This window comes from Dipteris shenzhenensis, chromosome 7, assembly GCF_047967505.1.
Source record: "Dipteris shenzhenensis isolate YYH24624 ecotype China chromosome 7, Dip_SZ_1.0, whole genome shotgun sequence".
NCBI lineage: Eukaryota > Viridiplantae > Streptophyta > Polypodiopsida > Gleicheniales > Dipteridaceae > Dipteris > Dipteris shenzhenensis.
This window is the reverse complement of record NC_141602.1, coordinates 9,427,251-9,571,429: the sequence shown is the minus strand read 5'-3', so window position 1 is coordinate 9,571,429 and position 144,179 is coordinate 9,427,251. Positions and strand designations below refer to the sequence as shown.

Here is a 144,179-nt window from a genome sequence, read left to right as displayed (position 1 = left end):
CTTTTGGCATCTGCCTTTCTGGTTGCTTTATCTTTAACCCATTTGGTAAAGTAATCAGTGGCCACCACAATGATGTAGTGTGCATGTGTTCTGTTCGCTGCTGCTGCTGGATGGATGGGACCACAAAATCAATCCCCCATTTTTCAAATGGTTTTTGTGCAACAACTGTGGTTAGGGGATTGAAGTCCTTGTGTTGTGGTTTAGTAGTCCATCGGCATATATCACAGCTTTTGACATATTCATAGGCATCTGCCCAAAGTATTGGCCACTTGTAGCCTGTGGCAAGGAGGACTTTTCTTGCTGTGGCTTTCCCCTTGGAAGTGTCCTCTTGCAATGCCTTCATAGACTTCATTAAGGATTGGCATGATCTCATGAGGCATTACACATCTTCTTAAAACCTTGTCCTTGCCCATCTTGTATAGTTGTTTGGTAATGAGTTGATAGGGTGCAGCTTTTAAAATTACTTTTTTGGCATCCATTGCTTATATTTCAAGGGGTGCCCTTCCTGCCATTAAGTACCCAATGATATCTGCACACCAATCTGGAACAACATCTATCTAAAATAGTGCGGCATCTGGCAAGTCATCCTCTACTCTAGTGGCTGCTTCTCTCGACTTGACACGAGACATGTGATCGAAAATGTAGTGTTGGGCACCTTTGTGGACCACTATTTTGAAGTTGAATTCTTGAAGCAAGAGGAGCCATCTGGTTATTCTTCCTGTTGTACACAGACAGTTCACAAGATAAAGCAATGCTTCATGGTCGGTGTGGAAGACAAAATCATTTGCCTAATAGATAGTGTTTGACAAAATATGATGAGGGGAGAGGAGAAGAGTGGAAATGAGGAGAGAGGGCACAACTAGAGAGCACACCACAAGAGATCCGATGAGCTACCTATAGTATCTATCATTTATTGTAGACTTTTTTGTATCTTTTGTAAGTTTCAAACTTTGCTCCATGGGAGTGGCTGCAATCTTGCAATCTGCCATATGAAACTTTTTTAGGAGATTGTCAACATATTTGAGCTAACTCATGAAGGTGCTATTTGAATCTCTCCAGGACTCAATTCCAAGACAATAGTGCATAAGTCCAAGATCTTTCATGTCGAACTCTACAGATAAGTCTTGTTTCAATTTCTTAATGAAGCTATCCTTGCTTTCGATCACAATCAGATCATATACGTACCAAAGTGCAATAGTAATGTCTTCCCCTTGAACTTTGTAGTAGAGAGTATGATTCGCATTGGACCGTCATGTATTCCAGATCAGTAAAATACTTGTCGATTCTATTGTACCAACTTCTGGGTGCTTGCTTTAAGCCGTAGAGTCTCTTCTTTAGATGGCAAACCTTATTCTCCTTTCTTGGTTCAACATAACCTACTGGTTGTTGCTTGTAGACTTCCTCATCTAGGTAACCATTGAGATATGCATTCCATTTGCTGAGTGTTGCTAGTGATATCAAGAACTATATGGAATCCATCTTTGCTACTAGAGCATAAGTCTCATCATAATCTTGACCATATTGATGTGCAAATCCTTTTGCAACTAGTCTGTCTTTGTATCTTTGAATACTTCCATCTGGACTGTTCTTCAGTTTGTATACCCATTTGTTTGCTATGGCCTTCTTTCCTGGTGGAAGGTTGCATAATTCCCAAGTATTATTCTTATACAAAGCTTTTGTTTCTTCATTCATAGGAGTTTGCCATTGTGGCTTGTCTATTGCATCTTCGAAGTACATTGGCTCTTCTATAGCCATGATGGTTGTCATAAGAGCATAGTTGGTGGTTTCAACCTGAATTGCTTTGCCTTTCTGAGCATATGTCAATCTAGCTAGAGGTCTGCTTTCCCTAGTAGACCGTCTGAGTTGTTGTGGCTCTACTTGGGGGTGTTTCTGGCAATTCTAGCTCTTCTTCATCAATCTTTTCTATAGATGACTGAGTAATCGATGCATCTATCTCCTGTGTGTTTGAGGTTTTCCATTTTGATTCCTCATCAAAGATTACATCTCTCGAGATAATGACCTTATGGTTGATGGGATCATACAACTTGTATGCTTTGCTTTCTTCACTGTAGCCAACCATGATGCATTTGCATGACTTCGCATCCAATTTCTTGTGGTGATCATCATGTATGTGGCCATATGCTATGCAACCAAATATGTGGAGATGCCCAATGTGTGGCTTGTGTCTAGTGAATGCTTCATAAGGTGTCATACCCTAAATCGGTTTAGTAGGAAGTCGATTAAGTAAGTAGTTTGCAGTGGCTATGGTTTTTGCCCAATATTGCTTCGAAAGAGGCTTCTCACTAAGAATTGCTCTAGCACTCTCTGCTAAAGTACCATTCTTCCTTTCAACTCTTGCATTTTGCTATGACTTTGCAAAAGTTCATGAATGTTGAAGACATGTATTCACCTCCTCTATTTGATCTCATGACTTTGATCTTTTTGCTTGTCTGGTTTTCTACCATGGCTTTGAATTCTTGAAATCTAGAAGCACTTTAGATTTCTCTTTTAGAAAGTAGACCCAACAATATCTGTTATAGTCGTCAATGAAAGTCAAGTAGTAAAGTGAACCATTGATGGTTTAGTGGGTCTGGGCATAACCCCATATAGATATATGTATGTATCAAATCAAGAATACCTCTTGCTCGAGAGGTGCTTCTGCCAAAGTTGGTTTGCTTTTGTTTGTTGAAGAAGCATGCTTCCTAAAGTTTTCCAAGAACCTATAGCTTAGGAATATCAATTGAAATATTCTGATTCGTGAGATCTAGCAAGCTCTTAAAATTGACATGACCATATCTCTTGTGCCATTTTGCAGATAGTGGCATTTGTTGTGGTTGAGCTAACATGGCATGCAAATCTGGTATTGTAGCTAGCATTTTGTACAAACGTCCTTCCTTGACTCCTTTTCCTACTAGAGCTGAAATTTTATGGATTTGTCTTTGATATTGCATTCATCTCCATCGAAGATGACTTGGTAGTTGTGTTCCCTAATTTGACCTACTGACAAGAGGTTCTTGCTGAGCTTTGGAACATAGAGTACATCTTTCACTAATCCTTTCGTACCAGTGAAATTGTTCATAGGGATAATGTCGGTCCCTTGAACTGGATTCGATGTATTATTTGTTATGTAGATGACATTCTTTTGACCTTATAATGGTTTCATCTCTATGAACGATTCCTTTGTCATATGAGATGATGCACCGTTGTCGATGTACCAAGGATCTTGATCTGCTTGGTGGACTTTATATAGCTCAAGTCCTCTTTTGTATTGAAATCAATGTTTAGATACACTGTATCAGTCTTCTACATTTCCTTGTTTGCAAGAAACATATTCCCATGTTCATTTGCAAAATGAATGTGACTAGAATGTCCACCATGATGATTTCCTCTGCCGTGGAAATTTCCTCGATTGCTACTAGATTGACCGCCTTGGCTGTACTGCTTCTTGTGGCAATCTCTTTCATAGTGTCCAAACTTATGATAGTAGTTGCACTAAATGTTTAACGCATTGGTGGATGCTTTCCCTCGTCCTTGAACCTTCCTCAATTGGAATGATTTCCTCTTTGCTAAGAATGATGCTGATGCTGATTCTAACTTTGATGATGATTTTGTTGTTGATGATGACCACTTCGTTGGAATGATCTACCTCTACCTCTGCTTCTGTCTGAAGCTATGAATGCTTGATCATTAGAATGACCTTTGCGTGCATGAATGGCTTGTGTCCAGAGTTCTTCACCAAAGTAAGATTGACTGAAGTACTTCCAATGTCAAAATTTGCCATTGAATGGCAATACTCTGGACTAGATTCTCATTTCCCTCTCCTAGTCCATTCAGGATGACTTGAACCATTTCTGCTGGATTCATGGTCTCTCCTGCATTTTCAAGACTCAATATCCCAAGTTAATATGCTTACCCCCGTGTGGAGATTGTTTGCACAATTGCCATTGTAGAATGCTCAAAAATTTTGGTTGATTTGGTTTCTCAATGTGAGAATCTTGGAAGTGTTCTAGAGATCTGCAAACATATCCCAAGCTTCTTTTGATGTCTTGATGGTGTTGAGTTATCCTAGCATGACATCTTGCACATTCTGCTTGATTAGATGATAAACATACTTGTTTTTCTTATCCCATTCTACTTGAGCTCGGCCAATGGCAAGATTTGCTACAGGTGCAAAAATTGCTGGTGTAGCTGGAGATCCCACTGTAGATCCCGCTGTTGGTGCTGTGACAATAGGTGGAGTAGAGCTACTGCTGGCTGGACCGTCCAATGGTCTAGGTTTAGATCCATCGACATACTCCCATTTGTCTTGAAGTACAAGAATGGTCTCCATTCGGTATTTCCATGTGCCATAATTGGAGTTGTCTAGCTTAGCAGATGCCTCCAAATTGAGGTAGCTAGTCATAGACATGGTGCAAGAAATTTACTCAAAGTGTCGTGAAAATTACTGTTTGAATCTATTGCAAAATATTGATTGTAGCAAGTCAAAGCATCTCCTTTATGGCAATCTAGTCTACTTTGATCTAGATCTATACCAATCATTGATTGATGAAAGAACAATAAATAATTTTTTTTATTTGGATCTTTTTATGTGTTGGGTCATATGTGTCAACGTAGAGGCTGATGTGTGTGTAGGAAGTGGATTTGTCTGACAAGGCTCAAAAGTGATTGATACTTGCACCAAAATGTGTGCGTAATGTGACAAGCATGTAGAGCACAAAAAATCGAGCGATTTTTCTTTTTGGAGCAACCTCAAATTCTTCCTGGATCAAGAGGTATGACTTGATCTAGGTGGAGGGGCAAAAAGGGTGAAAATGTGCTCAATGATGTGGCAGTCAGGGTCACATGCAGGGGTGTGCCTGCCAAGGGATGTGCCAATGGAGCAATGATGATGTGGCAATTGGGTGCACATGTAGTGCACAATGTGCTTGTAGAGGGATAATTATGCATGTAGGGGGTTAGTGCTGACTAGACAGTTGAGGTGGCACAGGTTGACCTAAACTAGGGTCATGCTAACTCGGCCATGGTTAGGTTGACTAACCTAGGATCTAGTTCACTAACCCAGGGTCAAGTTGTAGTTGATGACATGGCATATGACATGTCAGTGGTGACATGGCATTGACAGCAGTTGGCAAATGACATGGCATGATGATGTGGCATGCCACCATGGCAGATGACATGGCAAGATAAGGTTGATGATGTGGATGTCACTGTTGATGTGGTAGCAATTGGCAGCGAGATGCTGCTGATGTGGCACTGGGGATAAGGCTGCCATGTGGCAATCCTTTGACCACACCTTTGTGTGTGGTGACCCTAGTGATAAGATGGAGGGGGTATGCCATGTGTCAACAAGAGATGGTGTAGTGGGTCTCAGCGGTACTCACGTATCATGGGATAGTTGAAGATATGCCGATGGAGCTTCCACTCCCATCTACTTCTTATGGGAGCAATGCATAGCACGAGTCATCCGCAAGTGTCACTCAAGCGACCTCCGGATTGTTGCAATGTGGTTTCATGCGAGAAAGAGGGAAGGGGAAGAGGGGAGGGGAGAGGGAGAAGGAGGGAGAAGGGAGGAGAGGAAGGGAAGAAGGAGAAGGGAGTGAAGGGGGATAAAGTGACAACCACAAAGGCACTACAATGGAAACAAGAGAACACCCAAAACACTCTCTTGGAAGAGAAGAGGGAGCTTGTATTCAAACTTGTGCAAACAACAATGAAGACCAAAGTCAACCCTTTGGCTTTTTATACATGTCACCTTTTGAAGGGAGGGCCAACCCTTTTGCTTTTTAGTACTCTCCCTCACCTTACAACCATGGGCTCTTGGGCTCGTAGGGTGCCAAGGCATATTGCTATTCTTACCGACTCTCCCTACTAGCAGAAATTGTGCTTGTGTTAACCATATTAAAGTGCTTGGGACAAACCTAGTATTAGGAGGTGGTCCTAACCGGTTCCTAAATAGCGCTTGTATTAGCCTCGCCACTCCTCATCTGGGGTGATTTGGGGCTCAAACTCCCTAAGCACCCTCACACCTTCACATGTTTATAGACTCAAACCTGGAGTAGCGAGGCTTAGCTTCATTGAGACACTCAATGGTAACCCTGTCTGATATTTGGGGAACAATCTCCCTGATTTGAGTTGTACTCCTTTCATGGCGATTTTCATTGGTGTCGCTATTTCCTATGGATGTTAGGCTAAAAAGTGCAAGGCGCATGCACTCTTCGTGGCCCAGAAGTGTGCATCTCCTCCTTGTTCCGAGCAGGGGCAGCTAGAACATATAGCCTATGCATGTTGCTTAGAATCTTTGGACTTTGAAGCGGGCTTTGGGTATCTGGGGATCAAATTCTTTGAGTTTGAGCTATACTCCTTCTGTGTGCACATTGCTTGTAATCATTGACCTTGGTGTATTTGGGTATCAAACTCCCTTGAGCTTGTTTTGTTGGAGTAGATCATTCAGCTTGGTCACCTTTACTCATTGATTACATTGCATTTGGCGGTTATACTATGTGGATGTTAACAAATGGCCACATCGGAATCTTCTTGATTCCGACAAAATCTAAGAAGATCGTTCAACTATAGATTTTTGTATGTGTCTTGTGAGTCACTCTGTCGGTGAAGGTGGAGCTCTATGTGATGGTCAGGCACCGTTTTGAAGGGAGGTCACTCAGTTTATGGCTGTGTCACAGCTTGGCTTTGGAGAAGCTCGTTGGTGGAGCTTTGGATGGAGGTCTTGTAGCTTGGAGAGGTGTATTCATCGGCTGGAGTGCTGCTAGAGGCAGAGCTTTATAGAGCTAAAAATGTGGGCACTCAGAGATGGCAACAGTGTAAGACGTTGGGTTGAAGAAGCCTCGTGTTGGAGTGCTAGAGACATAGGGAGCTTGGAGCTCTTAGATGGCGATGTAGGTCTGAGTCACGGGAGCTAAGTGCAGCCTTGGTATAGCCTATGTGCAAAGCCAAGAGCCAGGAAATTGAGTCGTGGAAGGTCGAATGAGAGATGGCCATTGCTTGCAAGAGGATGCTATTGCACATTGGCAATGGGAGCCTTTGAATGTTGTGCAGAGGCATAGATGGAGGTGAGCCGCTTAGAGGTGGAGCTACAGATTTGAAGCTATGGACTGATCGGCCACTTGCTGCTGTTCATGGGCTACAGGCTAGTCGATGTTGCTTGTGCTGGATGGTCGCTGTGGTAGAGGCTCTTTAGTCACCTAGTTGCTAGAGCACTGGAACTACATTGCACGGGTGCTTGAAGACTTTGCTTAAGGGAGTGGCTCAAGCATTCGTTGTAGAAGGCATGTTTCTAGTCATTTGTGATGAGCTTGTCTTGCAGGTCACCTTAGCTTAGTTGTAGGAGTTGATGTTGAGCGTAAGGCCTTCAGAACCTTTTGATGAAAGATAAGGTCTCTAAAAACTTTTGATGCAGAGTTGTAGTAGAAGGCTTTGGAGAGCCTTTTCTTTATTGAGTCAGTCAGGTTGATTTCTCTTTGACACTTGCTTGCTTTGGAAGGCTGTGTCAATGGTGTTGACTAGCATTAAAGCTCTCACTTTCTCTCTCAATGAAATCTCTCAAAGGAATGAGCACTCAAAGGACTCTCCCTATTTCTTTCAATCTAAACCTCTCTCTCTCTCTCTCTCTCTCTCTCTCTCTCTCTCTCTCTCTCATGGAATAAGTTGAAAAACTATTTCTCTTTCTCCCCCTAAGAAGAAGAGATGAATGGAAATCTCTCATGAAGAATGGAAATTTCTATCAAGTGAACAGAAATCCTCTTTCATCAACAGAGTGAAAGAACTCTCAATCACTCTAGATCTCTCACGCTCTCATGCTCTCACACAAGGATCACCATGTCTCAATGGAAGACATGTGCGCTCTGATACCATGACAAAACATGAAGAGGGGAGAGGAGAAGAGTCGAGATGAGGAGAGAAGGCACAGCTAGAGAGCACACACAAATGACTAACTATACACTAGATTTAGTTGAAAATGTACAATATATACAAACCCATTTAGGGTTAGGGTTAGGGTTAGGGATTCTAACCCTTTACTTTATAGCACTCTATAAGTGTTAGTGCTATTCACATGAAATCACATGATGTTGAGTGTGGCCTCTCAACAGTGTCGAAATTGGTCTTTTATACATGCCACCCCTTTTCCTTTTAGCACTCTCCCTTTCTTTACATTTAAAAGGATATTGGGCCCGTAGGGTGCCAAGGCATCTTTTCTATCCTTTCCATCTCTCCCCTTATGTTCCACTCTTGTGTGTCGGAAATAGCACTTGTGTTAAGAGCACTAAATAGCGCTTGTGCTAGCCTTGAGCCTCCGAGGCTGAAACTATTTGGGGCTCAAACCCCTTGTACGAGGCTCAAAACCTGGAGTGGCGAGGTTGATCTTGGGCTACTTGTGGCTTGACCCTCGTGAGGAGAATAACCACATTTTGTGGCAATTTCCAGCCTAAACCTATGACCGTTGGGATATTTGGGGCTCAAACTCCCTAAGCTTGTACTGTACTCCTTCCATGGTTGCAACCATTGAAGTAAATCATGAAGCCTAATCACCTCTAATCAACTGGTTACCCTACATTCTTATCGACGACTATACTCTGTGGATGTTAACATACCCCCCTTCTTGTTGGTTGAGCCGCCCTTGGATCAACCATGCTAGAGGAGGTGTGTGGAGAGGACAGTTTGGAGGACTGTGTAGTGGTCTAGTTGGCATGGAGTGAGCCGAGTCAGGTACAAGCGAAACTTCCAAAAATGAGTGGCGTGCATGTCCCATGTCCTCGTATGTGCGAATGTGGTGGCCATGGAGATTTCAGATGCAGAGGTAGAGGCAGAGGTCCTAAAACTACATGGAACCGATGTTGAGGTTGAAGACAATTTGATTGGTCAGATTATGGAGGCAGTCCCCAACTATTACACCATTGCTAGGGCTTCTCTTTCTGTGGTCGCATAGTTGATCTCTCCATCATTGAGTTGTTGACTAGCAAAGTAGAATGGGTAGTCTTTCTTATGTTCTCACCAGGTTGGCAAAGCACACTCCCAATTGCATACTTGGATCCATTAGTATGAACTTGAAAATCAATATCCCAATTGGGAGAAATAAGGATGGGTGCTGTGATTAGGCACCACTTTAAAAGCTCAAAGGCTTGGTCGCACTCTTTTGTCCATAAGAATTCCAATAATTTGTAAAGTGGCCTGGCTACCATGGCATACCGCAAGATATATCTTCTATAATAGCCGGCATGTCCCATAAAGACCTGTACACCTTTGGAATTTGTAGGAGGAGGTAATTCCATGATGATTTTGATTTTGTCCATGCCAGTTGCAATCCCATGTTGAGAAACGATGTGTCCTAAAACAACTCTGTGGGTGACCATGAACTAGCATTTTGTTGGATTTAGGGAGATGCCATACTCCTTGCATTTGATTAGAAGTGCTTCAAGACATTTGTTTAAGTGGATGGGCAAATCATCCAAGAACAGCTGTAGAAAATTATTTAGAAATGACTTGAAAGCTATGAACATGACTCTCTGGAATGTGGCCAAGGCATTACAAAGGCTAAATGGCATGAACCTATAGGCAAATATACCCCATTTTGTAGCAAATGATGTTTTAGATTGGTCGGTCGGAGCAATTTGCACTTGGTTATAGCCACTGAAGCCATCTAAGAAGCTATATATCTCAGATCCTACGACCTTTTCCAACATTGTTTCTGTTAAGGGTAGGGGATAGTGATCCCTGATTGTGGCGGCATTCACATTCTTTAAGTTAACACATATTCGTAGCTTCTTGTTGCATTTAGGCATGATGATGATGGCTAAAACCCAATCAATGTGCTCTATCTCATAGATGAATTCGGCATCTAAGAGCTTTCCAATTTGTCATAAACCATGGTGCCATATTTTGGATTTGTTTGATAAGGTCCACATACCTTAGGGTGGGCACCTTCCCTAATAGGATCATGTGTACTACCACTTCTAGTGAAATACCTTTCAATTCCTTGTATGACCATGCTAGGTAGTCTTGGTATTCCATTAGGAGTGCTTTGAGCTTTGTTTTATCTTTTTGTGTAAGCTGTTTCCCAATGAATACCAATTTTTCTTCCTCCCCTTCAAGGGTGAGGTTTATTGTATGACTTTTGGCTGGTCTCTCATAGATTGGAGTCTCTCTAATGCTATCGGTTTCTTGAACTTCAAATTTTTTTAGTGGCCTTGGAATTGCTATGGAGATGCTACCACTTGTGTAGTTCTTGAAGTACTCTAGCACTTCTTGAAGATTAGCCTTTGATGGTGTTGAACTAGCCTGACATGGGCTATGGATACTGGGTGGCACAGTATCATTATCCAATTTTTCAGGGTCTTGACTTTATTTTTTTGAAGTGTCATTATCAAGCTTCATCTGCACATGTGGCTTAAACGTTTGACACTTCTTACATTGGGAACTATGGGGTAACTTTTCCACTAGCAAATTATTCCCAAGTAAGGGTTCATTTGTTGTGCATACTCCTTCAAGTCCATCAGGGCACCATTCAAGAGAAGGTGGCTTACATTTTGGGGGAGTTGGCTTGGTAAGATACAACTCGTGCGAGATCTTCTACTATTATTCAACTTTGGAGTTTCAACTTTGGGAAGCTCGACTGCCATGAGGGCATGCAGAATGGCTAAATCATTGTCAAAGACATGATCTTCAAATTGAGCATTTTCAGCCTCTGTTTCAAGGTCCCAACGAAAACTTGAGTCCTTATTATCATGGATAACTTGTTCAGGTTCACCATTCCAGTCAAGGTCAACCATAAAGAATGGCACCTATAGATCACTTGGTTCTTCATGTGTGAGTGGAGGATTTACTTGCATGACCTTAGCATCAATTTGTAGGAAGATGGGATCTAGAGAATGGCAATTGTCAATGGTCTCGCCAATGCTTGGATCCAATTATTGACATTGTTTGTGTATCGCCCCCTATGGCATGCTATTGCAGGGGGCTGATTTGCTTGAGATCATCCTTGAAGAGGTTTCATCCAACTCTCTAGGCACAATTGGTTTTATTGCTCCTGTCCCCACATTGACTCTTACTGCAGTGCCACAATTTTGGATTTTCAAACACTTCTTGAAAGTAGCACGGATATACCTTGTGATAATGTACTAGCCCTATCCTACAAATTTCAATAATACAATGGATGCAAATTTTGTGCTAACAAATGCCAAGGATTGTAACAATCTACATGCTTACAAAGTTGCAAAGAGAATGTACCGTTATGAGTGCAAATAGAATGATAAGAATTTGGGCTTTAAGAGATTCAATCCATCCAACACATGGGTTTGTTGGATACAACTATTCTTGCATCCTTTCCTTAGGACTTAGCAGTAGTGGACTCGACTTGATTGCAACTTTGGGATCCACCTCTTTTTGGTATGCAGCCTTAGTGAAGAAACTGGTTTCAGAATTGAAATTACAAATTTTGATTTCCAAAAATTATTTTTCCACCACTTGAGTCCAGATTTGGACATATCCCAATGCAACTCTAACTTCCACATAATCCTCTCTCTCTCTCTCTCTCTCTCTCTCTCTCTCTCACACACACACACACACACAGAGAGCTTTCTGCCCTCTTTTCCATGCTGCACATCTCAGGTAAGCCTTATGAATGATTTATGAGCATTCATCTTGTTTTAATTGAATCATGGAGGACTGATGCTTCACGCGCAGCCAGAGACGTCTAAGCAAGATTTGATAGGATTTCTTAGGGAGATCCAAGATTGTGAATTGAAGAGAAAAGCGGCCTCCTGTGACTTTTGTTGACACTCCATTCACTATTCCCAAGGGCTTTGCACGTGAATCATCTGCAAGGTGTATGTTGAAGCCTTTTGCATTGGTGGGAGACCCCATTCATCATAGAGCTCCTTGGATAGGACATTCACTCTTGCTCCACCATCCACTATGGCTTGGACTTTATGCTTTATGGATCAAAGGCACAGTGATGTTGTGTATGTCATCTCTCTCACCCATCTGCGTAGGGATATCTTCTCTTTCTTCCATAGGTGGAGGGGATTTGCTAGTTCAATCCATCCTTTGAAGCTCTCCCAGGAATTGGGACAATTCTGTAAGAAGATTCCAATGGAAATTGACATAGGGCAACTTAGAATGCTAGAGAGTGTAGCACCTTCAAGTTGGTGTGGTGGTACATTATGTTGTGGATTTTGTTGTTGGAATAGAGGCTCAAGTACAGTGTCAATGTACAGTGTCAATACTCGATGGGGCCAAGTCAGGGATGGATCTTGTGCTTACTTCTCAGCTTCAAATTGAGCTTGTTCCTTTTGCACCCATTGTTGAAGTGTATGAAATCGAGCCTTCTCCACTTCTGCATTAGGGTATGGAGCTTCTTTTATTTGAGGCTTGGGAGTTGATGTGGATGAGCTTGGCTGCTCATTGCTTGGTGGAGGTAGAGGCACTTATGCTTTCTTTTGAAGAGGTCAACTTGATTGAATTAAAATATTAGGGCCCTTGGTGGCCTCTTTTAAATGGCGGGTAATTACATTCATAGCATCATCCCGTGCATCCACACTCTGCTTCACCTCATGCACAGTTGAAGACACCTTCAACTACTTCTTCCAAACAGTCTCCATCGTCATCCTCCTACACAATATCATTTTTGACAATGCACTCACTTTACACAACCTAGAAGACCTCTTTTACCGCATCACCACTACAGCCCATCCCCTTATCACACCATGGCCAATTTCCATGAAGATATCATACTAGATGATGATACAAACATCCTCATACTGTTCTATCACCCCATTGTATACAATTTTAGAGCATCGGCAAGAGTGTTGTAGGACTCCTTAGTCTCCACTAGTGATACTCCTCTGCTTGAACTAATCAAGCCAATTGCCTCAAAAGACCACCCTTGCAACTCTAACATCCTATGCTAAATCTTAGAGTGGATGCAAGATATGGCTAGAGTGATGCTGCCAAATTCATTTTCAATCGCATTTTTTGGGCTGGTAGCAAATAATATCCTCCTACTGGCATAATAGTTGTTATATAACAATGTCCTTGAAGTAATAAAGAAAATAATTTAAACTATATGAGGCAATCACGTCTTTCCAAACAGTCGAGGATGTTGCCTACATCAATAGGTGAAAAGGAAAAAGTCAAATCTTTTGCCTAATTTGCAAAGATATCATGGAAGTATAGGCACTCACAGAGTTGGTTCAATGAAGCTTTTGAAAGTGGTGGTAATAGAATAAAATACAAATAAGGGGCAACTACACTTGGCCTGATTATTACCAAGTTCCCAACATAGATACAAATGTAGGCCTCCAACTAGAATGGAGGGTCCCTTTAACATGTGGCAATTTGGAGGACTTACTATTGCACGGGCCTAGAATGATGCATTAATTCCATGTACATGCCTGAACATTGCTTACAACTTCCCCAGGTTTGATTTTGTGAAAGTTGGGTCATAATTGGTCTTGGCAGCTCAAATGGAAGAGTTTAATACTACCTTCACCTCAGTCCCTAATTCCATAGTTGTCATCACCACCATGCATTTTTTAAGGTTGATCATTTTGCTCTGGGATATACCTACACTAGACCCTCTGATGAAAGAAAATCATCAACATATTCAGGTGGAAATAATTTTCAACTTGAATGAGGGGCGCTTATTCTTTCAAGTCATGCACCTATACATATGTGTCCACAATCTTCATGGTCATCATATTCAAAAAACAGTTTTGGAAGCCGCTCCACCCATTTTGCTACATCTCCCATAGGACCATCGGTACCAAATAATGAGCAATGCCCTAAAGTCATGCATCGTGCATCAGACACAATCCATAGATGGATTGTGAACAATGGCCAACAATTCATATGTTGTAATAGGAAGCGGAGATGCATGAGAGGGTGTGAGGATTAGGATATGCTACTTACCTTCGAGCTATATGAGCCCAAGTATTTGTAACATGAAAATGAGAGAGGTACACGAGAGTACAAGGGTTAGACCTCTCTTCAAAAGGTGGAGTGTATTTAAGGCCAAAAGTTTGACTTTGGTCTTCATTGTGTACTTACAACATTGGAAATAGAAGCTCCCTCTTTCACTACATTCTCTTGCACTTGAGTCTACTTGTTTCCTTTGCTAATTGCCTTGTAATTGCCACTATTCCCTCCCATAATCCTCTCCCTCCTCTCAGAGTCATTCCCTTCTCCTCTTTCCCCTCTCACCCTTCTCATTGATGGAATCATTTGAACACAATCCAGTAGATGCTTGGGTGACACAAGTGTGAAGCTTGCACATATGAAGCTCCCAACAAGAAGATTTTTGGGAGTAGAGGCTTCGAATACATTCTCCACAATACGTGAGTCACTACTGGACAAAAAGTCACTTTAACTTGGAAGGTTCATTGTTAATGATGAATGAGGATCATGCAAGGATATGAAAACTTGGTTGAAACATTTTGATAACTCATTTTAACTTATACATGTTTAGCAATCAATGATGAATGAGGACCATGTAAGGGTATCGAAAGGGAAGATCCTAGCTTCGTGGCAAGATCTTAAAACTAAACTGCTCACTTGGGATAAATTCTAAAAACTCTTTATAAGAGGTCATCAAAGAACGATATTAATTTGGTCATTTTAATAGTAGATAAGAAAGCTTTCATATGATGAACACATGGAAGTTGGATTTCTACATTGGTCATTTTAATAAATAAGCAAGCTTGCATATGAATACATGGAAGTTGGATTTCTACATCAGTAATTTTGTGACTATAAGCTCAAGGACGGTTTTGAATGCATGCAGTTAGAGCTACAAGAGATGGAGGTCCATCGGGTCAAGTTCTTGTATATCTCTTCCTGAGCCAGATGGGTGCAATAGGGGGATAGGATGACCAAGTAGGTTTTTTAGACCACAGGGCCATGGTCGGAAGGGACCCAACTCCACTGACTTCAGGACTTGTAGGATAGACAAGGGATAGACACACACAAACCCTCAGGAGATCCTTAGGCTGAATACGGATTCTATCAAGATAGTTGTTTTAGTCAGAAGACAAATTTCCTACGACTCTCTTAGCCCATGCAGTAGGGAGCAGGTTCCTTTAGTAGCCACACAAAGCTTGAGCAGATGTCTAGAGGCTCCATTCGTAGATGATGAGCTAGAGGAGACCTTAAAGGCCCTCCCACCTTAGAAGTGCCTTGGGGAGGATGGTCTGGCCCTGAGTTTCTTTTCGTGTTTTTGGGAGCATATCTTCACCCCACTTAGGTTGGCTTGTCAGGAGATCTTTGACTTAAGTTCCCTTTTTCATCCTATGAATAGAGGTTGGATTTGCTTGATCCTAAAGGAAGGTAATAGATCGGGACATTCATTAGTGGAGGCTGGTCATGTTTCTTATCACGAGTTACAAGATCTTGGCTAAAGTCTTGAGCCTACGTTTGAGACCCTACTTACCCGATATCATCACATCAACACATAGATAGGCTTTGTTCAGGAACCCAATATCCTGGACAACATGTTCACCTTTTGGGTGATAGTGGATTGAGCTAGGGAGGAGTGGCAACCTCTAGACATCCTTCATTGCCTTTGGGGTTGCATAGTCGCTCAGAGGATTTGGCTGGCATCCCTTAGGATCTTGGCCTGCACACAATGGATGCAGAGGGACTACACATGGGGGATGGTAGCTTGAGGAGGGACATGCCTTCTCAATCAATCTTGAATAGAGATCTATGACACTTGGCTGCCTTCTTGATCATGCTCGTCATCTTTACCAAGGGATAGTGTTTGAGAGACAGTGTCTCGCATCACTGTTGGAACATTTGGGTCGCCCAATGTAAACTCAGGTGATGGGAGGCTAGCTAGTCTCTCCGGCGGCTACCCTAGTTGCCATTTGGCAGGACATCATATTCACTTTGCGAAAGCAAGAGCAACCACCAAAATGTGAGAGCATTTCTGTAAGGCTTGTCTTGCAAGATGCTTTTACACCCTTCTACAAGGAGTATTCACTAGATGTCTAGACCACCACCCTGGTTCTTAGCCCCCATTTCAGAGTCTCCCTAGACCAATGAGCTGGGAGCTCTGGAAACAGGCTAGTCTTCCTCCAGCTAACAACGGGCTTCTTTTTACATTGTACTTACCATTCTCAGCACCTCATGGAAGCTCTTTCATATGGTGCCTTTCAAAAATTAATATAGTTTTATTTTCTCTAGAAAATATTTGCAAAGTGATGTAGCAAATGGCAGCTAGTCAAGATGCCAACTTGTCTACCTTGTAAAGAAGCTCTACTCAGACCCCTTAGGCAATAAATCTTTTATATTTTTTCTTGCCCTTTAAGGGCATCTTGTACGTTGTCTAATGTAATTTTTTATTTAATGTAAAACATCTTGATCGTCCAATACATCATCTTGTCAAAATGACATTTTCTCTATTTATCTTGCCTTTGGAGGCAGCTTGTAGGTTGGTCATGTCAATGTAAATTTTGATTTAATATTTTGACCTTCCCCTACATGATCTTGTAAAAATTTGGTGCGTTTTACAATTTTCACGAGGAAATGTATACTTTGAAGTGGAATTCAACTTTTGCCTTCCACTACATCACCTTGTGAAAATATCATTTTCTATGTTTATCTTGCCCTTGGAGGCACCTTGTAGGTTGGTTATGCAAATGTAATTTAATATTTAATTTTTGAGCTTCTCCTACATCTTGTAAAATATTGATACATTTCATGAATTTCCTATGAAGCAATATAGACTTTAAAGGGGTAGATGAGAGGATTTGACAACTTTGGCCATTCCAATGACCCTTTCTAGCAAATCTAAAGGAATTTGACCTCAATGCAGAAGGCAAAGTTGATGAAGATGGCATGTAGTGTCTAAAAATGCCCAAATCCTCCATGGCACCAATTTGTCCCATTGTATGGTTTTCAAATGGCTAAATTCGTGCCATGGAGGGCTTTGGTGTTTTTGGATTGATTAAATTTGTCTTCTATGTCAGGGCCAAATTCCTTCTATTGTTGCTAGAAATGGTAGTCGGAATGGCCAAAGTTGGCGAAGAGTATTTCATTGACTTCGAATATTCATAATATTGCCCTAAATTGAATTCAAAATAATATATGTAACATTGATAAAACTTAATTGCATGCAATATGAAGAGAATAGTAAAATAAAATATAATTTTTGCACCATAACTCCGATTGTCGATCTTTTTAGTTTGAAATCGAGAGCTCACGAGTAGTTCTATGAGACTTTACTAGAAAAACATGACCCTTTTTTTCCCCAAATCTTCAAATTCAAGTCAGAGGACCCTTAACAACTAGTGACAAGTCACAATTTTGCAACTACTTTGGACACCAAGGAAAAAAGGTAGGTATAGGGTCGAAAGGTTCACCTCTATGTATAACAAACTTGAGGATGGTGTATTAACACTCTAGAATTCAAATCTATGTTACGTTATATTGCATCAACGACACATTCAAAATTCCACCATACCTGAATGAGAAAATTTATATTGTGCAAGGACAAGAACGTGATAAAAAATACATGTTTGTATTATAATTGCTCAATTCAAATACAAAGAGGCTTCATAGCTTGTCTCTCTTCTTTATTAACTCTAATATATAAAAGAGAGAGGCCTTTGATATACCTAAGTAAGTTCCTAAATTTAAACCTAGTAGAAACAGTATGAAGGCTTTCCTCTTTTGCAGCCAAGCACATAGTTGTTTCCATGCCATGAATATTTGAGGCACAATGTGTCCTCGTGCTTTACTGATGTAGTGCACCAATGAGTGATCTCAACCAAATGTGCTATGAACATTGAGATACTGCACCAGCCTCCAGTTTCTCCTATAACAATTCAAACAACCATTATGTTAGAAGACCCACAAAACACATCACATTAAAAGACCATAAAAACCAAAGTGAAAGTGAGTGAAAGTGCCTCTTTTGCCCCTTCCTATACCCAAATCCTACAAAACATAAATGCTAAGACAAATGCCACATATTATTTAAAAACTTTAGACGTGAAACCGCATAATAAAACCATTTGAACAAATTGCACCACTATTTTCTATGTCCTTCACAATTCATGAAGCAAAGCTAAGCAAATGCCAAAATACACAACTTGGAATTTAAATGCTTGCACTACTCAAACTTTGTTTAATGTTGTAAGAGGGATGAAATTGGCACTGTACATGCACTTCTCTTCATGCTTCCCTAGCCATTCACCATTTAAGATAAAGTTGCACGACTTTGACATGCCATCCTCCATGGCTAAAAGATATTCTTGCAAGTCACTTAAATAAAGCCCGTGTTAGTGAGACCTACATTCTCATAAATAGCAGTGAGCTTACCTATCAAAGATTGCATCACTGGTTACCACTCCCTAAAGTTTGCATGAAATATATCTGCCATAATTCAGTATCCTTCCAAAATCAACATAAACTTTCAGATGGACTCATTACACTCACAGGTAAAGAAGGTACACAAACAAGTAAGCAAAGAAGGTATACAAAAAGAATGACTTACAACCATGAGCTAAGAAAAATGTGCAATTATAGCTCACATCCATGGTGACACAGTCCTTACATTTTAAATGATTTGTAAGCTCATTGCAAGCCATGCTTTGTTACAATTCTCCTTCATTTAAGGTCACAATTTAGCTTTTTCTAGATTTATAACACTCACCTTTACCAAAGAAAGTGTCTAATATCTTTCCTAGCTTGACTATGTGGTCGAAAATAATCCATTAGTGCAACATATCCTTGGAGCACGTGGCATTTCTTTGTATCAAAACATAAAAATTCATGTATGTGCTTTGGATTAATCAATACTTAGTTAAAACTTTCCATGCAATTAGGTTGCAATAGACTTGTCAATTAAGGTTTCACTAGCCTTTTTAATTTAGCTTGTTGGGCGAGGAGGCTTCCTTGTGTAAAGACCCATGGTTTTTGCCTTAACCCACACTTCTAAAGGAAAATTAAATGACTTATCCATGACTTATGGCTTCATCATCACAGTTTGTCCTATCTTTATTTACAAATACATATAAGGAGAAAAAAAAATGGTGGCTTTGCCCTACAAGGTGCTCTAAGAGTAATATAATTAGAGCAAGAAAAAAGCTAGACAAAAAGTAAACAAATTTCTCAATGAGAAGATTGAGATCCATAGCTACAATTTCACAAAAAAAGACCTAATTGCATGAGAGCAAAAGTCTTAGCACTTGAGAGAAGCGACACACCATGTACTCCACTTCCCCACAAGGAGGAGTAACTTCTATCCAATATGAGCACGAGACTCACGTGACCTACTATGTACTCCAATTCCAGAGTAACTTTTGTCCAAAAATAATAGTAGCTTTTGTGCAAAAATAATAGGATACGGCAGATGGAAAGAAGAAGGTGAGACCTTACAATGTGCGAGATAAGGGCTGGATAAGGGAAAGAGACTACAAGGTGAAAGCCAACGAGATATGTCTTGGAGCTATGTATATAAAAAGTGAATAAAATGGATATAATTTATGCGGTGGTGGTGGTTTGGATTATCCCATAAACAAAATTATCCCATAAACAAAAGCGACGAGTCGATTGATGCTCCGACCGCCTCAGTCACGACCTTGCTTCTCCTACAGACCTCACCAAGTTATCACCTCTGCTATTTCCACTCTCACATGGCTTTCATCCTCTCTGTCACTACCCTCCACACCACACAGACTCCATACACCACTGTCAGCACCAAGAATAGTCCCCCGAAGCTCCTCAGCCTCAGATGCGTTGCCTGTGTATTGGGGCTGCATTGACTTCCCCCTACCCAGCTGTCTTTGATCCTCTGCAACCCACCGTCTTGCGCCAGCGCCAGAATCCCCATCGAGATCTCGTCCGTCAGCGTGGAATTCTTCGCAAATGCCTGCATGATCAAATTGAGAGCCACCAGGCGTTAGTAGCTGTGTTGGAGGATTGACAGTGTGCGTTCCAGAGACCACGGCACATGCTTTTCACTACCACGTTGGTGCAAATCAAGAGTCAGTCGATTCACACTTACAAAGCCAAAGCCTCCGAAATAGGCTATTTGATTGCCCACCAATGTATAATCACACTCCGAAGCAAGAAATGTTTCAATATAGGGAAGCTCATCCACAATTGCTCCGACCCCCCCAGCTCCGCTACCTAACGTGAGAGCATTTGCATAATCCGCTTCTGACGCAAGCGGCTTAAGTCGCCTTTGAGAGATGCCAAGCATTGTCAAATAGGTTTGTACAAATGAGCCTGCTTGGTATCCGATCGCAACATTGCTCTTCATCAAAGCGTTGAAATCTTGGATTGTGGGATAAGGTTGTTCAGCTGAAAGGGTGGAAGCCAGGCTTGCTGTGTAGCTTGACGTGAAGATGAGCACTACCAGCAGCCAAACAAGAGTCACGAAACGCCCGGTATGCGTCTTGACAGACTCTTCTGCACGACAGTCACCTTCGGTTTAGCACATGGCGGTTCCATTTTAGGTGAAAATTAGATCGCTATAGACTGCAAAAGAAGCGACGAAGTAACTGTTTCCGGGTTTGCGAAGTTACGCTGAGAGAAGAAGACGGAAAGAGAAGTAAACCTGCATGAAAAGAACCGCCGATTAGAAAACTCCGAGGAAGGGGCGTGGATCGAGCTTAGCACCACAGGAAAGAGCACAAGAATCCATGGAAGCAAAGGAGGAGACGGAGGCACATGCAAGAAAACGAACCAGTAAACATTGACAAGTCGCATTATCCACGCTTTGTGCTTCCGACGATCGGATTCCTTTGGAGCCGCGGATTCACAGTCACGCTCCGCATCGTGGACTGCAGAAGGGTCGGGAATCGGGGGGACGGATTGCTTCTGGCGATGGTGAAAATCTGGGTTCTTGTGTTCGAGGATGAAAACTACGAACCCAGTGGCAAAGAATGCCCCGATGATAGTGATCCACAATTGCTTAGAGAAAGGTCTGAGAAAATCCCAGAGCGCTCCGGCACTGCCATACGTGAAGGGGGTGATCATGACCAAGGCAGACTGGACGTACGGCTGCGTGAAATCGAGTTTGCGCAGACGGTCGCTGGTGATGGTGAGATCAGCCACAATGGCGTCGGCCTTCTGCAAAATGAGCGACAGCAAACTGAGATGAGGTGCATAGCTGAAGGAATGGGACGATGCATAGCAGCTCAGCGATCGTAAACTGCTCGAACCGCACCTCTCTCTTTCTCTCTCTCTCTGTGCGCTTCTCCTTCTGCCTCCCCTCGCCTTCTCTCTCTCTCGATTCAAGCTCCCTCTCATGCTTCTTCATGAATTATGGTTAGGTGCTGCGGCTTTAAAGGCTTCTCCAACATCCTCTACTTCTCTAAACCCACACTCTTTTTTTGTGAAAGCTCTAAACACGCACACAAAACACACAAGAGCTGAGCACTTGTGTTGTGTGTGAGGGGGTGGGAAGGGAAGAAGTTTTTGAGGAGGAGGCAAAGCAATCTGAAAGTGTAGTACTATAAGCGCTTCTCTCTCTCTCTCTCTCTCTCTCTCTCTCTCTCTCGCTCGCTCGCTCGGTCGCTCGCTTGCTCCGTGTCTCCTCTGGTGTTTCAAAGGGCACGAAAACAACCAAGCGAAGCACACGCCCACCTCTGGTCATTCAAAAGCCCACCCTCAAAACAACGATACAGAGCCAGAGAGAGAGAGAGAGAGAGAGAGAGAGAGAGTACCCCTTGTTGCACCATCTGCACCATATCGTCGTACTTGGGGGTGACGGAGCCATTACCGAAGGGGACGAAGACGTAAGGGAGGGAGAAGGGGAGGCGCTGGACAGCAGCCTCGAAGACTTGGACGGAGAAGCCATCGAAGGAGGCATTGGAGGGAGAACCAGACCAGGAGACGAATTCGGTGAAGCCAACTTTGAGGGGGACGAGGGCTCGAAGGGGAGAAGACGCAGAGAAAGGCGACGGATTTTGAGCGTCAACTCCCAAGCCTAGCAACACCACCAACAACAAGACCACATTTCTCAGATCCATGGTGGAGTTCTTAGTACCATTCTCCATCACCTCACAGGGAAAATGGCACTACTGACACTACTATTATGTTACCTAAGTTTCTCATTCCTTCTTATCTTGCTTCTCGCTACCTTTGCTTGTCCCTTCAAATCTTCAAATACTATTTGCCTTTTTGTCATCTTCCTCACGATGTCACCTCCCCCTTCATAAAAAACTCCTTTAAACCAAAAAAAAAAAACAATATTGCCAATCTTTGGATGAATACCTTAAATTTGCCTTTTTTTCTAATGCACCCCCTTAACTCCATATCCCCCACGTTTACCCCCAAGTTGCCTCCACCCTTAGCTCAAAAGGCAAGGGCCTTCGCCCCTTTAAGGAGAGGAACACACTCTCCAAGTGCTTGATTCGATTCCCCATGGGGCTAGGTGCTTGATTCGATTCCCCATGGGACTGTTCCAACTTTGCTTTGCTTAGCACTATGCTTGGCCCTTTATAAGTGTGGTGTCGGCGAGTTTGAGTGCCTCAGTGCACGAAAAAAACAAAACAAAACAAAACCCTAAACAAAAAAAAAGGTTTCCCAGTATCTGTAACTTCACTAGTCAATATACCATGCTCTATCCACATCTTGGGCCCTCCTAGCTCCCTTCCTCTCTCTAGCACCAATTCTCAACACCCCATTGATGAAGTATGTCTCATATAACTAGTTGTTGCTAATGCGACACACCATTTAGCTTGAAAACTTGGCCAATTCAAAGCACATTCACACAATGCACATTACAAGGGCCATTTTAGCTTGAACCAAACTATAATGGCCCATATTTTTTGGCATGTGACTAGGAACATAAGGGGCAAAGTGCCTTCCCTCATCACTAACATCACCCCTACTCTCAAGCAAGGGCCATTTCAATTGCCCAACACCACATGCATTAGCTTGTGGAGTGCCCTACATATCAATGCATTACTTGGGGGCAAAAAATGCCTGAAACTTAGGGCCTTATACCCATGGAGATGAGAGGAGGGAAACAACAATGATTTAAATCCTTCCGCAAGCCTGTTACAAGAATGCTCTCTAAATTACCATAATTTATAAGAGTCTTCATTCACTAGTTCAAACCGAGAGGCATAAGAGATGAGTCATGACTCATAGTGTCCATATCTCACTCTTGGACTTTTTTGCAAAGGTTTAAAGAGCTTGATAGCAAGGGGAATAGTCTACAAAGATGTATTCCATACTTTATAGCAAGGGGAATAGTGTGCAAAGATGTACTCCACACTTTATAGCAAGGGGAAGAGCCTATAAAGATGTAGTTGTCTCATTGTACTCCACACTTCAGGTCAATGCAAAAGTCTAAAATGTTTGGTAGCAAGAGAAAGAACCTACAAAGATGTATGGTACCCCACATTTTGTGTCACCAAAATCCATTATCCAACCCTCTTGCAATTCTCAAAAAGCATTTATCATGGTAGATTGTGCATCCCCAAGTCATAATCAATTGCCTGACATATTTCTAATAAAAATACCTCTCCGATGACTCCATTTCCTTTTCATAGTAATAATTATTAGGAAATATTTTATTGCTAGTGTACACATGGATCTTAGAGCGAGGCCAGATTGCAGTGCATGTGATTAAATATTGTAGAGTATAAATGAGTTTAGAGCAAAGGTGGTGTGAGAGCTTGCACCTTGAATTCCTCTACAATGAGATGCACCAAATTGTATTCCCATTTGTTTAATATTATAAAGTCTAAATGATGTTCTAGAGTAAAAGTCGTGTGAGAGCTTGCATCCTGAAATTCCAGGTGGTGCCTAGGAGAACCAATCATAGCTACTTCTTTAGCCAATCAAATGGGTATAATGAACCATTAAATGAAATCAATAGCCAATCAAAACATATTGAATTTCTTTGTGGCCTTAACATGGTTGTAGAGATCTTAATGTGGCGTTAATGCGGTTGCAGAGAGCTTGAAAGATGACCAATGACCCTCCTATAAATCAACCACATGAACCATACGACTCTACTTACCTATGCATAACTCAATTTTTGCTAATGAGGGCATTTACACACTAGCCTGCCCATGGTGTGGATTCACTTATTGTGTGGGCAACGGCCATAGTGTGTAAATTCCTTGAGTCTAAACTCACTTGAGTTGGTGCATGTGCATAGGCTCTTAGGGTCCTTGGGCCAATTCTTCTTACATATGCCACTATATGGCAAGTTAGACTTTGGTCTCTATATGCCACTATATGGCAAGTTAAACTTTGGTCTCTCCCCCTATATGGGGGAAAGCTAACCAAGTGCTAAGGTACCTCTCCCACGTGCAATAAAGCTTTCTATATCAATGCCAAATTTCTATATACCGAACCAATTAAATACAACCTATCCAAAACTCACATGAAACACTAATACATGTACTCTTTAAAAAGGCATAGTTTTACAAGTACTAAGATATGTACTTTGAACAACGAGAGTATAACTATTTTTTAAGCTCAATAGGACTCCTTCTATTAAAAATCAATAGTTTTTTTCAATGGTAAATAAATAAGAAGCCATCGTCAACTTTTGTCAAGCACAAGGGGATGCGTATAGGCCATTCTCTAAGTGAACATGAGAGGGTGAGTTCTTGAATATTTATTAAAACTACAATGCATCTTCAACTCTTTATGGCATCTATTCCTTGGTCCCCACTCTTCATCATCTTTATGACATCTCTTCTTAAGATGACCACCTTGGATTCACAAACGAAACTTCTAAAAAGCCACCCTTCCTCTTTTTAAAAAGTTTTTGGTCACTTATTAGCCAAGAAATGACGTTGATCAATTTTGGGTGAAAATTAGACCAAGTTGCCTTAAACTTTTATTTGTGGTTTATGTAATGGCCTTCAAGAGCATATGTTACAATGGGCTTTTATAATATACTAAGGGTCCTTACCATTTCATGTATTTTAAGGTACTTTTTCAATGAAATCAATTATTTGATCTAATGTATAGACAGTTCATAAACTACCATACAATAAGAGTCATTAGCATGTATTTATTATAGTTTAACCATGCATGCATTAAAGATACCTTCAATATATCTAGCTATATAATCAATCATTTGACATCTACAATAACATCTAAAGAACCACATAAATTATGTGTAAACTTAGTATCTTGTATGGGTCATATTTTACCTTAAAGTTTCTTTTCATACAAGATTACTATTTTAACTGATGGTCCAAAGACAACAAACAATAATGTTTTTGTGGTCCACCAGCTAACTTTTTACCAAACATTAAAATCTCTCTCACAAAGTTATCCTATTGAAATATTTTCAAAATTAATAAGTGTTAGGGTAGTTTTGAATGGTGTATTTTGAATTACTTCACACTTTTATCACATAAGAACTAACCAATATTAAAGTAACAAGCATTAGGGCAAGTTTTAATTAGCACATGAGAACTATTTAATTAACCATTATAAACGTTACTAGAATATAAGTGGCTTTCATAGTGTCATTCATCTTCAAATAATTTCAACCGTAGGAGATATTTCCACAAAAATAGTTCCCCTAAAAAAAGGATTAGTTTTGAGGACACCTTTAGATATCATACTCTTTTCACTATAAGGTTTGCTCTTTAAATTCCTTTCTGTGAATAGCTTGTTTGAGGCTTCCAAGATTGACCTTCAAACGTTTTATTGAGACATTTGCAAATTATACTATGACATGTGCAAGCTAGCTTTACTCATACAACCTCCATGCTTTGCCATTGTCCTCACCAAATTTTATACACCACTTTCACCATTTTGGAAAGCTATCTCAATGATGTCCTGATCGACATTCATTAAGAAGTGTACATTCTCGTTTTTCAGCACCTTCCTCTGAGACTTTGTGAGATCAGGTTGTTGACACTTCCTCTTCTCACCTGCGTGAACCATCTCATATGCAGTATGCTACAACACAAAATTCAAAAAAGAATTCAGTGCCAGGTGCAATAAGGAAATCAATGCAAGCAGTCTAAGAAATTAATTAGGTATAACCTCTCAACTCAAGCTCAAGCCTCAAATCATGTAACATACTATAAAAAATCAAAACACAAAAAATGACCTAGGTATAACCTAATCATGGACTTTACCATCTAACACTAGGCTTCAACAGCAACACACAACTATCAAGGGATAGTTGAATGCTAGACTAAGTGTCTAAAAGCACATCGCATGATTTCTAACTTAGGCTGCAACACACAACTATCCAAGGAAAGTTGAGTGCCAAACTAAGTGTCTAAGACAACATTGCATGATATCTAACTTAGACTGCAACACACAACTATCAAGGGACAATTGAGTGCCAGACTAAGTACTTGAAAACATCTCTAAACTTAGACTGTAACACACAACTCTCAAGGGAGAGATGAATGCCAGAATAAGCATCTATGAAAACATCACTAAGCTTGGACTGTAACACACAATTCTCTTAAGAGAGATTGAGTGCCAGCCCAAGAGTTCCTACAAACAAACATTTTTATATAAACTGAGACTGCAACACACAACTCTCTTAAGAGAGATGAGTGCCAGTCTCAGGTAAAAGATAATTATTTATATTATAATTAAAATTCCAACACACGACAAAAACGACTGCAACACACAACTCTCGCAAGAGAGATGAGTGCCAGCCTGTCTACACACGTAAATACAATACAAAATAAATGTTAAACAATTTAAAAAGACTGCAACACACAACTCTCCTAAGAGAGATGAGTGCCAGTCTTAAACAAAACAAGAGAGAGAGAAACATTGATTACTAAAGAAAGACTATAACAAAAGTAAGGTACAGTAAGGTACCTATGACGAGAGCTGGTAGGTATGGAAGTAAGAAAGAGGTAGCAGGTAGGCAACCAAGAGGTGGCAGGCAGGCAAGCAGGTGGCTCAAGAATACAGCTGGATGTATTCATACGAATACCAAAAATAACAATTGTTTCAAATTTATACTATGTTTATACATACGAATAACATCGTTTATTCATACGAATATGTTTATTCGTACGAATAAAGTCTTATTTGTACAAATAATCTATTCATACGAATAAATTAGGAAAAATCGTTGAATTCATTTTAATTCGAGAAAATCACGATTTTTCGTGTTTTTTCGAATCGAAAAAAAATTTCAAGTGAATTAATGCAACTTAGCAACCTAGGCGAGGGTACTCAATTGCAAAGCTCCTTATATAGCTGGATAAGATGAGTATAATCAGTAAGATAATGACAATCCACGCATTTGGCATCTATGGTGGGATAGTACTTGAGAAGATACTTGCATTCAATGGGACCTTGTGAATGCGCTTATCCTGATGATAATTTGTTTGGGAACCACAACTTCATCTTCATCTTCAATTGTGGGTTGAGACTCATCTATAGGAGTAGACAAGATAGGTCCTTGACAATGCTAAGCTGACATGGAAAGCATTAGGCTCACATTAGGATCTTCCAATGTGATGGAAGATGCAACTTGAATGATACAACATTTATATTCTTTGATATTTAAAAGGACCATAAGATCGCAGCTCAAGCTTGATATAAACAACTCTATTCCCAACTTTGGATTTCAGTGTTGTCTTGTTCAATCTTAATAAAACCCATTCACCTTCTTTGAACTTAGCGGTCCTCCGTCGGTGATTCGTTGAGTTTCTTTGACCCTCCTGAGCTTGTAGTGTGTGTGCGGGGACATACTGATAAGTCAATTTTTGGTCCTCAATAAAGTGATTTGCTACAAAGACTTCATCTTTGGTGCACAACATAGGTAATGGTGATGAATTTCGATAAACAATCACAATAGGAGCTTTACTTGTTGATAATTGAACAGTATTGTTGTATGCGAACTCCACCATAGGAAGGTACTTCCCCCATAGTTGTGGGTGATCATGGGCATAGCATCTGAACAATTCTAGCAACACTTTGTTTGCTGCCTCGCTTTGCCCATCAGACTCTGGATGGTAAGATGATGAGAATTCTAGCTTTTTTTCCAAGTTATCAAACAAGGCCTTCCAAAAGTGACGTGTAAGCTTGCTTGCCTGATCTGAAACAATTGATCGAGGAATCCCATGATGGATGAAAATATGTTTGATAAAAAGTGCAGTTGCTTCTATTGCTTGTAGAGTCTTCTTACAAGGAATGAAATGAGCTTGCTTGCTAAATCGATCAATTATTGTCCATATCATATCATGTCCTTGTGGTGACTCAGGGAATCTGGTAATGAAATCCATAGAAATTTACTGCCATGGTGCTTTAGGAACAGGTAAGGGCTGAAGCAAGCCTTGGGGCTTTTGTCGATCATACTTAGCTTTTTGACAAATTAGACAAGATGTAACATAATAAAAGACATCCTTTCTCATTTGAGGCCAATAGAAATACCTTTTGAGTTGTCAGAGGGTCGGAGATAGTCCTCTATGTCTAACAAAGGGAGGACTTTGGCATTCTTCATAATCACTTTGAGTCTGAGGTCCCTTATTTTACATAGATCTGATTCTAGTTCCATAAATATCCATCGCTAAGACAATAATTCTTATGGCCGTTGTCTTGGCAGAGCAGCATCCATATCTTAAAGAAATCCGGGTCATCCTTGTACCGATCCTTCATAACTGCAAGTTCTTCATGATAGGCTGTTGTAATTGAATTTACTTGTGGCCTTTGTGATAATGCATCGGCAACCACGTTGTCTTTTTGGAGTATGTTGAATCTAAAAATTAAATGCAGCCAAGAAGTTGGCCCATGTCATTTGCATCTCACGTACTAGGGGTTGCAACAGTAAGAAAATACTGTACACTCTGGTGGTCAGTTTGAATTAAGAAATCAACGCCCAAGAGATAATGCTTCCAAAAATTTCAGAGCATAGATGACTGCAAGCAGCTCTTTCTCGTAAATATCATAATTCAGCTCGGCGTCCCCAAGTCACATGCTCTTGTAGGCAACTACATGTCCTTCCTGTAAAAGATTTGCTCCAATGCAACCACCACCGGCATTTTTCAATGGGTCTGCTAGTAGACGATGCTAGTTTTTAGACCATCTTTGCTTTTGGAAGTTAGAAAATTTAGAAGGTCTCTATGCTTTTGTCTAGGGGTGCCAAGTGTGGCACTTTGTATCCCTTACATGTATCAAGGGTGTCTGATCATGTTCTTGCAATAACCGAGTAGCCAAGTACTTCTTTGTGGCATTGCCAGTTGAGCCATATGAGCCAAAATGGAATGAAACTCTTATACCAGTTGGGTTATGTACCTCTTTTGAGTCTTTATGACTTTGAATTTTGTAAGCATTGTTTCCATGGGAAGTAGACTAAATCAGTCCATAAAAGAAGGGGAAAGAAAGATCTTAAAAATCTTGATTTGGTGCATTCTGACATTTGTAGTCTCATGCCTACGCAGTCATTAGGCAGGATTGAATACTATGTGATATTCATTGATGATGCAACTAGGAAATTGTGGCTCTCTATTGGCTCTTCCATTGAGAGCACTCTCAGTTGGTATCAGAGTAATGTGTTTCAGGTATTTAAAAAATGGTTGGGTTTGGTTGAAAATTAGTCAGATAGACTTAATCCATTCCTTATGAGGCCATTTTAAGACTTCGATTCTTCCCTAATGCTTCATGTCTAGTCTACCTATAGAGTTGCTTACCACTTCAGATGATGCATATTCCCAAGATTGGATTTTGGATTCTGGTGCTTGATTCCATGTTACTCTTCATAGGGAATGGTTCTCTACTTATGACAGTGGAAAGGCAGGTTGTGTGCATCTTGGAAATAACTATATGCATGTGACATAGTGGGACAAATGGCTTCTGCAAATCTGGCATCACCAAAACTGGAGTTAAAGTTAGCTAAAGTTAGAGCATCTTTAAAAATTGAAAAGCTGATTTCTCTTTGTCTCCCCATGTGAAAGCTGTATTCTTTCTTGTCAAATCATCTAGTGGGGAAGCCTTATAAGCAAAATGATGGATGAACCTCCTGTAGTAGGAGCATAAACCAAGAAAAGATTGCTTTTCATGCACTATTTTAAGATCAGGCCATTCTTGAATCACTTTCAATTTGTCAGGATTCATCTTTATTTCACCATCGATTACAATATGCCCCAAGAATCTTATCTCATGAAGGAAGAATTCACTCTTCTTTGCATTTATACATAACTGGTGTTTCCATAAGAGTTCAAACATGATTTTAAAATGCTCCATGTGCTCTTCTTCATCTTTACTTAATATTATAATATCAATGTAAAATGTATTAATAAAAGACTTGTACTTTTGAAAAAATTGGATTACCAAATACTCATATAAGCCTTGTGTTGTCCGAAAGGTAGTTTTATGAACATCTTGTGGGACAATTCGTACATGGTGATACTTGCTTTTGAGATCGATCCTTCTGAACATCTTCGCTCCCCTAAGGCTGTTCAATATGTCATCAATCCTTGGAATAGGAAACTGATTTTTTGATTGTCATCTTATTTAAGGCTCTGTAATCAACACACATCCTCCAAGTGGCATTCTTTTTTAGTGACAGAAGGAATTTGCCAAAAAAAAAAAAAAAGCTAGGCCTTGAGTAGACATGTTAAGTAGTTCTTAAACCTATCTTTGTATCTCTTCTTGTGTCTTGCTGACCCTATAGGGTTGTCCGTGTTTTTTTTTTGGTGCAAAGAAATAGGATGGTCGGTTAAGCGGAGAACTTCCTGGAATCAAATCGATAGTGAGGTCCTTTGGCCTTTTTGGAGGTAAGGTCTTCGGTAAATCCTGAAGAAAATTGTCCTTAAACTGCTCTAAGAAAGCTCTCCTTTCAACGGTAAGCCTATCTTCATTCCCAATTTTATTAGATACACAAACAAAAATCAAATAAGAGAAAACAAATTTCTTAAATACTTTCTTTGCTTGGATATGATTGACCATGGGAATGAGGATGCCAGAGACTCCTACAGGAATTGTGATTTCACGTCCCCCTTGCATTATTGTCACTATTTTCTTCCAAAAATCGAGGTTGGGCTACATCTTGTAGTGCAAAGGTTAACCTAGAGTCACGTCGACATCTTCTATGTTTCCCACTTGGAAATCTAAGTGGTCAAGATAACCTTATAGATGAACCTGTAGAAGACTACCCACTAGTATGAGTATGTCCATCGGGCATCTAAGAAAGCCGTTGAAGGCTGTTCCCTTGCTTAGAAGTCGAAACAATCCCTAGGGAAGAAGCTAACTCTAAAGAAATGTTGTTATGAGTGGAGCATGGATAAAAAAGCATTAGGGCAGGTTGTCACCAATAAGACCCCATGCCTTCATGAGTTGATTTTGGGGTCCCTCATCATCTTCAATCTCTTCCAAAATAGCCTTTACTTTTGTTGGCCTTTTACCTCTTATAGGCTATCCTAGTATTTAGTCTTTCATCTTTCTAGCACATTCTAAGAATTTATGAGCCTCATCACATTTGATACACAAGACCTCTTTCCTGTACTTTTCAATACTCTCTCGATCTAGCTGTTTCTTTCTAGACTGATTTTATCCAAACTTCTTCTTGCCATAATAGAATCCTAGTCAGTTCCAATGGTCTCTTTTCCTCCTAGACTCGGGTCTCTTCCTGTACCAAATCTTCCTCTTTTCCTAAATCCTCTTTGCTAAGGGAATTATTTCTTTTAAAGTCTTCATATCAAAACAATCAACTTTGTCACGGAGTGTTCCATTTAGGCCAATGAGATACTTCCGTGCTTGCTCCTTTGGCATCTTCATTTGCACTTTTAGTAACAATGTCAAAAACCTATCAGTGTAGTCTTGAATAGAATCTCCTCCCTTTTGTTTGAAGTCATCCCATTCAAGAAGGATCTCTATCTCGAAATCTAGAGAGAGGAACTACTCCTTTAGTTGCCTTTTAAACACTTCCCATGTCTTGGGTGTTGCAAAAGGTTGGGAGATTTCCTAGAGGTTAAATGCAAACTAGAAGATTTCTATTGTAAACTTGTATTAATGATACTTGCCATCAGCATCATGTAGCCAACTTGTGGTGCATGTCCCCTTATTGTAATGATCAATAAACTCCACTACTTGGTAGAGGTTGAGGTGGCATGGGAACTTGTCTGCAACTGCCGGTTGCAATCCCACAGATTGGATGTCCAGCACCACATCTGGCTCCTAGAGTACCTGGTACATTGCCACATTGTGTGTTTGGATGAGAGGTGAAAACCATGTACCTTGCATTGCATGTTCGAAAAAGTTTTGTACTTCCATAGTGTCTTGAATGTGGCGTTTGCGGAGTGTGCGTGTAGTGGAGTGTTGAGCCAAGGATTCGGGTTCCTAAAACTGCTCTTGATCCATTTGGTTGTATAGCGGCACGGAGATCAAACAGGATGAGAAAGGTGTGCCTGAATGAGGAAGGGCTGATGAAATTGCACCAGTGAGTTCCTCGATGGAGAAGAGGTCATGGGCACTTATGAAGTGTGAAGAGATGGTGGACATGTAGTTAAAGGAGGGGAAGAAGTGATTGCAGGAGTGTTTGGAGGCTATGGGAATTTAGCATTATTTTGGTACGAGAGCAAGTGAGGTCCTGGAGAATGAGGTAGGCTATTTATATAAGGGACCTATTAAAGAAACGGGTCAACTTTAGCAATAGCGCAGCGACTGGCATTAGCAAGGAAATATAGCAATGATTTAACTTTAATAAAGCAATGGGGTAGCATTATTATAGTAGGTTAGCTTAATTAAAGCAATGATTGGCATTAATGGGATAGCGTGTCACATCGTTAGAAGTAGGGGCATTATCTCATTAAAGCAATATGTGGCTTTAATATGGCAATGATTGGCTTTATTTTTAGTGCAGCGAGCAAGGAGCCCGTTGCATAATCCATTTAGCAATGACTGAGTCAGTTGTTGTGTTATCAATCATCGTTGCATTATTTTTATACCAATGACTCATTTTTTAGGACCCTGATCAGGTATTTGATTGCGTGACTGACTTTGATGGACTTTCCTCAGTGTGTTAGTGCAAATGAAGTGGTGCAGATGATGCAATGGATAAAATTGGAAGTGTTGGTGTGTGAGCGACCTGGTGAATGGAGTGTAAGTGGACATGTGGAGCCTATTCACCTAGCAGTGATGGAATGAACTATTACAACGTGGAGGACTCCACTATGAATGGTGAAGACCATTTGATCCGAAGATGATTTGGCATGGACCTTACTCTATTCTCACCTAAGACATAGACTTGCTATTCTCACTTAGACTTAGTTATGGAAGATGAACTAAAATTGTTAAGAGTAAGAGTACCTAGAATCTCTCTAGGTGGCGTATTTGGTCAATGTGCATGTGAAGAGTGTGCATGAAGCTTGGAGAAGTGGCATTGCACATTCGTTGGTATGTCTTCAATTGATTGGAGAGTCGCTTGGAATTCAGCATAGACACGTGGAGTCCATTTATTTCCAGCAGTCTTGGTGAGGGAATTGGCGTGTGCCTCAAATCTTTACACATAGATGCTTCAGATGGTTCTATTTCTGAGGTATTGCCAGAGGGCTTTGTGGATAGAACCAAAGATAGAGGCTTGATCATCTCATGGGCTCCTCAGGTAGAGGTGTTGTCACACCCATCAGTGGGAGGTTTTGTTACTCACTGTGGGTGAAATTCCATAACAGAGAACATTTCTTGTGGGGGGGTTCCAATGATCTGTTGGCCTCATGGTGCACAGCAAAAATTGAATGCTATTATGTTGGTTGAGGAATGGAAGGTGGGTCTAAAGCTGCAAGAGGAGGGTGGGGTTGTGAAGAGATGGGAGGTAGAGCATGTTGTGAAGGAGCTCATGCAAGGAGAGGTAGGGAGGGAGATGAGGAAAAGAGCCCTAAAACTGAAGGAAACAGGAGGGAGAGCTGTGGAGGAGGGAGGTTCCTCCAAGAAACACTTTCAGGCTTTTGTCCATGATATGCAGAAGCTTGCATCCAAGCATCATGGATGATGTTCTCTTTGTTGGAGGAGTGCTCTTCGTTAAGCAAAGCATTGCTTGTTATATAGAGTGTTGTCATAGGGCGTCACATTAGAGGTATTCTTAAGATCTCTCTTTGCATGAAAAAAATATATAAATGGCCTCTTATTTAAGTATGTACTTAATGTTACCTATTTGAAGTTTGCACACAAAGTTTAGTTTGATGAATTGATCCTTCACATGTTTCATATGTTGATAATTTAGGAGAGCATGATATATGTAAGCCTAGTGTGAATGATTTTTGAATGACAATTAGAGCCTTTTTTTTAACATGCACCCTTATGATTTGTGTCCGCTTGCACAAACTATGGCTTACTTTCAAGGACACATAGAAGATTACATGGATATGCCATTTACAAAGCTTCAAGCCCTATGTGAATAGGGTATAGGGCCATGTTCCTACCCTATAAATTTTTATTATCAATTACTCGTTAATAGGGGGATTGATGAGTATAGGTTTAGACCACATACCTTATGAATGTTGCGACCTAAAACGACCCTTTGGGGGCATTAGGAACAATAATGGAGCCATGGTTTATAGTTAGACAAAAAAATAATATCTATGGAAAGTATGGTAGGAAACTCGATGATTCCTTTGAAAGTTTTGCACAATTAACATTAATAGGCTTATGCAAGAAGAAGCATTTGGATTATGCTCAAGAAATGGAAAAAAACTTGTTGATGAATGGTGAAGAAATTCAAGAATCGGTGATGGCCTTACTAATCACATCTACTAAAAAATCTACCTCTATTGTGAGGGATGTTGTCCTGAGATATGGTCACCTAAAACTTTTACGTATACAACGAGCTTCATAAGCTCAAAAAGCCAAATTAGGCTTAGGATAGGATTCTATCATCCACTAGTGCCTAGGGAATTGATTATGGCTTATGGATTAATTGCTAATGACGTTTAGGCTTTTGGTTTGGTTGTTTATGAAGTAGGTGATGAGGCTACAACTGTATTATATTCACGAGTTGACATGGCCATCTTCTAAGGCAAGTAGATATTCTCTAGTGCCATGCAGTGATGCTCATGGAAGGTGGATATCTCAAAATGAGATCTCCATATCTAGCATCGAGAAGGCTAAGGTGGAATCCATCGAAGCTGTATGCTTGCTTGGGAAGCAGTTTCCCTCGAGCATTATGACAACTCAAGTGCACTTGCTTGTGCACATAGTTGATGAGGTGGCCATTGCAGGTACCGTTCATAGTCGGTGGATGTTTTTTCTCGAGCGGTTTATGAAAACTTTGAAGGGATTTGTAAGACAAAGAGCAAGACCAGAAGCAAGCATGGCAGAGGGATGGCTTGTGCAAGAGTTTATCTTATGGAATTAAGGAGTTTGCATTTGTATTTCAATTGTCTCTAATTGTGATTCCTTCATTTATTGATAAGATCATCTTTACTATGTTGCGTGTTTTATGATCAAGATTTAGTGATATGACTCACATAGCACCATTTATAGCTGAGATTATAGCATTGATAGTTTTTAATTATGATTCTTGTTGCAATTGTAATTTCTTATATTGAGTCTAAATTTGAAGCATTTATCCAATCTTGTAATTCTAGAATGTCATTTGTATTAAATGTTAAAGCTGTGTTTGCAATTTGTTGCACATTGAATTCTTTGGACACAATGGTCAAAAGAAGTTTGTTGTCTTTTAGCAATAATCTACTAAAATTTTTTGCTAAAAGAGATAATTAATGCATAAAGTAAGAGTTGAAATCTACCATGCCCAAAAATATTTATAGACGTTTTGAATTTTAAAGTATTAAAAAATCTTGCAAAGTCTTTACTTTGCATGGGTCTACCCTTATATCTTCTTTAAAGCTAATGAAACCAAGATAGCAAAGCCTTTGATTATGTCCATTTGCATTTTTCTAGTTTGAATCTCATTGAGATTAGGATTGCACTATTCAAATAATATTAATAAATATTTTCATACATGTATATGCTACAATCTTATGAATCAGAATATCATCCGAATACACCAATACATGGCCTTGAACTATAAAACTCACGTGTGTGTGTGTGTGTGTTTCCACACAAAAAAAAAGTGTGTGTGTGTGTGTACATAAGAATTCCCATAAACCTAAGAGAATCTTAAAGCTTATAACCATAGGAAATACATGACATTAATGTCCATGAGAAAACAATGCCACTAATGCCTTTGTACATAGAATGATGTCAATACACTAGAAAAAAAGGAGGTGGGAAAGAAAGAAATAATAATTGTGTGTGCGCAATTAGGTGTAATTAAAAGAAAATAATAATTGTGTGAGTGTGTAATTAGGTGTAATTAAAAGAAAAGAATAGGGAGGGGTAATCTCCAATAAAGAGTTTAAGGAAAAATTAGGGTAAGTTCTTAAGGAACTTGTCTGGCATGATAGGAACGTACCAACAAGAGCAGTGATCCTCAAGAATATTAAAGTACACGGAGAGTTAGGAAGAAGAGGGTAAGTAGTAGAGAAAATGATCAATGCAAATCTATTGTAAAGTTGTAGAGGTAAGAGGTCAAGAAGGTTGGCGAAAACCCAAACTCTTGGAACGTAAATCAATACAAGGAAGGTTTACTAAAGTGAGCCAAGCAAGGCAAAATGACCCATAGAAGGAGGCAGCTAATAGTGTAGGAGACGAAGCCAAGCACTAGAGTTTACTTAAAAGTAGAGAAGGAGACAGAGATCCACACAGCATAGACTTGTTGGCTTCCATGAAGGCAAAAGCAAGCGAACCAAGCATGGTGTGCTAAAGGTCTTGCAAGAAGAAGGGCAAAGATGGTGACCTGGCTACAGAAGGAGGGTACGAGATGTGAGGCGACGCCCAAAGATAAGCAAGGAGAACAAGGTCTTGGAGATACGGACAAAGCACCTAAGTATGAAGCAATGCGATGAGATGAAGTTGAAGGTAGATCCGAGAGAACAAGGAGCAACAATTGGATCAAGTTGGAGAAGTTGAATAGCGGTGTAGAAGTGCAAGTTGAAGATAAAGAAGGCCGCTTTGTAAGGTGCGAGCCACAAAAAAGCAATTTAGAAAAAGGGTCGTAGTGGATGTGCATACGAAACGATGAGGATTATTCAAGCAAGAATCCCATGCAAGGTTGACGGAACAAGAGACAAGGCTTTTGTAAAGTCAAGAGTAAGTTATAATGTCAAAGGTGAGCAAGGTGAGGCATAGTGGGGCGGTGGGACGCAGGGCTTGGGGAGGTAAGTTAGGGATAGGGTAGGGTAATAAGGAGGATAGTAGGGCTTAGGCATGTAATTAACCACAATGAGTAAGGGGGGGACCATATAGTTTGGGTTAGTGCACGGCTTGAGAATAAGCTAGGCAGGGTTAGGTAAATCATTTGGTTAGGGGGGGTTTTTTGGAGGTCAAAGAGAAAAATTTACGTAGGGGTTTTTTTTTTAAATGTTAACTACCAATTTAAATATTCAAAGTAGGAGGTCAAGGGATTAGTATTTATACATTGCTAATAAATGTACAGGATATAGTGAATTTTTAAATATTCTAAAGTGTGGGGAGAAAGGGAAGGGTATGGATTAAATGCATATAATTCCAATAAATGTTCATTACAGGGTCAACAGAATTAGAGTGGATTCTAAATCATTAGTCTACAATAAAAAAAACTAAAGGAACTTTTAAAGTGGATTCTAAGAGGGTGTAAAAAGTATAACCTTTGGTGAGGGGTATTAGCTGCCCCACGGACACCCCCCCTCACACTATTCTCCTCTGCTCCGCCTCGTCTGCTCGAAAGCCTATGCACATCAGGTCACTTCGAAGGGGGCGCACCAAGCCCGCAACCCCCTCCATGCTCTTCGTCGCCATAGCCCACAGTACGGGTTGTGGCTATGCTAAACGGGCATTGTACTTGCTAGCTCCACTACATGGGTGTCAACTCGAGACCGTGGCCTTCAATTCTAGCATGCTCGGCTCGTGGCCTTCAACTCCAGCATGCTCCTGCTGCTCATGGCTTGGAGCTACTCCCAAGTGTTGAAGTGGCCCTCAGCCCACTGTGGGTCAACCATTGGAAAATTTGTGGGACTTAGTCAAGGCAGGAACTCAATCCTCTCAAGAAGGTGAATCAATCACAACCAAAGGTAAAGGAAAGGCAATTGACTCTTCTTCTACACCTACAGATGCAAAAAGGATAGAGAAAGCTTATGCAATAATTGCATTAGGTTTGAGAGATGATTATGTACATCACATTTCAGATTTGGAATCCCCTTTTGAGGCATGGCATAAGTTAGATGTATTATTTGGTGCTAGCTCTCATACTTCCAAATTGAATTTGAAAATTAAGTTCTTTGAACTTAAGACGGATGGAGACAATGTTGTAGCTCATGTTAATACTTTGAGGAGTCTTATGACACAACTGGCCTTAATTAACTCTCTGGTTATTGAAGATGATGCTATGGTTGTGCTCTTGAAGAGTATGCCTCAAGACTATGATTTTGTTGTTGTGACTACTTTGAAGAATCTTCCCCAACCCACATTGGAGGGCATCATCAATGCTTTACAAGTGGAGGAAAGACAGAACACTTCAAGAATGGGTAAAGTATACATAGAAGCACTTGCAGTAAAGTTTTCATCAAAGAGCAGGTACAAGGCATGCAAGCATTGTGGGAAAAACAATCATCTTGAGAAGGATTGTTATAAAATCAACCCTTGTACTTATTGTGGCAAGAACAATCACTTAGAGAAGTTTTGTAATGAGAAAAAGAAAAATATGACAAATTTGGTTGAAGAGAGAACACCATCAACAAATGAAGAATCAAACTTTGTAGTAGAAGACAAGGACTTTGCCTTTTGAGCACTTTGTCTTTGAAATTTTGTTTATCATCACTTAGTCAAATTTTGAGGTTCTCTGCCTAGAGTAGTACTCCAAAAAGAATGTTATGTCTTTTGTAAATCACTTTTGGTCACCATATGATGTAGACCATGTGATTTTTGGACTCCATTTATTGAATTAAGTTCCAATTGATTGGACCATCACTTCGTGGGTTTATCTATATATATCCAGCCCGAATACATGTTCTTTAAAAAAAATCATATACATAGTTATGTGTAGCTAAATTACTCCTCCCTAACTCATAATACGCTTTGATGATTGAGCTTCACCTTTTCCCGTTTACATTCTGGTTATATTTTTGTGTATAAGCTTTTTTCATTCATAAGCACAAACTTTATCTTCATTTGCCAAGTGTAAAAGCCTTGGCCATTGAACTTGTCAATTTTATAGGTAGCCATGAGAGGGTCTTACCTTTATCAGGCAATGTCTACTCTCTTACAAAATGACTAATCTTATTGAACAAAGAAATCTCTCTCACAATACAAATGTAGATTGCTAGAGATAAACTCAAAAAAGCCTAGTTGTTTAGCATATGCCCAAAGCTTCTTAGCCGAGGTCTTCTTTATTTTGAACTTTGTCCTTCTTGTAGTCTTCTTCAAATGCTTAGCATTGGAAGAACATTGAGAGCCTGGCATCTTGACAAGAGATTAGTCCCATTTGAACCTTAAACTGAAATTGCATTCTCTGAACTATAGTTTAGCACCACTTTATACCTCAAACATCATTTTAGCATTTACTCTAGCATCAAATTTTCAAAAACTGTCAAAAATGCTTGCAAGGAAATAGAGTAACTTGGAGGCTTGAATTCTCACTCCACATATCTTCATATTTGGGGCTTTGTAAGCTGGAATGAAGTCTTTATCCCAAAGAGTAAGCAGAGCAGAGGAGGGGCGAAATGGTGTGCCACATTGCCTATGAGAGTCTTGCCAAAGTCAACTATCTTTTTGCAAAATTCTTTGTAACTAATGGACTATATGGCCTCAGATTTCACCCCAAGCAGAGCAAGCTCTAGGCATTGCCTAACTTGTGCTTGAAGGGCAGGTCATCTTCTGCTCTGTAGATGCAGAATTAGACGAACAGACGACGCACTCTATTTGGATCAGCACGGAGGACAGGGACCAAATCTTGGAGAATGCTCTGAGCCAGAGGTGTGTCCCAAGGGGTACAAGCTTCAGTTCAAAGGGTTTTGCAAATGGCACACAAGATGGAGAGTACTGAACTTAGCAAATTCTGAAGATGAAGGGAGAGAAAGCTTCAAAATGGAGGTGATGGAGAAGATGATGAGGTGGCACTATCCAAGTGGATTCTCTAGAGCCTACCAGCTCTGATACCAAATGAAGAAGTGAGTGGGATAGAATAGATGCATGATGACACACAGAGAGATATCATGAAGATCCTCCATTATATAGAGTGAGAGGAAGGTGTAGGCACCTCCCCTACATCAGTGGTGGCAATCAGCTCCTACATCAATGGAACTGGCTAAATCAAAGGAACCTCCCATGTGGGAGCCTTTGTGCTTAAATCATCACTTATGTCATAGACTAGACACCTCATAGCACTAGGTGTGCTTCTACTACACACACACACACACACATGTGACTCCCCTAGATGCACACATGCACCTTAGAGCAAGCCCTTGATCACACTTATCCCAACAAAGTCGCCATAGAGTAAAGCTTTCACAAGGGCTGGATACGAAGAGGAGCGAGCAGATAGAGGCACTATATGAGTGTCAAAAGTCAAGAGAAGGGCTTGCAAAGCATAGGAAGTGAGCAATCGGCAGAGTATTGAACCAAGAAAGCAAGATCACCGAAGTTGAGAGGTAGCTAAATAGGACCTTCACATGGGCAGCAGATAACAACAAAGATGGTGGTGGGAAGGGTAAACTATTGTTTTTGTGTACTCTACGTTACAAGAATGCATGGTCGTGGGCGAAGAAGTTGTTGAGGTGAGGGGTTTAAATCCTAGGTAGCTACGGGGGTTTAGTCATATAGGCTAAAGGTGTAGGCAATTTTTTTCGATTACATAAAAGGGTAGGTTTACATGTAGCAGGCTAAATTATTAGGGGGTGTAGTTTCAAGGGGTTGTGTTAACCATAGCACTAGAAACATTGACAAGTCAAACTATATATGGATAACTATATCCATATTTATATATATATATATATATATATATCTATGTGTGTGTGTGTGTGTTGTAAAAGCCTATATGCTATAGAAAAAAGACCCCCAACAAAGAGGGGGGGGAATGAAAATTTCGTGAAAGTGCATCAATCCCTGGAGAGGGGTCCTCCATAACAAATTCTTAAAAATAAAAAATTATTTAAAAAAATCCATGGAGAGTATATCCATCACACAAAAAAAGGTTTAAAGAGGGGGCAACATGTTTTATAAAAAGGGGGCAGCAACTTGAGGGTTGGTTCCATAAAAAGGGGGGTAGGTACATAGGGGATTATATAAATAAAATCTTTTAAATAGGCCAATATCCTCGAATCCATTAATTACCATCCTACTAACACGTGATTGGGTATTTTTGATCTACAAAAGAAATTCATGAGCCATAAAGGGAATTAGGGTTGCTCTCTCTCTCTCTCTCTCTCTCTCTCTCTCTCTCTCTCTCTCTCTCTCCATAGCATGTCTGCCTCTTTTCCATAAGAGAGGGCGAGGGACGTTCATGAAGAGATAGGCAGTGACAAGCCAAGCTAAAAGGTGGGACATGGGAGGGGGGGAGGGTGGATGGAGGCCATTATATAGAAAATCTATGACAAATCAAATTTAATGTGTAATTAATGCCCTTTTTGGAAAGACAAATAGCAAGAGTGATAGAGAGAAATAGAATAGAAGGGCAAACAAGAGGGAGGAAGAGAGATAGACAGAGGGAGAAAGAAAGAGAGAGAGAGAGAGAGAGAGAGAGAGAGAGAGAGAAGAGGGAGGGATTTTAAAAGAGAGAGAGAGAGAGAGAGAGATTAAAAAGAAGAACAATTTTAATGTGGTAGTAACAACCCTAGACGCCTCAAGGAGAGAGAGAGAGAGAGAGAGGGGGGGGGGGGGGGTACACTTTGTCCCCACAAGTGTTTTTTTTGGCATCGAGGAGGGCATTGGTGCCCTCCTCTTGGCACACTTTTGGGGATTTTTTTTTCCTAACACCCTCCCTGCTTTTATTGTCCCCCCCTTGTTTTTTGTGCTTTTCCAACACCCCGCCCCCTCGAATAATGAGTGGAAGAGAAAGAGAGAGAGACAGTGAAAAGAGAGTAAAAAACTCTCTCTCTCTCTCTCTCTCTCTTTGTTAATTTTTTTAAAGCCCATAAAATTTAGCTTTTCAATCTCTCTTTTACGAAGAGTGAAAAGAGAGAGGAAGAGAAAGAGAGAGAGACAGTGAAAAGAGAAGAAAAATTAGTTATTGAGAGAGAGAGAGAGAGAGAGAGGTCATGGAGAGGGAGAATGATAATATGTTGGTAAGAGATGGAGAGAGAGAGAGAGAGAGAGAGAGAGAGAGAGAGAGAGGGGTCACAAGTTGGAATAGGTGGAACAATAAATGGTGGTTGTCCAAAAAAACTTGCTTCTCAACTCGCTCAAAAAACTCGCTTCTTGCCCATCCCCGTTATTACCCCTGGTGTAAGTAAAAGTGGGAATGCTTTGAAGAATCTTGGTAGTGATCCAAGTGTGTGCAACGCCACGCATATTGAGTATCAACTTGATAGGATGAAATATGATGGGTATACAATGCATCCTTAGGCAAGGCATACAAGAACCAAGTCGCACGTTGTTTGAGGATGCAGTAGGCTAAAAACATTGGGACGAAGCCATGGATGAAGTGATGGCTTTTGGATTTGGCATCTTTACCTTAGGATAAGAAGGCAATTGAATGCAAATGGGTCTACAAGGAGCACTACTACAATGTAAGACTTTTTCCAATTCTTTGTATCAATGCTTTTTTAATAAAATTGATAGGCATCGATAAAAGTGTTAAAAGACTCGTTGGACTTTCGTGGCATGTTATGTGTCAAAATAAGCATCAATAATGCTCATCGAATAAACTTTCCTTGCAAAATTTTCCATCTCACTTTTGATGAGATGCATTTTGATGTTTCATAATCTAGTGTCCCTTTCCATCCTCTCCCTCTTACTCCCTCCTTTTACACAATGTTTACGCAATTTTCTAATTTTTTTCTCAATTAAGTTTTATGTAACCCTACATAGTTCTTACACCATTCTACATGGTTTACACAACACTACATGACAATTACAATTTTCATAGTTTTTACATAGTTTTATACAATTTTTACACAATGCTACACAGGTTTAGTACAACCCCAGTGCCCATGTATAGTTTTACACAAATTTCCTATAATTTTACATAGTTTTCATAGTTTTTACATAGTTGTACACAATTTTAACATACATAGTTCTACACAATTTTAACATAGTTTTCATACAACTATAAGGTTTTACATAATTTTCAATAGTGTCAATAAGGTTTTACATAATTTTCAATAGTGTCAAATCTTCCATCCCTTTCTCTCCTCTTTCAATTATGGATTCACTAGGAGCGTTTGTGGTGTCAATTTGGTTAGGTCTATTTTCTAGGTGGCACCTAGTGGGGGTGATCGCTCCAGTAAGAGTGAACCACATGCCAAGTGGCCCATGTAAGGGGATAGAGGAGGTGCAAAGAAGAAGTTTTCAATCCAAGAAGCAGAAATGATCCACGTGGCAAGCGGCCCATGGAAGGGGACAAAGGAGATGCAAAGAAGTTTTCAATGCAAGATAAGTGCAAAATCTTCTTCACAAGCTTGATCCCCATTAGCATGCACAAACAATTTTGAATATGGAGCAATAGCATGAGAAATCTGAGAGTAGACAACCTCATTCTCATGTCACACGAGAGTGATCACAAGCATTAAGCACTAGAAGCCATCACTATAGCTCGGATGCTAGCTGACACTCCTCACACCGCACTAGAACATCCCATTTACATGATCTAGCACTCATATTATGATGCGAATGCCCCACATGATGATGATGTCATTCATGTGACGGGCATTATTATGGATGTACATGGAAATTTTGTACTCTCACAAATATGATAATTATGCTACACCTAATTCAAAGAAGTCATCATGGACTTCAGAACACAACAAAAGGAAAAGAATAATAATGTCCTTGAATAGCGACATGAGGAGCTTCTTATGCATGATCGTCTCACCTTTGGGTGCTAAACAAAATGTTAAATTGCTTGAAACATCAAAAACAGGTGATTCAAAAGGCCACAAGATAGTTATGTCCAATCAGACCTGCTCGTGTTCATATGAATAACTGGAAGAAGGCCAAAAAGGAATCGAAGGACACCTCAACAAGAACAATCGACATAGGATAGCTTCAAAATCTCACATTGAAAAAGTAGGCCAATTCCACTTCTAAGTAGGGGGTGTCTTACTTTGTAAGTGTATCTGTCTATCTTCTTGCTGCTCTACATCCCTTCTGGGGGATATTGTTCCTTTCATCTGCTAGGCTGATGGTGAGGGATCGACCAATTTTTCTCTCATCATCTTGACTGTTGTACAATCAGTCTACTGTATGGATCTCGTTTTTTGACCATCTAGCTGCTTTACAGGGCTGCCAATTAACTCAGCTTACCTTATTTAGGGGTTTGACTTATTCATGCTAACCCTAATGGATAATATCTGTTTTGCTTGTATTCCAAGGATAAAGGAGAAGGCTGAAGCTGTTCATGTGGCTATCTTTACTTGGAACTTTCAAGGGACTACCAGTGGTTGCATTCTTGGATTAGCTGCGTCATATGTATATTTGGGCTTAAGTCTTTTGAAAGCCACAATAGATAGTTAATTGGTGGAAATATTTAGCAAAAAGACGAGTACTAAAAGCAAGGTGCTGAAAGATTTAGGACAGAAGTCACCATCATAAATCTAATTTTCAATCATCCTCATTGCCAAAAGAATGTAGTTCTAACGCTTGGCATGAAGTTACCACAGTACAATCTACTTGCTGGAACAAAAAATTGTTGTTGCAAAAGAGTCTTCGCTAGCCTTTCCGCAGTAAGCACTGTTTTATGGTGGATTTCAGATGTGCAAGGGGTGACCAATAGTAATTTATATTCCAGCTCCAACCAATCTTTGTTATCACTCAGCAAGGAAACTCTTCTCCATTTGCTGCATGATTTATAGGCAGGCCAAGCGTATGAACAGTCTTAGAAGCTTTCTTCTCAATCCCGATGGACAAAATTCTGGCACTTCATATAAACACTAAGAGCTTTCAAAAGATAAACCTGATGCTTTGAAGCAAAATACCCCCCAAATCTTCCCCGAAAAGCAAAAAGGAAGAAACTTCGTCAAAGGTTCTCTACAGTTATTAATCTCTTTTGAGGAGCAACAAAATTCCAAAACAAAGCCGTGAATAACGCGACAATCCCAACTCCGGCTCCCCAAAGAATAAAATTAAAAAAGGGGAAGAAAGAGTGTTATTTCTTTGAAACAGGAAAAGGGTGCAGAATTACATTATCTAGACAAAGGACAACCAGATATTGATGTATTGACTACCTTCATCAGAAAATAAACTTACCTGGCTACCTCCACACTGTCATCTTCAATCCCCAGCGGTCTACTAAACTCTTTAACATCTTCGTCATCCACAGGGATTTGCTCTCCATCAATCTGTTTACTAAAAAGCTTCTCTTTAATACGAGTCAACAATGTGTCTCGTAGCTCCAAATGGTCCCTTAAATGTTTCTTGGCATTCTCCCTACCATTACCCATCCTTTCATCATTGTAAAAATGCCAACCACCTGACTTCCTAACAAAACCGTACTTCAAGGCTTGGTCTAAAATCTCAGCTTCTTTAGAAATTCCCCTTCCATATTCAATCTCAAACTCTGCTGTTCTGAATGGCGGGGCAAGCTTGTTCTTGACCACCTTGACTAAGGTAGTGCTTCCAATTGTCTGCAAGGAAAAACAAAGGAAGAGTGGTAATACCAATTACAGTCTCCAAGAGAATCCCCAATTAAATGCCAACCAAATTTGTAATTTCCTTTTTCTACTATTCCTAAATTATAGAAGGTCCAAATAGCATCAATAGGTACTACTTACTGAATGCTTCTATAAGTCTCCATTTTTCAGGTAACAACTTTAGGTGTGAGATTTCACTTTGAGAAATAAACATTTACATACAGATAATTAATTCCATGTTCATCCTACATTGTACCTTCTCATAAATCCTGAAGATAGCATGCCTAAGCTCTAGTGGCACCCCGATGTAACTATACGGCACCATTACTTATTGCATGGTGTTGTGATGAAAATCTAGGAGTAACAGATCAGGTTCATGTTCCAGCGATAAGGGTGTCAAACAAGGCTTCCCACTCTCCCCCACAGTTTTTGGCATCTGCATTGACCAACTTGAGGAAATGACGCTTGGGTTTGCTGCTACAGAGGGCTTCATGGGATCAGCATTGGAAGATAAATCCTTCACTTACTTTTACATACTAACGTGGTACTCTTTGCAAAAGCGCACAACATCTTATACAACTAGTGGACTGTTTCTACCGTGCCAGGGATGGCAGGTGAATACTGACAAAACCCAGGGTCATGTTGGTCAGGACACAGAAGCGGGACAGCTGTTCCCCTCTTCCTTGTGGACAAAATGTGGAAATAGTAACGCCTTTCGATTACCTGGGAAGTATAATACCAAGAAAGCAGAGCTGCATAATAGAAAGACTGGAAGCAGGCTGGTGGAGCTATAGTGCATTTGAATATGACTGTAGAAAACTGACAAAGCACTTGAAAAATATCTTTTTAGTAATTAAGTCACACGAATTAAGTAGAGGCCTTAGGTCCCTTCCACTTGGAACCACGCTGAAAGAATAAAGAATTGGTTCATCCCGGCTTATTAGGATACAAGAACCCTCACCATACTCCATACTGCTCATACAAGCAGGGTGCCTCCCCTTGGAAATTCTAGGTACAATCAATGCACAATACCTGAGCAAACTCAACACGATGGAAGAGGACCGACTTCCATGTTCGCTTGGGCAGGCAGCTGCAGACCCCAAAGACAAACAAAATAAAAAAACTCTCATCAGGATGAATGAAGAATGCAAAGAAATCATATGGAGCGTGTAATCCAAACACCTTCATCACAGATTCCATCAAACATGTAGAAATCATTGAGGCGTTATTACAGCGCAGACTATGGAGTCATGGGAACATGCTATACAGCACACTAGGGTGACATATTACAGTTAGCAGAACTGCCCTTATAGAGAAGTTCTTCACAGCACAAAGAGAACACATCAGCCCTACCTTCTCGAGCCAGTCCCACAATTTGCAAGATCTCACCATCTTAAAAACAAAACCAACAGATGGCAAAGACCTGGTTATAGCCAGCAAAGGAACAGATTTGCACATTATGCTGAGAGGTCACAGAGCCAAATCAGCATATCTACTAGAATACCAAGAATCCAAGGACCTCAAAGAGCGCAACCCCCACATCACATTAGTCCAATCCACCATTGTTAGTATCTTGGCTCAGCCTGAATGTATGCTAGCTAAAGGTGCCTCCATAGCTGAGATAATGGAGACACTGGCCCTCTAGCGATAGCTCTCCAACCACGCCCCTTACTCACAGCTCTACAATGTGACATCCCACCAAGGTTATCACTGTTTCCACGGACATAACTTGCCATATAGTATGCACATGTCATCTCTTTCTTTCCTCCTTTTATGCTGACAGCAGTATAACAATGCCTTTTTTGGTCCCATAGGGCCATTGGCAACCTCCTCAGACTTTTATCCAACCCTCATTTTCCCATAACTATGCATTTATCATATGCATCTAATCATGCCTAGGTGAATTAATGAACTTGATACTTAGTTCATCATTCACTGTTCAAAGCATTATTCCCCTTCTCATGAGCTTTTTAATGCCTAGTTCGGGTCTCCCCTTCCTTGATTACGAGAGAGAACCACATAGGTTGCTTTGCCCAAGATGGTCAAGCTTTTCGGCTTCACATTTTGCAACTATTTCTCATACAGCAAACCTTTAAACACTAGCGACATGAAAACAATGGGAATTTCATACTGAGAAGAAATTAATGATCCAAGATACTCATTAACTATGCTCTGCCCAAGGTTGAGGTGAAGCTTGGCAGCATTTCCACGTGTGGCATTTTTTCCTTGCATAAAAGGGGATGCTTTCATTCCAGTTTAAAGATGGAGGGGTCCAAGGTAGGAGATTCAACTTTTTTTATTTTTGTTCTTTGTACAAAGTTAGTTTATCTTTATCATGTGTTTTCCTTCTTGACCTTCGATTCATAAACCTTGCCAAGACTCAAAATCTTTAGCCTTGCATGATATTTATAACAGAGGGATATTGTTAAGAAAGGATAACCAGCATACCTCTTCTCCCTTTTTAATCTGACCTATTCTGCGTATATTCAGCCGTACCGATGCATAAAACTTTAGGGCATTACCACCAGATGTAACTTCCGTTGGACCACCTCCAAAGCCAAAGGAGCCCAGCTTTGCTCTTGTCTGCAATGAAAACCAGGAGGGTTGTATGGCATGTTTTTTTTTGCTCTCAACATTGTACAAAATCATATCCAAAATGAATATTCAGTTTAAAACTCTCTCCCTCACATCCAACCCTGCGCACAATTACCTGGTTTATGAAAATCAGCAGTGTTTGTGTTGATGAGATGTTATGTGTTAGTTTCCTGAGGGCCTGACTCATAAGGCGAGCCTGCACAGCCATGTGAGCATCTCCCATTTCTCCTTCTAACTCGGCTTGAGGAACCAGTGCAGCAACCTAATATGTGTAACAGAACAGCTTTCAAGGTATCTTCTTCGTAGACAAATTTAGAAACAATTTGAGAACATTTAAGTATCTGAAGGGAGAAGAATTATTCATCAATGCTGCATATTTACAAAGGGCTTATTTGATCACTAATTCACAAAACAAGTGTTTGAATAAACATCATAAAATGTTTCCATGTTCAAGAAAAAAGTGAACATGGTAAAAAACCAAGAAACAAGCCTGCTGGATGACAGCTTGGACATAGCAACTAAAGGCCAGCTGGAATAAAATATCAATCAGATGTGTGTTACTTACGCTATCAACCACAACTACGTCAACTGACCCACTCTGTATAAACTGATCAACAAGATTGAGAGCCTGCTCGCCACTGTTAGGCTGTGCTATCAACAAATCTTTTGTTTGAACCCCTAGTGCTTCTGCAAGCGATGGATCTAAGGCATGCTCAGCATCAATGAAGACACAATAGCCTGTTTCAGCCAGTAACCAAAATTAATAATGACTTTACATTACCCCACTACAATCCTTTGCACATGAAAACCATGAAGCTCTTAAAAAAGTAGCTCATTGATAAGAGGAATTTGGACACTTTTCAAATATGTTGACATTGCACTTTTAAAAATATGATGTACATTGGAATTCCATGTTGGTTATGCTTAAAAGTGCTGAGGTTCAATTCAAATTCAGCTTGGAGCATATGGTAGGCATTTCATCTTCTTGCCATTGCGGTCGCAAAGCAAATAGCAAGACCGAAAGCATATTCATAAACCTGGTTACATGCCAAAATCATGTACAAGCAAGACCAAGTGCATTTTCCATTCTTGTGATCGTCATCCACAAGATTACTGGCCATCAACTCCATCTCTACATAAAGGAATAGCTACTATGACATCCCAACGAACTCAAGCTAATTTATCATTGTCTAACAATATTCTCTAGCACATGTATACACAAATAAATACACAAGAGCATATAGTAGTTTCTGGTCAAAACTTGGAAAATGAAAGGCAGATGCAGTCATAATGAAGGCAGGCATTACTAAAGAATGCTTCTTAAAAACTAGTCCATATTCAGTATAAAAGGTTGTAGGTGCACGCTGCTTGAAAGTTGAACGGTGAACCTGCTAGCCTGCTCCCCCCCTTATGCCTCAGCCCGCCTCAGCTATTCCTCCATCCTCTTCTTCCTAACTCTCTGCTGCTCTCTCTCTGCAATTCTTATCCATGTGCCCTTCACTCGCTTCCTCAGTCTTTGAGTGCCCGCTGTAAGGGACACACCCTGCCTGCTATGTGGGGGATCTGTGGGCTATTACAGCAGCCCATTCAAGGGTAGTGAAAGAGACCAAACGATTCTAAAAACAAGAAGCAGGAGAATCATGGGTGATTTGCAGGAGTTTCCTCCCAGCCTCGCTCTACAACACAAACTCATATTTTGAAAATCCCATTTCACTGAAACAGAACTAGCTCTATTTCTACCTCATTCTAACTAATCAGATTTAGCAGAGAATCCTACCCCATCATGAGGTCTAGGGAATAGTTCCCTCCTCATCCATGGGCGGTAACACCTCAAGTGCTTGTTCAGAAGGACCCACGTATTTCTTCAAAAGTGTAACATGGACTACATTGTGAATTCTGGAAGATGGGGGCAATTTTACTTCGTAAGCCACTTGCACAACCCTCCTTAGAATTTTGTATGGGCCACAATACCTATGTGCAAGCTTTAGCATTAGTGTTTCCCTTCAGAGAAGCATATCTGGTCGTGTGGAGCCTGAGAAACACATAATCCTCCTCCTCAAAGCAGAGTTCTCTTTGATGCTGATTTGCATACAGATACGGGCTTTGCGGAGGTTTAATTCTCTGTTCTGTTGGCATGGCTTACAGCACTGCACATAATGTGCACATCCTTCCAAAGACCCTTCCAATCAAAACTCTGCTTCACTCTCTTGTAAGTCTTGAATAATCCTGTATGACCAGCCATTGGTGATGAATGCAGCTCCTGCAGCACCATCAGCTTATACACTAAGTCTTCAGTAAGGAAAACCCTTTCATGGAACCAAATCAGACCATCATGTAGGTTGTAATGTGGATGATCAAGGCAGTTGGGGTCCTGCAGATCTTGAGATAAAGTCGCAGTTACGGGATCTAGTAGGTTTTCCTCTTAAATTCCATAAATCTAATCCTTGTTTTCTGTAATAGAGAATAAATTGCATGCCCACATCCTACAAAGTGAATCAATCACTATTTTCCCCTTCCCCACCTTGTATTCAATGTCAAAATCATAATTTTGCTAAATGGGAAGCCACCTTCTACACTAGCTGTCCATAAAAAAGCCGCCTTCTTGAGCTGATCAATGAGGGGTGCTGCTATTTTTTCAAAGTGTTTAATGAACCTCCTATAGAAGGATGCTAGCCCAAGAAATCCCCTTAATTGAGTGATGTTCTGAGGTCATGGTCATTCTCTCACACACTTGACCTTATTGGGGATGATAGCAGAAGTGAGAGAGGGAGAGAGAGAGGAGTGCACACGATATAGCTACATGTACACTAAGTGTATTGACAATGAACATGAAGATATACATGTGAACCCCTTACGGTTAGAGTTAGGGTTAGGGTTTTCCCTATGCCGTATGTAGATGGTGCAATTTATTTCATTTGGTGCATATGATAGCATCCAAAACTGAAAAGAAAATCAGAGTAGCATGTGCATATGTGAGCACATTGCCTGCGTAGCGGAAGCATGTACAATGAGTACAACTTACGATCCTGTACATAACATGGATTTCCCCCTCTTAAGTGGTGGGTCATCCTTCGCCTTTGGGAATAAAACCCAGAAGATAGGCTGAAAGGAAGAGGAAGGAAATATGCAGAAGGTAAAGTCCACCTAGATCAAAAACTGGACGATAGAAAGATGACTATGTGAAAAACGGTGTGTATGGTTGCATGCTGAACATGTCAAGGCTGAACATGTCATAGGTCACCATGAACTGTGCAGCTGCTCTATAGAAAAGGCATCCGGATGTAAAGCTAGTCGATGTGATCTGATAGGTTGTGACATACGAGAGTGTCACCAACCCAAAAGAACTAACATAGCAATGTCGAAGGTATGCTGCAGTAGAGTAATCTCTGTCAAACAATGTAGGGTCGAAGAAGACCGCATAGTCAACCGCATAGTCAATGTGGACAGAGTGATCCAGGGGCTGAAAATCTGGGGCCAAAGGTGCAGGTATGATACGCTGCTCCGCTGAAGAAGAGGCCCGTAAAACTGACAAGGTACAGCAACTTGTCAAACCTGTATGCTCAACTGTCATGAGCTGAAGGTCATTTGCTATGCGCATGGCTAACCATCCATCAGCATGGGATGTAGCATCTATCATAGGCTCGTCAAGAAAAAGATGACAGTATAAAGGCCTAGAGGCCTGAAATAAAATTGTGAAAACATGAGATGTCCCTGAGGCATAAAAGGTGCCGAATGCTGATGTAGGGACTGATCTGAAACCATGGATCCAACCACTGATTTGCATCAAGCATGGACTGTATACGACAGTCATAAGTGCATGCTAAAACATTCAGTCTCCCCAGGTTGCGCTATGGCTGAACTTGATGATGTCCATTGCACAGGGGTAGGACCGCACTGATGCATAGGTTTCCTCCTGCTGAGAAATGATTTGCTGATCGAAAGAGATCGTGGTGATAACTGGATCCAAGGGAGGTGCAATGCGGCATGACTGAGCCGATGCTAGAATGCCCTCAAGACTGATGTGCTAATCTGTACTGCTGAAGGGAACTGAGCCCAAAGTATGCTCTATGTCAGATGTGAAAGCATCAGTGATGGATGCTGGAATGGAATCACCTGAAGAGCTGGATGCACTATGGCATATATCTCCGTATGCAGTCACTCAATTTGAGATAGAAGAAGCTCCAAATCGGCGGAATCAAAAGCTTTCTGGGCTGCAACGGAGAGTGAATGGAACTCTGCAAGGAGAGCTAAAGAGGTGATGAAGGTGCCTCACAGGAAGGGCTTGTCGCCTTGATGAAGCAAGGGCTTGATGCCTTGACAAGGGCAAGGGCTTGCTCTCTCTCTAACAAAAAACTCTCTCAATGGAAGATGTCTTGCGGAAGGAGGGCTTGACACTCATGAAGGGAGTGGGAGCACCTAGTGCTCTGATACCATGATAGCTGAAGTGAGAGAGGGAGAGAAGAAGAAGAAGAAGATATATTAACGTCCACAAGAGACCTCGCGGGTCTATAGGACACGATATAGAGGAGTGCACATGATATAGATACCTGTACACTAATTGTATTGACAATGAACATGAAGATATACATGGGAACCCCTTAGGGTTAGAATTAGGGTTAGGTTACGGTTTGCCCCTATGCCCTATGTAGATGGTGCAATTTACACCATCCTTAACAGGGGTCCACTCTTATTTCCTTGCTGCTGATTATATGACCAAGGTACTCCAATTCATTAGCCATGAATGTGCACTTGCTAACCTAGGAAAAGAGTTGGCGGGTTCTAAGTTCTTCAAGGACTTTGTTTACATGCATTAGATGCTCCTCCTTAGACTTGCTGTAGTTGACTGTTGAGTATATCATTAACGAAAACAAGAACAAAATTATAGAGATAGGGCTGTAGGATCTTGTTCATGAGTGCTTGGAAGGTTGTTGTAGCATTAGTGAGGCCAAATGCCATCACCTTGAACTGATATAGACCACGTTCATTTTTTAAGGCTGTTCTTGGCTCATCCTCCTCCTTCATTCTTATTTGATGGTAGCCTGTATCTTTGTAATGTACTTGGCTCCTCTCAACTCATTCAGTGAATCATCAATTCTAGAGATAGGAAACCTGTTCTTAAGAGTCATTTTATTCAAATCCCTAAAATCAATGCACATCCTATATGAGCCATCCTTCTTCATGACAAAGAGAACAAGGGAATCAAAACGAGACTGACTGTGTGTGACGAAATCCCTGTCCAAAAGCTCCTTGACTTGCTTTGCTACCTCCTCCCTTTCAGCCCTTAAAAGCCTATAGGGTGGTTTATTTACTGGTTTTGACCTTGGCTCAAGGTTAATTGCATGGTCCACATCCCTCTTAGGAGGTAGGTGGTGAGGAAGATCAGCAACAAAATCTGAAACCTGCAGCAGCAACTCGTGCATGTCCTTAGCGTCCACCAACAGTCCATTGCTGTCCTCTGTTTCAGATAAATGTGCAGCATAGAATCCACAATCCCCCTTGAGGTCCCTTGGTAATTTTCTAGAGGATATAGCTGTCAATTTACGAGGTTTGAATCCCATAAGTGTGACCTGTTTTCCAGAATGCAGAAACTTAATAGACATCTTGTCTAAATGCATAGAGAACTCTCTTGAGGTCCTCAGCCATCTCAGCCATTCACAGCCCAATACATATCAATAGGCCCCATATGCAGGACAAGTAGATCTCCAGTAAAGGCATAGTCCTCAGAAAGTTCAATTTGAGCTGCTTGGCAACATTATTTGCTGATGGAGTGCTCCCCATTAGCCACTTCAATTTTAAGACCATGATCCAATGTAGATGGATTCGATCTTACTGTTTGGACAGATTTGGGTTGATGAAGTTATGGGTGCTTCCACTATCCAACAGAATGTGGACAGGTCTGCCATTATTCATCCCTTCAATCTGAGAGTTTGGGCACCTCTAGAGCCATTATAGCCTCTGGAGAGATGCTGTACTAGACAGACTGAGTATCCCAAAACACTTCATCATCCTCAACACAAGAGTTACCTTCTGAATCTCTACCAACATCCACGTATATATCAACAATTTCAACATTCCACTGTTGGCATATTCTTGGGCAATTGGATTGGTAGTCTCCACTGATCATGGAGCTCTCCCATATAGAACTACCGGGGTCAAATGGAAAGGTAATCTCCTCTTTGGATCCTTGAATGACCTCATCATCATCATCCTTGCCATAATTCTCACAATCAAGATATCCAGAATTTGCTACTCAATTATTACAGCGTATATCATCATCAATCTCAAGTATCATGCTAACTTTTGACCTGATTTGGCTTTGCACGCACTCGATGTTCTGGGGTCCATTTCTCTCCATAAAGATAGCACAGATTTTTTCTTTTCCTATCATCAATGAGGGCATGAGATAATTGTTTTATCATATTGTTCTTCTTATCACCTAGACCATCCTTAAAAGGCTTTGTATGCCCCATGTTGCTGCCATACAATGTAGAATACCTAGGGATAGAAGAGGTCCCAGATGATGCAAGACTAAATGGGCCTAGATTGCCAGATGTCCATTTTGTAAAGCCACACTTAGATGATCCCTTTTACCCCTTCTTGGGATTCCTTTAAACCATTTGTCCCTAGGCACGATTCATAATTAGGAACACCTAGACCTAGGCCTTTAGACCCACCTAGTCACGCAAATCACCCTCATCGATGACCTTCACATAGAGTCCCTTTGAACATATACATAAAGCACAATGCAGATTATTTACAATTGTTGGTCCTCTAAATGGAAAATGCCAACTGACCTTTCCAAGGTCATGTTACCTCAGCTTGAGCATAACAGCTATGGTCACTAGAGATCTCCACCTTCATTTGAGATCTTGTCGGATATGTTGATGCAAGAGCAAATGAGAAGCCCTACCAACACTAATGCACATAGTCATGAACATGCATTCTTAGCGAGGACTAGTAACACTAATGCACATAGTCATAAATAGGCATTCTCAGCAAGAGGCAGAAATTCTCAAACAAGAAGAGGAAGAAATCAACCCAAAGCTTCACAAGCATTCTTTCTCATAGCCTTGGCAGGCATTCTTTTAGTCGTCATCAACATGAGCACCAACATCAAAGGTCCCACCAATCAAAGAGGGACATGGAATCCAAGACGAAAAGTTAGCTCTACCTGCTTTGGTCATGACATATTCACTGACCATGTTCAAATAAGTGACAATGTGAAATGAGACATATGTGTCAGGGGTCGTGCTATGAACTTTCCAAGTACAATATCATGTGAAGTGCACCTCTTCCCATGGATCATATACCATAAATTGTAGCCTCTCAAAACCAACCCACTCAATCCCTATGAGATCCACTCCCCAAAATCCCCCGCATATAGTGCTGCTGATCATAAAAGAGGAGTGGTTGTTCGTGCACATGCTGCAAGTGGGCCTAAAAACACTCTCCAAACTGAGCAATAGGGCATGTCATCTCATCAGTCTGGCTTGGACTGCCACCTTCGTGCTGAACCGGGATCTTATGAAAATGCATCCAAGGTACATGTAAGATGTGAAAATGCATGTGCCACGAAGAGTGAATGACTCGCATTGGACATGTGTATCACTAATAATCTTGGTTGTCTCAAGATTAAACCTTATATTCCGACTAACATAAAAAGCCTCTAGAGATGCCATGCGACTCTATAAACCTACCAAGAAGCCAACTCGTCAACATACAGCCTGAGCAATGTGGCGGACAAGGTGCATCCCTACTTCATGGGAATAAAGAAAAGAGAGAGAGAGAGAGAGAGAGAGAGAGAGAGAGAGCAAACAAGAGGTCATGAGACAATTTTCCATAAAAAAGAATGCTAGAAAGATCTCAAAGTCTAGTTTCATCTTTTGAGTTAGGAGAAACATAAACGATTATGTCAAGGCCATTAACAACTAGAATGGCAATCATCTGTGACTCAAATAAACAGTCCAAAATGAACTGAGACAAGACAATGATTGAAGAACAATGGTTGGCTGTCCATGATGATTTATCTACTCATGGCAATACGTAAAGTGGGCCCCCCTTCCAAAGAGGGAAGAGAAGAGAGGTGGGGGGGGTTGAAAGTGGAGAGAATTGGAACATGTGAGCAAGAATGGTTTCGATATATGCAGCAAGTCTTGAAATGTGCCTTACTCAAAGAAACATGTTTTGTTGTGACTATGGAACCACATTGTGGTCATTATTAACAATGAGGTCTTATCTACGAACAACACATACTAGCCCTACTAATCTACATATCCCTACCCACTCATGATTTACTTGGTGAACTAGTAGCAATGACTACCTAGAATGTGTGGAGGGCCACTTGCTCTCAAATGTAAGGGCAGAACTGGACATACCACAACCCCTCAAGAAAACAAGAGTGGGGATAGCAGCTTGAAAGCAACCCAAGTTAAACATTGCAACTTGGCTAGTAAATAGAATCATAACGTCTTCATGGCTAAGGTGGGGAGTCTTTCATGAGAGGACACCCTCCACTATACTTGGAAGACAATACAATACAGCAACGTATAAGGGAAAACCACTTCTTCAGTTTTTACATAATTTCCAAAGTCTTTCTTCTTTCTAGTCATCCGTTTGTGATTAGATTTACTGCAAACTTGTTTTCTCATACATACTATCAAAATCTCCTCAAGCCCAAAGAAAAGGTGGGGGTCACCACGATTCCTAAATCAATCAAATTCACCGTCCATTCATAAGCATAAATTTTGAAAGTTCACAAATGCAATGTTTTTGGGATGCTCGTTCTAGTACATTACTTATCAGTTTGTCACCAGTGACTAGCACAAAATAACCCACAAAAGTGGCTACCTCAAGAGATAGCATCAATGTAGATAAAAACTAATCCGTTTCTTTTAACACCTTCTAAACAAAAATAGAACTAGAATACTTATGCACCTCCATTTTTTTGTGCTTCTGCAATGATATGTAAAGACAATGTTGTCTTTCCACTAGCCTCCGGCCCATAGATCTCTACCACACGACCCTGAAAATCACATTGGAAAACGATCGATAAATACGGCTGCCAATTGAAAAGGACTTGTCAGTCTAAGCATAGTTCGGGAAACAGAAACATGAAACGGGAAAAACAGAAACGGAAACAAAAACGTAGCATTTTTGTGAGGCTGAAATGGGGAAACACAACATCAGCAAGGGGGTTTTCAGATTACATTCAGCCCAATGAGCACACACACATATAGAAATTAGAATGTTACATCCTACGGCCTACCTATGACTTAAGCATAGTGCATAGTACATCCTACAAATGTAAAATGATTGAATATTTACTGCTGAAGGAAGGCTGAAAGAGAGGGCTGACAGAGGGGCTGAAGGAGTGAGGCTAGTTCGAAGGAGGACTGAAGGAGAGTTTCAAGGATTGGAGGCTCAAGGAGGGCTGTAGGAGTGGAAGGAGTGGATGGGCTGAAGGAAGGCTGAAGAGCTTGAAGGAGTACAAGCTGAAGGAGTGGAGGGAGTGCAAGGGAGGGCTGGACAAGCTCCAAAGGTCCTCCCAAAGTCAAAATTGGGGGAAAAAAAAAAGGCAGTGGCAAATCACGATGAGGAGGATACAGGGCAGTCTGAAAAGGCCATTTCAGATGGCTGAAACGTTTCACCACCCCCCCCCCTCCAAAAGAAACGTTTCAGGTGTCATTTCTGAGGGGGGAGCGCCGTTTCTGTCCAGAAACGTTTCTGCTGGACCGTTGGGGCAACATAGCCTCTAAACGCATTGCAGTGTTTCAGCGTAACTATGTGTCTAAGCATAAATATAATATCAAAAGCAACAAAAAAGAACAACATGGGCACCTTGCATCTTGTCAATGCAAACACTTAAATGGCATGGTCCAATGAACACCAAAAGATATTTGAATTTCACGAACATGCCTGCATGCTATGATGGCTATCAATAGATATTTCCCTGAACCATTCGACTTTGACAATGAAACTGACATCAAGATTGTCTACATGGCCAAGACAAAATCAAGTCATCAATGTCAAAGGTTATGGGACAATGCCACACATGCGACCCCCATCTCCGTCATCGAAGACAGCCCAGCCAGCTCTGGCCGGGATGGCCCTGGAACCGGAGAAGAAAGCCCACTTGAACCACGGATTCAGACACCTGGACGGAACTGCCGGCATGAATGCCATCGAAGTCAACATGAGGAAGGACAATGACTGCCACATGTAGGCACACCATGGATGGCTGCCACGTAGGCAACACATATCATATGCGCCTGCTACATGGGAAGTTCAGTACCCACCCCCACGGGCTGGTAGGCCTGAGGGGGGCAGAGGGCAGCCTCTATATTTATAAAGGGCAATTTAGGCCTCACTTCCATCCATTTCCAGCAACTAAAACCTCATAGGCATGTGGCAAGGAAGAGAAGAGACCAGCAGATTGTCACCTCACTTAGTACAGCACTTTTGGCTGTAGTTAGGTCATCCCTAATGCTGTCCACGTGGAGCCTAGTCCATGTTTGTGGAGCTTCATGCAAACACCTCGCGCTGCCTATATTGCTGTCTTGTTTCCAGACTTTTGGAGCTTAATGCAAACACATGGAGCTTGTTGTAAGGGATATTTGACAATAGTATCATATACAGAAACCCTATCCCGCTTTGAAGTGGCGAGGTGTACGCTATCCTAGTACCTCTAACATGGTATCGAAGTCTAGAGGATGTACTTCAATTTCTCTACTCCAACAATGATGAAGGAGTCATTTTCCATGAAGGAATAAAAGTCCGGCATCAAGCAGCAGTACCTTTGTCAAGTTGCAGGGTATTGTGTATTTCAGTTTATGGAATTTCCTGCTATTCCCAGCTTCAAGAAGAATGACAAACTAGACAGAAACAATTTACCCACTTTAAAAGGTAGAGATATGGAGCCATCTAATCGCAAGGAAGATTTTAAAAATGACTATAGGCATGGAGCTGAAGCCCAAGGCAATGGTTAACACCACAAGCAAGAACGTTGCAAACATTGATTATTGGGATGACAGTTGACTTCGTGATTCCCCATCTCTAGCTTGCGGGGAAGGCCTTCTAAGCTTGGATAACATTCAAGGGTGTGTAACAGACCAGAAGCTCTATAATGAAAATTAACTTCTACAATCCTTTGTATGCCTTGAGGATGGAGGGAGGGGAGCCAGTACATGACTATCTCACAAAGGTGAAAGTGGTCAAGGATCAACTAGTGCCAATTGGTTAGAAGATACATATCCAAGCAATGGCAATGCTCCTATCGTTCAAAAATGTTATCGAAGAGCTCAAAGACCTTTGTTACCGAGATGGGGGGGGGGGGGTGTTATGTTTGTGTAATGAGGGGGAAAAGAGGCCTCGTTAGGGGTAATCCTAGGGCAAAGAAGGGACTTGAGAGGGCTAAAAAGGAGATAGTAGGGAGGACGAGGAGGAGAGAGGGGCCCATACATGCTGACTAGGATGAGGACCAGCAACACTAACTTTCTTTCTTAACGATGCCAGCCCTCACCAAAGTGACTATCGATCAAGATCATATCCTTTATCCTCAGACCGGTGGATTTGGTCCCCCAAATAGCATACAAAGCTTCTAACAATATGATGGACACTTGACTAACTAACCCAATGATGAGTTCCCCCCCTGGATCTCATTATGCTAGGCTATGTGTACCCTTCCACCGAGACAACACGGTGTATTCCTCTACTTGTTATTCTTCTCTCAGACATAACCTTGGATGCCCACTTTAGTGGCTCCAGCCCTTAGCTTTTATTGTGTTTGTTTTCCTTTGGTCACATAGACCTTCCATCTTTCGAAGACTTTTACTAAAACTCTCTCTCTCCCTCCCTCCCTCCCTCCTTGCCCCCCCCCCCCCTCTCTCTCTCTCTCTCTCTCTCTCTCTCTCTCTCTCATTCTGGCTTGCTTCAACTCCATTCTCTCGTGTTCTCTCGCTTCCATTTCCAACAGTCAAAAGGACTTTAATACAATCATCTCTCTCTCTCTCTCTCTCTCTCTCTCTCTCTCTCTATTTCGATACCTGAGCCTCCCCTCTGCTCAGGCCCCCCCTTCACCCTCTCCGCCTCTCTCTCTCTGACATAGTCTTTTATACAGAGACACATCAGAGTCCAGAGCGCCCACTACCAGTAGTAGGCGGGTATACATGGGAGTCTGCCTATAGAGATGAGACGAGGGATACTGGAGGGGTTCACATTCCAGGTTTCTCTGAATCCGGATTCGGCACATGGACAGCCAGGATCTGTTTATTGCAGTTTGCTACTTCCCCCCCAAGACCTCCCGCTTTGCCAGCGATATTCGAGGGGAGGATGAGACATCCCCATTTGCTGCTCTTTATCAATCCATTGTTGACTTCTCTAGCCACGGAGATATCCTCCTAGTTGGGGACTTCAACACGAGGACAGGCGCTCGTCAGGCACCACTCCTCGACTTCAGGGATGATTCCTCTCTACTGCCAGACATTGACCTTGAGGAGGCAGATATGCTACGAGTTCCAACTGACAGACGAGGACCGTTCACATCTTATGGGTAGGCCCTATTAGACCTCGGCAAGATGATAATCTCATTACTTATAATAGTCTTGACAGATGGCCCGCATTAGGTGGCTTCACGTGCTTTCCACATGGGGGAGGCTTCAATGTTATGGACTACATCATGGGATCCCCTACCTTCACATCTCGCATCACTAACTTTACCATATCACCTCTCCCTCCAAGGGCTGATCATACCTATCTTTTCTTTAGCATTTCTACCCCCCGCCACACAGTACTTTCTACCCCGTTAAGTTCTTACTCCACCTACCATGATATATGCTTTGATCACGATCACTCACCTACTTACTCTGGCCGTCTATACATACTTCTCACATACATTGACTTTATACCCCTATTAGAGGACCGTGCTGCCCTAGTCACCCGCTCACTACACGAGGCTGCTCTTCACACCTTCCCCCACACCACCCGCTCCACCCGTCCACCACCACCTGGGACCATACCCTCTAATAGCTGGTACGATGATGAGTGTAAAGCTTTACGCCGTTAGCTCAGATTCGAAACCAAAAACAATGTTCCGAGCAAACCAGATACGCTATGCGAGTACCGTCAACCGGTACACAAGAAGAAACTTGACTTTGTGCACCGGAAGGAGGAGGAGCTACTGAACATTCTGTCTAATAACAACTCTAAGGAGTTTTGGCGGAGATTTCTACAAGGACGGTCCCCCTCACCACTCACTGACACTCAGGTGTGGTTTGATTATGCACGCACACCCTATGATATCCCAAATCAGCCAGTCCTTAACCTATCACACATGCGAGGCCCCACATCCTACACCCTCTTCACTAAGGGGGAGTAAAGGATGCCGTAATGAAACTTCATAATGGCCAAGCGAAGGATCATGAGGGACTATGCACTGAGTTCATTGCATATGGGATTAACCTCCTAGCCCCGATCTTAGCAAAGCTATTCAATGAAGTTGTTTGCTTGGGGTTTCAACGCACCTGGACCATTAATACTATCTCACCCATTCACAAAGCAGGGGATCCCATGAGCCTGGGGAACTACAGGGCCAATATGATTGGACATGTCATGTCCAAGATTTATGCATCAATACTTGATTCTGAGATCAGCAGATTTGCAGAGTGTCGAGGACTTAGCGCAACAAGACAGGCCGGTTTCAGGCGGGATCATGGGACCATGGACCACATTATCGCGCTCAGATGTATCATCGAGGATGCGAGGGCTCGAAAGCAGAGGGTTTATTGTTGCTTTGTGGATTTCCGCAAGACATTTGATACAGTTCCGAGAGCCAGCCTCATACGACGCCTAAAGGATTTGGGTTACGACCAGGAGATCATTTGGGCTGTCATGGCACTTTATGAGCAAGTTTCAAGCAGAGTCCAGACAGGATCTGGATGGACAGACGAGATCATGAGCACTATGGGGATCAAACAAGGGTGTCCATTATCACCAACCTTGTTTGGCCTCTACATTGACGAGCTCGAGACAGTGATGCAGACACGGGGGGGGTAGGTTGCTCTCTCGTGGGCACACAGATCCACATATTGCTTTACGAAGATGGCGTGGCTCTCCTGTCTTCCTCAGCAGAGGAGCTCCAAAGATACCTTGACGCACTACAGTCCTTTTGTGAGTCTCATGATTTGAAGGTCAACCTGGGTAAAACCAAGGTTATGATCTTCAATATGTCTCAAACCGTCATGCACCAGGAGCAGTTCGCATTTAATGGGTCCCCTGTTAAGGTAGTTTCATCATACACTTATCTTAGGGTCATCTTTTCCGGACCCATCTTCACTATGAGACCCGCTGATAAGGAAAAAAAAGGAAAGACAACCAGAAATTATGTACTTCACCATGTCAGATAGCTGAGACTTCATAGGGATCAGCTGCAATGTGGGCTCGTAGATGATGAGCTTATGAACCAGGTTCCAAAGCATGACACACACCATTAAATTTTTCATCCATCCCATTACATTGGGGATAATAGGGACTTGCATATATGTGTTTAATATTCAGCTTTCCACATAATAAATCCATCAATTCACTCCTGAAACCTGGACCTCTATCAGAAAGCAACTCCAATGGCACACCAAATCTACAGCAGATATCCTCATACACAAATTTACATACAGTTTTCGCATTGACAGCCCGTACTGCTCGTGCTTCAGCCCATCTCGTCAAATAATCCACAGCTGTAAGCACATAACAATTTCCCCTGGCTGTCATGGGTAGAGGACCGATGGCATCTATTCCCCATTTCTCAAAAATATTATAAGCAAGCATGATATTTCTGAGTTCTTGATATAAGATTCTCTTACTCCTCTGCTGACACTGTAAGCATGACCTGCACCAATGTCTTATGTCTCTCTGGAGGGATGGCCACACATACCCTTCTGTAAGTATTTTCCTCAGCATGATTTTGAAAGCAAAATGTCCTCCACATACTCCCTCATGATTAGGTTGTAGAATATGAAAAACTTCCTCATGCCAGGGAATTCTTCTAAGCACTAGATCAGCCCCTTTCATGTAAAGAACATCATCTATCAGACAATAAGAAGTACAGCTTTTAATAAATCTGTATTTTCTTTGTTTCGGAACTTCTTCAGGCACTTTACCAGTTAACAGGAAGCTTTCCTCACAAGCTAATGTCTCCCTTCCTTTGTATAAGGGCTCCTGCACTCCTATTGCATCAACATAAGCTGCTGTAATTTCCTGCGCAGCATCATGTGCATTTACATTCTGACCTCTTTCAATATGTTGGAGTGTCCAGGCATCCAATCGATTTAACAGTTTCTGCACCGCGCTTATCCATCTCTTCAAATAAACATGCTTAACCTTCCAGACACCTAAAATTTGCTTCACAACCAACAGAGCATCTCCCTTAATCATGAGTCTCTTTATACCCAGACTAATGCATACTTTCAAACCTTCGAAGAGGGCTGCATATTCAGCTTCATTATTACTGCTGGCTTCGAGCTGAATTCCCATTTTCCAAATCTCCTTTCCTCCAAGATCATAAATGACAATTCCTCCTATACTTTTATTTAAACTTTTTTTGTAAGATCCATCAAAGTGTAAAACAAATGCATCCTCTAGTACTTTTTCTTCATTCATGTCAGTGTTCTTCTCCACATCTTCAACTAAAATAGGTCCTTCCTTATAGGTGAGGAGATCAGCCAAGGAAGCTCTAGTACAGTTCTCAACCAAGAAGGTAAAAGAGTACTCCTGTAACTCTACTATCCATTTAATCATGCTCTTGGATATGTTTGTACTATTCAACATATGAGGCAATAGTGAACATGAGGTAAGAACCACAAAAGGCCTGGACAATAGATAAGACCGAAATCTCCTACATGCATACAAGAGGCTAGCCAGGACCAATTCAGCCGCTGAATACTTCCTCTCTACTTCACTCTTCACCCTACTGGCATAATAGACTGGCCTCATATATCTGGAACCCTCTCCCTGCTGCAAAAGAATAGCACCAATAGCATCTGGTCCTACAGACGGATTCACATAAAAAGTCCTGGAATAATCGGGTGGCTTTACACTTGAAATGAGTCAAGGATTCCTTAACTGCCTCAAACACCTCTTCACTCTCTGTTATCCATTTTAGAGGCTCAGATTTTACCACCTGCTGAAAAGGATACAAAATCTGAGATAACATATGAATAAATCTCGATAGATACTTCACCTTCTAAAGAAGAGTATCCAACTGCTTGGTATTCTCAGGAGAGGACAGCAGAACTAAAGCTTTTACTTTACTTGGATCTGGCTCAATCCCATTCTCAGATACAATATGCCCCAATATTTTAATGCTGGTCTGAGCTATTTGAGTCTTCTTAGGATTTAATTGACCACCATTATTATCAAACTCATAAAATACATGATCCAGCTTGCCACAGTGCTCCCTTCTTCCACTGTAGACACAGCATTGAGATCAGGATTCAATGATTGCTCAATCAACACCTGGGTTGATTCTTGAGAACATTTGGGCTGCATTAAAACCTCGATAACCTCAAACCTATCCACCTCTTCCTCACCGAACCCTGCTGCCCCCACAAAATCTACCTGTGAATCCTCATCTACCAAATCCACCAATGCTATTGTTCCTTCATCACTTTCTGAAGTCACCGAGCTCTCATCCTCACTGGTGGTTTCACTTCTCTCTTCCTCTTCACTTGTTGAATCTGAAACTTCAGCCCTGCTTACCATATCAAAATTCAATTTCTTCCCATTCGTATGTACAGAAAAGATTCCTTTCTGCCAATTCTGAATTGCACCTACCTTCCTCAACCACGGCCTTCCAAGAATCAAAGGATAGGCTCCCAACCCCGCAAGCATCACATGACAATCAACTCGACATGAAACATTGAATGCCTCAACCTCCAAGCCAGGTACTATCCCTAAATTCTTCACCTTGAAGTGGTTTGCCATTCTAATGCGATAACTAGAGAAGCGGGATATCTTCAGTCCTAATCTCTCTACACAAGCCTGGGTAATCACACAAATATGTGCACCCCCATCTATATAGGCCTCTCCAAAACCCTTTCCTTTATGCCAGGCTTCTACAGCAGGTAAAAGATCTAGCTACTTTGAAACAGACATCAGCTTAATTGTACCTTTATGAGAGTTCCTCTTTGCTGGATTTACAGCTCGCCTCCATTCTTTTTTAAGCTTTGGGCATAGACCAATCATTTGGGTAAATGTAATGTCCGGTTTCCTCGCTCAAAGATCTTCCACCAAATCATAATCTCCCTGCTTCTTCCCCATGGGATAATCTCCAATTCTGTACTTCCTTCTGGGCTTCCTACTCTTCTTCTTTTGGTAGGTCATCATCTCCTCAAACTGCTTCCCCTTCTTTGCACTCGGACCAACCTCCTCTTCTCTATCTCTCTTCCCTAATGGCATGACATCTTTAACTTCCTCCAACTCCAACAAGCCAAATGTAACTGCCATACCTTTCCCTTTCTCTTTTGCAGTGGCTTTACGGATTCCAGAGATACTAGGCTGACCTGCATCTTTTACTTCTACACTATGATCATTCACCCTATTATTTAATCCTGTATTTCTGGCTTCACATGAGAGAGAATTTCAGGCACATGCTGAACCATTGGCATCTCTTGCATCATTTGTGACAATCTTATCTACTTCCTCTCCTTCTCTTTTGCTACCCTGAGAGCATCCTTATAAGTGACCAGCTCTTTACATTCAATCTTTATCCCAATCTCCGGCTTCAGACCAGCAACAAACCTATCCTTTTTTATGACTCTGGGAGCAACTTCAGGTAATAAGGCCACCTACCATTTATTCCACAACACAGTGAGCTTACCGACATACTCATCCACTAACTGAGTCGTCTGTTGCTGCAATAAACATAGCTCTCTCCAAATGCCGTCAAGATCTCTAACACACATAAACCTATCCAGGAAAGCTGTCCTCACCTTTGGATAAGTCGGGTTTCTGTGAACACCCTGATCATCACGCATCCTTGCATAGAAAGTCTACAGCCAAGTTCTCTCTTCCCCCAACAGACAAAAGGATAGAATCTGAAGAAGGATTTATGGAGCACCCTATAGGCTTTTAAGGGCTGAAGAGCCCGCCTCTACAATGCCTACAGGATTTGGGTTACGACCAGGAGATCATTTGGGCTGTCATGGCACTTTATGAGCGAGTTTCAAGCAGAGTCCGGACAGGATCTGGATGGACAGACGAGATCATGAGCACTATGGGGATCAAACAAGGGTGTCCATTATCACCAACCTTATTTGGCCTCTACATTGACGAGCTCGAGACAGTGATGCAGACACCGGGGGGGTAGGTTGCTCTCTCGCGGGCACACTGATCCAGATATAGCTTTACGCAGATCACGTGGCTCTCCTATCTTCCTCAGCAGAGGAGCTCCGGAGACACCTTGACGCACTACAGTCCTTTTGTGAGTCTCATGATTTGAAGGTCAACCTGGGTAAAACCAAGGTTATGATCTTCAATATGTCTCAAACTGTCATGCACCAGGAGCAGTTCGCATTTAATGGGTCCCTTGTTGAGGTAGTTTCATCATACACTTATCTTAGGGTCGTCTTTTCCGGACCCATCTTCACTATGAGACCTGCTAATAAGGAAAAAAATCAGGAATTATGTACTTCACCACGTCAGATAGCTGAGACTTCATGGGGATCAGCTGCAATGTGGGCTCGTAGATGATGAGCTTATGAACCAGGTTCTAGAGCATGTGTCTTTGTATTAGGCCCCGAGACAAACCCCCCACAAAAACTGACTAAACATGGATCACACAGATTCAAAGAGAGCCAAAAGACTACACAGCCCGAAACAGATAAACTTAGAACTGAACTTCCCCCCAAAACTCAGAGAACAGTCAGCCTCAGAATACTATGAACCCACAGCCCACACTCCTAAGCTTCCATCAAGAACAACAGCTCGTAACTCCCACAAAGCTGCAACAGCGCCACCTCCTCTCCTTCTCTATCAGTGCCCAGGAATCTCCCACTATCAAATCAGCATAAGATCACAACCATGTCAAAGAGGCTTCCAATTCCTTTAGGATAGCTTCTCTTCCCTCACAAAGCAGAAGATCAGTGATTGACGAACATCTGCAGCAAGCATCAATCTCCCTTTCTTCCACGAAGAGTGCCCAGCTCCTTTAGGACAACCATCATCGATGAAGGTCACGTTGCATTGCCCTTAGCCTACAATTTTTTCGTCCCTCTATCTCTTGCATATGGAATTCTGTCGCTAAGATTACTCCATGCTGCATCGTAGCGCCACCAACAATCCTTTAGATGATCTTAGCCAGACCATGCATTCTGTGCATCAGCTCACGTGCAAACGACGACCGTCCTGCCTGTGTGGTAGCCATGCTCAGCCAACTACAAACAGCTAGCTAACTCTGGAGATCTCCAGCGCCAAGGTCTTCTCAGCGCACACAAGCTCACAAACTCCCTTACGTAAAGATAACCAGCAGCGTCCACAATAGCCCTTCTCTCCCATTCAATCTGAATTCACCACGTAGCTGTAACCCCGGAGCACCCAGAGCTTATCCTTTCCAAACCTGGAGTCCCTTTGTGCCAAGCATGCAGTCGGAAATCCCCATCCCATCACGTACGTAGGCCTTCACTTGATGGGTGTGTAGCCTTCTGCTTTCATCTACGAGACTCCTAGTTACGTGCATCGCTTCCTCTTTACTTCAGAAATTCTAGATTTCTCTACACGTGATCGATTGCAATCCAGAAGCTCTACATTCCTTGCTACGTAGCCACCTTTGCATGAGCAGGATGCCTTCCCAATCAGTCCAGCCACCTCAGCCTAATTTGCCACCTCATCAGTGACATTTTACCACTCTCAAGACATTTCCCCCAAATCACACACCCAAGCAATGCCCCACAATCCAACCTTTACGCACACCCTTACCATGCAAGCATTTAATGCTTATTCACCCACAGACTATCAAACAAACCAATCCCGACACACCGGAAAATTATTGCCCTCATACACATAAGGCTCGGGACAACAATCACAAAGACCACATGTCATCCCTTAACAAAACACCTTCGCACATTGGATATCATGCTCTTGATTACCCTCGTGCAACCACACTGCATTATATCATATCCCATGAAGTCCCTACAAAACATAGTTTATTGTCTCAAAAAACTATACATTAGTCCATCATGCTTGTGAAAGAAAATCCACAAATGCCAAAAGCCCACACCTACCCTAGATGTGTACAACTATGTGCCTACCCACAGCTATATACAGTGCTCAAAAACTTCATACATGTTTTGTCCTATCACTGCGATACATGCACGTCTGAGCAGAGGATATGCTTCATTGGCTAGACTAGAGAGGCAATGCTTCCGCTCTCACTTCAGGATCCACGGACCAAAGTGTTGCTTTTTGACTCCTTCGTCCGCCGAGCAAGGATGTATGGCAGTCCATGCTCGGAGCTAGAGTTGTCGGATACAGAGTGGGTCAAGATGGAGCGGCTACACGTTCTCATGTTATCACGGATGATCCATGGTAAGCCATACGTTCCTCACCAGATCATTCAGGCGGAGTTCATCCCCATTACAGCTAGATGCTGCATTTCAGATCATCACGTATCTGTACCGAGTCGAGGAGTATGGGGATTACACCTCTAGGCGTAGCAGGATACCATGGATAGCACTGTGCTCTTCTATGGCACTTGCAGCAGGGGGAGACCAGAGGTGCAAGCACGCACAGAGAGATGGTTTGAGGAGTAAGGGCTCCACATGGACAGACTACCTCCATTCCAGTACAGCATGGATGCTCCGTTCTCTCCCCTCCTATCACACGAGATCAACCAGGTTATCCGTGAGGATCAACTACAGCTACACACATTCCGGACTTGGTTAGGCCCGAGTGATCTTCCGGTGAAGCTGGGCTTCTACAGCGATCACTTCTTACATATCACAGCAAAGGGTCGTTTCATTGATCCACCAAGATACACGCGAATTCACCTATCCCACTCGCTGAGGATCTCTCTTGGGCAGTTTCGAGTCTCTTCACACAGACTTCGTATCGAGAGCCGCAGAGCAGAGCGGTTATCCAGAGAGAGGCACATATACACACTGTGTGACATGCAGGAGGTTGAGACAAAGGAGCATTTCATCTTCAGGTATCCTATTTACTATGAGATCCAAGGGCCTTTCTACTGCCTCTTCAAAGATAGTTATGGGGTTTTGGCCCATCTCCTCTCCTACCCAAACCAACAGTGTTTGGCTGGTTTCATTCATGAGGTGCTTAGACACCGTGAGAGGATTGCAACCTCAGTCGTAAAATACAACACAGACACTCTCATTTCTTTATGCAATCGCTAGCTCTCTCGTGGAAACTCACGCTCATAATTTACTGCAAAAACACTCATAAGAGCTCTCTCTCTCTCTCTCTCTACACATAGCTAGGGCCCAGGACAACATGTCGGGCTGGACCCCCCCGAAGGTATTTTATTTCTTGAAGAGAGAATCTGTTACAAGAGTTCAGCGTAGAGCTCCCTGATACATGAAAAAATCCAACGTGAATCCATATTACAAGAGCTTCAAGCTCATTTCAAATTGGCAACATGCCACTTGTCTAAAATCTAGACTAAGTCCTATTACATGGCACTAAGGGCAACTCTGGAGTCTTCGAAGCACTTGGTCACACGAACCGCCTCCTAGACTCTGATTAGGCTCCTGCAGCGCTTAGGAAAATAACTCTTCCTAGTACAATTAATTAAAGCGCACCACCATGGCACCCATTAATTGTCAGCGCTTTGCATGCAAACAACACATTGTGGACTAGTTCTAGTCACAGTGGGCGTCCCCACTGAACACATGTGCACACATAACAAATATATAAAAATATATATTTATTCTCTGGTTGACCGAAGTCAACGCTCTTGATCATAATTAAGGAGCTTTGACCAAGGGTCGAGGCGCCTTAATTATAGCCAAGTCTCTCCAACCGAAGTTGGCACAAATTGGTTAACCGTGGTTAACCCTCTTGGTGCATGCCAAGTCTCGTTGACCGAAGTCAACACTCTTTGACCGTAGTCAACTCTGTAGTTCTCTGGTTAATCATAGTTAACCCTCTTGGTAATAAACCAAGTCTCCCTGGCCGAAGTCAGGTTTACTTGACCAGAGTCAAGTATCTTTGACCGTAGTCAATTCTTTGACCATTAAAAGAACTCTTTGACCATAATTAACACATATAAAACTCTTTAATTATGATCAAATAAATGGTCAACTGTACTTTGATTTAGGATATTTACATTGTGGTGACAGGATACTCCGAGCACGGAGACAGAAGCAGACTTCTTCCTCGACTGATACCTCTTAGAGCTTTATCACGGAGTTCTTTCAGTCAGATCACACAGACCCCCACAAGACGAGACCTCGACATGACCGTGACCCGGAGCCTATGGCCCGACAACTCAGAGAGAGGGTTGACACGATTAGCCGCTCACTCCACAAGGCTGCCCTTCGCACCTTCCCATACACCACACGCTCCACTAGACCCCCACCTCTTGGTTCTATGCCTTGCAATAGTTGGTACAATGAGGAGTGTAAGGCTTTTCGCCGACAACTCCGACTCAAGGCTAAACACAGCCTTCCGAGTGAACCAAACACGATACGCGAATACCGTCGTCTAATACGCCGTAAGAAGCAACATTTGTCCGCCGAAATGAGGAGTTACTGAACATTTTGTTTAGCAACAACTCCAAAGAGTTAGATCATACTTGGAGACATCCCCTCCTTATTTAGGATCGGAGCCCGACTGACGGGGGTCACAGTGGCCCTGGTTCAACGTAGAGTTACGACTAGGAGACATACCAAGACTGCACCCTTGAGGGACCGACAGCGCTCTATTACTGACCTCATGCCTCCACTGCCTCATCCATCCTGATGTCCTGCTGCTGATGATGAGGATGATGATGATTTTGATGATGTTGATGATGACGATGATGCTGAGATTGATATATAGTCGACTATCGACATGATTATGTTGTACTTAGGACTTAGTACTGCCAGTTTGCCTATTTTGCATTCTGCATTGGTGTGGATGCTCGTTTAGTAGCTCCACTACCACAGCTCATTGTATAAGTTTTTTCACAGTCTCATAGACCCATCGGTCTTCGGAAGACTTTAATAATCTCTCTCTCTCTCTCTCTCTCTCTCTCTCTCTCTCTCTCTCTCTCTCTCTCTCTCTCATAGTCTCATAGACCCATCGGTCTTCTGAAGACTCTAATAAAAAGTTTCTTTGTTTCTTTTCTCTAGCCCGCAACGCCGCCTAGCTCCCGCAGCAAGTCTCGCAACAGCAGGGGGGTTGACGTCCAACATAGCCTCAAGCTTAGCAGAGCCCTTGGCTCGGTCTGGGGTGTTAGCTTCAACAAAGGGGTCCCAGATTGCACAGGTCTTTCCCAACATGGAGTTCCCAAAGATGAAGCTTTTCCCATCGACTCCAGCTAACAAGAAGCTATCCTACGCTGCCATGGCGTCGACACCTTCTCCTTATGCCTTGACTTTTCACAGATTTCAAAGCAAGCTTGATCCACATGAGCGGATCTACTTCCTACAACAAGAACTCAGAGATGCAAAGCTCCGCATTGCTTCCCTAGAGAAGACAGTTTCAGAAATGAAGAATGAAGGCAGACAAGAGGTAATCCAAGAAGTCCTACTATCACAATATTAACATTCAAAGGCCTATCTTTCTCTTTACAATCACGGGCATAGGCACATATTTTCCTCCCAGCAAGCTTACAGAATCTCCATTTTTTACATAAAGGCTCCTGCTTGCAAAATCCCAACGAGCCCCAATTCCCTAGATGGATCTAGTATGCCACATGTCTACATTTTAGGGTATCTCCTAAATGGATCATTTACACCTCTCTTGGGATATCATTGAAATCATTTGCCCCTTGGCACATTTAATGCATTTATACCCCTTAGCCTTAGATCCACCTAGTCTAGTGCCATATCACCCTCACCAAGGACCTTGACTTTAATTCCTTTCTGATCGCTTACGTAAAGCCCAAACAAATATAATACGAACATTGATCCTTTAAAGAAAAATGTCAACTGACCCTTCCGAGGTCATGTTGCCTCAACTTGAGCGTAACATCCCTTCCCTCATCAGGCATCAGCGTCCTCGATGATAAAGTCTAGGAAAACTCTCCGTAACTGGTATACGGATTCCCAGGTACCTTCTTATAGAGGTAAACCATGCCATGCAACCAACACCGTGGGTATCTTCCGATTGCGTACTTGCATTGTTCCTCGGTCCAGGATTCTTGTTGGTTTGCGTCTTGCATTATCCTCTATCTCCTAAAACAAAACAACACCCTCGATTAGTGAGTCACCTGTATGCAAAATTTTCTTTAAACGAGAAACATGAAACACTGTGTGCACCTTATAACCCTATGGTAATTCTAATTTATAGGCCACCTTGCCTATTCTTTTTAGAATTAACCACAGCCCACAATATCGGGGTGATAACTTAGCACACTCTCCTGCAGTCAAAGACTTTGAGTACGAAGCAACTCTGAGAAAAATTGTTTCTCCTTTCTTAAATTCTCTTTAACCGATCTGTTTTCATCCGCATACGCCTTAGTTCTATCCATAGCTTGGCGGATGTTAGCTCTCGCAAATGCTAGCATCTCCCGCATCTGAACCACAAAGTTCGCGGCACTAGGTACTCCAACTGTAGTTGGATTCGCTGGTCTATAACCATAGTTCAGCTCAAACAAACTCAATTATGTAGAGGAATGTTTTCTATCATTGTAGGCAAATTCTAACAATGGCAACCACTTGTCCCATGTATGTTGCTGGTCATACCTGCTCCGTCTAGGTCCATGTTTGGTAGCATGATAGAGTCGTCTCAGAAGTCCAGGAGTGGTGCCTGGCGCGTGCTCGTCCTGGCGTTGAAGTCCCCAACAAGGAGAACTTCCCCGCACGCTGAAAGATCTGGAATATCCTGATGTAAGGGTGCATATGGCCCTCTCGTGCCACTCTGGCGAAGTGGGATGTGTCTAGCGGGAAGTAGCATATTGCTATGAAAAGGTCACAGGCGTTTGTGCATCGGATCTGGATCCACATGAATCGGGAATGTGCGTCCTTCCTCTCAATGGAGATGGCTCCAGCGAGGGAAGACTTGTACAATACTGCAACCCCACCTGATCCTCGGACTCCTCCTGTATCCCTTGTCTCATCCCTGAAGACTGACTCCCATGTGTAGCCACTGACTATCAGTAGTGGACGCTCTGGGCTCTAGTGTGTCTCCGTGTAAAAGACTATGTCTCGTCCTGTATAAGACTCCGAGAAGTTCCCTGGGTCTGACCATAAGGGTCTGACCATAAGGTACCATTACAATTCCAAATGGTGCAGTCTAGGGTCTCGGAAACCTGAGTCTCATAGGCCCCATCCCCCTAGGGGGTACGGGTGGAAGCCCGACAAGTGCCGGTCAACAACCTACCATCTCGGACAACGGCCCATTTCCCCTCCTTGCGAGCAATATCCTGTTGCTGCAGAAGAACTCGTCGCTCCTCAATCTGTAGTGGTGTCAAATCCTCGTCCATGGATAGGGTGGGATGCTCTCGTAGAGCGGTTCGGCGTTGGAGTGTCACTAGTCGAGCATGTGAATCTCTGAAGCGAATAACTAGGGGCTAACTCTCGGTTGGGATCTCTCCCAACACGCCATGCTCCCTCTATGCCATGGTCGGGGACCCCCATGGTGGTGGTCACATCCTCCATGGGCGTCGTAGTGGTGTTGGTGCTGTCTCGCCTGATCCCTCGTATCCGGATGTTGAGGGCCTTCGAAGCCCTCTGCTGCTGCTCCTGTATGGCGGCTGAAACGGTTGCCTTTTGTGGGCTCCCGTTTCGCCACGTCCACCCATCTAGTCGTCTCTGCTATAGCCGACTGTATCGTGACTATCTGTGCCTCCATCTCTGTGACTGGGGTCCCTCCAGGCGCTGCTCCGAGGGTCCCGAGCTCCTCTCGAAGCTGTGTGATGTCGTGCCTGAGTCCCTGGATAAGGGCGCCTTGCTCGTGTATAATGCGGGCCTGCTCCTGGGTGTATCGGGCCTGCTCCTGGGTGTGATGTGTCAGCTCTGCTTGACAGGCCCGGATGCTGTGTATCTCACCCAATAGAGAAGAATGCAGACCTGGACTGCCACGAGGGCAGCAAACAGGTCACCATGTGGCAGCATGAATTGCCCAGCAAGGAGGGCTTGGTGAGGCTGCATGAACGGTGCAGCTAGAGGACTGGTGGTCTTGGAAAAAGACATCCCTGGAAGCAGGAAAAGGCCCAAGTTTGGGCTGAAGGAAGACCAAACAAAGGGACTCAATGGTGCGAGATGGGCTACTTATAGGCCCAGGTCAGGTCATCCTGAAGCAGCAGGCCTTACAGGGGTTGGTGGTCCAGTACGGGCTCACTAGGTCAGGCACAGGTCGGCCTGCTGGTTTGCTGGTAACAGACTGCATGGGCGCTCAGTCGGCCCATCTAGAGGGTGGGGGGGCACACTAGCCCTCCCCTATATAAAGGGCACTTGGCCCTTATTCTACTCAACCAAACAGCAAGCCACTGGAACTCAGAAAGAGCATGCAGCAGCAAGCAGAAGGAGGCACTTGTAACAACCTACATAGCCGTATTTTGAATACCAGACTGAACAGCAGAGTGCTGCAAATGCGATAACATAGAGGGAACTTTTACATCTGTAAATAACCTTCGAGATCCATATGTTTCCTTGAGCTTTTTTGTGTGCAAGGGGAGAGACTAGATGTCTTCCCCTCTCCTAAACAACTTATACCAACTCAACTAATCGAAGTGACAGGATAGGTGTTATGATCTCGCACACATTCTTGGCTCAAATCTCTCACATAGATTTTTATTGCAATAAGAGACCCAAAAGAAAAACAAATTCAAACAAAGGAAGAGGGAGAGAAAATTTGTACAGAACTTAGATTATACTTACCCTGGGCAAGCCACCAACACCAAGGGCAGCATCAAGGACTAAAGATCCAGTGGAGATTACAGGAACGTCCCGTTTTTCTTCGTCTCTCCCCAACCACATGACAGTATCGCTTCCAAAAGTGCCAGAAATCCGAGAGAGAGTAGCCTGCAAAGCAGCAGCTTTTTCGGAAACTTTTCCTGCTAGGGAAGTGGGGCTTGAGGATGCCTTGGATTTCTGTTTTCCACCTGCTCATGAAAAAAAGGACATTGGTGATATGAGTGTTAACGAGTATAAATGTGGCTCTACAGAACATAATATGCATGCAGTACCTGGAAACAATCTATGAACTCGTCAGTAAGAAAAGCAGGGATCTGATCTGTGAGACTAGCAAGAAGGACAGACCAGGAACTCTTTTACGTTAACCACAACATTGTGAGATTTCATGCCTCAACTAAACAAGCGTGGACTCTACCTCATAATTACGAAGGCATTCACAATGTATAGAGTATATATAAAGGGGTTACCTACTTCTAGAAGCAAAGCCGCACCTGATGTTCGGAAGTGTCCGCCTCCAAAACTGGATGCCAAACAGAATAGCATACGCGATCCATCAGAGATCACAATCAAACATGCATTTTGACTGATGAAGAAAAATTAGGTGTACTATATGATTTACATGATCATAGAGACACGATTGTTTATCTTTATGTTACTTCCTCAACTTGCATGCCTATAAGTGCATGATAGGACCCACATACACAAGTAAAACAACATGTATAGATGAGCCAAGAGAAATATGCTCAAGTCCATGCTGTTGGCCAGTCCAAGCCATTAATAATAGATATCCATTAAACTCATATATAAACACGTATATTCAAGCGTGTATCGCTCGTAATGCCTTATTTGATCAAACGTAGAAACTCAAAACATTGATGTGTGTGTGTGCATACATAGGTATATATGTATATTCACGTATATATGCATCTATATACATGTTTACACACACACAGCTCTCTCTCTCTCTCTCTCTCTCTCTCTCTCTCTCTCTCTCTCTATATATATATATATATATACATACATACATATATACATGTATACATATACATTTACATATATACGCATACATACATACATACATATATGTATGTATGTCTCTCTCTCTCTCTCTCTCTCTCTCTCTCTCTCTCTCTCTCTCTCTCTCTCGGATGAGTCAAGTTTGCTCCTCGGCATTGTTGCTACAAAGTTTAAAAAAACCTCTCTCTGTGTGTCTAAGCCATCCTTTCCCACCAAGTTTTATAAAACCCGTGTGGGTCTTGATGGTTGAGGCTCCAGTTCAGGCTCCAGTTCATGTCGTGGTGAAATGTATGTATGTATGTATGTATCTCTCTCTCTCTCTCTCTCTCTCTCTCTCTCTCTCTCTCTCTCTCTCTGATGAGTCAAGTTTGCTCCTCGGCATTGTTGCTACAAAGTTTTAAAAAACCTCTCTCTCTCTGTGTCTAAGCCATCCTTTCCCACCAGGTTTTATAAAACCCATGTGGGTCTTGATGGTGGTTGAGGCTCCGGTTCATGTTGTGGTGTGTGTGTGTGTTGTCCATTCCTCGAAATCACTTCGGATGAGTCAATTTGGCTCCTTGGCATTGTTGCTACGATGTAAAAAACATCTCTCTCTCTCTCTCTCTCTCTCTCTCTCTCTCTCTCTCTCTCTCTCGTACGTACAAAAGTACTACAACAATCTCATAAGCTGAAAGGGACTAAGATATGGATAGCCAAAGAACTCACAAGAGCTCAACTGAAGGATAAGGCGAAGGAATTAGCAAAAGTTCAGGCTGTGAGGAAGGACGGTAAATGGGCAGTCTATCGTGAAGGAGTAGCACTCATTAAAGAGTTTAAATCAAAACCAAAAGACTCTCAACCTTAAACTGATGTATGGCCAGCTATATCTACATATGTTTTATCTAGGTTATCACGTAGCTTCTTTATATAAAATGGAGCTGCCTTTCCACTCCGAGCTGCCCTGTGCCCTCCCAAAGCTGATGTACTAGTTGGTTTTCACGTTGTCCCATAGACCTCTTGGTCTCCCGTAAACCTCTGTGTGTGTGTGTGCGTGCGCGCGCGTGTGTGTGTGTGTCGAGTGTGTGGTTCAGTGTGTGGTGAGCGACGGTGAGTGTAGGCGATACCCTCCTAGGATATCTTCCCCTCCGTTTGTACGTCCATACGATCGCCGTACGGACTCTCCCGGTGTGCAGGACCGTACAACTCGTTCTTCTTCCGTACGTCTCTAATTTTGCCATCAGCCCTTCCGTACGACGTGACACCGTCAGTAAACTCAGCCTTTCCGTACCACCCCGCCTCTTTCCGTACAATTTCGTACTTCTTTGTCAGCACTCCTTGTCCGTACAGAATACCGTTGTACAATCCTCCGTACAGATTCCCGTACAGCTTTCCCACTGCTCCGTACAGTTCACATCGTGTATGACCTTCCGTACAGTTTTTTCCGTACAGCACCTCTTCAACCGTACAGTGCTCTCCGTACAGTTTCTTCCTGCTGTTCCGTACAGCCTATCCCGCACAAGCCTTCCGTACAGCTTCTCTGTACAGCCTCTGCCATACTGTTTTGTCTTTCACTCTATTTCTTCCTTGCTTTGCCATATCTCAATCATGGCTTCAGGTTCCGATGTCTGTACATATGCTAGAAAAGAAAGATCTGCAAATGCCAAGCGTCGTCCTTCTCAACCTGCAGCTCAAGATGATGAGCTTACTATGGAAGCTCAATATGTGTTTGATACACTCAAGGATGACTTTCAGCAGTCACGACAGGAATGGGGCAAACCAGTTCCGGAGGTCACATACAAATTGAAATTGCCCTCCCTTGTGAATCCCCTCAGGAAGCTATCTCAAACCGCGGTAATTATTTTCTTTCCAGGAAGAATCCCAGCCGCCAGTGATGTTGCGCAATGGATCAAGTCTATCCTTGGAGGATGTTTTGTAGAGGGTGTATATTTTGCCTTCAGAGGCTTTTATGAGGTGCATTTATCAGATGCTTTGTGCAAGCAGAGGCTCCTTGAGCTTTCTCCCCTCTTTTATGGGAAGCAGATGGTACATGCCACGCCTTGGTCCCCAAACAAGGACTTACCAAAGTCTTATACGTCATCATTGTCCTGTATGGGTTGAGGTTGTTAGCTTCCCGGACTATATGCATGAAGAATTGCCTGGCCTGGCCGCTTCATTGGGACAGGTCATTTGCCCTCCACGCCCCATGGAAAATCGTAACAGATTTTTGCATCCTCTGAGACACTGACATACCTACCCCTCCTTCTATTGCAGTGGAAGTTGAGGGTGTGCAATTGGGGAAAAAAAATTTTGACTTGAAATGGGGTGTATTTGCAGGCGCTTGCTTTGCCTGCCACAAGTTTGGGCATCTAGCCTCTGAATGCCCAATGGTTCTGCATCAACCCCCTCCTAATGCCTTGCCACCTCTGACAAGGGAAAAGAATGAGAATTTGCAAGCCAAGGCAGCAAATCGAAATGGAGCAAAGAATGCTAAACCAGTTAATCAGGTGCAATCACTTGTTGGAAAAGGGAAAGAAAAAGAAAAAGAGAAGATGAAGGAATCTGTGGGGACAGATCGGGATGGGTTTCAATAGCCTAAGAAGGTGGTTGTATTGAAGCAACGCCCCTTTCAATCTCGGCAATGGGATGCTTCCTCTCCTTTACCAGGACAGGCTTCTACTTCAGCTCCTGTCCTTCAAAATTGGGTGGGGGTTTTGAAGAAGGGTATCCCCATATGTGATTCTGAAGAAGGGGAGAATGCCATATCTTTTATGGATCATGAAAGCCTGCAACCCATGCAGGCAGAGGCTTTGCCTCTCTGATATCTTGTTTCATATTTACATTTCCTGTATATATCTCTTTTATGCATCAAACACTTAAGTGCTTTACATACAATGTACAGAGCCTCTGCAATGTCTCAAAGTGGAGGCTTTTCTGGAATTATGTACATAAAATGCAGCCAGATATTGTTTGTTTGCAAGAGCATAATCAACACTCTAAGGCTGGTCATCATGATCACTTTGGCGGCTATGATATTTATTATGCTGGTACCACTACCTATTCAGGTGTATGCATAATGGTCAGACATGAGCTGGAGCCTCAGTTAGCATTCAATGACAGCAGTGGCCGATGGATAGTCATACAATGTAATGTCAATGGTGACATTCTTGAGCTTGCATCAGTTTATGCCTCCCAGACCTCTGCCATGAGGGCTTCTCTATGGGAATCTTTAAGCAAATATCCATGGAGATCAAATGCCTTTATCTGTGGAGATTTTAACAATTCTCCTCTGCTGAGAGATAACACCACTTCAAGATCCCATATGCTTTCATCGGAAAGACAGAAATGGGATAGCATGCTTCTCTCTGTGCAGGCTGAAGATTTATGGCTGCTTCTACAAGGGTCAGTGCCCGGATATACTTTCCATCATAATGCATTTACCACATACTGGGCAAGGCTTGACAGATGGTATCTGTCCACAACAATATGCAGATTTTAGCCTTCATCTCCTCATAGATTTCTCATTGGGATTGTCAGATCATGCCCCATTATGGTTAAATCTGCAATTTGGTATGCCACTGGATGATTTGCCGACTCTCTCCAACAGATTACTGCATGTTAATCAGGCTTATCTTCGACATCAATATTTCCAGCAAATGATCAGATTTGCAATTCATCCCTTGCTTTTGCATGCTCAGGAGGACATGAATTATGCTTGGGACAGCTTTGTCTCTCGTATACAGAATGTCATTAGGGACTATGGAAAATGGCACATGGCTACATGGAGGAATGAGGTCAAATGGGCAAAAAGGACAGCACAACAAGTGACTGAATTTTCACATTTAAGGCCCCTTTCAAAATCAGAAAATGATTCCCTTTCACAAGCCCGGATCAAACTGACTGATAATGATCAGCGGAAATTGCACAAATGGCAGATTAGAGCAAGAATGAAGCTCCTCATGGATAAGGGCTGCTCATCAAAAGCCTTTTTCCAGGGCCTGCATGCCACCACTCGAAAGAAAAACTCGTGTCTAAGGGTCACGAAACTAGATGGATCTTGGACGCACTCTTTCTCTGATCTCCAAGATGAATGCCAAAATTACTTCCAGACACTGTTCTCTACCCCTGGCTCCCCATCAAATCAAATGACTGATGCGAGAACTGAATTTCTTCAATATGTTTCTGGGATAGTGAAAATGGATGATGCTCTATAATTTGAGAGACCTTTTACTGACACGGAACTTGATAATGCATTGTCCCATCTCCGCAAATACAAGTCCCCTGGCCGGGATGGTCTTACGGTGGAATTTTATATTTCTTTCTGGGATGATTTGAAAGATGTTCTCTTACAAATGATCAATGTTGCCTGGCAAGAAAATCAATTGCCGCACCTCTGGAAGCATGGCATAATAAAACTTGTGCCAAAAAAAAATCTTTGTGATCATATGTCAGATTGGAGGCCTATTACTCTGATGCCTGTAGTTTACAAACTCATTGCCAAAATGATTGTGTATAGGCTTCATGGGACTCTGAATGCGGGCCTTCATCCTCATCAGTATGGGTTTGTGCCGCGAAGACAAATCCATGACAATATCTCCAATGCATTGACTGCAATTGAATATGCTAAGTATTCGAATCAAGATGTGCTCATATTGCAGGTAGATATCACTAAGGCATTTGATACTGTACAATGGGATTTTATCTCCCAAATCATGACAAAGTTGGGCTTTGGTCCCAAGATAGCAAATGCAATTTATTGGCTTTATTCTGGCTCTACTTCCCAGTGCATTCTCGGAAGCCATCTATCTCGGTCATGGACATTGGGTAGATCAGTCAGACAGGGCTGCCCCCTTAGTGCTCTTTTCTATGCCATTGCGACTCATCCCCTCCTGATGTATCTTGATCATCTTACAAGCACAGGACAGATGATTGGTCTTAAAATCCTTGGGGCTGCATCTTTTTTGGCACAGGCATATGCTGATGATTCCTTTTTTATGCCACAGAACTCTCCTCAGGAAGTCCGCATGCTTATGGCCACATTATCATTGTATGGATTAGCAGCGGGATTGCATATCAATTTTGACAAATCCAAATTACTTCCCCTGAAACAATGTGACTGGCATTCTATTCTCTGGCCTGGTCAGATAGTGCATTCCAAAGATGTTGTCAGGCATTTGGGATATCCTATAGGATGGCATATCACCAGGAAGCAGCAGCTAAAATGGATCTTCCAAAGACTTCAACATAAATTGGAATATTGGAAAATTTCTACTTGGCCACTTCATGTCAGGCTCAGAATAGTCCAGTCTATTGTAATGTCTTATGTTCAGTTCTTCTTGCCTTTACTACATTAGTCCGATATCTCAGCTTTTATGTCTCAAGCTATGGAGCTGTTATGGAAGACAAAAACTGCTGTGAAAGCATTGAAACTGCTGAAGATAAAAATGGTGTGCTCCCCTAGGATGCATGGAGGACTTAATGTTCTAAATATCAGATATCATGTACTTGCAAGGAAGGCGACTATGCTCCATACTTTTTTCCGTCAAAAACAGCCATGGACTTGTATGATAGCATCCATGTGTGTCCACATGAGGACAAATGCTTATGGCCATTGGACTACTGATCATTGGGAGGTTGTCATTGGGAGATTTGTAGGGAAGATTCCTCGATGCCCTTTCTCTACTGCTCTGATACTGGACTGGAAACAAGTGCTTTCTAAAGTCAAATGGGCTCCTGATAATCATTCGGGGACAAACTCAATGAGGAAAGAAAGTATTCATTGGAGTGCCATCTTTGCCACTCCACTTGCTTTACAGGAACCGGTTAGGGCATACAATCTCATGAAATTGGGAATCAGATACATCAATGGCGTGGTAGATGATCATGGTCATGTCTTATCTTTTCCTCAGGCCACTGCCACTTATGCATTGGGAATGCATCACAGATTGATATGGAAGAAAATTGCTGATCTCTTGCACCCTTTTCTACCTATTCCCCCTGTGGCTGACACAGACAGGCTTATGGAATGGCAATTGTACCCCTCTGCTACATGCTCTCGTCCTATTCCTCTGCCTGTTTTGACCTCCATCAAAGTCTACAAGCTTCTTCAGCCTGCCCCTTGGATTCATCAATATGCTAATACTCTGTGGCATATCAGGCGGCCCCTTTCATGGTGGCGGAAAAATCTCCGACTAATATGGAGGTGTAAAATGCCTTTTAAACAAAGACTTTTTCTTTGGAGATGCATGACCGGCACACTGCCAGTGGGAATAACACTTGCCAAACGTCACATTGCTTCACCCACTTGCTTACGGTGTCACGCTCCTTCAGAGACTGTCCCTCATTTGCTTTGGCATTGCCGGTCTACTCGGAACCTCCTGGGGAAAATTTCGGATCATCTTCGCCTCCGTTTCCCGAGTCACATATTTGGGAAACACTTTTGGTTATTTGGCAGATTTAGGATGCCTTTATCTCAATACTCACTCTTTTTCTCATGGGTGAGACATTGGGCTCTTTGGACAATCTAGGAAGAGCATAATCTAGCATACTTGGGCCGTCAGTTTCAAAAGTCATATGAATCTTTTAGAGCCTCATTGCGGCAATCTTTATATGATACCTGCCATGAGGGTGATATACATGCATCTTGCATTGAGCTTTTCTTTTTATGTTTCTGATCTGTGGAATACTCTCCATCTTGGAGACTTTCCCTCTTGTAAAGTTATGACAATATAAATACACTGCACTGGATTTTACCCAAAAAAAGTATGTGTGTGTGCGCGTGCGCGTGCGATTCCCGCGAGATCGAGTCAAAGGAGCATTTCGCTTTTAGCTGCCCGGTGTACTACGAGATTAGAAGTCGGTACACCGTCTCCTCAAAGACGGTTTCGACACCCTACCCAACGTCCTATCCTACCCAGACTAGCGGTGCTTGGCAGCTTTCATACATGAGGCTGTTCGGCACAGAGAGCGGTTGCTTAGAGCGCGTAGGGAGACTAGGGCACGCATCTAGACGCTGCTCAGAGTATGATCACCAAGTTTTTCCAACTAGATAGCTTTGATCGGGAGGTCTCATAGAGGCAACAACCACGGGGACCCACGCTAGAGCCAGAGTCACGCCAGACATGCCAATGTACTGAGGCATGGATCATGCTAGGGGACATTACCTCAATGTTTTCTCGTCCAGACATGGAGTGATTGTGGCACTTGTTTGCTGCAAGGCTACAGCCGGGAGACCTTAGCAACGGATTGTACATGCCGACAGCCACCAATGCCCGTCGCTCCTATAGCACCCTCACACACAGTCGCTCCCTCCTAGAGTTGACACTCTTGGCGGATTTCCACCTAAAGAGTCTTTTGCTTTTGTGTACCAACACCTTTTATCGATGTTTTCTCGTCCATACATGCAATGACCGTTGGCACTTGTTCGCCACAAGGCTACAACCGGGAGACCCTAGCAACGGGCTGTACATGCCAACAACCGCCAACACCCATTGCTCCTACAACACCCTCACATATCGTCGCCCCCTCCTAGAGTTGACACTCTTGGCGGATTTTCACCCAAAAAGTCTTTTGCTTTTATATACTGACACCTTTTATGGGCAGGACTATGGATTCTTAGATAATTGAAAAAGTTAAGTCACAATTGAAGTTTAAGTCACAAGTGGAGTGAGGAGCGAATGAGTGCATGAGTTGACAAGGGACTAGGGGAGGTATGGAAAGATTAATGTGCTTGGTGTGTGGGGTGAGAGTATAAAGGAGAGATTTCACGAGGGGTACATAAAAGAATAATTCATAGTTGGAAAAAAGTGTGTGTGTATGTGTGTGTGTGTGTGCATTCACTGGTCGAAAGTCTTTCAGCCTCCCTTGGCTTTACAGGAACCTCGACGTTCCTACTTTGTCTCATTTAAAGGCATCACCTCGGTTACTGATGTTATTGATGATGCTGGTATTGTGCCCTCTTTTTCTCTGGCAGCCACCAGATATGGATTCGGCTCTCATTATCGTCCTTGGTGGCAACAAATTACTTCTATACTTTCACCTTTTATTCCGATTCCTCCTTTGGAACTCCAGGACTGGCTGGAAGATTGGACTTTGACTTCTCCAGGGTCCTCTTCTCGTCCTTTGAGGCTATCTCAGATTACTGTGTGCCTGCATTGTATAAAATCCTTTTGCCTCAACCTTGGGTTTCAGAGAGAGGTGATTCTGTTTGGCGAATGCATCGCCCAGCCAAGTGATGGAGGAAAAGATTACAGCAACTTTGGGACTATAAAGTACCGCTTCGACAACGGGTTTTCTTTTGGCGAGTTCTTTTGGGAGTGTTACAGCTATTGGCTCATCGACACATTGCTCCTACTATGTTTCACTTGTTTTCGCATTGTCCATGCTCTCATGAGTTTTTTTATTTGCTTCGACAGCGCCTGCAAGCAAGATTCCCATCTGTTCCGTTTGCGAAGTTCTTCTAGCTATTTGGGTTTCATCCATCCAAACCGGAGTTTCATCTTTTCTTTGTTTGGGTTCACTACTACGCACTATGGACTTTATGGACACATAGGGATTGTAAAGTCTTTGGTGATCCTACTTTCTCTCTGTTTGTCTTTTTCAAGCGTTCTCTGCAGCAATCTTTCTTTGATTGCTTGCAAACCCGCTACATAGATCATGAGGTCTTTCTGGCATATACTGAAATTTTTCAGTTGATGTAATTGTAGCACCTTGTTTTGAGGTTGCTACCCATGTAATATAATCAATAAAAGATTTCACCCCAAAAAAAAAGTGTGTGTGGCCCACCCCCAACCCAGAGGGTAAGACCAGTAAGCCCACCATGTGTTAGAAATAGACCAACAGAGGGTACGCACAGCAAAAGACTGATACAATAGCCCAGGAGCTCACACTATGTGTGTGTGGAAGTGGAATCACAAACTTCTTTACTTAATGTGCATCACATAGATGTGCTGACTCATCAATAGACAATAATCCAGCCGGATATAGAAGCTACTAGAACAATATATTTCTGTCCAAAACTATGGACACAACAAAAGAAAGATGGATCCAAAGTCCCACTAGAGCATGGTCCTTTGATCTTACCACAAGGTACTTCTACTATCTGCCGGATATCTCTAGACTCGAGCCCACGTGCTCCACCTCGAGCATATGTAGACTCTCCGTCCCGATCACAACACCTTGCTGTCCAGAAGCCAGCCTAGGTGGGCTGCGTTTACTAGCTCAGTCTGCAGCTCCTCTAGATCTCCTTCACCCTCTAGGAATAGTGCTGCTCCTGTTTGCTCTGTGTTGGCTGCTCTTGGTGATGAGATACGAGGGCACAAAGGCCCTCCTTATATAGGCCCCCAAGGGGCTGTCAAAATACTGACCAGTCAGCCCCAATGGGCCGACTGGCTTCCTGGCCGACTTAGTTGGCTGGTCCAGCCCTATATAAGGGCCTATGCCAGGCCATTTTGGGCTGCTGCCTTGTCACAGTCGGCAGAGCCTATTGCACGCCCATGGCCTGCCCAATGCCCCCGCCTGGTAGCTGCTCCTGATCCGCCTAAGTACAGCCTGCTTCTAGGGCCTGTTCGCAGACCAAGACCCTGCCCATAGCCCTCGCCATGCTGTCACCTGTTGCCCAGAGCCTCTCAGCCATGTGGCACCTCTTGCCAGGCCTAGATCCAGGGGCTGTTGCTCTCGTGATCCATCCTGCATAGTCTTGCCCTCTAAGGCAGCCTCTAGAGCTCGAGGTATTTCTCTTTTCTTTCTCTGATCTTTGCCCCCATGGCAGCCATAGTGCTGCCCATGTGGCCGTCTCTCAACCGAGTCCCCCCCCCCCCCCCCAATGCTCTCCTGATATGGGGGCATACAAATGGGGAGGTGATCTTTCCAACACCCCCTCTCACCGACACATCTCGGCCCAATGCCAACACGTCAATGATGATGCTCCAGTAACTCCCTGGTCGTAGTCCTCTGGAACATTTCGATGTCGTAATCTTTTCCTGGCTTTTCATCCAGTGGCTCCTGCTCCACCAGGTTTGGTTCCGCTTCCGCACACCATCCCAGTACACAAGTCCATCTATGGTAGCACCTCCTGGCACCACCACCTTCAGTCATGTTCCCGCCTTCAAACTTGAGCAATCCAAATGCCACGATCTTCCAGTTGTCCCCCTCATATTGAGTGAACAACCTAGAGTCTTCCAAGCACCATGGTCTGAGGGTCTATTTCAACCCGTCCTTCTTGGTCTGCCGTGCCCCCCTGGCTGCCCCGCTGCCTCTCCCTGCTCACCTCCTCTGCTTCCCCTCCACACTGCCTCGACCTCCCCGCCTCCCCCTCTACGCTCACCCCGCTGCTTCCACCCGCCTCGCTGCTTCCGTCGCCCGCCCCACTACTTTCCACCTCCTTGCCCCCCGTCCACTCCTCCTGCCTCCGCCTCTGCTGCCCCTCCCCGCCTACTGCACCCCCTGCCAGCCCTGCCTCCTCCATCTCCTCCGCCTCCTTCTCAGCCCCTTCTCCTCCACCTCCACCAGCCCTGCCCGCTCCCACCACCTCCATCTCCATCCCCTTCTCCTCCACCTCTGCCCCCCACCCCCTCCACCCCCACGTCCCCTTCCTCTCCCTCATCGGCTCCCCCCCCCTCTCTCCCACCTCCTCTCCGTTTTCTTGCCCTCTCACCCCCTCACTTTCTCCCTCTTCGCCTTCTTGCCCTCCATCCTCCTCCGCCTTCCACCCTCCTCCTTCTATCTCTATCCTGCCCCCTCCTCCTCCCCGCTTCACCTCCACCTCCCCCTTTGCCACCTTTCTTCCTCACCCTCCTTTTCCTTTTCTTCTTCCTCCCTGCAGGGGGAGCACTTGTGCTTGTTAAGGCGAAAGAAGAACCTTGGTGGTGACCCTTGGTCTGGCCAGAGAGGCTCTATGGCAGCACCCTCGAAACCCACAGCCGTTAAGGTTCTTCTTTCCCAAGCTGACAAGCAACAAGTACAACAGACAGTTCAGTCCCTCTAAGACAAGGTGCTTCTGGGCAGAATTGTGGGCCTCACACCTACACGGAGACATGTGCGAGAGTGGATCCAAGCGAGCTTGGCATTAGAGAGAGACCACATCCAAGAGGTCACCATCTATGGACGAGACGTTTTCCTCATCCAGCTGAGCTCCCCAGACTCTGCCTCGTCACTTGTAAAGCAGAGCCCCATCCTCCTTGGCCCGCATCTTGTCTACCTCTTTCCATGGTATCATGGGTTCACAGTGGAGGACATGGATACGACACATCATGTTCCATGTTTTTTGCTTCCCAAGGCTCCCCAAGGAGTATCGAGCCATCCTCCCTTCCATTGGTCGGGCATTTGGCACAATGCTCGAGTCCCTACCACAATTGGCTGCCTCAGTTCTAGCAAATGATGGAGTCCCCAGGATCAGGCTAGTGTTTGAGAGCCTAGAGTCCCTCCCAGAGTTGATCCTTCTCGAGACCCTGGAAGGGAGGCAAACTTCGCAAGAGGGTGGAGATCTCTGAGTTACCAGGCCAATGTCTTCGGTGCAGACAGATGGGTCACCTCATCAGTGATTGCCCCCGTGGCCTCCCTCGTGCGCCTCCCCCCCTCCTCCACAAAGTAGGCAGAGTCAGCAAGCCCGTGTTCAGCGGCCTCTCAAGCAAGAGCAGCAGGAGTCTCACACCCCATGGGTTACCCTCTCGGAAGGGAACTGGACACAGGTTAAAAAGAAAAAGAAACCAAGCAAGCAAGCCCGCAAACGCTGCAGGCAGAGGACCAACCGCAAGGAGAGGGACAGGGTTGACCGAGAGGCCTCGAAAGAGGAACAACATGAGCCACCTCCTCCAGCAGCAGGAGCCACTACCCATCCAGCCGATCCTCTAGCTTCGGAGGTTCAACCTCCGCATCCACCCTTGCAGCAGCAGAGAGCCCCAGGAGCTCTAGATGCGGCGATGGCGGAAGCCGCAGACGCTAGCCCGACGAGGGCCGTGGAGGAGCCGATCCATAGCCCCGACGAGCCTGATCAATAGGGGGGGCCTGAGGTCGCCCTCCTCCTCCCCCTCCCCCTCCAAGGTTCCCCCCGCTCCCTTCCCCCCCTCAGCCCCCCCCATCTATGGTCACTCTCACCACTTGCCCCCCGCCCTTTGTCCCCCGCGCCCCTACCTCTCCCTCTCCCGCCGCCCCCCTCTCTGCTTCAGTAGTAGCTTCTTCCACTTCGTCACCCCTGCCATCAGGGAATATCCCTGGCACAGAGAGAACATCTGAAATTCTGAAATCTGTGCCATCAGTGGATGTGAGAATAATGTCTCCCACTCCACACATTGAATAAGAAGAATTATTTGCACAAGTTACCTTCTTTTTGGTAGGTAGAGAATGCAGAGATACAAATAGACTCTTCTTGGAAGTGATGTGCTTTGAAGCACCACTGTCAAAATACCAAGTATGAAGTGTCTCATCAACGCTAAAAGAGCATTCATCCTTTGAAGGATCATAACTACAAGTCAAGAAAGCATATGGGTCATCATCATTAGTGGCTGTAATATCAAAACTACCCACTGAAAAATCTGAAGTGCAAGACAGAAAGGCATAGTGCTCTTCAACAAAGTTGGCTGCAACATCTCCTCCATCATGAGAATGTGGAATTGATGCATCTGACACAGCCATACTGGAATCGCTTTTCTTCTCTTTGGCTATGCGCTTCTTGCACTCTCCAATATAATGACCTGGCTTCTTGCAATAATGACAGATGCCCTTCTTTTTCTGCTTATTTGTATCACCCTTTGCCTTATAAGAAGGCTGTCCAGAATCAGCTTTATGCTGATGTGTGGGCTGATTGGCATGTGGCTTTTGCTGCCCTTTACCCTTGGGCTTGAACTTGGAAAGCATAGCATGCTCGCCAGCCCGGGTTGCCATATTTCTGCGAGTTTGTTCCTCCTGCAACAGAAGTCCTACCAACTCATGAAAGGAGAGAGGATTGCTGCCCCCCCTCAATGACAAATTCAGCGAGGTGTGGAAACCGAGATAGGACTCAAGTAGAGAGTTCCGAGTGGTGGTGATCATCTCTGAATCCGGTATGACTTCATCAATATTCAGCAATTGTTCCCTGAGGTCCTAAAGCTTTGTGAGGTGAGAATTCATGAAATCTTCCTCCTCCATATGCGTATGGGAAAGTTCTCCCTTCATAAAAGAAACCCTGGCATCATTTCTTGCTGCGAACATACTCTCTAGTATCTCCCAAGCTGCCATAGATGTCTTGCATGACCGAATATGAGGTATAATGAAACTCTTGACAGAAAGAGAAATTACTGAAAGAGCTTGTGCATCTCTAGAGTCCCATCTTTTCTGCTTTGCTATGGGAGCGGCTGCTCCAACCACTTGTGCTACATTTGTACCTCTACCCCTGCCTCCAACTGTAGGAGTGACAAGTGTAGTCGATGTATCTGGTCTTGCTTCATCTCCATTGACATAATCCCAAAGATGTCTTCCAACCAAGATATTGCAAACCATGAAACTCCACAAGGAATAGTTGGTGCCATCCAACTTATCCTCCTGTGTGAGAACCCCGAACACTTCATTGGAGTTGTTTTGAGCCATTTTCACCAGATAATCTCAAAAAATACAGCAGATAGACCAAGTGAAATCCCTTCCTGGGATATAAAATGCACAAGTAAAATCTGCAAATAAAAAATCTGCCCACAGTGACAAATACTGTCACAGCCTATCAAAGGCTCAGAGTGCACTTCAACTATCCTGCAAATGCTCTCCAAAACTACCAAAAAACACTGCAAAATTTGCCAATGTCTGAAATGTCACTCAAAATGAGTCCAAAATTGCTTGCAACAGTCCCAAAATGCTTGTACACTGCCGAATTGCATCAGAATGCCAAAAGCCCCAATTTCTTTAGGGAAATTGCATCCACAAGAGGGCAAATTGCCTGAAAGCCCCAAAGATGCAAGAAATTGCAGTGCAAAACTAAAAGCCTCAAATTTTGAGCTGAAATTGAGCCAAATTTCACCCAAATAGTATCTCTTGCAAAAGCCCCGAATTCTTGGACAATCTTTGCAATTTGCTTGCAATGTGTGCCAAAAAAAGGACAAAAGCCCCAAACTTGCAATGTGCCTGCAAATGATTCAGAGGTCCCAATTTCTCTGCAAACACAGATACCTGCAAAAGACCAATGACCTTTGCAATGCAAAATGCCCCAAATTTTACAGCCAAACAATGGCTCTGGGCAGAAATGCCTCGCAAAGACCACCTGTTAAGAAGACCTGCAAATGCACCGAAGGAAGTACGAACTCCTGCAAATGTACGAAATGCAAGAGATGTACGAAATCCGTACAAGGTACCGATACCTGTATGGTGCGCTGGCAACAGGTGCACGGAACAATACGGCCCAACAATGTACGGATGGTGGCGCTGTTGCACGTACGAATTTGTACGAGCAGACTGCACTAAATGCAGTACGAAAACTAGCACGTGTACGTCGCTGTCAGGTACAGAATCCGTACTTGTACGGATAGCGGTGCTGTACGATATGTTCACGGGAGCTGCAGATATGAAATGGCGACGGAGCTGTACGGGTGTACGGACTTGATGCGCAGTACGGCATTGTACGAATGCCTCCACGCGGTACGACGGAATGCTGATGCATGTGCAAGTGTACGGACGCCTCCACGTGGTACGAACAGCTGTAGGTGTACAGACGAGCTAATGGCGTCATGAGCAAGTACGGAATCCGTACTATTTGTACGGACGACTGCTGCACGGATGTACGGGCTAGGAGCAGGGAGCAAGGAGCTAGGCCAAAAGGATGGTCTGCTCTGATACCAAATGAAGGAAAAGAGAGAGAGAGCAAGAGAGTGCTGAACGTAAGTTGCAATAGATGAAGTGAGTAAAATTACAAAGCAGGGAAAGGTTTTGTCTAAGTGACAAAACCTTATCCTTCACTAACCGTAGTTAGTGAACTAACTGGGGTTAGGGGGAAAAACCTCTAATGAGGGAAAAGTGCCCCTAACCTACTTATTACATTTCATTGGTCACTGCTAGATTATAATAATAATTCTAACAGTTCCGACAATAGTCTCGGGGACTTATGCAGCAGACTTGAGCCTTTCACAAATGAGGAGCTCTGGGAAGCCCTCAAGGCTCTCCCAACCCACAAGTGCTCGGAGGAGAATGGCTTGACTCCGGCCTTCTTCCGGAACTTTTGGAAGATTATCTCCATCCCCTTCCGTTTAGCTTGCCAGGAGATTTTTGACACGGGTCTTCTCCCTCGGTCCTTGAGCAAGGGGTGGATCTATTTGATCCCGAAAGGGGGAGATAGGTCAGATATCCGACAATGGAGGCCGATCACTCTGCTTCAACTACTCCCTCTGGAGTTTTATGGTATGCAATATTCTGATTTCTCGCAATTTATGGGATTATGTGAATGGGGGTGAGATCCGACCAGCAGGTATGGCACCTAATACCCCTCCTCAGCAAGGAGGTGGAAGAGGTCGTGCACAGGGTGCAACTGCAGAACAAGTTGTTGGTGCAGCTATAGCCACTACTCCAGAGCAGAAGAGATGGGATTCACGGGATGCCTTAGCTTTGTCATGCATCTCTCTTTCAGTGAAAAGATTTATCATTCCGCATATCCGGTCGTGTAAGACCTCGAAGGCAGCATGGGATATCTTAGAAAGCATGTATGCAGCCCGGAATGATGCAAGGGTATCTTTCTTGAAAAGAGAGTTAAGTAATACACATATGGAAGAGGGTGACTCCATGTCAGTCCACCTCACAAAGCTACAGGATCTCAGAGAGCAATTATTGAACATAGATGAGATTATTCCTGATTCAGAGGTGATTACTACCACTCTGAATTCTCTTCCTGAGTCTTATCTCAGCTTTCATACCTCGTTGAACTTATCATTGAGGGGGGGTGCAAATCCTCTCACTTTTCATGAGTTGATAGGACTTCTGCTTCAGGAAGAGCAGACCAGGAAAAACTTGGCTTCACGTGCAGGTGAACAAGCTATGCTCTCAAAGTTCAAGTCAAAAACAAAGGGACAGGCAAAGACATCAGTAAATCAGCCTTCCAGTGGGTCAGGACAGCCTTCACAAAAGGCTAAAAATGATGCAAGTAAGCCCAAGAAGAAGGGTTTTTGTCATTACTGCAAAAAGCCAGGTCATCACATTGCAGAATGTAGGAAAAGGCTTGCAAAAGAGAAGAAAAACAGCTCCGGTATGACTATTTCAGATTCAGCTCCTCATGCATCTGACAGTAGGGATGCTGCAGACAACTTTGTTGGATAGGATTATGCCTTTTTATCTTGCATTTCAGATTCTAGGCTGGCTGCTCCAAATGCTCGGGATAGTACAACAACTTGTAATGATGATACATGTGCATTTTTGACTTGCAGTTATGACTCTTCTACGGATGCATCTGCTTTCAGTGTCAATGAAACACTGAATACTTGGTATTTTGACAGCGGTGCATCCAAGCATATCACTTCTAGGAAGTGTCTTTTTACTTCCTTGCATCCACCTCCCGTTGGTAAGAAAGTCACTTGTGCCAATAACTCGTCATGTTCAATACGTGGCACAGGAGAAGTTGAGCTTACTACCATTGATGGCTCAGTTTTCAGACTTTCAGATGTCTTATATGTGCCTGGTATCACCAAGAATCTTCTTTCAGTGTCCACTCTTAACAGAGCTGGATTTCAGGTCATCTTTGAGGATGACAAATGTGCTGTCCGAGACAGGGAAAATGATTATGCCTTGAGATTATCTGGTACTCTCCTGCGTGGGCTTTTTCAACTTGATCTTTTTGAGAAAAGAGCAGCCCATGCTCTTGCAGTTTCTACCCCTACTGCTGCCATGCAGAATGCAAAATTATGGCATGCCCGATATGGCCACATGCATTACAACAGCTTGATGACACTTCAGAAGCACTCTATGGTTGATGCATTGCCACCTCTTGAGATACCTCCTCCACATGCCTGTGAAGGGTGCATTTTAGGCAAGATGCATAGATTCCCCTTCAAAAAGGATGGTTCAGTTAAGGCTGTCCGCAAATTACAGCTTATACACAGTGATGTCTGTGGTCCCATGACGACTCCATCATTGGGTGGTCATCTCTACTTTGTTACTTTTATTGATGATTACTCCAATTTCACTTGGGTCTTTGGGCTGAAGCACAAATCAAAAGTGTTCATGGTGTTTAAACACTTTTCAGCCATGGTTGAAAATGAAACTGGACTCAAGATACAGACATTGCGCACAGATAGAGGTGGGGAATACTTGTCTGCAGATTTTGATGCTTTTCTGAAAGGCAAGGGTATTGTGCATCAGCTCACAATGAGGCTGACCCCTCAGCAAAATGGCAAAGCTGAGAGCTAAAATCGAACTCTTATGGAGATGGACAGATGTATGCTGAAAAGCAAACACATGCCTCACAAATTCTGGCTTGAAGGTCTTATGTGTGCCAACTACATTTTAAATCGGGCTCCCACTAAGGCTTTGAAAACAAAAACTCCCTATGAGGTCTGGAATGGGAGAAAGCCTTCAATGGATCATTTCCGAGTCTTTGGATGCCTTGCATATGCTCATGTGCCAGTTGAATTTTGGCATAAGTTGTCAGATAAGGCAATTACGTGCATATTTGTTGGGTACATTGCAGAAAGCAAGGGGTACCGTCTCTACAATCCTACTACACGCAAGATCATTGTTAGTAGAGATGTGATATTTGCAGAAAATTCAGCTCACACTCAGGCTGAATTTCATATGCCTTTTTCTTCTGTGGATGTTTTTGAGGGGTTACTACCCATTGCTTTGGGTTCCCCTGCTGATATTTCTGATGCAAATTAGAATTTACAGCCACCTCCCGATGCTCCAGTTCAGCCACAAGATGTCTTGCCACCTCCACAGGCAGTGGAACAGGTGGTTCAGCAAGAAATTGCAGACATACATGCAGCAAAAACAGTCCCAAACTGGCTGTTACAGACTCTCAGAGAGAGTAAGATTGATGCTCCATTACCTGGCAGGACTCGCAGTGCAGCAAGGCACATGGACGGTGCTACTTCAGTGGAATCAGCATATGCAGGTACTCTTCTCGATGAGGAGGAGCCTGCAACATTCGAAGAAGCAAAGGACAATGTGCATTGGATGAATGCCATGCACAATGAGTTGCAGTCCATTAAGAAAAATCAGACTTGGGATGTCGTAAACTTGCCACCAGGTAAACATGCCATTGGTACACGATGGGTTTTCAAGGTGAAACGGAAGCCAGATGGCTCCATTGACAGATACAAGGCAAGGCTGGTTGCTAAAGGCTATGCTCAGAAAAAGGGCATAGATTATGAGAAGACTCTCCTACATCCCGGATGACCACCGTCCGAACTGTTATTGCAATGGCTGCACATTTTGAGTGGAATGTTCATCAGTTGGACATAAAAACAGCCTTCTTAAATGGAGACTTGCTGGAAGAGGTTTATGTCAAACAACCTCCAAGCTTTGAAATTACAGCAAATGCACTTCAAGTATGCAAGCTAAACAAATCTTTGTATGGGCTGAAACAGGCCCCTCGTGCATGGTATGCCAAGATTCATGCCTTTTTGACCAGCAAGGGGCTGCACAATAGTCCTACTGAGAGCACCCTCTACATCAAGATGGATGGGGGGAAAATTTTAGTCATCCTTCTTTATGTCGATGACTTACTGCTCACAGGGTCCAATGAATATAATATTGCAGATTTCAAAGCTGATTTGCAGACCACCTTTGACATGTCAGATTTGGGGCTGCTTCACTTTTATTTGGGGATCCAGTTCTCTCAAGAGAGACGTGGCACTGTTATGTCTCAATCCAAGTATGTGCAGAAACTCTTGGACAGATTTAACATGCATGATTGTAAGCCCATAGCCACTCCCATGGAGCCGGGGCTGAAACTCACAATGCATGATGCAGGAGAATCAGTTGATGCCACATCTTACAGTCAGGCTGTTGGATGCCTCATAGATCTCTGCAACACTAGACCTGATATTCAGTTTGCAGTATCTCAGGTGAGCAGGTATATGCACAGCCCAAAAACTATGCATTGGCAGGCAGTTAAGCGCATCTTCCGTTATTTGCAGGGTACGAAGTCTTTTGGCTTGTTATTTCCCAAGGGGGGTGACTTACATGCATGCCTACAGTGATTCAGATTGGGCTGGTTATTATGACACTAGGCAGTCCACTAGTGGCAATTGTTTCTTTTTGAGTAAATCTTGCATTTCCTAGCTGAGCAAGAAACAATCTACAGTGGCTACCTCATCATGTGAAGCTGAGTACAAGGCAGCTTTCACAGCAACAGTTGAATGTGTCTGGCTGCAATGTCTATTTGCTGATCTTCATCTGTCATTGGAGGGTCCTTCTCCAATTCTCACTGATAGTCAGAGTGCCATTGCAGTGGCAAAGAATCCAGTGTTTCATGCTCGCACGAAGCACATTGAGGTTCACTATCACTACGTCAGAGAGAAGTTGCATGCAGGAGAGATCAGTATGATCTTTGTGTCCACACATGACAACATTGCAGATATTTTCACCAAAGCACTACCACATGAAAAGTTTGAGGCATTTCGCAGTGCCCTGAACTTATATCCGTTTGGTGGTTGATCAGCCTTGTACATGATATTGGCACTGCAGGGGGGTGTTAGAATTATAGATATAATTCAGCAGTGACCAATGTAATTTAATAAGCTAGTTAGGGGCACTTTTCCCTCTTTAGGAGGTTTTTCCCCCTAACCGCAGTTAGTTCACTAACTATTATTAGTGACTACTAAGGTTTTGTCACTAGGACAAAACCTTATCTCTCACTCTTTCAGTTGTACTCTCACACTCTTCTATTGCAACTAAGCTTTCAAGCTTTCAGCTCTCAGCTCACTCTCTCTTGCTCTCTCTTACAGATACTGATGTTTGCTCGGATGATCCGCAGCAAACCATCGGTACCACACCAGATCATTCTAGTAGAGCGCCTCACCCCTACAGCTTGATGCGGCTTTCCAAGCTATCACTTATCTCCACAGAGTCAGGGATTTCAGCTCCTCCGCCGACAGTCGCCTCCGCCTACCTTGGCTAGCCCTATCCTCCTCTATGGCCTTATCCGTTGATGGGGACCAGCGATGCTGGTATAGTCGTCTTTCCATTTGGTTCACCCGACTGGGCCTCGACTTAGACCAGTTGCCTCCTTTTCAGTACAGCCTCGACCCTCCACCATCTCCCCTCTCCCCCACTAACCAGGAGGTCAATCGGCTCATTCGAGCGAATCTGCTCCAGCTCCACACCTGGCAGATATGGTTTCTTCACTCCAAGCTTCCTGTGAAGCTCGACTTCTACCACCGACACTGCCTCCAGATCTCACAGGAGGGCTTCATCACACCTCCGGGTTACACACAGCTTCATCTACCACATGCGCTCCGGATCTCCCTCGGTCAGTTTAGGGTTTCGTCACACCGATTACAGATCGAGAGCGGACGCGCAGAGGGTATCCCACGAGAGGGCCGCCTTTGCCCACTTTGCGACTTGCAGGAGATCGAGTCGGAGGAGCACTTTGCTTTCAGATGTTCTATCTATTATGCCATTCGAGGCCGGTACCACTGCCTCTTCCGCGACCTATTCGGCCCCCTCCCACACATGCTGCAGTTCCCGGATCAGCGATGCCTAGCCGCTTTCTTACATGAGATGACTCGCCACCGAGATACCTCTCTCCAAGCACGGCGACACGCACAACACACACAGCGTGAGGACACCCAACGGCCCATCACTGATTTCTTCCAGTCACAGGATACCTCTCCTCAGTCTAGCCAACGACGCGGACGTGAGCGAGAGCCAGAGCCACGACAGCTGCGCCAGCGGACAGACTCACACATCCGGGTCCATGACATCTCGTCTCTGCTCTCTGCCCGCCCCACCGGGGTTACCGTTGCCCTCATCCACAGGGCCACCCGCCGCCCCCGACGACCGAGCTCGACTAGGCTGCGTGACGTCAGAGGCCAATCATCTATCGCAGGATTTTTTCCGACCTCCCATTTGACGGTCCCTCTATGATTGGTCTCTGACGATCACCACCTGCACATATATATTGTATCTCCCCCCTCTGCCCCATTTTTGGTGCCCCCCCCTTCTTTTTTGTATCATCTGGAGGTAGACACATATTTTTTGTATCAGGACTAGACACACCGTCCTTCATAACCTCTTTTTTGTAGAAATGGTTGGCTGGCTCGTTTTGAGACTGCCACCGTTATGCTCATTGTATCAATTATCTTTAGTCTCATAGACCTTCACGGTCTCCCGAAGACTTTAATAAACTTTCTTTCTTTCTTTCTCTCTCTCTCCCCAAAACTCACAAATGGATTGGTCCAGGGAGGAGTCACAGCCACTGGCCATCCTCCTCTTGGACTTTGAGAAGGCCTACGACAGGGTGGAGTGGTCTTTCCTAGAGGGCACTATGAGGAGATTGGGTTTCTCAGACAGATGGGTCAGAGGAGTTTCAGCGCTATATGCAGGGAGCTCTAGTCAGATGCTTATCGGAGGACACACAGGGGACACCTTTCCTCTCTCTCGCTCGGTCCGCCAAGGCTGCCCACTAGCTCCCTTCCTCTTCTTGTTTGTAGCGGAGGCTCTGGGCTACTATTTGAGATCATAGGTGGCGGGTCTCACAGGGTTGAGGCTCCCAATCAGGCAGGAGGAGGAGCTCCTTGACTCGGAGTTTGCAGATGACACGGCCTTGTATGTTGAGGGCACCATAGCGAGTCTAGAGAGAGTCAGAGGCACCCTGGCTATCTATTGTGAGGCCTCGGGGGTACGGATCAACTGGACAAAATCCATAGGCTTCTTCATGAGCTTTAAGGAGACACAAGAGATCCGTGGGTGGGGGAGGGACTTTGGTTTCGGATGGATACCGCAGGGCTAGACAACGAGACACCTCAAATGCCACGTGGGTATTGACATTACAGCAGAGCAGCAGATTGCCCCGGTCCTTGAGAGTGTTCGGCGCAAGCTTCTCTATTGGAGCTCGACCAACTCTCCCTCGCAAGTCGCGCCTTAATGGCAAACCAGGTGCTTCTTGCCACTGCCTGGTATATTGCCTCTTGTTGGTGCTTTCACAACGGATGCATTGGGCAGCTCCGACAATTGGTACGGAACTTCCTCTTGGCAGGTTCAAACGGCACGAGGAACACTAGGGCCCGAGTAGCTTGGCAGACGGTGATCATGCCGCAGGCACTAGGAGGCTTGAATATCATTGATCCAAAGATGCAAAGCAAGCCCCTTTTGGGCAAATTGGTGGTTCGTGGCCTCACCCCAAGTGCCGAGCCTTGGAAGCTCCTCTTACAGAGAGGGCTTCTCAGGGACACCCCACGCACTGGGGGACAGTGGCAGCCTTCACATAGATAGATCTTCTCAGAGGCCCCCCTTACGGGGAAGGGCTCCCCCTTGATGAGGAGTCTTCACAAGGTTTGGCAGAGACTAGCACGGGGTCTCATCCGTGCTCCGCCCAAATGCAGAGAGGAGTTTGAGCGCCAGCCCCTTATGTGGCACCCAGAGGTCAGAGATCAGGAGGGATGTATGCTCGGGCAGCGGACTCACATTGGCTGCGCACAGTGGGACAGTGGTCCAGCAGGGTCCTTTGGTCGCAAGAGCAGACTACCTATGGAGGCAGAGGCGAGGCTTGACACCCTAGTGCATCTGCGAGGGGCAAGGCAACGGATGGGCGAGATCGACCTAGCCATTCCTGAGTCTTGGTGGGAAGGACTTCACATTTGGAGGGACAGCAGATGGTTGGGGCAGTTTTCCTGTACTGGTGTTCCCTTGAGGATTTTGATGCAACGCGGCAGCACGCACCCCGACTTCTTCCATGTATGACCTGGAGGCCTACTTCAGCCCCTCACTGGGAGCGACCCTAAGATGGGTGGGAGTCTTGATGGGATACACTGGCAGATGATTAGAGTGGTAGGACGCTTGGGGAAGGAGTGGCACATTGACCCTCCCAGTATCTCAGAGCAGGACGCCTCTAGATGGTGCCTTTGGCTGTGGGAGGGTAGACCCCTGAGGGAGGTCCAGTGCGCTCCGGAGGAGTGGTTCTGGCCCTCTAGGAGACGGTAGATGAGGTGCCCCTCTTTTCCTACACCACATGGATTGGCAGGAGACTTTAGATGGACTCGTCAAGGTGGACCCCCTCAAGGGAGAGACACCGGGTGACCCAGAGAGTGCCCCGGGATGTTCACTCCAGGTTGTGGACGCGGTTGTTGTCCAACTTGCGGCCGAGGAAGATTTCATACTTCTTTTGGCTGGCGTCCCATGTCCTCGAGACTATCCCGCATTGCTTATGGAGCTCTCATAGCGTAGCGAGGATCTGGATGAGAGCCCTCAAGATCATGACACGTATGTAAAGTCTTCACAGAGACTACACCTGGGGGATGGTGGCTTGGTTGACAGAGGGAGGACACGCGTTCCAGATTGATGAGATCTCCCCAGCCTACCGAATACAGGTTCAGAGTATTCAGAGGATTGCACTCTGCAAGGCAGTCCCCCCTGACACCCTAGCTCCTCCTCCTAGGGAGGACAATGTTTGGGAGGTGGAAGCCAGCATCACGGCTTGGAACATTTGGGTGGCTTGCTACAGTCTTGCTATCTGCTGCTCCTGTCTGCTATAAATCTGCTGCTCCAGAGAATGAATGATGAGGGCCTGGAGGCCCTCCTTTTATAGGCCCCTAGGGGGCTGGCAAAAACCGACCAGCCTGTCCATTCTGGCAGACCAGTCTGTGGCTGGTCCAGCCCTATACGGGCTCTCAAACCGGGGCTTTAGGCCCACACTTCTATGGCCTTGGCCCTCCAATCAAGGCAGGGTCCCAGCCCCTTCTGGCTGCCTATATAAGGCTTGGTTGGCTGGCTCCAACCAGCCCAACCAGTCCCTCCAAGATGGCCGACCGTCCTGCTGGTACACCCTGCTGCGCCCCTTTCCGGCACCCTGTTCTGCCCACACGTGTGCGCCTTTGCTGCGCTACATGCATTCTCTGTCCCACCTCCTGTAAACTCCCCCATGCTCTCCTCATATGGGGGCTTACAGATGGGGAGGTGACCTTTCCAACAGCGTGGACGTGCCTCCTGAGTCGATCCCACAAGACGAGATCAACCGTATCATATGATTAGATCTCCTCCACCTCCACACATCTCAAACTTGGGGAAGTGACCAGGAGTTCCCCACCAAGATCCAGTTCTACGGCAACAACTTCCTAAGAGTATCAGAGGAGAGATTCATCATCAGACCCCAGTACCTCGAGGATAGAGGAGTCTCACATGCAATGAGGATTGCCATTGGACAGATCCGGGTTTCACCCCATCAGCTGAGGATTGAGGCGAGGAGAGCTGTAGGTGTACCCAGAGAGCAGAGGCTTTGCATGCTATGTACGCTGGGGACGGTGGAGCATTTTCTCCGTATTTGCCCAGCCTATTATGAGATACACGGACACTACCACTATCTCTACCTAGAGGGAAGTGGTTTCGGTCCACTATCACGACTGCTCCATTTCCATGACCAAGTCTATATTGGGCTCTATCGGATGGAGATGTGCCGGCACAGGGAGACACTACTGCGAGATGGATCAGAGAGCAACAGGACGCGGCTAGACCACAGGGCATGGCGGCTGACCGAGCACAGCGACGCGTCACAGACTTCTATACATATGAGTCAGCTCCAGGACATTGGAGGAGGAGCTAGATGATATGAGGGCAGCCAGGATCTGTAGGGAGAACCGACACGGTGCCACTGAGAGAGGACGCAGAGATCATGCGCGAGACAGAGAGTGCCCAAAGCACAATCTATTGAGGTCGACCTATCGCAGCTTTCTTGAGGGGGGGACCAACAGAGACGAGGGGTCACTTTGGACATAGTCCAAAGAGTTCAGAGATCGAGGAGACCACGTCCCTCGCCACAGCGGGAGACGGCTCGACAGATGCAGATAAGAGATATTTTCACACCTCACCAGAGAGCCACACTATGCCAGGATTCGATTTCTGGGTCCCAACTCCGAGATTGACTCAAGGTACGCTATGATCCCAACTCTGAGATTGGCTCACAATGGGGTCATAGCGTACGACAAATGGGTCAGACTGTGTGTCACCATGCTCCCTTATGTAGGGGTGCATGTGACATTCCCTCCTACTTAAATTATGGATGATGAAAGCTGCTGAGGGGAGTGAATCTGCGAAGAAAATGTGACCATGCTGACCACCAACTGCTGCTTGAAACTTGTCTGTCCTACAAAACTGAGGAATAACAGTATGGCAGTGGGACTGATCTGGTACCGCTCCAAAAGGCTGAGGAACGAATGTTTTGTTATGATAACACGGCGGCTCAATAAAAACTCCTGAGAACCCGTATTGCCATGAAGACCTGAAGCCGAACTGTTGAGGCCAGTCATCCCACCACGCTACTACGGAGAACTCCTAATCCTTTGGTGGTATGGCACTCTGATAGGCTGCTGGACATAGGAATTGGCTGCTATCCTCGTGACCTACTGAGGACTGATTGGGCTGCTGATGTGGAGGCACTACACTCCAGAAGTCCAATGGCATGAAGCTAGCTACCAACTATTGGCATGCATTCTCGCCACTACGGAAGATGTGAGAAGTGCAGCGGAAATGAACAAGAGGGCGAGAGGGAGAGAGAGAGAGAGAGAGAGAGAGAGAGAGAGCACGCCTCACACACACACACACACACACACAGAAGGAGAAAGAAAGAAAGAAAGAAAGTTTATTAAAGTCTTCGGAAGACCGATGGGTCTATGAGACTGTGAAAATCCTGATACAACGAGCTGTGGTAGTGGAGCTACTAAACGAGCGTCCATACCAATGCAAAATGCAAAATGCAAAAAATGCAAAAAATGCAAAAATGCAGAATGGCAGTACTAAGTCCTAAGTACAACATAGTCATGTCGATGGTTGACTATATATCAATCTCAGCATCATCATCCCCAGCAACAACAAGATGGATGAGGCAGTTGGAGGCATGAAGTCGGCAATAGAGTGCTGTCGGCCACTAAGAGGTGCGGTCATGGCACGTCTCCTGGTCGTAGCTCTGCGTCTAACCAAGGCTACTGTGACCCCCGTCGGTCGGGCTCCGACTCTAAACAAGGAGGGGATGTCTCCAAGTGTGATCTGTGTGTCGACCCTCTGTCTGAGCTATCGGGTCACAGGCTCCGGCTCACGGTCATGTCGAGGCCTCGTCTCGTTGGGGTCCATGTGATCTAGCTGAAAGATCTCCGTGATAGAGCTCTGAGAGGGATCAACCAAGGAAGAAGTCTGCTCCTGTCTCCGTGCTCGGAGTATCCTCTCGCGGTGTATAAGTGCCTCATGAATAAAACCTGCCAAACACCGCTGGTCTAGGTAGGAGAGGAAATGGGCTAAAATCCCATAACTATCTCTGAAGAGGCAGTGGAAACGTCCTCGGATCTCATAGTACACAGGACACCTAAAGATGAAATGCTCCTCTGTCTCAACCTCCTGTATGTCACATAGTGTGCATATGCGCCGCTCCCTCGATAGTCGCTCTGCTCTGCCGCTCTCGATGCGAAGTCTGTGTAAAGAGACCCGGAACTGCCCAAGAGAGATCCTCATCGAGTGGGGTAGGTGAATCTGTGTGTATCCTGGTGGGTCAATGAAACCCTCCGCTGTGATATGTAAGAAGTGATCTCTGTAGAAGCTAAGCTTCACTAGGAGTTCACTCGGTTCCAACCAGGTCCGAAGGTGTGTAGCTATAGTAGATCCTCACGGATAACCTAATTGACCTCGTGTGATAAGAGGGGAGAGAACGGAGCATCCATGCTATACTGGAAGGAAGGTAGTCTATCCATGTGGAGCCCCAGTCACTCAAACCATCTCTCTGTACATGCATACCAGCACCTCTAATCTCCTCCTGCTACAAGTGCCATAGAAGAGGATAGAGCTATCCATGATAGCCTACTACACCCCGAGGTATAATCCCCATATTCCCTAACTCGGTATAGATATGTGATGACTTGAAATGCAACATCTAGCTGTAAAGGGGGTGACCCAAACTCAGCCTGAATGATCTGGTGAGGAACGAATGACTTACCACGAATCATTTGTGATAGCATGAGAACCTGTAGCCGCTCCACACGGGCCCACTCTGTATCCGACAAGTCTGGCCCCCAACAAGGGCTGCCATACATCCCCGCTGGGCGAGCCAAGGAGTCAGAAAGCAACCCCTTGGTGCGTGGATCCTGAAAGTGTGAGCGGAAGCACTGCCTCTCTAGCCTGGCCAATGAGGCATACCCTCTACTCAAGCGTGCCTGCATCGCGGGTCTCATAGTGAACCTCGGTCCGGAGAAGATAACCCCAAGATAAGTGTATGATGAAACTATCTCAACAGATGACCCCGCAAATGTGAACTGCTCCTGACGCATGATGGCTCGAGATGTATTGAAGATCATGACCTTGGTTTTACCCAGGTTGACCTTCAAATCATGAGAGAAAGGAGAGAGAAAGCCACAAGAGAACTGCAAGTGATCTCTGGACAAAACCCCACTACAACTGGAGGGAAACCTCGGAAACAACAAGCTGCTCGAGAGCTCAGACAAACAACTCAACAACCAAGAGAACTAGAAGTACGAGGGAGTGGATGAACTGCTCCACTACCCTACTGCACACGTGCAAGATTGGGCTGGCTCTGCTCCTTTGCCAGGCCCTGGAATGTGTGATGAAATGCTCAAGTGGGGGAGGGCTATAAATAGCCCCCAACCCCCTAGTCGGCCAGTAAGGGGTTAGGCCGACCAGCAGCCGATAGGGCCGACCCAACAGCCTACATGGCCGACCCACCAACCTTCTATATAGGGCTGTACAAGGCCCTAAAGTGTGGGTCTGCCAACCGACAAGCAGGGCCCTAGGGCCGACTGCCCCTAGCCCTCCATAGGGAGCTGCACCAACCAAACTCCCTCTGCCCTCCTACGCATAAGAGACCTGCACCAACCGACTCCCTAGGCGCCTCAACAAGGGCTACCACGCGGCAACAAAGCAAGTCTCAAGAAGGCCTTGAATAGCCTCCACATGGCCGGCACGCTCTCCCACACTGAGCATCCTGCCAAACCCTACTCTACCTATGCTTCACAAGAGGGGCACGCACACCCACAACATACGCCCTCACTCCTCTACCCTAGCCTCACACTAGGCAGGCACACCCACAAGCAAGGCCCTCTCTCTCTATGGTGACATCAGGAGATGTTGACCTCCAACAAAAGATACACCGACATAAAAATGCTAGTGCTACTCTAGAAACTACTGGGGTGATGAGAAAGCCAGTGAAGCTAGGCAACCAAAATTGAAAACCTAGGAACTCCATAATACACACATGCACTCCTAGAAAGTGTGAAAATGTTGTCTACATGACTACAGTGAGGGAAAGCTGGAATGAACATGCCTCCTATGCTGGCGTGATAACTACTGAGAGGGTAAAAACTCTGCCACCCTCCTGGAATCTGGAACTGTGGATGGAAATGTCTCTCGAAGAATATGCGTGATGCCGGGAGCTATGGAAATTGTAGCTGTCTCTCTGAGAAACTCTGAGAGAGATGGAATTGTGGCTGTCTCTCCAAGGAGCTAAGTGGCGACTGGCACTGCAAAGCACCACTCCAAGGAGGAGACTATACTGGATGCTCTCCGAAGGAATGGAGGAGCTATTGGGCACCCCTCTAATGACTCAATTGAATGGGATGCTACCTGAAAGAACTCTGAGATGTCCAGAATTGCTGAGAACACCTCATCTACAATGAATGACTCGTATGCCTCTCGAAGGAAATGAGAGATGGCTGGCATAGCTTCTTCCCGATGGGATACTGGGACTAAGCATGTCCCCCTGAGGTACTGAGGAAGTACTAAGGCTGCTGAGCACACCCCTGAAAAATCGACCGAACTGTTGTCATCACCAAGAGAACTGCCGGTGTAGGCACTGGTCACTACTACTGTTGGTGGCTCGTGATCTAATGGAGAGGACATTGTATGACTAACCTCCCGAAGCGCAGGACACAATAATGGGAAGGCCTCGTCAACCTCTTTGCTGACTGGTACTGCAACTGCTGCTTCCCTAAATTGCTGAGGAAGGGGAGCTGCGGAGGGAACTGCATGACTATCCTTACAAGCTGCCAAAGAATCATCAACCTGGTGATAGGTATACTTGTGACTCCAGTTATGAGGATACTCCCTCCTGCGAGGCCTGACACTAGTCTGGCAAACTCTTGAGACGCCCTCTCCTACTGAGCATCACGGCCAGTGGGACTGGAAACTCCTAGTCCTAAACACTCATGATGAGAAGGTGAAATGTGAGTCATGGCGACTAAAAACAGATGTGGCCAATTGAGCTGCAAGGGCGGAAGCCCCATAGGAACTGATCAGAGCTGATGAAGAGGCTTGTTGGGTGGAAGACCCATCACGCCTATCTGCTGCATCTCGGGTGTCCCCTTGGGTGGAATCCCCAAGAGAACTAACTGTGGGGGGATAGACAACTCCTTCGGCCGAGAGGCTCATCTATGGCAAATATTGATGGGTCTAAGATATCTCCAAGGGTGGAAGACCCATCCCTCAGCGGTGAAAACCATCTCTTCCCCTGCTAAATCTGATCCAACTGACTGAGTTCCCGAAGTGGAAGACCCATAGGAGCTAATTGGAATGATAAAGCTGCTGGACAAGTAAAAGACCCATCCAACGTAACTGCATGAAGTGACTGATCCTCTCAGGTGGAAACTCCAAGAAAAGAGGCTGCCAAAGCTGGACGATCCCCGTGGGTGGTAGACCCAAGAGTCTCATCATCTGGGCATGCGGAATGAGCTGAGCTCGCCCTAGGGATGAAAGACCCTTGTGAGCACACTGTGGAAATGGCTGCACTACCCCCATGGGTGGTAAACCCTAAGGCACTTGCATGTAGCAGCTGTGGATACTAAATGATCCCCTGGATTGGTAGACCCAAGGGCAACCACTGTCTGAGCTGCTGCAAAATAGTCCACTAAACTGTGCTCGGAGATGGAAGACTCTAGTGCAGATAAAGGACTTCCTGCTGATGCGCAGTTTGTGGGTACTGCGGATGAGGAGAGGAACTGTGAGCACGCCATGAGAAACTTTGTTGCTGTACAAGCATCTGCTCTCGGTCTCACCTGCATTGGACCTCATATGCTGCATTAAAAGAACATAGCCACATATATCCATAATTATCCATAATTTTATATATTAATTTATGTATATATAAAGCAATTAATTTAATAAAGTAAGCAATAGAATTTAGTAATTAAAGTTAGCATTAAAGAAAACTTAAAAGGAGATTTATATGTGTGAAAAAGGGGGGGGGGGGGGGGGGGAATTGGAATATAAATAAAGAATTCTCTTAATAGAAAAAAAAATTAAAGACTCAAAGGTAAGAAAAAGACAAACAAATAAATTTAAGGAAAAAAAAATTAAGACTAAAAGGTAAGAAAAGACAGCACGACGTCTGGATTGTTGCGCAGCCGCTTCAAGGATTTCCTATTCCAACAGAAGCTGGAAACGGTCCAATGTCGTTGCATCCTCCTTTGTCTTCTTGTCTTGCTAGGGCTGCTCAGAAAAGAGCATATTCTGCTCAAGGAGATGATCCTACTCCCTGAACGCCTGTCTGAGAGCTGCTCTACTGGACGGGTCCATGGTGGAAGGCTGGTAGACCTATCAATTGCTGCTATAATGACTGCCACAGGGGAAAAAAAATCCCCCCCCCCTAACCTTGCCTCGCAAGGTGTAAATGCATACGGGTGAAGACGGGATCCAGCCTGATGCGCGATGAAGATTGGGAGGGAGTGGCTAATGGAGTATGGTACTACCACTAGTCCGGGGTAGGGACAAAATGCTACTACCACTCGTCCGGGGTAGGGACAAAATACAAAATTAGATAATATCCCAAACATGCTCCCTTCTCTTCTAACTGAGTCCCCGAAACTAAGCTGTGCTGCCAGGACTCCGTCCAACCTAACTCAAATCAGAAGAAGCCATACTGCTCTGATACCAATGTAGCATGCAGAGACTTGCTGTACAGAAAATAGATGAATTCAAGGCTAACTCAAGCATGAGAGGCACATGAGATTTACATAACTATAAACAAACTGAGGTGCAGAAAGCATCAAAAGAAGTAAAAGAAACTCCTCAAAAATCATCAATGTTGCCACCTCCTTTGGAAGAATTGGCACTTACCACTTTAGATGGAAATGCAACGCCTTTTATGCCATCACAAGGAAACTTTTGGAATTTTCTAGCATCCATTCAGGCAGCAATGATGCAACAGCAACAAGAGTTAAGGAGTCTAGCACTAAAATGCCAAGATCTAGAGCATAAAAATGCTCAATTAGATCAAGTTGTAAGCACGCAAGCTGAGATGATTGGTAACCTGCAACAGAGAGTACATGACTTGGAAGAAAATAAGACCATACAACAGCAAGGGATGCATTCTGTTACTTGGGCTGAGATAGCCAAGGGTGCAAATACAGAGGGGCATGGAAGCAATCAGGAAATTAGTAACAAAGAGGTGCATATTGAGCAAGGGATAGATGCAAAAGAATGCATTGAAAGGGAGAAAAGAGCACAAAATATAGTCATACGAGGTATGACAGAAAAGGATGCAGAAACACCCCTGTCACTAGCCAAGGAAATTACAGATTTCTTTCAGGAGCATTTTGCTATGCAGGATGTGACTGTTTTTGGAGCACACAGGGTCGGCAAGAAAAAGGAAGAGAAAGACTACCACCGGGCAATTGTATGCACGATGATGGATGCAAGGAAAAGAACAATTATATTAGATAACAGCAGGATATACCTACGAGGAACCTCTTACTTCATCACTGAAGATAGAACGCCCAAGCAACAAGCCGAAAGACGCCAATCCTACGAAGCACGCAAGAAGAGACAAGAGGCAAAAGAGGACACCACCCTCTAGGGATACGCGGCTCATGGGACCCAGAAGGAAATCAAAGTAATGTTTTGGAATTGCAGAGGTTTCCCCTGGCAGAAGGGGGCAGGCCTTAATGATGTGCTTGAGGGTGCAGATGTAGTCTTTCTTGCAGAGACATGGGAGAGGGATATGCTCAGACTACCTCCAATCAATGGATACGTAACACATTCAATATGCCAAACACACACTGGTACAAGAGGGCAAGGAGGAGTTGCATGCCTATACAAAGAACACTTACGAGATAATATAAGCATATGCAAAGATGACCCTCATAAACGGTTTATCTGGATCATGGTGAAAGCAGAGCCCCTACCACTTTACATAGTTGGGTGCTACATACCGCACTTAGGGTCGACGTACTATCAACGCTATGATAGAGATGCATCAGATCCATACGGAGACTTGTGCTCAAATTTGGTGGAATTCAATGCCAAGGGGAGAGTATTGATTCTAGGAGACATGAATGCACGCATTGGGGACACCCAGTTTCAGTCACTTACAGGGCATGAATATGACAAAGACAAAGAAATTGAGATAGACCCCAAGTGGCACAGACACTCGGAGGACAAGGAAGTAAATGCACATGGAGAGGCATTGACAAGCCTAGTGAATGGGCTTCATATGATTGTGCTGAATGGATCAGACCTCTTTCCACATACAAGAGTTCCCACATGCTTTCCAGCTAGTGGAGGATCAAGTGTGGTAGACTATGCTTTAATTTCACTTGATGCAGTAAAATTGGTACATGATTATATAATTGGCCCAAAGTATCCAGAATCAGATCATACTCCCCTTTATCTCAAAATGCACATACTCCATTTGGCAGAAACTCCAGTCCATGCAGCAAAGAATTGGTCTTTTCGTATGGACATAGACAAGAGGGAGAAGTATGCGGACACTACCGATGCTCTTATTAAGGAGGTTTGCAGGCTGAACTGGAGCGAGATGAAAGAGACTTTACTCTGAGCTGCACATACAGTCATGGGTCAAAAAAAGATCAAGAGAGTATGCACGAAGGGCTTACCACAAAACAAATGGTTTGATGATGAATGCATAAAAGCCAGGCTGAAAATTAAACAGATGCCAAATGACATGCAACGTAAAGAGGCTGAAAAACACTTCCATTCGCTCACTCGGAGAAAAAAGAGGAAATATCAGCTAGACAAAGAGTGGAAAGATGCCATTGAGTTTGCTAAGAACCCGAGAGGAACGTGGAGGCAAACTAAAGGGAGATCAAAAGAAATCATGGGAGATTTCACAGATGGAGAAATGCTCCAATATGCCAAGCAACTCTACACCCACCCACATGCCTTACCTATGTCCACAGACATAGCCCACTACAATGGCCCACATTTTCTCTGTGGACGATGTGAATGAGGGCCTGAAGAAAATGGCCAATGGAAAAGCAGATGACACATTGCATATAAAGGCTGAGCTACTAAAATGGGCAGGTGACTACACACCAATTTGCCTAGTTTCTTTGCTTAATGATGCAATTGCTAATGGTTTCCCCCCAGAGTGGCAAGAAAATTGGGTGAAACCAATATATAAAGGTGGGGATCGTAACCAGCTTTCCAACTATAGAACCATTATGGTGGGATCCACCATGGCCAAGCTCTTTAGCACAATCGTTGAGACAGAACTTAGTCTATGGGCAGAACTGAATGGAAAGAGGGCCATTGGACAAGCTGGTTTTCGAAGAAACCATAGCACTGTGGATCACTTGGTCACATTACAGGTTCTAATGGAAGAGAGCCAGCTACAAGGAAAGCCTCTCTATTGCTGCTTCATAGATTTTAAGAAGGCATTTGACACAGTGCCTAGAAACAATTTGTGGGAAAGAATGGGCTACTTAAGAGTGCCAAATCACTTGAAAATAGCAGTCTTCAGATTATATGAGAGAGTAACTTGCCAACTCAAAGGTAGAAACGGATTGTCAACTACATTCCATAGTAATATGGGGGTTAAACAGGGTTGCCCTCTGTCACCGACATTATTTGGACTATGTATTAACAGATTGGAGGAGTTGGTCAAAGAAATGATGCAAGAGCAGCAACTAGAGAGCCCCCAAATCTGTGCATGCACCGTACTACTGTTGTTATATGCAGATGATGTTGTCTTTTTCTCATACACAGCAGAAAATATGCAGCGGATGATGCACATTCTACACAAGTTTTGTGCACAGAGCGGCCTCATGGTAAATGTCACCAAAACTAAAATGATGATAGTAAAAACAAAGCAGCCTGCAAACACCCCAAGTATTATGTACAATGAGCAGGAAATCGAGAGAGTAAACACATTCAAATACCTGGGAATAGATGTGCTAGCAAATCATAGATGGAATGATTGTGTCCACAGAAGGATTGATGTCGGGTGGGGAAAATATTATCATTTTGAAAATGATTGCAGAAATAGTGACACTAAGAGATGGAGCATCACACGGATTTTATTTGATGCTTATGTGGTGCAAACAGTCCTATATGCAGTAGAAGTATGGGGAGGTACCATCTCAGCATCAAAATGGAATGATATTAAAAAAATACAGAAATCATTTCTAAGACGGCATCTGGGAGTTAAAATTACTACACCATACTCAATCATGCTTATTGAGACTGGTACAAGGCCCCTTGAACTGAGAGCACTACGAAGGGTTTTCAAATACATAAAGAAGGTCAAGTCCATGGGGTCGCAGAGATTACCAATGAAAGCATGGGAAGCAAGTAAAAGGCCTCAAAAGACAAACAAAAGCAAGACGCTATCATCTGGTTGGTGGCAAGACATTCAGAGATGGTTCCAAAGATGGAGAGTAACATCCTACCTGGAGATGTCATCCGGGGAAATGGATGAGAAGGCATTTCATAAAGCTTTGTTGGGAATATTGCAGCAAAAATGGCAATCAGCTGAAAAAAGGGCTAAGTATGAGTACTATTGTACGCATGTCAATTCCATTTATTGGGACACCTACTCCAAGGAGGAAGAAAATGCACAAAAATACAAACTATGCCCATACCTGCAAATGCAAGGAGAAGCATTGCACTCATCCACACACTCTGGAGATAGAGAAAGGTGCTTGGGGAGATGTCTCAAGGGAACAAAGATTTTGCAAGCTGTGTGACCAAGAACAAGTAGAGACAGAAGCACATGTCCTCCTTACATGCACACGGTATGCCTGCATAAGGAGGGACTTTAACAATATTACAGAGGAACACGACACCCTAGCAAGCTTGCTCTCACATAACCATATAGCCACTCTGGGTAACTATATTGCCAAGGTTCTTAAATATCGTGAATGTTGTATTACTCAATGTATTCCAAAATAATTGTTCTCCCCCCCTTCCATAAAAGGAAGGAGACACTTGTATCGTGACTTTTATGGGTCCCATGGGTCGGTATTTCGGCCCCCAGAGGACGGTAATACATTCTTCTTCTTCTTCTCCTTCTCTCTCTGTGCAGTGTTTCCAGGCTAGAATAGAGAGGCAGTGTTTCCAGGCGCACTTCCAAGATCCACCATCGAAGGGCTGGCTTTTCGACACACTAGTGCGGCCGACTGTCATGTATGCAGCACCTTTCTAGGGGTGTGATCTTCCAGGGACAGATTGGAGGAGCTTCGAGCAGCTACAGGTGACGATGGGATCCAGAATGATCCGATGTAAGCCCTTAGTTCCACATGAGATAGTACAGGTAGAGTTCACCATGACACCTCTCCAAGTTGATGCCATCTTTCAGATAGTGACTTTCATCCACAGGGTGTGGGACTTACCCCATTGGAGACTTCTGAGATTGACCCTAGAGTCATCCAAACGACTCGCAGAGAGCGGGGCAAGACACATGATATGCACACATATCTACATGGCTTGCCAGGCACGGTATCCAGATGGATAGGCTTCCCCCCTTTCAGTACAGTATGGATGCACCTCCTGAGCTGATCCTGCGAGATGAGATCAACCGTATTATACGATTAGACCTCCTCCAGCTTCACACATCTCGGACTTGGGGGGAGGACCAGGAACTCCCCACCAAGACCCAATTCTAGCGCGACCACTTCCTGAGAGTATCAGAGGAGGGATTCGTTATCAGACCCCATTATTTCGAGGATAGAGGAGTATCTCATGCACTGACGATTGCCATTGGTTAGATGCAGATTTCATCCCATTAGCTGAGGATTGAGCCAGGGAGAGCAGCGGGTATACCTAGAGAGCAGCGGATCTGCACGCTAGGGGCAGTTGAGACAGAGGAGCATCTTTGTGTTTGCCTAGCCTACTACGAGATTCGAGGATGCTACCACTATCTCTACCTAGAGGGGAATGGCTTCGGTCCTCTATCACAACTGATCCATTTCCATGACCAAGTCTGTATCGGACTCTATCTCGTGGAGATGCGGCCACACAAGGAGGCGCTTCTACGACAGATCAGAGAGCAGCAGGGGTTGGTCAGACCACTACAAGACATAGAGAGTGATTGGACACAACGGCACGTCACAAACTTCTATACATTTGAGTCAGCCCCCGAACATAGTGGAGTGGAGGTAGAGGAGCTAGCCGATATGAGAGCAGTCTGGATGAGCAGCCAACACAGTACTACTGAGAGAGGGGCACAGAGGCCACATGTGCAACAAAGAACCCCAAAGTACACTCTATTGAGGTCCGACCTATCACAGCTTTCCTCAGAGGAGACCGACAGAGATGAGGGATCACTCTAGACATAGCCTAGAGAGTCCAGAGAGTGAGGAGACTGCGCCCCCCGCCGCAGTGTGAGACAGCTCAACAGACGTAGATATGAGATATTTTTGCAGCCCACCAGAGAGCCATCATTGTACCAAGCTTCGGCTTCGTCCCAGCACCTGGATAGATTGATTGATATGATATGATTATGATTATGATCCCGTTAGCATAGATTAGTACTCAGCAAGGGTCCTAGCGTACCCTTTGCTTCAGCCCATTGAGGCTTGTATGAGTTCGCTTTTCTATGCACTTTGTCCCATAGGCCGGCGAGGTCTCCCATGGACGTTAATATATCTTTCTTTTCTCTCTCTCTCTCTCTCTCTCTCTCTCTCTCTCTCTCACACACACACACACACACACACATCCCCCAAAAAACATAGCCACACACACAACCTTCAACACCGTAAAAATACATCTCTCCCTTTATCAGCCTCTCTTCTCTCTGCTTATCTATCTCTCTCCACACACACAATCTGTTTTATATAGAGGGTACCATGAACGCGTACTACATAAGCTATCATTAGAGAAAGGAAGAGAGAGAGGAAAAGAGAGGGATCATTTCTAGAATGAGTCCATTCATGGCGTGGGTATTGTGGATTCGTTGTGCACCATGTTGTTTTGACTACTCATCTAACCACACTTGTCATGGATCCATTGGTTGGCCTCTGCTTGGAACACCCTCGAATTCTTGTGACTCTCTCCCGCCAACCTTTCATCGAAACGCACATCTGCAAGTAAGCTCAACACCATGCATTGTCATTGCATTCGCCCACCATCATCTAATCATCGTTCAGCAGCCCAAATCCTCATCCCTTGGATTTTGCCTCTTTGCAGATATGGAGCCCGCTTGTTTATAGCCAACACGCACCATGCAAATACCAAAAATGCAACCTTTACCAACAAACTGTTCCGATTTGGGAAAAAGCCAATACATTCACGGATAAAAAATTTCCCCATATGATCGTCAAAGAGCTTGTGCAAAACGAGGAGGATACTCGAGGCATGCTTGCAAAACTTCAATGAAAACGGATGGCGAATGCTCTGAAGGAGAGTGGCAGCCAACTGAGCAGCAATCTGATAGTGTGTACTTCGATGGAAGTGTGTATTGCCTTAGGATTGCTGACAGTAGATCGTAGCGGCGAACCTTGGAAGAATCACGTGTGCACTTTCAGCTCCAAACCCTGAATCTACACCTTGGGAGAGGAGACTCTGGTCGAGCCATATAGATTCACAAAGGCAATGGATGGGAACATGAACACTGATTTCCAGAAGGTGTTTAACACTTTGCTAGAGCTTGTATAAGCCTTCCAACCTGCCTCCAGAGAAGATACCTTATCCAAGAATTGAATGTGTCAATCCTTATCGTGCTTCACAAAGATATTTGCATAATTCTTCATCGACATAGATGGGACGTCCTCGAAGGTACTATGCTCCATTGCCTAGCACTCATGAACACTTCAGGAACTTTGAGAGCTCCCCAAAGAGAAACAATAACAGCTTATCTGCAATAACATATGAATATGCTTCGCCTTCCAAGCCAACGAACTCGGGGTAATTTTCCTTACTGTAGATCCTGCGATACGATTCCTATCTAGGGATGGTGAGGACGTGAGAGGTCGTGAGATGTGAAAGAGCTCGAAGGGATCCGAAGCAACCGAATTCAGTTGTTTCCAATTCATGCAAGAACACTCAATCTATTGACACATGGCATGCTCTTCACCTCCAAGCTGCCATGTGTTCTCCCTTTTTCTTCCCTGAGTCTATGAGTAATAAGTAGTACACACACACACACACACATGTATACATACATCTATACATATGTGTGCGCGCGTGTGCTCTGCAATTCATGCAAGGTGATCAGCGACGGATGTTTATGATGCGACATTTGATTATGCACTTGTTTTCTCCAGCTTTTGTTCATTGGCAGCCCACTCAATGAAACTTTCTTTTAGGTCACATTGAAGGCAAAGTAAAGGGATGCCCTTTAGTTTCTTGTTTGATTGCTGATTGGAAGCACATATTCTCCCATCTTAAATGGAATGGCAGGGACACTCTAGCAGGTAACTCTTTGCATGCTGAGAGTCTTCACTAGTTAAAGGCATCTGCACCTCCTTTGGTGCTTCAGGAACCTCGCTGCTCTTATTTTCTTTCCTCCAAAGGCATCTCATCTCTTTTCTTGCAACTGTCAGACAATATGCTTTGGGACAGCATTATAGGCCTATATGGTACCTATTATCATAGATGCTCCATGATTTTCAGCCAGTACCTCGTCTTGAGATTCTTGACCATCTCAAAGCATGGATTCTTCAACCGGATGATCGTGTCTGCCATGCATTACCATTAGCTGGTATCGAGCAAATTTGTATAGGGTTTTGCTGCCTTCCCCTTGGGTTTCACTTCATGTCAATTGCATCTGGTCTATGAGACGCACCCCTTGGTGGTGGCAGAAAAGATTGCAGCACATTGGAGCTTCTAACTTCCCCATCGGCAAAAGTTCTTATAGATTTTAGCTCATTTTGCATTGCTCTTGCCACTTGTCGAGGATGTTTGTCTATATAGGAGTCTATGCACGCATGTAAACAATCGCATTGCCCCACGCGCGGGGATCTAGATTACCCTACCTTCTTGTCATATAGTGACATCATTTGATGTTGGTAGCTAGTTGTCCCTTTCTTGGGACTATTTTTTGTAATATCCACCCAAAAAGTGTGTGCACACGCACGTGTGTACATGTATATATATGTATACGCACATCTATATGTATATATGTATGTAGATTTGCCAGTCAGTAGAGCAAGATGGAGCAGTTGGCCATTTTCCAGGCCCAAGGAGGTCTATAAAAGGCAGCCCCTTGGCCCTCATTTTCATCCATCTACTTGGGCCTTCATTGCCTCAGCTCAGCAGCCAAGACTCTCAGCAATAGACTAGCAATGTAGCTTGGACATAGAGGGATCATCACAGTGAGGATTCACCTCATCTCCATGGTTCCATTTCCATTACAGTTTTGTAGTGAGGGTTTTATCCCTTCATACAGTTGTATTCATCACTTTGGACATTCATACATTCCATTATATATTTCCTCTTCTAAGGCCCCCTATATTATTTCCCTCTAATTCTCTCACTCACATCCACAACATCAATTGTGTATTGAGTGCATCATTCTCACAGTTCAATTAGTAGTGAGCACAAGAGCGAGAGAGAGAGAGAGAGAGAGAGAGAGAGAGAGAGAGAGAGAGAGAGAGTTAGTCTATCTTGCGCTACAATGTATGTATGCATGCACGCGCTATATATATATATAGAGATAGAGAGAGAGAAAGAGAGATGCAGGTATACATATACATGTACTACATACATATATACACACATACTTTATATAAGTGATACACACACACATGCATACATATACATGTGTGTATACATACATAGATATGTGTTGTGTGTGTGTGTGTGTGAAGGTTGAACTTCCCAAGAGTTCATTGAAAGCATACACGCTTGCACATGCAGCATAGCATCCTGAAACAAAAGTCTTACCTCGAAGATTGGAGTTCTCAAGATATGTGTGTGTGTGTGTGTGTGTGTGAGAGAGAGAGAGTTTTCACTAAAAATGTGTGTGTGTGTGTGTGAAGGTTAGAGTTCCCAAGAGTTCATCGAAGCATACACGCTTGAACATGCAGCATGCCGAAATAAACTTATTCCCTCGTAAGATTGCATTGCGATAAGTTTCTCGTAAACGGTTGGCTCTTAAAAGCGATGCTATATTTCTAAGCGAAATGAATTTGGCAGGCGTCCTTCGTTCATTGAGGACGACTTTTCCAATTAATAACGTTATGCACACAAACGCATGCTTGCAGGGTTCAATTGGGAGTTCTATTTCCGAGTGTTGGTCGACATTTCGAAAAGCTTACCTGCTGAGAAGGCTCGAAAGAAGGCTGAGAGGCGTGCTGCGATCGCTGGCGGAAGAGAAGCCGCAGGAGAGAGAAGCGGGAAGGTGCGGCCATAGCTAAGTTCTGAGTAAGGCTAGGAATATCAAAGAGCTGCCATGCCTGCCAAATGGAGCTGGAGGCTGGTGATGGAAATGGAAATGCAAGACGATGGGGAAGAAGAAGTCTCCTGTCATGAAAGCTTTTCCAGCACTTCGGACAACCCCTTTTTATAGGCTTGCCCTTTCGAGACAACGACTCAATTTGAAATGATACTTTGAGGTTTTTGAAAATGGGTATAACGATGGTTGTTCTCTTCTCAAAGGTATGATAGTTTCTTTTGATTATTTGAGCTTAGGTTTACGTGGTATTTCTTGATTGGTCCAGGATATTAATGGACAGTTCTTCGAATTGATTGTGCGCAGTTTTGATTCTTGCAAGTCTTCCTTTTCATGTGTGTTCTTAATTGGCCTGCCCTAGTGGTAAGGCTATAGTGATGGTCATCCTTCCAAAAGGTCAAATAAATGTTTGAATTATTTCGTTGTTTAGAGAGTCGTGAAATTTGGTATAGGTCACAGCCTTACTCTCGCACTCCTTCCATCTCGCCTTACTCCCTCACTTTCTCTTGTTCCTCATTCCATTTTCTGTTAGCTCAACGCTTCATGGATCTTTTCGAAGTCATCTCCTCCGTGGAGGTTGCCATAAGCAATAATAAGGATTGGATTGTCGAGAACAAGGCGAACTGAGAGCAAAGAAAGAGACAATGAGCTCCAATAACCCTGGATGAAAAAGAGGAGTTTGCTCTTTAGAAGCTCCCAAAGAGGGAGGAGAGAGAGAAAATAAGTAGGTCTACTATCCAAATAAATAATTTAATTTCATATAGGAGAGAACTAGTAGGCTTTCTAAGTGAGGTTACTTCTCGTAGCACTCGTTATGGGAGATTCCCACCCATGAAGCGCAAGCCATATGAAACCGAGAAACTGCTATCGAGGGAAAAATTAATCATTCCTTAGTTCTCTTATGTAGTTATAATTACATTGATCATGATGAGATGGTCTCAGCACAAGAATGGGTTGGATCTTGGATAGAAATGAAAAATGTTAATGCCTTCTAGTGACAATAATTTGGAGGCTTATTATAACTGTTTGAAGGTGCTTGTTAACATGATTATATATATTATGAGAATTTACAAGTGCTTCTTATCTTTTAGTGTAACTTAATTGTGTCACGTTAAGTTTTATAATTTTGATTTCATTTCCTTCAAAAAACTCTAAAAATTTCCTTGTTTTTATGTTTTTATCTACATTGGGGTTTTTTCTTAAATTTAATCAAAAAACTAGTCCAAAAGTGCCTATAAAAATAAATTTGTACATTGACAAGTCTGAAATTAATGAAATATGTGTTTATTTAAGCTTTCCATAAACCAAAGGTAGCAACCAATTGAAAACCTTTGCTATGGTTTAGCTGGTGTCCAAAATTGTGTTGCAATTGTGCACATAGATTTGAGGGCATGCTCAATAACATTTTCTACTTTGGTTGGAAAGCCAAACTTTTTAGAAATGCACTCCACACTTATGGAGCTAGTTCATCATGGTCTTAAAATTTTGATATTTGGTGATATTTGTTGCTTAATTCACCCATAAATGGATGCACTAGAAAAAACTCAATTTATACATGTACAATGCTCTTTGAATAAATCCAACATTATTTATCATTTTGCATTGGTTCCTTTTTTAGTCTCTACCTCACAATGAGGCCCATAATCATGTGAAAGGTAGTTCCATTTCTTAATCCACAACATCAAACCCAACTAGCGATCCATATTGCCTTTTGCTTTTCAATTGTTCGGACCTCCTTACACTTATTTAGGAGGCACAAGTTGGTGACATGTATAGCCATAGGTAGCAAAACACGAGTACCGTTTCCCCCCAAAATTTGGCATCTTCCAACTTTGCATTAAAAATTTCATATCTCTAGCACTAGTAAATCTCAATTGAAGTACACATTGCACAAAAGCATCTTGTCCTATCACTTGTAGGCTTGATTTGTACAGAACATTCTCTATTATGCTCTAATAATCTGATTCTCTTGGCATCTATGACCTATCCCTTTTAGTCTTTTTGCTTCTTTTCGAGGAAAAAAATCCCGTGTCCATACACCTGTCCCTTTTAGGGAAATTTCTCCCATGCTCTTCATGCTCCTTAGGCATGTGCACAAGTTTTGATTCTTGTCATGAAGCTTTACACGATCCTTGTTTATCTTTATAAGCTAGCTCATCTAACATAAATCATTTATCATTCCTTGGTTTGCTTTCTTCATTCAAAATAGGTACCACATGGTGCGATGCATTTTGTCATCATTTGCAAGAGAACTAGATAGAGGCTACGAAATGGAAAAGTTAATAGACTCGATCAAAGATATGAGGAGGAGGTTGAAGGCCATGGATGTATCCAAATGGCAATTAAATATAGTTTTGCAATGAATGCAAAGGAAGAGACAATGCCAAGAAGAATGCCTCCTCATTTATCAAGTAGTCTCAAAGGCAATAGATGCATGCATTTGAGTATTGCCATCAAAAGTCCATCAGAACTCTCCATTAGAATGCCATCAAAACTCATCTGAACTCCATCAAAAGTCATCAAAAGTCCATCAAACCTCATCAGAACTCCATCAAAACTCCATTAGAACAAAGAACATGAGATGTGGTCTCAAAACCAGTGGGAGTATTTGAGGTAGCAGCATCAAGTCATTGAGGGACTACAAGGCTCATGTCCTTAGAAACTTACTCTACACCCGAGGAGTCATTGAGTGCCCACTCTTCTAACATTCCAAGAGTTGCACACCCAAAAGACCATACTCTCTAAGTTGAGAGATGGCCTCAGCAATGTGAAAGAGGTAGCTAGCTATAAAGAGGGTGGCATTAGGTATGCTATTTTCCATTGAAACAAAAATGAAGGGATTGGCCACACAATATCAAAGATGTTGCCAATTAGATGTGATTCCAGCAATCGACCATCAAGTAGATGCGATGCAGCTCGATGTGAGAAGCCTCTGGGCATCAACTCAATGTAAGAAAAGCCCAAGTGAGGAGGTCATCTCTGTAGTGACATTGTGTTGGGAAAATAACATGAGAATTTATAAAAAAGGAAGGATATCTATATGCTATGGAGGGGACACAAGCAGTACGAGGAGCACATTATACACATGCTTGACATAATAAAGTCAGTAGATAGACTTTCAATGCTACTTGCTGCTATCTTTTTTTCCTCACAAATCATTATGCTGGTTAATTTTAATTTGCATCTTATGAAAAAAAAATGGGAGGAAGGTGCTGCATGTGGAGCCTGATCTTTTTTTATAGTTTTTTTTTTTACCATGCTTTGGACACAGGTATGTTTATACCCATTCTATGAAGAAGGGGTGTAGGGGGGGCAACACCCCCCTTAGGACTGTCATCGAGGGTAACTAAGGGGGGGACCATATTAGGCCCGCTTTGGCAGTGGTGGTTTGGGGGCAATGTCCCTTGAAGCCAAAAATACAAGAAAATTGGTGCATGAGTTGTGTGGTCAAAAAAGTAAGTTAAGGGTGTGGCTCATATAGTAGGAGAGCAATGGATATACTACTTGTATCTTGTATCTTCTCACTTGCTAGATAAGAAAAGTGCAGGACTTGCTATTTTTCCGTGGATTAGCCCACACAGGTGAACCACGTATGTTGATTTCTCTCTTTCTCTCCCATTCTGTGCACTTTCTATATTGTGTATTTTACACATTTTGTTTCTTGCATTGTTGCTCCGTTATCACGTTGCTCCTAACAACTGGTATCAGAGTGTTTGTTTGAGCAACATTCAGTGACTCATTTGGAAGGAGGTTCTTAGTTTGGGTGGGAGCAATGATGGGAGAAGGAAAGTTCAAATTTGAGAAGTTCAATGGCAAGAACTACAAGCATTGGAAGATACAGATTGAGGATTATCTATACTAGAAGGACATTTTCTTGCCATTAGGGTGGATAGAAAAGAAGCTTGTGAATATGTCAACTAAAGACTAGCAAGTTTGTGACAGAAAGGTGCTAGGAATAAGATGATTATGTTTGGTAGCATCAGTGGTTTCAATGTTCTTAAACAAAAAATGACAAAGGATTTGATGAGCATGCTGGATACATTGTATGAAAAACCATCAACTTTAAGGTATTTCTTATGAAGCATCTATTCAATATGAAGATGTCAGCGTGTGGGTCTATAGCTAATCATTTGAATCAGTTCAATACAAATACAAGCCAAGGTATGTAGAAGTAAGCTTTGATGATGAGATTCAAGCTCTCGTGTTTCGTGCTCATTGCTTGAAAGTTGGCATGGCTTGGGCATGGTTGTGATTAACTCTATTTTTGGGTTAAACACTTTAAATTTTGATGACGTTGTTTGTGTTCTCCTTAGCAAGAAAATATGAATGAAAAAGAACAGGTGAAACATCATGTAATGCTTTGACTCTTGAGAATAGGGGAAGACAAAGGGAGAGAGGAAAGAGCCTAGGACATTGTGACAAGTTAAGAAGAAGCAGATCCAAATCCAAAGGGAACCTAGAGTGCTAGCATTGTGGGAAGAAAGGACACCTGAAGAAAGATTATTGGTTATGAAAGAAGAGAAGAGAACAACCAGAAGAAAACAAGAGAGCAAGAGAACAACCACACTATTGGTTGCAAAAGAAGAGAACAAGAGAACAAGACTATGGAGAAGGACAACAAGAGAATACTTTGGAAGAAAATGTAGCACATACAGTGTTGCACGATGCCTCGATTCTTTCATTGGATACTATCATTGATGCATGGGTAGTGGACTCAGGGGCTTCATTTCATGCTACAACTCATACAAAATATTTTCCAGACTATGTTCAAGGAGATTTTGGAGAAGTTCATTTAGGTGATGTGATGAAGCATTGAAGGTTGTTGGAAAGTCCAAGGTGCTGATAAAATTGCAAAATAGAAACCAATGGTTGTTGAAGGAGGTAAGGCATTTTGTTGATTTCAAAAGAAACTTAATTTTAGAAGGACAATTGGATGATGAAGGCTACACAATCACATTTGAAAGAAATTTGTGGAAAGTCACTAATCGGTCAATGGTAATAGCAAAAGGACACAAGGTAGGTATGTTGTATTCATATACCATGATAATGCTTACTCCTTTGTTACTTTAGCTTCTATAGGAGCAGATACAGCTCTATGGCATCATAGGCTTGGACATATGAGTGAGAAGGGGAAGGAGGTTCTTCACTCAAGAAAGTTGTTGCTAGGTTTGAAACAGGTTGATTTGGATTTTTGTGAGAACCGTCTTTATGGAAAACAAAAGAGAATCTGTGTTTATGGAAAACAAAAGAGTATCTGATTTTTGTGAGAACTGTGTTTATGGAAAACAAAAGAGAATCTGATTTCTCAGAGTTGGAAAATAAAAGAAGAGACAAAGTCAGAGCTTGTGCATACAGATGTATGGGTCCTCTTGATGTATCATGTCTTGGTGGTTCTCACTATTATGTTACTTTTATTGATGATGCAACTAGAAAAATTTGGGTTTACTGCATTCAAAGAAAATATGATGTCTTTGAAACTTTTAAGAAATGGAAACTTTGGTTGAGAATGAGGTAGGAAAGAAGTTGAAGGGTCTCAAATTAGATAATTGAGGTGAATATTACTTCAAAGAGTTTGATAGTTTACCATTCATACAATGGAATTCATAGAGAGAAGACAACTCCCAAAATGCACAAGAAAATCTTATGTCAAAGAGGATGAGTAGAACAATCATGGAGCATGCAAGGAGCATGAGACTACACGCAAGGTTGCCCTTACAGCTTTGGGATGAAGCAATGAATACAACTATTCACTTGATAAATAGATCGCCCTCAAGTTCCTTGGATGGTGGCATTACAAAAGAGGCATCGACAAATAAAAAGGTTAACTATTCTTTTTGGAAAGTTTTTGGTTGTAGAGCATTTCCATGTTGATAAGGAATTGAGAAAAAAGTTTAAGGCAAAATTCAAGAAGTGCAACTTTATTGGATATGGAGGTAGTGACTTTGGTTATCTGTGGGATTATGAAAGTAACAAAATCGTTAGGAGCAGAGATGTTGTATTCAATGAAAGTGTTAAGTATAAAGATCACTTGAAGAAAAGGAAGAAAGAAAATGCAAACACAAAATACATAACTCTTAATGAAATCATAGGAGATGAAATTTCAAAGGTTGCTGCATAAAATGAGAATAAGCAGCAATAGCAGCAAGAACCTCAAATTCCTCCATGTGTGCTTAGAAGGTCTACGAGGGTAAGTAGACCACCTGAGCAATTTTCTCCTTCTTTCAATTATGTTTTGTTGACTGATTCTGGTAAACCACAAACGTATGAAGAAGCAATGTAGGTAGAATCCAAAAAGGAGTGGAGCAAGGCATGAAAGAGGAAATGGACTCTTTGCTATAAAACCAGACTTAGGATTTGGTTTGCTTTCCTATGGGAAAAAAAACTTTGCAAAATAAAAGGGTTTACAGGGTGAAGAAAGAAGATGGAGGAAAAAGGAGGCATAAGGCAAGGCTTGTTGTAGAGGGGTTTGGATAGAAGAAAGGTATAGAATTTGACAAAATATTCTCTCATGTTGTTAAAATGACTTCAATCAGAACTATTTTGAGTCTTGTGGTTGTAGAGGACTTGCAACTTGAGCAATTAGATGTGAAGACAACTTTTCTTCATGGAGATTTAGATGAAGACATTTATATGTAGTAGCCATAGGGATACGACCTCAAAGGAAAAAAGGAATTGCTATGCAAGTTAAAGAAAAGTTGTATGGCTAAAGCAAGCTCTAAGGTAGTAATATTTGAAGGTTTATAGGTTTACGTCACTAGAATAGAAGTTTGATAGGTTACGGTAGAACAAGGTTTTAGTAGATGTCATTCAGACCACTATTTTTATTCTCGTAAACTAAGCAATGGTAGGTATGTAATCTTGTTATTGTATGGTGATGACATGCTTGTTGCATGCTCTTAACATGCAAGATATAAATGTGTTCAAGAGAAACTTGGCCAATACATTTGCAATGAAGGATTTGGGTGCTACAAAGTAAATCCTTAGCATGAGAATAACAAGAGACATTAAAATTCACAAATTGACATAGGTATTGGAATGGTTTGAAATGCAAAATGCAAAACCTTTTTCTACACCTTTGGCTTATCATTTTTAGATTATGCAATGACATGTGTCCGAAGACACAGGAGGAGATTGAGTATATGTCAAGGGTTCCATATGCATTAGCAATTGGTAGCTTGATTCTATTCATTGGCAAAGAATTCAACCTTCCATTCAAGGTTATACAACTCAGATATCATTTTATCCGATCTACTTTGGAGGATGGTTAGTTGAAGCTGGAAAAGATACACACTAGTTAGAATCCTGAAGACATGTTGACTAATGTGGTAACGAGGGAGAAGTTGAGCTCTTGCTCAATGTCAAATTGTCTTAAAAAATGGGGAACGATATGAGAGATAGCCTGATCCAAAGAATTTCAGTGAGTGTAGTAACAATGGATTTACTACAATCGGTCTCAAAGTGGGAGATTATCGTATGTGGAGCCTGATCTTTTTTAGAGATTGTTTTTTGCCATGCTTTGGACCTAGGCATGTTTATACCCATTCTATGAAGGGGGTATAGGGGGGGCAATGTCCCCCCTAAGATTGTCATCGAGGGGTTCCAAGGGGGGGTCGATGATAGCTTACTAGGTGCTCGAAGCCAAAAATACATGAAAATTGGTGCATGAATTTTGTGATCGAAATTGTAAGATAAAGGTGTTTCTCACATAGCAGGAGAGAAGTGGATATACTACTTGTATCTTGTATCTTGTGTCTTCTCACTTGCTAGATAAGAAAAATGTAGGACTGGATGTTTCTCCATGGACATAGCCTACACTGGGTGAACCGCTAATATCGGTGTCTCTCTTTCTCTTCCATTATGTGCACTTTCTATATTGTGTATTTAACACATTCCACTTCTCACATTGTTGCTCCATTATAGAGTCACTCCTAACACGCGAGAGAGAGAGAGAGAGAGAGAGAGAGAGAGAGAGAGAGAGAGAGGCGATATTATTTTACAAGCCCAATGGTTGAATGACAACCATCATGTTGGTTTTATTTGGAATCTATGTAACCTAACTTGAGTAAGCCAATCAGGTCATTGCACTATTAGATCTAGCTACATGTATGTACACTCAAATAGTATGCTATATAGTAGCATTAGTGGGTAGATACAATGTGGTAATGGCACAGTTGTCTCATAGAGTATCCAAGAGCCACCTTGAAACTCATTTCTATTGGTTAATTATAGCTTGTTCCTTTGTAACTACCTGTTCAATAGCATAATCATTTTGTGGCTACAAATTAGGCTCAACAGTGGCAACAAGGTCGTGGGCTACTAGAAGCATTAGGAGTTGAACCCTTCAAAGTATCATCTGAATTTGTGAAGGGAAGTATGGCATCAAATACATCAGAGGCTTCTATTGACGATTGTTTTTTACAATCTAGCCAAGGTAAAGGGGGATGCTTAATAAGAACCACGTCTCTACTGACAATTATCTTGCATATGCTAGGCTGAAACAACATGTATCCTTTACTCTGTGAGCTATAACCCATTAAAATGCATTTAATCTAGCTAAGGTAAAGGGGGATGCTCAGTAAGAACCACGTCTCTACTGACAATTATCTTGCATATGCTAGGCTAAAACAACATGTATCCTTTACTCTGTGAGCTATAACCCATGAAAATGCATTTAATGGCCACAACATTAAGCTTATGCCTTAGCTAAGAGGGTACATGTGCATATGCAAGAGACCCCAAACACTTGCATGTGTGAAACTACAGGCTTGCGGGTTGTCCATGCTTCATAAGGGGCCATGGTCTTCAATGCCCAAGTGGGTGCCTGATTGAGGGTGCCTCATTGAGCACATAGTTGGCACATATAACAACATCCAACAAAAATATATTGGGCAAAGACATCCTCTTCCACATGCACCTGCCCATTTCCATTCAAATTTGATTTTTCCACTCTATAAGTCAATTCTATTGTGGAGTGTATGGCATCGTCCACACTAATGTATGATACCCTGGGCTGCTAAAAACTCAAAAAATCCCTATGATAAGTACTCATTCTCCCTATCAATCTCCCCACTCTCATTCTCTACTAAGGAAATAAAATGCTTGAAGCTAGAGAAGACATCTTACTTCAATTCCATGGGATAAATCCAAGTGAGCCTGGTGAATTCATCCACAAAAGTAACAAATTAGTAGTATCCCCCAAGTGATGTTGCCCACATCAGCCCACATACATCACTATGTATGAGATGCAACTTCCTCAATGCACCAAGGGTCTTGTCTTTTGGAAATGGGAACCAATGCATCTTTGCCAATAAGCAGCCCTCGTAGACATGTTTTGTGATTGCATGCATGGGTGGGAGATATACCACCATGTCCTTTGAATGCATTTTCACCAAACTGTTAAATTTCATATGCCCCAATCTCTCATGCCATACATATCAAAAAGCATAGATTCAGCAATATCATTAGCTTCTATAAAAACCTGCTGTCAAGTATCAAAATCACAAATTCAGCAATGGCATTAGCTTCTGTAATAGCCCATTTTTTAAAGTTATCAAGGTGATGTAGCCCATTTTCAAGTATCCCAATGAGTACAATACAATTATTTGTACCAGTTATCATACATGGCACAATGGTGAAACATTAAAAAAGAACTTTGAAGCCATTTGTGGAGATGTTTGAGATAGAAATGAGATTCATTTTTGTACTTGGAACATATTAAACTTCCAAAAGGGTCACTGTATCACCTGACATTGATGTGAACAGTACCTCACCAACCCCTTTCATGAGATAAGCTATATTGTTTCCATAAGTGGCAATGCCCCCCTTGGGGGCATCACTTACAACTAAAATAGAGATTTGTAGGAAGTAATGTGCTTAAAAGCACCATTGTCAAAATAATACGTTGACTTAAAATCTAAAATACCAAACCTAAAGCATATATCTTTGAATTGTATTGGTAGGTCACAACAAATGCCCATTCATCCTAAGCCAAGCTTGTTGCCTTTATCATGGGTAGTAGGAGCATTTGCAACTACAAGACCTTGTTGCTATATTTTCTTCTCCAAAGCAATGCACTTGTGACATTCAAGGATGTCATGGCCGAGCTCCTTGCAATAAGTGTAGCACTTCTTCTCCCCATCAGCAAGAGAAGAAGATGATGAGGTATCAGATGAAGATTTGGGCTTCTTGTAAATTTCTACCTATTTGTCTTTGCCCTGGTGATCAGTGGCAAAGGCCAGATCTACATGAATAGAAGCAGCCCTATTTCAACAACTCTACTTGTCTTGCAATAGTAGGGCAATAGGCTGATTGAAGCTGTAGTGGTTGGGGTTACCTATGACCACTAGCCTTGATGTCATAGCAAATCCTTGGCATGGGAGCCCATCAAGTGTTATAAACACTACCTGTGAATCTGGGGCAATCTCATCAACATTGATCGGCTGCTCTCTAAAATCCTTAATCTTTGTGAGGTAGACATCCATGATGTCCCCTTCATTCATCTTAACATTATCTAGCTTCCTATGTAAATTGGCAATTCAGTCCTTATTGCAACTTTTGATAGAGATTGGCCAAAGTATCCCATGCATCTTTGGTTATCTTGCAAGACTAAATGTGAGCTATAAATGAGGAGCCTGAAGTGGTAGTGGCTATAGTGGTAGTACACACTCATGTGGTGTGGTGAAGAGATAGGTCCAGTCTCTAATGTATTGACAATACCCCAAAAACTTTGGATACCAATAGGTGGCACAAAGTACAACCACATGGAATAATTGGTACCATCAAGGTTGTCTTCATTAGCAAGCATTCCAAGAGACTGACACCGAGCCATTGCAAAAGAAAATCCCCAAAAAGAAGTATGCCCTGCAAATGTCAAGGCTAGAATACAATGAGTTGGCTGCTCCAAAGTTGACTACAAATCTACAAAGGTCAACTCAAAAATAATAGCAAAAGCTCTATCGTGGAAATGCCAAGTAGGCAGCTCAAACATTAAGCCAACTGCAAGATTCTATCCCCAAAAAAACTATCCTACAAAGGTGTCTGGCCCAAATCAAATGGCAAATGCAAATAAGTCCCAAATTTGGCAAAAGATCCAAAATCTAAAAGGAAATAGGGCAAATGTTGAAAAGCCACAAATTAAGTTGCAATATTGCATATATGACCAAATCTCTTGTAGTTTCTTGCCAATGTCAATGCTTCTACATGCAATGTTTGCAATAAATTACACCTCACTGCAAAATTGCAGCCCAATTGCAAAAGCACCATTTTGTTGAGGAAATTGCACAAAAAAGAGGGCAAAATCAAGAAAAGCCCCAAATAGCTACAAATGTCCAAATTTGATTGCAAATATATCAATGTACATAGAATGCCCCAAATTGTACCAAGTTTGATAGGCATGGATCCATAATTGAAATTTAGCTGTGTGTACAACATTCAAATGGCAATCATACATCAGATTTGATAGAATGAAAATTTGCATGGTCAACTCATATGACCAAATTCAGTATGAATGGATGATTTGCAAATTAATATTTGTATGGTAGACTTGTGCCAATCTTATGCTATATGACCAATTTTTCCAAAAAACCTTAATGTGTTCAAACTGTACAGACAACTATACCCAAATTGTACCGATGATGATTAACTGGCGTTGGACAAATAGTTGATGCTACAATTATATGACCAACCATACTATTGTATGTATCAGGTAAGAAAACTACGTGGCAGTTGCACAGGCAACGTTACATGTGATTGTATGGACAACTTTCAAAAGTTGTACTGCATTTTCATGACAAACATATAGTTGAATGGATGATGGATAGGTAGTTGCACAAGCATTGCATGATTGACATTAGATGATGCTAATGGGGCTTGTATGGATGAGAACTAGAAGTTGTATTGTACTAGCAAGGTCACTCATTATACAAATGACTAGTCACAACAATTGATTCCACAAGTCTAGGGCAAATCTGTGGGACAAGCGCAACTGATAGGTGAATCAACATGGAGGTTGAGTGATGACCTACAGATAGTCGCACGAGATTCGGCTATCTCTTGCACGTCAAACTAAGGCATCTATAGGAGCTGAAGAAATTGCAAGCATTGGACATATGAGCAGGATGCAAAATGCTTTGATACCACTCTTGCATGTGGGGAGCAATGGAATGCAAAGGAGAAAACAATAAGCTAAGGGAATGAGGAGTACTTGCAAATGAATAATGAGGAAGTACAAGTGATGGCCAATATAGGCCCCAAAGTCAAACATGAGTGTTTGACTAATAAAGTCAACCTCAATTGATCTTAACTAGCCTACAAGGCCATACCAGGGCTTTTGCTGACAAAACTAACAAACACATCCCTTTGCTTGTGCAAACAAAAAAAAAATCATAAAGCATCAAGGAGATACTCCCTGACAAAACTACAACGGCAACCTGCAATGATGAGGCTCTATACAAAGGAGATGATGCAAAAAAGCCATCCTCTAAAATATGATCAAGCATGAAAGAAATTATAAACACACATATGACATATCGTTTATCTAGGAAAAAGTTAATGGGAACCAACTAAATGAAAACTACTAACAACACTGACCAAATATAAATTTCAAAGGATGATAGACACTTGAACTTTCACAAATTTTGCTTTGTTTATGCCTTGGGAAACAACTTCATGATAGACAACATTTCAAGCAACTAATGAGTGGGCACTTTTTGAACCTCAAGTACTTGACAGGCGGGCACTTCTCAAGCAATTGATAGGTGGGCACTTTTTTCAAGCAATTAATGAGCAAGAAGCTATTGTGGATGGGTTCACATTACAAGTGCAAGAATCTATTGTGGCACTTTTTGAACCTAAAATGGAATCCTGACACAACAATCTCTCCCCCTGTAGTGCACACTCATCCACCCATGTGTGAAACCTGCCTAAGCCTCTAAAAAATGATGACACACCTTAAAATAAAGAAAAGCAATCTGCTTATAATGAAGAATCTAGGCTCAGCATATCATTGCACATGGATCACATAAAACACACAATAGGAAGCTCTAACAATACATCACTAACGTCTCTAAAATTGAATGCTAGTTGTGACAACAAAATTTACGAGGAAAAATCACAAGGAAGTTAAGAACCACATGACAAAGCAAGAAGGATAGTATTGACCCAATCAACATAAAACAATAGAGCTAGAAGGGCACTAGCTTACCTAGTAGAATGCCACCCTTTCGACTAATGAGCATTGAGCACCACCCTAGAAGAAGACTCAAGACCACAAATGCAAAAGAAGAACCAACCCCTAAGGCTGATGGTCAAGCGCTCTACCTTGAAGCCAAGAGGAGATACTGTCTTACTCGCAATGCAAAGGAGGGCAAAGAGTCGATCCCCATGCCACCGAAATATGAGGGGTCATTAGCTGGAAATTGTTAATAGCCAATGGACTCTTATTGCCCAAATTATGCTAATTATGGCCATATGTAGGCAGGCTGGATTTTTCACCTGCAACACTTGTCTTATGGGGGTCATCATCCATTCTTTCATTGGCTAGAGGGTGTTACCTTTAAACTAACCCCCTTTGCTCCATGCACCTTTAGACACCAATCTGTAAACACATTGAGGGTCATGACTACCCTCCTCACCTCATGACCTACGATCTCACACCTTGAACTGCCTCACACCTCCAATTGGCATCGATGGACTCTCAAACTCTACTAGCCCTCACAACAATGTCCATTGCACTTATTTTTGCATTCAATAGTGGCTCAAGATGATGTAATTTAGAATTGATCACGTCTTGAACCTTGTAGACTCCATGAATGAAGCTAACTTGATGTTGTATAGAGATTGACAAGGACTATAACAAGTACAAAGGAGAATAGAGGAATCTAATGTAGAGTAGAAGATGCACACATTGTTGGTACACTTAGCAAGTACAATGGTGGACAAGCACCTACGTTTGGAAAGCATAAACAAGCTCAATGTAGCCCCACTGAATATGTGATCTCACAAAAATTAAGGCTCTCAATCTCAAAAGCATTTTAATAAAATTGATAAGAGAGTATTCATCTCACATGTTGCCATATGATTGCAACTTGTGAATAGCCAATGGAGTAAAATCCTCCATCTCTTGAGTACTAGCCCGACTACCCACCCATATCACCCTTACTACTCATAGATTAGTCAAAGGTTTGGAGGCTCTTCATGAATTCCTTTCAACTATAAGATCTTAGCACAATCATATAGCCAATGAGATGATAGAAAAATATGATTAACATCACCAAACATAAGCCCATGAAAGCACTTAATTGCCAAAATCATAATTTAAAAACCCCAAACAATAACTCTAATAAACATTTTACGATACTAAAATGCCTAGCACTCTACATTGTGCTCCACAGAGTTAGTGTTTTTAAGAGAAAACCAGCATAGCAAATTTGTAGCAAATTGCTTGGTAGAGCATATTCTTGTGGAGTATTCATATTCATAAACAACTTATTCAAAGTATCTCTAATTTTTGGAAAATCTATTTAATGAGGTTCAACAAGAAAATCAAAAACCAAGAAAAGATATTTCCCAAGGGTTGTTCTAGAGTCCAATTTTTACAAGGTTAATGAAAAATCATGACAACAACATGAGACATAGTCACATCATCTCCCTTGCCAACATTTCTTGATTCTAGGTAGTATAATATACAAACACGACACAACCCACACACTTCCCAACATCTCTAATTCGTAGAATAGTCCATACAACCTAATGTGGAAGTACCTGTAGTCTGATTTCAAACCTATTCATCTCTAAAAGTATTCACTTCTAAGAACACTCCCCATTTATCCATATGACCTGAATTGAAACTTGTGCATCCCTTTGTGGGTTGCAGAGAGCACGACCATAGCTATGGAGTTTTCTTAACTCTAGGAAGTATAAGAGTACAATATTAAGCATCACAAACACAAAAAATAAAACAATAGCAACGATGACACACTTACACCACAAATGAAAATTAATGACAATGATGGAATGATCCACTGCACCACTTCTCATTTCTAAGACCACCCAAAAATTGTGTGATATAATTCAAAGAATTAGAGATAGCCATGCATGCACTATTGTTTCCATGGAAGCTAGCCTCTTGTTTTCTATGTTCTCCATGTGGTGACTTGATGAGTAGCCTCCCTCTCCTTGTGTGATAAGCCTCTAACTTCACCCTTGAAGCCTCCACAACAATGAACCTCTGGGCTTCATTGCTTACCTCCTTCTCAAATACCTCTGGGCTTCATTGCTTACCTCCTCCTCAAATACCCTAGCCAAACTTCTCAATGGCTAACCTTCCTCTCCTTGTGGTAAGCCTCCTACTTCTCCCTTGAAGCCTTTGTAGAGATGAACCTTTGAGCATGAACCAATAATAATGCAATGGTCCTTCAAGAGTTGGGACATAATGGTGTGTGTATTGTAGACAGTTTAAGATTTGGAAAACTATCCTATAGTATTCCCAAGATATTGGGTTTGACTTTCCTCTTTGCTCTTTGCTCATGTTTGACTTATGAATTAGAATTCTCTCAAGTCTTCAAAGTTTATCTACTTCTCCCCTATGTACAAGAAGAAAGAAATATGTTAATTTTCATGGAAAATATAGCATATTCTCCCTATAAGAATCTAGGAGTAATGTGGCAAGCCATAGAGTGTTTTAATCAAGTAGAGATTTGAGTTGGACAAGAACTTGTTCATGACTCACTCTATCAACCTAAGTGTCCTCCTAGGGGTAACTTACAGTGGGATGGGACACTTAAGGTTTGGCTAGGAGGTATTATGAAATGCCAAAATTAACTTCTAGAAGTATGAGGACTTTGGAATACAATCAAGATTAATTGTGCTATTGAATACATGTTAGGGAGGTCCATGTGTAAAGAGAATTGTCATTTCTTAGAAAAATATTTTCCCTACTCCATTTACGATGATGTAAGTGGGAAGTATGCTACATCCTTGGCCAATGATGAGTTTCCCATAGCTAGCCCAAGGGTTAAGGGAGAACCTAGAGGGTAAGGCTATAGGGTGGAAGGCCCTAGGGGTAAGGATAAGAAATCATTTGGATCAGAGGTCAAAGTGGTAGCCTAGGCTATATATTATCATGACGGCTTAGTCCATGGGCATGTGTTGATCAATAGCTAGATTGCTAATCTTGGCCATGTTCACGGCAAGCTAGGAAGCTAATTTGATCCCTCCCTTATGGAGGGGATCTCCATGGAGTGGGATGCATATATCCATTAAGTTAGGGTCATACCATAGACCTTACCCATGTCCTTAGTGTGCTTGAGGGTGAGCTAGAAGAGCTCTATGGTTGGGAGGTGAATTTCATATGGTGATTCATGTAGCTTGGTTCCTAGTCACTACTTTGGTGAAGGTGATCCGGGCAAGTGATTCGATGAGGGGAGACATTTCACTAACATAACCATGTACTTTAATATAAAAAATACTACACTCTCCTCTATTTAGATGGCGGAAGGAGGAAAAAATGCAAAGGCAACAAAATATCTTCTACATTCTTTATTGTTGAGTAATGATAGGAGGGCCTTGCAAAGCCATGAGAGTAGGGTGTGATGTTGTAGCATATGATGGACTTAGAGGTGCATGTTGCACGTGCTATAGAATAGGATCTGTCGTGACTCCCTTTCCATGCTTGCCCACACATGTCCATCTTGATTGTGAGGCTTGACAATCAAGATGATAGAAGGGACTTTAAAGTATCCATGAGGCTCTTGCATACAAGAGACTTAAAGGTGACCCTTGCATGTGGTGTGGGATAGGTCTCTCATAATTCCTAAATTTGCTTGCCCACACATCTCCATCTTGATTGTCTCTTGGTTGTCTTCATCATGTTGTTGTGTCATGTAATTGGTCATTCTTAACTACAAATAAGCTAGTTTGCCCATGACAAGGTCCTTTTCCATCACCATCACCATTGTACTATCCACCAACTATTTTTCAAGGCCCCCCCTTTGAAAAGTGTCAAACATTTTTAAACATCAAATACATATCCATTGGCTACATCATAGAGTGGCCACATGGATATGCACTTGGTATCTTCATAGCTAAACAAGTGCAATGCATTTTTTTCCAAAGCCCCCCTTCGAAAAGTGTTAAACATTTTTTAAAAACAAATACATATTTTGGAGCAAGTATCATGATGTTTTATACTATTTTCCATATACATATGTCTAATACAATGTAGGCCTCAGTGGATGCCTATCTGAGCGGTCCTTTGAGCTTTTCCAAACCTCATCAATTCCTATAATCAAACACGCAACTAAGATCAATTGCAATCCATGCAAGACGAATGTTATGGAGATTGTATTTCTGATATTTGTTGCTACAGGTATTATTTTATTTTAGTCAAGTATGACTATGGCAAAGTATTCCATAGGAGCACACCAAACGTAACGGGGGTCCTAAGGGATGGTTTAAGTGGCTTATTTAGGGACGCCTAACTAGCCTATGATTTGCCATGCTAGATGGTCGGTATTGTGGCCAATTCCATGTTAATACTAATGTCGCTAGTGTTATGTTTGATTATTATACTTTGAGCATAATTATATTGGGATCAGTTGATTCGATGATTCGTTTGATTGATTGTTAATAACTAATGTAATTGGTGGCTTGAGTACAAGTGATGGAACTAATGGCGAGGATTGGAGTCAGTGCAAGGGTACCAATACGACGCATCTCATATGGCCATGAACTAGCTTTGTATTTCCCTTGATATTGTAAAGTTTGGGTAATATTTGTGAAGAAGACATAAATCATTTTTGGGCCCAAAGAGCCTATGTAAAGGAAATCCCTATTTTTGGAAGAGAGGGATAATTTTGGCTCCTTAAGCTTTATTGAAATATTATAAATACCCTAGATGAGGAAGCGTGAGCCAATCATCTGTGGGGGTTAAAGGTCACTGTGCCTTTACTCCAGTTATGTACAATACTCAAACACATATATAAATGAATGAAAAAGAAGATTAGGGAGGTTCTGCACCCACCAAAACTTGTGTGACTCTCTGTCTCTCTCTCTCTCCCTCTTCCATTCTTGCTTCCATTAAGAGCACTCTCAACTGGTATCAGAGCCCGGGTGATCTAGTTAAGTGTGTGTGAATGCTTGGAAGCTTAGCAGCTTTGTGGGAGGAAGGAGAAGCTCTGTGGGAAGCTTTGTGGGGGACTTTACTTGCATTCGAGTGTGCAGAGATCTTAGAGGAACCTTTGGAAAAGTCACTTTGGCTTTGTGAAGTGGTTTTGAGAGCCTGTTAAGTGGTTTCAAAAAAAAAGTTGTTTTTTGAGCTTTTACCTGTTTCGTTCGATGACAGAGACTCCGTATTGACTTGTAGAGGCAACAATTGCTTGCTTTTGGTGTCCACTTCACTTCAGGAGCTTGGGAACACCTTCATTCTTGAATCTAGGATCATTTCATTGGATTTCTGACTCACTGTGTCAGTTTCTGCGTTTTTCTGCCCGGGTGTTGGAACTCAAGTTTGGAGCAACCATTTGCAGATTTGTCAGTTCCAGTGGACTCAAGAGGTCCTAAAACTTCTATGTTGCTCATCATTCGCACTCCGGTGGAGTTTACAAACAACTCTATTTCCAAAAACGTTTTTCAGTCCGTGTGTTGGACCCAATGATTGAGACCACGATTTCCAAAACCGTCTGTCCCATTGCGTTCCGGATGCCCAAAAAACCCTACCTATCAGTTCTTACATGATTCGGTGGAGGATTTTCAGAGTTATATATCTTTGTGTATTTGATTTCGTCTCTCTTTTATGCATTTTTCATTCTAAGGTTTTGAAACCTTAGATTTATGCCACATGGCAGTGGATAAGTATTGACTCCCATTTCTCACTCATCGGTTGGAATTTTGGAGTTCTGGCAGAAGAGAGATATTTGCAGATTTTCTTGCTGAGTCCAATTATGCAATGGCGCCCATGTTTTGAGGCATCTCAGGTTTTATTTTCAGTAGCGGTCATTACCGTGGGACTATGATTTCTTGAGCATACCTTATGCAGATCACTCTGGTTGTAGTTTAAGCAGTGTGCGCTCATTCGTGGTGTGCATTGGGTTGCAGTGGATGGTGTGCATTGGGTTGCAGTGGATGATTTATAAGCCATTTGGATGCATTGCGGTCCTTATTGGATGTGCTGATAGGCCCAAATTGCCTTGTGGGATGCTATTTTTATGGACCCTTTGCACATGGATGCTATTTTATGCTGAGGGATAGCTTTGACACATTGCAGATAATGCACTGATAGTGCTATGCTCTCTTGGATGAGATATTATTAATGCATATGCCAGTGGACGGTGTTTATGCTTGAGTCATTTGGCACTTATTGGCATTTTGGATTGCCATTGTAGTTGACATTTTCTTTTGGGCCAGATTTGCTCATATGGATGCATAGTATATGCACATGAGTCAGATGCTTTGAGACATGAGTTTTGGTGATATTTCACTCTATTGTGGCATACACATTTGGGTGCACCTGGTATTTGGTGTGATTCTCTCTTGTAGGCACTAGTATTTGGGATTTTGCTTCATTTGCATCATGGCATCCTCTTCCATGTCTAAAAAGAGTTTTTCAGCATTAAAAAGTTTGATGAGACAAACTTTTCTTTGTGGAAAGAACAAATAAGGGATGTGCTTATTCAAAAGAAGCAGATTAAACCCTTGGCAGGGATTGAAGCTAAGCCTGCAAATATGTATGAGGATGATTGGAATGAGTTGGATGCATTAGCAAAGTCTACTATTAGACTTCATCTTGCAGAGTCAGTTTATTTCACAGTAGTAAATGAGCAAACTACGGAAGATTTGTGGAAGAAACTGTGTGCCACTTATGAGAAGGAAACTGCCTCTAATAAAGTTTACCTCATGAAGAGGTTGTTTGAGCTGCAGATGAAGGAAGGGGTCTCCATTGCTTCTCACTTGAATGAATTCAATATTATTTTCAGCTAGCTTTAGGCTCAGAAGATGAATTTTGATGCAGAGACTAAGGCAATATTTCTCTTATGTTCATTGCCATCCTCATGGGATACCTTACGTACAGCTGTCAGTAGCTCTACACCTGGTGGAGTACTGAAATTTGATGATGTTGTGGGTAGCTTGTTGGCCGAGGAGATTAGACGGAAGTCTATGGACGGCAACAAGCAGGATGCAGCCTTAAATGTGCAAAGGGGCAGATCACAGTTTAGGGGGAAGTCCCAAGAAAGAGGGAAGTCTCGTAGCAAATCTAGGGCACGGAACATTGAGTGTTACCACTGTGGCAAGAAGGGCCATATGAGAAAGGATTGCTACAAGCTGAAAAGAGAGCCAAAGGATAAGAAAAAGAATGCAAATTGGGGTGCAAATCAAAAGGAAGAGAGTCCAAGGGAGGACAAAGGAAAAGTGAAGATCGAGGAGATCAATGCAGTCACACATGATAGTGACAATGACGTTCTCTTCATGTCTAGTTTATCTGCAGAGTTGCTTACCACTTCAGATGATGCATATTCCCAAGATTGGATTTTGGATTCTGGTGCTTCATTCCATGTTACTCCCCATAGGGAATGGTTCTCCACTTATGACAGTGGAAAGACAGGTTGTGTGCATCTTGGAAATGACTATGCATGTGACATAGTCGGAGCAGGTGACATAAAGTTTTCTTTTGCAAATGGGTCTGCATTTATTTTGAAACATGTGAGACATGTGCCTAAGTTGACCAAGAGTCTTATTTCAGTGGGTAAGCTAGATGATGCTGGTTTTCACACCACTTTTGGCTTTTAGAGTTGGAAAATTCAGAAGGGCTCTATGCTTTTGGCCAGGGGTGCCAAGTGTGGGACTTTGTATCCCTTACATGTATCAGGGGTATTTGATAATGTTGTTGCAATAACCGAGCAGCCAAGCACTTCTTTGTGGCATTATAGGTTGGGGCACATGAGCCAGAATGGAATGAAACTCTTATGCCGTTTGGGTTATGTACCGCATTTGAGTTTCTCTGATTTTGAATTTTGTGAGCACTGTCTCTATGGGAAGAAGACTAAATCAACCCATAAAAGAAGGGGAAAGAAAGAGTTTGAAAAGCTTGATTTGGTGCATTCAGACGTATGTGGTCCCATGCCTACACGGTCATTAGGCGGGGCTGAATACTATGTGACATTCATTGATGATGCAACTAGGAAAGTGTGGGCTTATGCTATAGCTCGGAAGAGTGATGTGTTCCAGGTATTTCAGAAATGGCTGGCCTTGGTTGAGAATCAGTCAGGTAGAATGCTTAAATGCCTACGGACTAACAATGGTGGAGAGTATCTCTCTCATGACTTTCAGAATTTTTGTAATACACGTGGGATTAAGAGGGAGCTCACATCCCCTCGTACTCCAGAGCAAAATCCAGTTGCAGAAAAGATGAACCGTACCATTCAAGAAAGGTTGCAATGCATGCTTTCCAATGCAAGTCTTTCTGGTGGTTTTTGGGCTGAGGCAATGAAGACTGCAATGCATGTGATCAATAGATCACCTAGTAAGAGTTTGGATGGTGGTATTCCTGAAGAGGCATGGAGTGGCAAGAAGCCCTCTTACTCTCATTTGCATATATTTGGGTGTGAGGCATATGCACATGTGCCGAAAGAGCTTCAAAAGAAGCTAGATTCTAAGTCTAGGAAATGCATCTTTCTGGGTTATGGTGAAAGTGGAGAGATGGGCTATCGTCTCTGGGATCCAAAAGCAAAGAAGATCATACGCAGCCATGACGTAGTCTTTAATGAAAAGAAGATGCATAAGACACCCATGAGGGATGTGGAAATGAGGAGAATCACTTTCCAGGATGTGAGTCCATGTGCATATGTTGATAGACAGCAAGCTGTCCATGCACCAAATGTGCAAGAAATGGTACCACCAAGTACCCCCACAGGTATACAATCAAGGGTAGATGATGGATCATCTATTGGTGGAAATGATGAACCAAATGTGGCTGATATGTAGGTGGGACAGCAAGCTGAAATGCCCTTGAGAAGATCATCTAGAGTGTCTAGACCGCCTGATAGGTTTGTTCCAGGGGTAGACTATGTGATGCTTACTGATTGCGAGGGAGCCATCTTGCTACAGAGAGGCTATGATGCGCGAGGATCAACGCAAGTGGGAGTATGCTATGGAATTAGAGATGAGTTCACTTATGAAGAATAAGACTTGGGACTTGGTTTCTTTGCCACATGGAAAGAAAACATTGCCATGTAAATGGGTCTACAAAATGAAGGTCACAGGTGATGATGTGCCTAGGTACAAGGCCCGTTTGGTCACTAAAGGGTTCAAGCAAGAGAAGGCTGTGGACTTTGATGAGATATTCTCTCCAGTTGTGAAGATGACCACACTTAGATGCATGCTTAGACTAGTGGCATGAGACGATATGGAGCTTATGCAGATGGATGTCAAGACAGCTTTCTTGCATGGGGATTTGCATGAGGAAATTTACATGGTGCAGCCGAAAGGCTTTGAAGAAAAGGGCAAAGAGCATTTAGTTTGCAAGCTGAAGAAGAGTCTCTATGGTCTTAAGCAAGCGCCTAGAGAATGGTATCAGAAGTTTGATGCTTTCATTCGGTTCCAGGGTTTTAGAAGGAGTGAAATTGATCACTGCCTCTACACTAAAAGGACTAAGGATAATAGCCTGATAATCTTGGCACTATATGTGGATGATATGCTATTGGCTAGCAAGAATACTTATGAGCTAGATGCATTAAAGGCCAAGTTGCATGAGGCCTTTGATATGAAGGATTTGGGACTTGCAGGTCATATTCTTGGTATGCACATCATGCGTGATCGGAGTAGGAAACTCCTTTGGCTTTCACAAAAAGAGTATGTTACAAAAGTATTGCAGTGTTTCAATATGGAGGGGGGGAAGGCAATGAGTACTCCATTGCCTCCATATGTGAAATTGAGTCATACAGATTGTCCCAAATCAGATGAGGAAAGGGCCATGATGGCCAAGGTTCCTTATGCATCAGCAGTTGGGAGTCTTATGTATGCTATGATAGCTACTAGACTAGACATTGCATTTGCAGTGGGAGTTGTTAGCCGGTATATGGCTAATCCAGGAAAGAGGCATTGGGAGGCAGTTAAGTGCATCATGAGGTACATGAAGGGTACCAAGGAGATGTGCATTTGCTTTGGTAGAGGAGTCATGGGTGTACTTGGGTACACAAATTCAAACTATGCAAGGCATGTGGATAGTAGGAGATCCACTTCTGGTTATGTGTTCACCTTTGCAGGTGGTGCAGTGTCGTGGATGCCTCGTGCACAGAAGTGCATTGCTTTGTCTACCACAGAGGCTGAGTATGTTGCAGCCACAGAGGGTTGCAAGGAGGCTATATGGCTTGATCAGCAGTGGGAGATTTGGGGATTCATACAGGTGTACCGACATTACATAGTGATTCCATGAGTGCTATTCAGCTAGCACAGAATCTGGTCTTTCATGCAAAGACCAAACACATTGAGGTTAGGTACCATTTCATCAGGGAGGTACTTGAGGACAAGCGCATAGAGTTTATCAAGGTTCATACAGATGATAACCCTGCAGATATGCTAACGAAGAGTCTACCTAGTCAGCGGTTTGATTATTGTCGTGTATTGATGGGCATTGGATAGTATGCTCACTGGTTGTTCTCCCTTAAAGGCACATTGTCCTTTAAGTGGGAGGTTGTGGGGGTTAAAGGTCACTGTGCCTTTACCCCAGTTATGTACAATACTCAAACACATATATAAATGAATGAAAAAGAAGATTAGGGTGCTTCTGCACCCACCAAAACTTGTGTGGCTCTCTATCTCTCTCTCTCTCCCTCTTCCATTCTTGCTTTCGTTGAGACCACTCTCATCATCTGGGGGGGAGATTGTACCGTCTGCTTGTCGCTATCATCTTGTGGGTTATCTCTTTCATCTCCAATTGATTAAGTGGTCTTTTGTGTTCTAGTGGTGAGAACTTGTCAAAAAATGGGTATAAATTCATATTTTACTCTTATTTTTGGTTGTATTTTTATATTATGGAGCCATAATTTTGCCAAAAAATCGCGATGCAAAAATTTGCCCAACTTTGCAAAAGTTCACCCAAAAAAAATGTAGTGAAGAAGTTTCATGTACTTGTAAGTCAATATTGCAATAGCTTCAATGGAGTAGAGTCTAATGTTGATAAAAGATAAACAAATCTTCAACAACATATTTCTTTCTTCTTGTACATAGTAGATTAGATAAGATTTGAAGATTGAGAGAATTCTAATTCATAAGTCAAACATGAGCAAAGAGCAAGGTCAAAACCAATATCATGGGGATATTATATGATATTTTTCTAAATCTCAAATACTCTATGATACACACACCCTTATATCCCAACTCTTGAAGACCCATCCAAAGATATATGTATTAAATTCCATGCTCTACCTTGACCACTTCTAATGGCCTTTCTTTGCTTATGCAAGGGTCTATGCATAACTGTTAAGAATTGCCCATTTTCATTCTATCCCATGTCTTTTTACAGTCTACAAATATGAAAGATTTGGACCAAAGTTCCTATCTAAGAATTTTCCAGCTATGGCATATAGTTGTGCATGCTTAGTATAATCATGGGCTTTATTATTGTGGTGTGCAATGGCTTCTTGACCAAGGACAAATTCATACCCTTGGGTTGATATTCTTGCATTCAAATCACTTGCATATTCGTATCATAGTATCGTGCAACTTTATATGACTTCCTCTTTATTAATTCCAAACTATTTGGTGCCTTTGATATACCACATTACTCTATAGTTGCATACTAATGTGATTGTGTTTGGATTTGACATAAACTATGCCAGTGAACTAATAACATATAGTCCTTTACAATAACAATTGATGTTCATCTACCACTATACTTGCCCTCAAATGATACTCAGTCCAAGGGCCATAGAGTAAGAATCGATCCGTTTATCTATCAACACTTAATCATCACCCAAACTTTCAAATTTTTATGCCATCCTAAGGGCAATGGGCTGATAAAGCAATCATTATATGAAATAAAATCAAGCAAAATTTCTCATGTATGTGAAAAATTTTAGACCAACTTGGACATATGGCTACAATACACCATGCATGCCTACAACATGACCTTTTATGCCTCTATGCATTTTTTTTGGTTAGAGGAACTTTTTGATCATGAACTAATATTACCACTAGAACTTAATCTTACCACTTTTTGACTTTGACCCAAGTAACTCCGTAATCATTGCTTATAAGCACAATGCCTAGTCATGCCTCTAGCATTTCAGTAGTAGGTGATGCCCATAATTTGCCATTGAAGAGCTCAAAACTTAATAATTGTGCAACCATATGAAAAGACACTATGACACAATGTGCTTTCGAGTCCAACAACAAATGAGATCTTGTTCTCCTTCACAACACACATGCTTGAGCCCTTAGGCTACATTCGCACACATCCGCCCATAGCTTGGTGGACATGAAGAGAGCCGATCAAAGGTTGAACCAATCCTTGTCCTCTGCTTTTCCATTTCACAAACATCCGGGTGGAAGCCCTCGTGGCATTCAACTCATGCCCAAGAGAGCGTAGTTCTCGTCTAGCGCAACCAGCTCGCCCAAGCTTTGGCTCCGTTCTATTTTGAGCGTAGAACTCCTTGGAATCTTGGTTTTGTTTCATGCCAAGGAAGGTTCATTGGAGACGATATGGCTTTGCCTCTCTCATCAAAATAACTCTTCATGTCTATTGGAATGCTTGAGCCCCCTAGCTTGAGGTATGCTCGTGCCCACTGTTCATTCTTTGGTGGAGCTTCTACTCTAGTAGCAAATTAGGAGATACAATCGTCAACTATCTACGAAACATAGCAATAGTAGTCCACTAACTCTGATCGTTGACTACTATTCTGCTTGCTTCTATTGCCATTTCTTCATTGATGCTTTGTTAGCTACTTCTTGGTTGTGCTTCTTGCTGCCGATGCTCATAGAAATCGACGATAAATTTTCATCGCTTGCTATTTCTTTTGCATGTTGTGTGTTTCCCTTTGTTGAACTAGTTTGTTGCTTTGATTCAACAACACTTGCATCAAATGCAATGGAAAGTCCAATAGCAACTTGATCTTCGAACATACATACTTGATATTGCTACTTCTCCATAAATTTCCAAAATGGGGTTTTAGTTTTCCTGCACAAGTGGCACATATACTATTTCTTTCCTTCAATATTCTGCATGCAAAGGGCTACCTCTGCTTGGGACGAGAGAGAGAGAGAGAGAGAGAGAGAGAGAGAGAGAGAGAGAGGGAGGGAGGGAGGGAGGGAGGCAGGCAGGGAGGGAGGGAGGGAGGGAGGGAGGCAAGGAGGGGGAGGGGGCGAGAGAGAGAGAGAGAGAGAGAGAGAGAGAGAGAGAGAGAGAGAGATATTTCAAGATGTGTTTTGTGATCTATTTCCCTCCCACTAACATATGTGATGATATTGCTTCTCTGCACATGCTTTTGCAATGGGTGTTTGCTTGTCCTTCACGGGTTGCATACTTTGTAAATGAAGGACAGATGTGTAGATGATGCCAAAATACTACTTATACTTGTAGTGGTTCCCATCTGGCAAATTGATTGACCCTTACAATTGATTATTTCCTTCTTCCAAGGCCATTTTGATGGTTATCCTTTGTATCCCTCAATTGCAATAGATGCCTACAAGCTACTCCTTATGATCATGATGTGTTGTTGTGGTTGTTGGGTTGATTATGTTAGTGACTATGTAATGTTGTCTCATGTGTATGGGCTGCTCATATACCGTTCCAGTAGCATAGCCCTTGCATATAGAAGACTAATCAAATGGTAATGAACCAAAACACAACACCTGCATCACCATACTAAAAGGCATCAACAAATGAAAAGAGCCACGCTTCACTCTTCACAGGTGCATCTAGTGCACATGGCATCTCCCATTGTCAAAGTCATCAATAGCCACAAATCAATGACGATTGCCATTTCTTGATTAAAAATTGGCAAAATTCCTCGGCCTACCGGCCAAATCGCCAACTTCATCAAGTTCCTCCCAAGAATTGGCTCTCGCTGCATCGTCGATTCCCTACTCTTT

At 43.0% G+C, this 144,179-nt stretch overlaps 3 protein-coding genes across 6 annotated transcripts; 1 reads left to right on the top strand and 2 right to left on the bottom strand.

Annotated features, from left to right (window-relative positions):
- Nucleotides 1-19,101: 19,101 nt before the first annotated feature.
- Nucleotides 19,102-22,085, bottom strand: LOC147899917 (glutamate receptor 3.3-like). 2 transcript variants are annotated; one of them, XM_087376953.1, is made up of 5 exons: nt 21,684-22,085; nt 20,702-21,084; nt 20,541-20,572; nt 20,018-20,424; nt 19,102-19,882 (listed from the first exon to the last, which is right to left on the bottom strand). In XM_087376953.1, exons 1-5 carry the CDS (start codon nt 22,014-22,016, stop codon nt 19,643-19,645), a joined length of 1,395 nt encoding a protein of 464 aa, XP_087233079.1. In that variant the 5' UTR covers nt 22,017-22,085; the 3' UTR covers nt 19,102-19,642. The 2 variants fall into 2 exon arrangements, with proteins under 2 accessions (XP_087233079.1, XP_087233078.1); XM_087376952.1 differs by having other exon boundaries at nt 19,105-19,882; nt 20,702-21,087; nt 21,684-22,083.
- A 23,069-nt stretch (nt 22,086-45,154) lies between these two features.
- On the bottom strand, nt 45,155-117,248 carry LOC147899915 (DNA repair protein recA homolog 3, mitochondrial-like). Of its 3 annotated transcripts, none has more exons than XM_087376854.1 (8): nt 116,965-117,248; nt 75,863-75,911; nt 75,356-75,579; nt 57,267-57,354; nt 48,898-49,070; nt 48,448-48,594; nt 48,186-48,320; nt 45,155-45,731 (listed from the first exon to the last, which is right to left on the bottom strand). In XM_087376854.1, the coding sequence occupies exons 1-8, from the start codon at nt 117,055-117,057 to the stop codon at nt 45,351-45,353; spliced, it is 1,290 nt and encodes a 429-aa protein (XP_087232980.1). In that variant the 5' UTR covers nt 117,058-117,248; the 3' UTR covers nt 45,155-45,350. The 3 variants fall into 3 exon arrangements, with proteins under 3 accessions (XP_087232980.1, XP_087232982.1, XP_087232981.1); XM_087376856.1 differs by having other exon boundaries at nt 75,859-75,911; nt 116,965-117,025; XM_087376855.1 differs by lacking the exon at nt 45,155-45,731 and adding an exon at nt 46,770-46,827.
- Nucleotides 107,550-108,323, top strand: LOC147899916 (uncharacterized). The gene has a single exon (XM_087377063.1). The coding sequence runs from the start codon at nt 107,550-107,552 to the stop codon at nt 108,321-108,323; it is 774 nt and encodes a 257-aa protein (XP_087233189.1).
- Nucleotides 117,249-144,179: the final 26,931 nt, after the last annotated feature.

What these genes read in the sequence shown, in the direction of transcription:
- LOC147899917 (XM_087376952.1), bottom strand. Translation starts at nt 22,016, where the DNA reads ATGGAGAATGGTACTAAGAACTCCACCATGGATCTGAGAAATGTGGTC. An exon ending in CGACTTGTCAATGTTTACTG is followed by an intron (nt 20,573 to 20,701) that starts GTTCGTTTTCTT and finishes CTTTTCATGCAG; the next exon opens with GTTTACTTCTCTTTCCGTCT. An exon ending in ATTTCGGAGGCTTTGGCTTT is followed by an intron (nt 19,883 to 20,017) that starts GTAAGTGTGAAT and finishes TTGATCATGCAG; the next exon opens with GCATTTGCGAAGAATTCCAC.
- LOC147899916 (XM_087377063.1), top strand. Translation starts at nt 107,550, where the DNA reads ATGTTGCCACCTCCTTTGGAAGAATTGGCACTTACCACTTTAGATGGA.
- LOC147899915 (XM_087376854.1), bottom strand. Translation starts at nt 117,057, where the DNA reads ATGGCCGCACCTTCCCGCTTCTCTCTCCTGCGGCTTCTCTTCCGCCAG. An exon ending in CTTTCGAGCCTTCTCAGCAG is followed by an intron (nt 75,912 to 116,964) that starts GTAAGCTTTTCG and finishes TTTGGCATCCAG; the next exon opens with TTTTGGAGGCGGACACTTCC. An exon ending in GTGTTGGTGGCTTGCCCAGG is followed by an intron (nt 57,355 to 75,355) that starts GTAAGTATAATC and finishes TGTGATTTTCAG; the next exon opens with GGTCGTGTGGTAGAGATCTA.